This window comes from Curcuma longa, chromosome 6 (assembly GCF_044706935.1).
Source record: "Curcuma longa cultivar G26 ecotype Majalengka, Jawa Barat chromosome 6, ITB_CL_G26_1.1, whole genome shotgun sequence".
In the NCBI taxonomy this organism is placed as follows: Eukaryota; Viridiplantae; Streptophyta; class Magnoliopsida; order Zingiberales; family Zingiberaceae; genus Curcuma; species Curcuma longa.
The window spans coordinates 6,503,983-6,643,165 of NC_133866.1; the positions used below are offsets into that span (position 1 = coordinate 6,503,983).

The 139,183-nt window shown below is 38.8% G+C and overlaps 16 protein-coding genes and 2 pseudogenes across 19 annotated transcripts; 10 read left to right on the forward strand and 8 right to left on the reverse strand.

Annotated features, from left to right (window-relative positions):
- Positions 1-18,885: 18,885 nt before the first annotated feature.
- On the reverse strand, positions 18,886-20,375 carry LOC141830830 (GDSL esterase/lipase At1g28590-like). Its single transcript, XM_074718271.1, has 4 exons — positions 20,104-20,375; positions 19,665-20,032; positions 19,317-19,593; positions 18,886-19,250 (listed from the first exon to the last, which is right to left on the reverse strand). The coding sequence occupies exons 1-4, from the start codon at positions 20,345-20,347 to the stop codon at positions 18,970-18,972; spliced, it is 1,170 nt and encodes a 389-aa protein (XP_074574372.1). The 5' UTR covers positions 20,348-20,375; the 3' UTR covers positions 18,886-18,969.
- Positions 20,376-23,267: 2,892 nt separating this feature from the next.
- LOC141830598 (casein kinase 1-like protein HD16) lies at positions 23,268-29,998 on the forward strand. Its single transcript, XM_074718000.1, has 16 exons — positions 23,268-23,796; positions 25,519-25,653; positions 25,725-25,798; positions 25,870-25,939; positions 26,028-26,083; positions 26,162-26,233; positions 26,392-26,486; positions 26,590-26,656; positions 26,767-26,896; positions 26,971-27,189; positions 27,289-27,431; positions 27,510-27,684; positions 28,828-28,918; positions 29,006-29,163; positions 29,353-29,541; positions 29,624-29,998. Exons 1-16 carry the CDS (start codon positions 23,491-23,493, stop codon positions 29,681-29,683), a joined length of 2,040 nt encoding a protein of 679 aa, XP_074574101.1. The 5' UTR covers positions 23,268-23,490; the 3' UTR covers positions 29,684-29,998.
- A 3,323-nt stretch (positions 29,999-33,321) lies between these two features.
- On the reverse strand, positions 33,322-39,338 carry LOC141830332 (NADP-dependent malic enzyme). The gene is made up of 19 exons (XM_074717776.1): positions 39,084-39,338; positions 37,566-37,686; positions 37,401-37,475; positions 37,156-37,307; positions 36,976-37,081; positions 36,713-36,778; positions 36,468-36,563; positions 36,310-36,381; positions 36,140-36,223; positions 35,926-36,024; positions 35,503-35,550; positions 35,336-35,389; positions 35,124-35,222; positions 34,790-34,879; positions 34,621-34,698; positions 34,477-34,551; positions 34,273-34,363; positions 33,858-33,986; positions 33,322-33,766 (listed from the first exon to the last, which is right to left on the reverse strand). The coding sequence occupies exons 1-19, from the start codon at positions 39,230-39,232 to the stop codon at positions 33,678-33,680; spliced, it is 1,773 nt and encodes a 590-aa protein (XP_074573877.1). The 5' UTR covers positions 39,233-39,338; the 3' UTR covers positions 33,322-33,677.
- Positions 39,339-48,333: 8,995 nt separating this feature from the next.
- LOC141831177 (uncharacterized) lies at positions 48,334-49,343 on the forward strand (annotated as a pseudogene).
- Positions 49,344-52,208: 2,865 nt separating this feature from the next.
- On the forward strand, positions 52,209-55,708 carry LOC141830365 (syntaxin-71-like). Its single transcript, XM_074717805.1, has 9 exons — positions 52,209-52,478; positions 52,556-52,681; positions 53,912-54,077; positions 54,386-54,471; positions 54,753-54,821; positions 54,901-54,945; positions 55,036-55,098; positions 55,182-55,258; positions 55,473-55,708. The coding sequence occupies exons 1-9, from the start codon at positions 52,323-52,325 to the stop codon at positions 55,486-55,488; spliced, it is 804 nt and encodes a 267-aa protein (XP_074573906.1). The 5' UTR covers positions 52,209-52,322; the 3' UTR covers positions 55,489-55,708.
- LOC141830364 (UDP-glucose 4-epimerase GEPI48-like) lies at positions 55,152-62,729 on the reverse strand. 3 transcript variants are annotated; one of them, XR_012601975.1, is made up of 10 exons: positions 62,450-62,710; positions 61,532-61,581; positions 59,769-59,904; positions 58,306-58,407; positions 57,996-58,223; positions 57,510-57,591; positions 56,813-56,895; positions 56,545-56,636; positions 56,250-56,478; positions 55,152-55,250 (listed from the first exon to the last, which is right to left on the reverse strand). XR_012601975.1 is itself a non-coding variant. In XM_074717803.1 (10 exons), the coding sequence occupies exons 1-9, from the start codon at positions 62,630-62,632 to the stop codon at positions 56,385-56,387; spliced, it is 1,050 nt and encodes a 349-aa protein (XP_074573904.1). In that variant the 5' UTR covers positions 62,633-62,710; the 3' UTR covers positions 55,155-55,250; positions 56,342-56,384. The 3 variants fall into 3 exon arrangements, 2 of the variants coding, with proteins under 2 accessions (XP_074573904.1, XP_074573905.1); XM_074717803.1 differs by having other exon boundaries at positions 55,155-55,250; positions 56,342-56,478; XM_074717804.1 differs by lacking the exon at positions 55,152-55,250 and having other exon boundaries at positions 56,131-56,478; positions 62,450-62,729.
- Positions 62,730-64,815: 2,086 nt separating this feature from the next.
- Positions 64,816-67,819, forward strand: LOC141830940 (large ribosomal subunit protein eL43z). The gene is made up of 5 exons (XM_074718390.1): positions 64,816-64,909; positions 66,131-66,170; positions 66,268-66,356; positions 67,408-67,490; positions 67,580-67,819. Exons 1-5 carry the CDS (start codon positions 64,907-64,909, stop codon positions 67,641-67,643), a joined length of 279 nt encoding a protein of 92 aa, XP_074574491.1. The 5' UTR covers positions 64,816-64,906; the 3' UTR covers positions 67,644-67,819.
- Positions 67,820-68,929: 1,110 nt separating this feature from the next.
- On the reverse strand, positions 68,930-74,140 carry LOC141830735 (putative ubiquitin-conjugating enzyme E2 38). Its single transcript, XM_074718158.1, has 8 exons — positions 73,856-74,140; positions 73,685-73,787; positions 72,354-72,488; positions 71,851-72,264; positions 71,240-71,303; positions 70,232-70,371; positions 69,835-70,146; positions 68,930-69,423 (listed from the first exon to the last, which is right to left on the reverse strand). Exons 1-8 carry the CDS (start codon positions 73,900-73,902, stop codon positions 69,130-69,132), a joined length of 1,509 nt encoding a protein of 502 aa, XP_074574259.1. The 5' UTR covers positions 73,903-74,140; the 3' UTR covers positions 68,930-69,129.
- A 1,157-nt stretch (positions 74,141-75,297) lies between these two features.
- LOC141831200 (putative ubiquitin-conjugating enzyme E2 38) lies at positions 75,298-80,356 on the reverse strand. The gene is made up of 8 exons (XM_074718613.1): positions 80,231-80,356; positions 80,047-80,152; positions 78,700-78,834; positions 78,203-78,610; positions 77,592-77,655; positions 76,585-76,724; positions 76,188-76,499; positions 75,298-75,776 (listed from the first exon to the last, which is right to left on the reverse strand). The coding sequence occupies exons 1-8, from the start codon at positions 80,278-80,280 to the stop codon at positions 75,486-75,488; spliced, it is 1,506 nt and encodes a 501-aa protein (XP_074574714.1). The 5' UTR covers positions 80,281-80,356; the 3' UTR covers positions 75,298-75,485.
- Positions 80,357-89,287: 8,931 nt separating this feature from the next.
- On the forward strand, positions 89,288-89,728 carry LOC141830640 (uncharacterized). The gene has a single exon (XM_074718047.1). The coding sequence runs from the start codon at positions 89,288-89,290 to the stop codon at positions 89,726-89,728; it is 441 nt and encodes a 146-aa protein (XP_074574148.1).
- Positions 89,729-92,826: 3,098 nt separating this feature from the next.
- Positions 92,827-94,507, forward strand: LOC141830637 (interactor of constitutive active ROPs 4-like; annotated as a pseudogene).
- A 39-nt stretch (positions 94,508-94,546) lies between these two features.
- On the forward strand, positions 94,547-95,394 carry LOC141830639 (uncharacterized). 2 transcript variants are annotated; one of them, XM_074718044.1, is made up of 2 exons: positions 94,547-94,850; positions 94,930-95,388. In XM_074718044.1, exons 1-2 carry the CDS (start codon positions 94,565-94,567, stop codon positions 95,289-95,291), a joined length of 648 nt encoding a protein of 215 aa, XP_074574145.1. In that variant the 5' UTR covers positions 94,547-94,564; the 3' UTR covers positions 95,292-95,388. The 2 variants fall into 2 exon arrangements, with proteins under 2 accessions (XP_074574145.1, XP_074574146.1); XM_074718045.1 differs by having other exon boundaries at positions 94,598-94,850; positions 94,936-95,394.
- A 965-nt stretch (positions 95,395-96,359) lies between these two features.
- Positions 96,360-99,301, forward strand: LOC141830638 (ras-related protein Rab11B-like). Its single transcript, XM_074718043.1, has 2 exons — positions 96,360-96,751; positions 98,606-99,301. Exons 1-2 carry the CDS (start codon positions 96,534-96,536, stop codon positions 99,033-99,035), a joined length of 648 nt encoding a protein of 215 aa, XP_074574144.1. The 5' UTR covers positions 96,360-96,533; the 3' UTR covers positions 99,036-99,301.
- Positions 99,302-101,382: 2,081 nt separating this feature from the next.
- On the reverse strand, positions 101,383-109,737 carry LOC141830635 (transcription factor VOZ1-like). The gene is made up of 4 exons (XM_074718042.1): positions 109,392-109,737; positions 109,109-109,306; positions 102,385-102,910; positions 101,383-102,277 (listed from the first exon to the last, which is right to left on the reverse strand). Exons 1-4 carry the CDS (start codon positions 109,602-109,604, stop codon positions 101,676-101,678), a joined length of 1,539 nt encoding a protein of 512 aa, XP_074574143.1. The 5' UTR covers positions 109,605-109,737; the 3' UTR covers positions 101,383-101,675.
- Positions 109,738-113,963: 4,226 nt separating this feature from the next.
- LOC141830285 (heavy metal-associated isoprenylated plant protein 16-like) lies at positions 113,964-114,464 on the forward strand. Its single transcript, XM_074717739.1, has one exon. It carries the CDS (start codon positions 114,034-114,036, stop codon positions 114,409-114,411), a length of 378 nt encoding a protein of 125 aa, XP_074573840.1. The 5' UTR covers positions 113,964-114,033; the 3' UTR covers positions 114,412-114,464.
- Positions 114,433-115,384, reverse strand: LOC141830286 (uncharacterized). Its single transcript, XM_074717740.1, has 4 exons — positions 115,105-115,384; positions 114,959-115,018; positions 114,843-114,889; positions 114,433-114,741 (listed from the first exon to the last, which is right to left on the reverse strand). The coding sequence occupies exons 1-4, from the start codon at positions 115,228-115,230 to the stop codon at positions 114,654-114,656; spliced, it is 321 nt and encodes a 106-aa protein (XP_074573841.1). The 5' UTR covers positions 115,231-115,384; the 3' UTR covers positions 114,433-114,653.
- Positions 115,385-115,846: 462 nt separating this feature from the next.
- Positions 115,847-116,423, reverse strand: LOC141831182 (uncharacterized). Its single transcript, XM_074718599.1, has one exon. The coding sequence runs from the start codon at positions 116,325-116,327 to the stop codon at positions 116,103-116,105; it is 225 nt and encodes a 74-aa protein (XP_074574700.1). The 5' UTR covers positions 116,328-116,423; the 3' UTR covers positions 115,847-116,102.
- Positions 116,424-134,936: 18,513 nt separating this feature from the next.
- LOC141830743 (uncharacterized) lies at positions 134,937-136,342 on the forward strand. Its single transcript, XM_074718164.1, has 3 exons — positions 134,937-135,467; positions 135,623-135,766; positions 135,847-136,342. Exons 1-3 carry the CDS (start codon positions 135,022-135,024, stop codon positions 136,244-136,246), a joined length of 990 nt encoding a protein of 329 aa, XP_074574265.1. The 5' UTR covers positions 134,937-135,021; the 3' UTR covers positions 136,247-136,342.
- Positions 136,343-139,183: the final 2,841 nt, after the last annotated feature.

The window sequence follows — 139,183 nt, forward strand, 5'->3', positions numbered from 1 at the left end:
TTATCATGAAATAGTAGTATGAAATCGTAGTATGACATTCACATTGGCAGTGGATCCCCCTGGTATGTAGTAGGACCCATTGCATGTAATTGTGAGTGTTATGCTACAATTTCATGTTACGATTTCATATTGTGTATCACCACTCAAATTATAAATTGGTGTTTTGGCATGAGGTCATATGATTGTTGACCATGTCTTAATCTCGCTTCTCGGCCTGAACAATGCATATGCTGCTGTCGAACTAGCCTAATGTTCAGAGGTATACCAATTGGACAGTGTGGCCGAACCATGCTCTGCCGACCCTGCTTTGGCCTGGATAACATCCATGATTTGCAACAGACACCTGATCAAGCGTGAATCTGATGGCTTGACCCTCCAATCCTACAGGTCGACATTTTTTTGAGGCATTGATGGTGGACCCATTTCACCCAAAGGAAGTCTTTCTTTTGCTAAACATTCCATAGCACTTTACTAAGTAGAGCTGAGTTCCATGCGTGTTGATCACGAAGTCCGTATCCTCTTTCCTCCTTTGCTAGGCACATAGTGGCCCAAGAAATTGATGCTTAGAGGGACCACACAAACGATCAGCATATCACATATAATTTGTCAATCATAGCACAAGAGATTGGCAAGATTGAGAGCTAATAGCATTCCACGCCGAGCAAGACGGTCTTTACCAATTTGAGCTTATCGCGTAGGACAATGTTTGCTTTGGCCATGATACTAATTTACATGATGATCTCTGTTAATGCTCCATAGTTGTTGGTTTGTAGCTTTTCCGTAGCGAGTGGGATGTCAAAGTAGTGAAAAGGGAATGAACCTCGTATGCTAAATGAGTAATACTAGTGTCGGTGCACATTGGATGGAAATGGAAAGTAGGTTGCATGGATGCTGTTTTAAGTGACCTCAAGAAGACCTTTAAGCACATGGCCAACAGGAATTGTGAGAATGAATCACCTTGGTGGAGACCCCTCCCCCTTTGAAGAAATTGTGCATGGCCCCATTGATCCCCACCAAGTAGGAAACCGTGGTGATACACTTTAAAATCCAGCCGATGTGTTGCTGTAGGAATCCAAATCCTCAGAGGGTAGCCATCAAGAAATTCCAATCCACTGTGTCAATACTTTTTGGAGGCCAACTTTGAGGATGCACCTCAGGTAGATCCTCTTCCGCGTGTATTTCCTCAATAGCTCTTGGGCTAGGTGGATGCTCTCAACGATAGAGCGATCTTCGATGAATGTAGCTTGGGTCAGATCAAGTAAATTGCTTGCATTCTGATTGTTAAGATCTTGGAGATGATGTAAACAATGGCATCACATGAGATTGGCCGATTTTGTGACATGTGAGGCATGATCCAACTTACGAATCAACACTAGTAGCGTGTGATTCCATTGCTTGAGGAGGCGACTTGAGGTAAAAAAATTCCTAGACAACAAGATGTAGGTCAAAACTCATTGTAAGCCATATTGATTTGAATAATTTTTTTCCATAGCCATCCGAACCTAAAGCCCTATCATTGCCAATATCGAGAAGCACCTTTTGTATGCCCTCTGATGTTATTGAAGCTGTTAAAGCTTGTTGCTATGATCGGACTACGCCAAGGGAAGCTATCAGCATGACACCTTTCCACCTGGTGTACGGTGGAGAAGCGGTGGTCCTCTGGGAGATAGGGGTCGAGTCAGATTGACGACGATATTACGATGAAGATAATGATACCCAAAGACTCATGTAGCTTGATCTCGTCTCGGAAGCCCGAGACAAAGCGGCTACTCGGCTGACAGTGTATTGGCAGCGGATGTGCCGCACCTACAACAAATGAGTCATCCCTCGAACTTTCCCAATGGGTGACTTAGTGTGGAAAAAAGTCAAGCCGATTGGAGATATCGGCAAGCTCGAGCCACCGTGGGAGGGCCCGTACCGAGTCATCAAGAAAATAAGCTCTGACACCTATTACCTGTCCGACTCCTCTGGCAAAGATTTGACAAGGCCGTGGAACGCCACTCACCTACGCCCTTACCGGATATAGTGGCTATCGGAAAATCTCTCCCTTCCCTTTATCTGCCATTGTCCTTCTCTATGTAAATGCTCCTGACAATAGAAGTACTTTTTCAGGCAATACCGTCTCAGTCTCCTTGGAGTCTCATCTCGCTGAATCCCCAGGCTCAACCTCCCCCGACTCGGACATAGTTGGGGTCGAGCTCGATCCAGGTCTCGGACCTGCTCCATGAGCAAATGCCCTTTTTAGGGCTCAACCTCCCCCGACTCGGACATAGTCGGGGTCGATCTTGATTCAGGTCTCGGACCTGCTCCATCAGCAAATGTCATTTTCAGGGCTCAACCTCCCCTGACTCGGACATAGTCGGGGTTGAGCTCGATTCAGGTCTCGGACCTACTCTATCAGCAAATATCCTTTTTAGGGCTCAACCTCCCCCGACTCGGACATAGTCGGGGTCAAGCTCGATTCAGGTCTCGGACCTGCTCCATCAGCAGATGTCCTTTTCAGGGCTCAACCTCCCCCCGACTTGGACGTAGTCGGGGTCGAGTTCGATTCAGGTTTCAGATCTGCTCCATCAGCAAATATCCTTTTCAGGGCTCAACCTCCCTTGACTCGGACATTGTCGGGGTCAAGCTCAATTCAGGTCTCGGACCTGCTCCATCAACAAATGTCCTTTTCAGGGCTCAACCTTCCCCGACTCGGACATGGTCGGGGTCGAGCACAATTCAGATCTCGGACCTGCTCCATCACCAATGACTCTCCATCAATTCCCGACTCAGACATAGTTGGGATCAGATCCTATCCTCGGACATAGGCTCATTCCGGTTATAACTGCCCTTCTCAGGGCCCAGCCTCTCCTAAGTTAAGGGTAATCAGAGTCGACTCCTCGAGCTCGGACTCTCAGCTCTCGTACCATGACGGTTTAAACCCGATTCTGTATGGCCTTGGTCCGTGCTTTTCCCTGACTTTTGGTTTCTCCGCCAGCCTCCCCGCGTGGTGCTCTACACTACTAAGTCTATCGAACTTAGGCTATCCTCTTGATCGCATGAACGAGAAATTAGATGTAAATTACGGGGAGTATCTTAACAAAGCAAACACGTAATCGACAAATTTGACGAAGGAAACACATTTTCATTGATTTTCAAAATTACTAATTACATAAGTCGCCGAGTTGATTACATCACTTTCCTTTTCTATCTGACTCAGACAATTCGACCAACACCTTTTTTATATCTAAAAAATCCAAGGAGGTGCCAGGGGGAATCACCTCTGCTTGACACACTTGCTTCAACGCTCCTTCAAAGCCGTACTGGAGCATCTTCGCCGTACGTCCTCTTCTGGTACTGGTTGGCGTACTCCTTTGACTACAATCAGGCCTCTTTGGCGGCCTTAATCCGTTCCTCCTCATCAATCTTGTAGGCCGCTAGCTCGTTCTTGGACTCAGCCAGTAGATTCTCGACCACCTTTTGCCCTTCCGTCAGGTCTCTTAGTTGGTCTTTCAGCTGGGCCGAGTCCTCAAGCGCTTTCGCTAGCTCCTCATCTCGCCAGGCGAGTTGGGCCCGTGCTTGCTGCAACTCTTCTTCCTTGGCTTTGATGGTTTGCTCCAACGCCTCCACCTTGTCTTCGGCCGAGAAAATTTGGACTCTGCAGCGGTGGGCTTCTTGTGCGCTCTAGGCCGCCTCAGCGTGAGCGTCAGCCGCCTTCGCACGCGCATTGGCCGCCTCAGCGCGAGCATCGCTAAGCTCCCGCCATTGCACCGAATCCCGTGCCGTCACATTCTCAGTCTACTGTTCCAGGAAATGGAGGTGACGGTAAATCTCAGGCAACCGACTGTGAAGCTCGAGGTGCTCGGACTAGACCTGCACCATGAATTGCCTATTAATCCGTGGCTACTCTAGAATAAAGCATTGTATGTCTTACCCTCATCAGGTTGTAGCTGTTACGGTTGAGAAAATCCATCGTCGACAACGCGGAGAAGCTCTTGGCACCACGCACGACCCTTATGTGATCCATGACCCGAGTGACCTCCTCCCACCGGAAAGGCACGTCCGCTGCAATGCTGGGCCTTGCTCTCGGAAGCTCTGGGGCGGATCCTGGTTGAAGACAGGATGGCGGCGGGATTTCCGCTACCCCCAGTGGACCCGAGGAAGCGGGAGCGGGGAAGTCGCGACGGTAGCCTCACCAACACAGACCGATTCCGCTCCCCTCAGTCCTGCGGTTTCTTCCCGCCGAGCGGGTGTTGTCTCTCCCGGCTCGGCCGCCGCTTCGCACGAAGCCGGTGTCTGCTCCGTGGTCCCCTCACCTGACGCCGCAGTCGGTTGGACCATCTTGGAGCCCAAATCTAGACGGATCATCTCATTTGCCCCCAATCGTGTGGACTCAATAGGGTCTTTGAGGACTTCTCCCCTCAAGTCTCTCGGCGCGGGCTGCTCAGCTACAACCGGAACCAGCTTCGATAATTTCTTCGATGGTTTATCCTTGCTGATGGAGGGCGAAGGACGCTTCGCGACAGAACGGGAAGTCGTTCGTCGAGTCGAGGTCTCGGTGGAAGATGCTTTTCCTTTGGCACTCTCGGGAGCAATGGCTGCCGAGGCCTCCCCAGAAACCGAGGGTGTCAGCATCGCCTCAAACGACACCTTGTTCCACTTCAAGTATTTGTTCGTTGAAGCGGTCATCCAGAGTTCGTCTGCAAACAAAAAGGATAAGTTCGAATTAGTCCTTACAGAAAATCGAATAATAACAAGTCTCACCTATCGGCTCGGATAGCTCTGTCGCTATCGGACTCAGGCCTGCCCGATACAAGAGCCCTTCCTCACCCACGAGTCTCTCGACATCATATTTCAAGCCACTCAGCAGCTCGGACACCCTCTGGAAAACCGGATCCTCCTTGTAAGACACTAAAGACGATTGACTTGGGAGCTCTTTTTGCCATTTAGAGGTCAGATTGAGGGGACTCGGAGGGCGGAGGAAGAAGAATCTCTCCTTCTAGCCCTTGTGGGAAGTCGGGTAATTGTCAAGAAAGATACATACGGCTCGGGTGTTGAAGTATAAAACGCCTTCCTCCTTCATCTTCGTGAAGAAGAAGAAGTGGAAGACAGTAGGATTCAAGGGAACCCCGTACACCCTAAAAACTAAAAAAGCGCCGCAAAGAAGTCGAAAAGAGTTCGGGACCAGTTGATTTAGGGGAATGCCAAAGTACCTTGAGACTTCCAGGAAGAACTCGGGGATCGGGAACCTAAGCCCTCCTTCCAGCTGATCTAGGAAGAAGGTCAAGTAACCAGGAGGAGGAAGACTCGGATGGTGTCGATGCTTGGGGACCTTAACCCTATACTCGCTGGGAATGACATACTTCCGTTTAAGGATGGAAAGGGACTCGACGGTGAAGGCGGAGGTCATCGACTCATGCCAAACTTCCTCCGACTCCGACGACATCCCTAAAACCCTAGATACGAGCTCCTATGGGATAGGAAACAAGGAAAAGAGACGACACAGGTTGGATCTTACTCAAGGAGAAGAGCGGTCTGCCGGGGAAGAAGATGAAGGCTCGGAGGGGTCACGCGTTTGATGGTACAAGCGCTCCGCGCCTCCTTCCTCGGCCTCCCTTTTATTCCAAGCCCCGGCCAGCCCCGATCGTTTGATCAGGCAGTTACAAAACGGCGGGGTTCGATATCAGTCGCACGATAGGCGCAAGTCCCTGAGCAAATCTCCTGCTGTCATGATGACGATTTGCGGGTCCCATCGGATGTCATGTTTCATTAAATGCTCTCCTCGAAAAAGAGCTCGACCATACCTTGCACGTGCGCACCGCATGCCGTATCATCGATAGCCAATGCTCAGTCACCACATGGCCCGAGAACTCCGACGATGACAGCCGAACCGCTTACAATCCGGGTATCCACGATTCTCACTCCACTCGGACTCGGAGGTGCCATAGTCCACCCTAAGTGGACGGTGCCACCTTCAATATGACTCGGTAGTAAAACTTCCTTCAGAATGGATCTCCATTCAAGTTGGTCATGCATCTCAAGCGGGATCCTCACGAAGATCCTTACTCGGAACGGCTGCTCACTTGAGCCGAGTCCGAATCCGAATTCTATTCGGCGTTTCCTTTTGTAAAGCCGAAAGGCTTATATCCTTATCGCTTATGTGAACTTCGTCAGATCCGGCTCAGAGTCTACGATTTTTAGGGGAGAAGGACCAAGCGTTCATAAACGCAGAGTTTTCCCGAACGATCAATTCTCAGCAACCAAAGTGGACGCGGCAAAAGTTTTCATTAAGTTCAGAATTCGAAAATACAAAAGTTCTACATTAATACATTTAATCCTCACCACTACAAGAAATCATAAAAATAGCGACGAATTATTAGCGACGATTTTCATTTTCGTCGCTAATATAAGCATTAGTGACGAAATATCATATTTCGTCACTAACGCTAATTTTTGTGACGAAATATTAAATTCGTCATAAAAATATTAAATTTTTGTAACAAATTTGCGTGGTTTGTTACAAATTAAGAAAGACAAACAGGAAGCAGATATACAATCTAGCTTGACTTGACACTCGATATATTATCAATATGTTTCTTGACTCGGCTTTGTTATATCTTTATTTCACTACTTTTACTCTTGGAAAAACTTTATTTCCATGTGCTTTATTATAGTTCTCTTTTGATGTTGTTTGGTTCCTATGAGCGAAAATTTTAATTGCTAAAACTTCTTCCAACCTCTCTTGTGAGGAGTAGGCAAACAAAGGAGGCTTTGAAAGTACTTAAGAAGCGTCTTGGAAGCAAAAGTCCAAATGTTCAACTTCTGACACTTTCTGTGAGCACATAGTTTTTTCTTTCAGTTATACATTGTCGCATCTTAAAAAGGTTTATCTTCAACTATTTGATGCTCAAGTTTAAGCAGTTCTTTGTTGATATTCTCTACTGAAGCTATTTATAAATTTTCTCCATGTCACTTGCTTTTGTTCTGGACATAATAAATTTTCTCCATGTCACTTGCTTTTGATAGATACCTGGCAAGATGCTTTTGGAGAATCAGGAGGATGACATCCTCAATATCATGCTGCATACCAAGAACTTAGGGTATGCTTGTTTGCCCATATGACACATGGTTATTTTCTTAAATTCCTAACTTGTATGACAAATCATTCCCCGAATGTTTGTAAGTTTCCATCTTTTGTCTTTACATTCCTTGGTATAACATGTATCTTTAGATTCTAATTTTACATGATATTGTTTTCAAATTGCAGGTACTACACTGGATATCCAAAGGAACTTGGACCTTCAAAGGTTATTCACTTCACCTCTGAGTGTCAGTTAAATGTATGATGGACAGTTAAATGTTGAAGTTGCGCATGTATTTGAACTATAATGTAGATTACTGCACTATGTAATTTAACACTATTGTAGATTATTGAAGATTACTGATGGTAATGTATTTGTGATTGTTGTGTTGTTATTGTTTCGTTGTGCTTGTTGTGATTGTTGTGTTGTGATTGTTGTGGAATGTTGTTATGTTTGCTATTGTGATTATGTATTCATGTATGGAGCTGGAAACAGACAAAATAGGGGTGGTATATCGAACATTAGTGACGATTTTAAAGGATTCATCACTAAAGAAATCAAAGGTTAGCGACGATTAAATCATATCCGGCGCTAACATTGGAAAGATTAGCGACGAATTTTAAAATAATCGTCGCTAACCTTCGAGAGGTTAGCGACGAATTTTAAAAATTCATTGCTAATCTTCGCTAATATCTGAGTTTCAGCTTCGGGTTTTAGCGACGATTTGGTGTATTATCGTCGCTAAACATCGGTACGTTAGCGGCGAATTAGTATTAAATCGTCGCTAAAATTAGCGACGAATATATGTGGATTAGCGACGATTTGTTTTACGTCGCTAATGTTAGCGATGAATTTCTTCTAATTCGTCGCTAAAGTTCATTTACGACAAGCCTATAGCGACAAAAATAGCGACGATAAAATATCGTCGCTAATCTCATTTAGCGACGAAATATTTAGGTTAGCGACGAAAATAAATCGTTGCTAAATTACTGAATTCTTGTAGTGCACCCTCTCCTCTTGGATTTGGGTAGTTCCGACCAGACTCTATTTATATTTAAAATATCAAAACAAAAATTTGAGGGGAACAACCCCGTCTCGCCGACTTGCTTCAGCGATCCCTCGAAGCCGTGCTGCAGCATCCAAGCAGTCTTCTGTTCAAATTGGTCAAGGTATTCTTCGGACTGTAGCCAGGCTTGCTGAGCGGCTTGGATTCAGCTGGCTTCCCCCTCCTGGTAGGCCGCTAAGTCAACTCGAGCTTAATTTTGCCAGCTCCACTTCGAGGAGTTTTCGTCCCTCCGCCGCTTCCTCGGCCTGCTTCTTCTAAACGGTAGACTCCTCGAGGATTCAGGACAACTCCTCCTGTTTAGCTAACTGATCCCGAGCCCGTGCCAGTTGTTCTTGGTCTTGGGCCCGAGTTGTTTCCAAGCGCTGCTCCAGGGCCTCCACCTTGTCGTGAGCCTCCAGTAGTTCGGATCGATACTGGTTGGCCTCCTCATTACTCTTGGCTGCCCTCGCCTGCGCCCCATCTCGCTCTCGGGCGATGTCCAGGTTGCGGACTTTCAGTTCGCTCAGCTCTTTATCCATAGCGGTGAACTGGCGATTCATACGGAGCAGCCGGCTGTGCATCTCCATGTGCTCTGCCTAGAACTGCATTAAGAAGAGAAACAGGATGGTGGATATACGTTGAGCGAGACCTGCTGAAGGAGAAGGAAGAAACTTACCCTCATGCAATGAAAATTGGCGCGGTAGCTGAGCTTGGAGGTGGTGATTCCCTGAAACAAGTCGGCGCCGCGTATGGTTCGGATCCAGTTCATCATTCCCATCATCTCTTCGGAGGTGAAGGGCGCGTCAGCCGGCACGGATGTGAACTTCATACCTCTGAAATCGGTTGAAGGGAAGGAGTTCTGTGCTCCTTCCGAGGAGCCGGCAGGACCCGACCCCGCGGGTCCTTCGATTCCAGACGCCGGAGCAGTAGCCGTTAGCTCGGTTCCAGATACTCGATCACCCGGTGTGGGTGCCCTCTCCATCACCTCCATCAACGGAGCAATCGACTCAGCCGCTTTGGTCCCTATTTCGGCCTTGGTTTTCGTTTGTTCCCTTTCAGGAGCAAGGCAAATCGCCTCAACCCCCGCCGGCTAGGATAGCTGCCCCGGTTCGGCAGTCAGCACCATTAACTCTATGCCGGTTGGACACGGAACCGATTTGTCAGCTTTTGAAGCACTCGCTTTCTTCGCGCGCTTGGCCTCTTTCTCCTCATTGTCCGAGGTATGATGGCGATGTTTCTTCTTTGCATGGGACTTAGAAGGCTTGGGAGGGCGCTCCTGCTCGGCTCGTGCAAGTCGGGCCCCTGACTCCTATCGGGCCGACTGCTCCGCCCGAGTGGAGGCTTCGACCTCAGGTACTCCCGCCTCGACCCTTTCTTCTTCTTGTGTCTCTGCGGCAGGAGTCGCGGCTGGGGCCGCGGGAGTCGCAAAAGCCCCGAGGACCGCCTTGTCCCACTTCAGGTATTTGTTCATCGACGCCGCCATCTAGATGTCGGCTGCTAGCAGACAAAAAGCTCAGTTAGTTATTACAAAAGTCAAGTACTTTTATTTCTTATCGAATGGTTGTGACAATTCGGCGGCAATCGGGCTCAGGCCCCCACGGTGTAGCAATCCTTCCTCGGCCACGAGCTTGTTGACGTCGAATTTCAAACCTTTCAATGATTCGGCCATCACCATGACCTCGGGATCGGTCTTGTGGAGTCTCAGAGTGGAAGGAATCGGGAGTTCGCGTTGCCACTTCGTGGGAAAAGGAATCGGACTCGGGAATTGGACGAAGAAAAACTTATTCTTCCATCCCTTGTGCGAAGTCGGGTACTTATCCAGGAAGTTAACCCCAGGCTTGGCATTGAAGTAGAAGACGCCATCTTCCTTCTTCTTTGGGTAGAAGAATAGGTGGAAGACGGAGGGACACAAAGGAAGTTGATACAAGCGAAAGACTAGAGCGACTCCGCAGAGGAGTCAGAAGGAGTTGGGGGCAAGTAGATTAAGTGGAATATGGAAATTAAGTTGAGACGGCTCGTAAAAACTCTGGAATCGGGAAGCGAAGGCCACCTTCAAGCTGACCTTGGAAAAAGATTAAGCAGTCGGCTGGGGGCAAGCAAGGTCTCTGGTCCGGCTCAGGAACCCTAATCCTATAGTTGGCTGGTATCTCGTAGGCTAACCTAGTTAGGGATATGGACATCTGAGGGAAGGTTGACTCTATAGGCTAGTACCAAGGACCGGAACTATCTTCCGAAGCCATTTCTAGGAAGAAGCGACGAAGGAAGAATTAAAAAACTTACGGGATTCAAAGGGGAGGCAATGAAGTCACCGAAGCACCAGAAAGAACGAGACAAATGCAGGAAGGAAGGAGAAGAATCACGAAAGGATGAGCGCATAGCCGTCGCGGGTGCGACACCTCACCCAATATATCTAGCACCCTAATCGGTCGGAGCCGTCTGATCAGGCGGCGAAGAACGAGCGAGAGCGAGTGGCAGTCATCCGATGGGTGCATTTCTCGAGGCAGATCCTCCGCATCATGATGATGATTTACATGTCCCATCGGACATCACGCCAGCACACCCTAATTTATGGTGCCTCAGAAATGATTCCACCACGTCACCAACATACCATACCGTTGGTGGAACGACAAACCACGCTTGTAATCACTCATCCCGCATGTATCGTTGTCCCTTCCCCAAAGACAAAGGTGGCTCGACCACTCGTGGCACGATCCTGACTCCGGCTCGACTCACGCCCGCCCACGCACTGGTCTAGTCAGTCAAGCTCACGTCTCCCTCGACTAGACTAGTTGGGAGGCTTGTGTTATGGTCGTAAGGAGTAGGTCGTGGTTAGTCTGATCTAAGAGCAGCCTATTGGGTCCGGTCCACGGCGCCATAGAGCCCGGGTCGAGCCGGAGCCTCTGGCTCATCATCCCTGGGTCAAGTCTTGCAAGTCGAATCGGGCGAAGCGGGTAGGACCTAACGGAAATGCTCCGTAACGATGCCGAAGCCGGATCAGGTCTCCTCTGCCCAAGCACTCGATACCGAGTTCCCGCGCCGAATCCCTTAGGTCGATGCGGGGACCAAGCCGTATCTGCAAGGAGATAGGCCCTTCCCTATCAGTTCGGCCTTACATCACCTCCGAGCCGAGCCGGATCCTCGAAGCAGCATCCACGCCTGATCCGACTCGACCCATTCAGACGTAAGGCACGCCGGCTTTCCCGTTCTGCCCTGGCCCCATGCAGGCTTCTCTTTCTTTCCCAAAGACTACTCCCCCATCGTACGACTGTGAATGCCCCCCTTGCCACCCCTGCAACTCATCATGCACTACAAAAATACATCCGTTTAGCAACGAAATTTTGCGACGAATAATATTTGTCGCTAATTTGGGACAAATTTTGCGACAAAAATAGAATTTATTGCCAATTTGTAACGAAATTAGTGACAAAACTATTTTTGTTGCTAAAATTACGATGACCTATATTTGTCGCCAAATTCGTCATAAATTTATGATGAATTTCACTATTCGTCGCAAATTAGCGACGAAATCACAGGTTCGTCGCCAAATCACCGTAACTTAAATACCCGGACCCACTTAATTTGGCGACGAATCATGAATTCATCGCCAAATTGGCAATGAATCATGAATTCGTCGCCAAATTAGGCGAATCAGATGATTCATCGCCAAATTGCGATGAATCGGCTGATTCGTCGCCAATTTTGGCAACGAATTTGGCGACAAAAAGTATTCGTCGCCAAATCCCTAACTTACCCGACCCGAGCCCTTTCTTTCTTTCCTTCTCCGCGATCTTTCTCTCCTTCTCCACGATTTTCTCTCTTCCTCCGGTGAATCTCTGCTTCCAGCGACCCGGCGACGTCGATCCGATCCCTCCGGCGACTGCAACGGCGACGGTGAAGCTCTCGGCGACGGTGAACAAAGGTAAAAATGTTTTTTTTTGTTCTGTTTCTTTTCTCTTCCTCGCTCCGGCGCTATGCGTGCTGGCCGGGCGTTGGCCGGCCCCTGACGGGTTGGTGGACGGCCGGCGGCGAACCTCTGAGCGACGGTGGCGCCGTTGGGCGGCTGGTTGCGGGCGACTGGCGCCGCTGGCAGCTGGTTGGGGTCGCCGGCGGATGGAAGCTGGTGGGGGCTGGTGGGCTTTGGGCGGCCGGCGGATGGTGGGCTACTGGCTGGCCGGCGGCGGCCCGCTGGCCGTTGGCCGATGGCGTGGCGCTAGTGCTGGCCCCTATGTGGGTGGGACTGGGGTGGCGGCCTGTTGCCGTTTCATCGCGCACGGGGTGCTAGCCGGCTGGCGGCCAACTGGTGGGCTGCTGGCCGGCCAATTTTGGGTGCTGGCCGGCCGGTGGTGGGGTAGAGTGGTGGCCGGCTGTCCACTGGTGGGCTGCTGGGTTTTTTAGCCACTTAGCTTGGTGGTGGCTTAGGGTTAGGGTTTATTCATATAAAGTTTAATTTATCCATGGTTATTTAGGGTTGTTGGCGTCTTGGGTTAAGGTTTAGGGTTAGGGTTTAGACCGGCCGTGTTAGGGTTTGTTGGCCGATCGTGTTAGGGTTGCCAGTCGGGTTAGGGTTGCAAGATTGTTTGTGTATCTTATATTAATTTCAATATATTTTAATTAATTATGTGTTGTTGGTGCAATCTTTGCCCCAAGTGCATTGAGTTTCAATGTTTGGCTAAACTATGTTTGAAGTTAGGCAATACTTGTGATCTAACATGTGTGATGCAAGTTTGCAGGAAAGTCCAAGCGTAGTCTTGGCAAAGGAAAGTCCAAGTGGGTAGTCTTGGCAAAGCAAAAGTCCAAGTGGGTAGTCTTGGCAAAGCAAAAGTCCAAGTGGGTAGTCTTGGCAAGGAAAAGTCCAAGTGGGAAGTCTTGGCAAGCAAAAGTCCAAGTGGGAAGTCTTGGCAAGGAAAAGTCCAAGTGGGTAGTCTTGGCAAGGACTTGACATGACGAAGCTGATGGAAGCATCTCAAGCTAGTGCAGGGAAGGCATGAGGCTGTGGGAGATGTTTGAAGGCCGAGGTCTAGGTCAAGAGAAGCTGAAATGTGATTTTTCAGCTTCACCAGTCGACTGGCCCTGCCAGCAGTCGACTGCTCATAAATCAGACGCACACAGAAAGATCAGTCGAGCCAGAGGAAGACAGGAGTCGACTGGGCAGTCGACTGGTGTTATGGTGAGTCGACTGTTGCCAGTCGACTGGTCTTGGACAGTCGACTGCTATTTGAACGTTGCAGAAAATTGGCAAGCATTTAATGCGCTTTAATGCGAGATTTTGTTGCCGATTGAAGGCATCAGTCGACTGGCCCTGCCAGCAGTCGACTGATGTTGCAGAAATTATAAAAGAAGCCTGCACGAGAACAACTCAAGAATTTTGCTATTCTTTCATTCTTTTGTGCTTCTTCTGAGAACTTGTTTGTTCTCCATTCTCTGCTTTCTTCCTCTCCTCCTAAACAACATTTTATATCATCTTTGAGGAGATCGAAAGAGTTGTAAAGGTTTCTCCGCCTTCGAGGTTTTCGAGAAGGAGAAGATTCATAGTGCATCGGGTGTGTGTGTGCGTGTGGATCCTTGGATTAGTCACCTCTGCGGAGGTGGAGACCAAGTAAACAAACCGGGTTAGCGTTGATCTCTTTCTTTCTCTTTTATATTTTTGCTTCCGCTAATCTCTGTGCAGAGAAAGAACAAGAAAAGTCGAGAAACGCTATTCACCCCCCTCTAGCGAACCAACCGATCCTAACAAGTGGTATCAGAGCCGGTTACGTTTCGGAGGATCTAACAATCAACCGGAGCAACTCAAAATTTTACATTGAGACATTAAATTTAAGACAATATTTAAACTTTTGTCTCAAATTCAACTAAATAAGACACCTAATAAAGACGGTTAAAGATATAATTATATAAGACATTCAAATAAGACGGTAAAAAAGTATTTGTCTCAAATTGTCTTGATTGTGTCCAAAAAAAAACAAAATCACACACGTACATAAAGTATTTAGACAAATATAAATTAGTATTTATAAATTAATAAAAAATTAAAATTGTTGTTACTTGCGTTTATAAAATTATTTTAATTATATTAATAAATTAATAAATGATTAAAAAAATCTCTTTAGACAAATATAAATTAATATTTATAAATTAATAAAAATTTAAAATCATTATTACTTATGTTTACATAAACGTTTTTATTATATTTATAAATTAATAAATGAATAAAAATTCTCTTTATATAAATATAAATAAAGATTTATAAATTAATAAAAATTTTGTTTATGTTTTTAAAAATTTTATTTTCATTTACGTTTTATAAAATTATCTTAATTAAATCAAATACTAAATAATATTTATTTACGTTTTATATTTTTATAAATCAAATAAATATTTACGTAAATAACATTTATTTACATAAATGAATATAACATTTACGTAAATGTAAATAACATTTATTTATTTTTTATACTAAATAACATTTATTTACGTAAATGAAAATTTTATTTTCATTTACGTTTTATAATTTTATAAATCAAATACTAAATAACATTTACCCTAACTTCCGCACCGCATCGCATCCTTCTTCCGCAACGCATCCTTCCACGCCGTCTGCTCCTTCTTCCGCACCACAGTGCCGCACCACCGCAGCGCCGCACCACCGCATGGCAGGTTATATGTTCTCACCCAATCGTGCTTACTTCTTAATCTTGCTGGCAACTGCATATTCCATTTATTCTGTCTATATGCGGGTTGGACTACTAGGAGTTTTCTTGTCGATGAATAATATAATTTAGGTTGTATGAATTGATTCTAGGTCTTGCTTGTGCACCCTGAAAAAAATTTGGCGACAGGAAGTTTACTAGCATGTGAATCCTTTGACAAACTCAAGTTCTCATATGAGGTAAATTACATATAAAGTGTTTTAGAGGGCAATAATACATACCTGATTTTTCTTTTATACTTGTGGGTAATACTATGTAACTAATGATCAATAAATTTCAGGTTCTGTCAGATTTAACTAAGAAGAAACACTATGATGAGCAATTGAGGAAGGAAGAATCTGGTAGAGTGTTTCAGAGGTCTTCAACTTCATCTCATAAGGTATTATTTATAAGATGAATGCTGTAAGCCTGTATCTATGATTATTATTTTAATTTTTATTAGTCATGCAAGTGTCTCAACATGTTTCTATATTCTTGCATGCCATGTAAGAGGCAATCATATATATACAATAAAGTATGTAATTTTCTCTTTTTATATACTTTTATTAGCATAATATGGTAATATTTCATTATGGAGTTTACACTTCTTTCAAAATTGTTGTCATATAATTAAGAGTGCATTACTATGTGTTTTATGCATTGATTTTCCATTGCCTGATATTTGATGGTTATAATAATAAATATGTTTGTTGTTATAGTGACTGTTTACTTGTGAAGGATTTCTATAATAATAAAAGGTATCTTGACTTTATTTAAATAATTTATTTTTATGATGAATTTTAATAGTTTGTAATATGTACAATTTTTTTTAGGTTGCAGATAATACTATGTCACATGAACAAGGATTGGGTAACCAACAGGTACATTGGTAGTTGCTTTCACAAGTATTTTTTTTGTTAATATATATAGTTGCAAGAAAGAGGATTATATACATGTTAGATGATGAAATTTCTTATTGAAAAGTTCTATTTATTAATTTTTTTTGAACAATATATGTCTTCTATTATTTCTGAACAATAATTCTTATGCACACCTCTTGAATTCAATGAGCTTTGTTAAATTGACTATTTCTATGTGGACCTCAATTTTATATGTTTAGTCATGTAAAATTTTATTGTTAATCTACATATATGTCTCATGTTGAATCAATTATGTTTGAGTAAATGGATTCTTTATATTCTTATATATTATAAAATATCTTTACCTCTAAAAAGAGTTTTTTTTAATGTTCAGGATTCTGATGAAGAAGGATCATAGAAGTTATCTCCAGATCATGAAGAGTTGTTCTTTAAGCTTTCTCTTGTGTAACTTTGAAATAGTAGTTTTTTTCTTATCAAATTAATGATGGATATGTACACATTTTTATTATTGGATAAATGTCAGTATGAAACCTTTTATTTTGAAATGACAATTCAATAATTCTGATCTAGATTAATTTGTATAGTAAGTATTTATTAAATTTCATCACAAATGGTGTATCTAACAAATGAAAACATTAGGGACAGTAATTTACTGTCTTCACTTTTATTTGAGACAGTACATTACTATCTCAATCTAGTGTCTCTAGCTTTTTCACAGGATAAGACATAACATTTGAGACAAAAAAATAACTGTCTTAAATATTTTTGAGACAATTTAACAACCGTCTCAACACCGTCTTAAATCGTATTTGAGACAGTGCAACTGTCTCAATATTTTTTTGAGACGCTTGTATTGGGGACGGCTACATTACCGTCTCATCACTGTCTCAAAAACATTTTGAGACAGTAAATTTATAATTTAAGACAGATTTTGTTATGTCTCAAAAGCCTAATTTTCTAGTAGTGGTTGGTGCAATTGACCTTGGATCAAGGTTGACCAAGCTCGGTTGACTCAAGTTGGATTTTGATATTTAATCAATATGTTAGGTAGATGTCAAGTAGGTTAAGGTTGATCGGATACTTGAAGATGAAGAAGAGTCAAATATGTCAAGGTTGACTGGATACTTAATGGTGAACAAATCTTGGGTCATGAAGGACTGGACACTTGGCACGAGATAAAAAGCTTGGCACGAGATGGAAAGTCCAAGTTGGAGTCTGAACACTTAACACGAGATAGAAAATCCAAATGGATCATGGAGGATCAGACACTTGACATAAGACAGAAATTTTAAGTGGGTTACAGTTAACTGGACACTTAGTGACAAGAGAAATCCTAATGAGTCATCATTGACCGAATGTTAGGCATGAGATGAGAAGTTCAAACAAATTAAGCAAGATTGAATGTTTGACAAATGATGAAGTCTCAATAGGTTAAGATTGATCGGATATTGGACAACAAAAAATTTGAACGGGTCGAGGGTAACTAGATATTTAACAAAAGAAGTTCTAGTAAATTGAGATCAATTAGATACTAGGTGAGGTGAGAGTTTAGCTTTAAAATGCTAAAATAGAGGTAGCAATTGATTGATGGGAAGTAGCAATTGATTGCTAATCCTAAATCCCAAATTTGAGATTTATGGTAAGAAAGAAGGTTGGCTGGTTCAACTGGCTGATTGAATTGGCTAATTGAATTGGCTAGTTGAACTGGCCGGTTGAATTGGCTAGTTGAACTGGCCGATTGAACTAGTTGGTTTAATGTAGGCTACTAATTGACTAGTGAGTTCTAGCAATCAATTGGTGGCACTGTAACAATGAACAGAACACTCCCGAATTGACTAGCTAGTTTGATTGGAAGCAATTGCAATCAATTGGTGTGACTTACCAATCGATTGGTCAAGTATAAAAGAGTCGTTTTGTAGATTTAAATGATTGGATTCGATGGGAATCGATTGGTAATGGTTACCAATCGATTGCTAGACAAAAATTAGCCTTAAAGCAACTCTAGAAAAAGGGATTTCGTGGAGATTTGAAGGCGTCAATTCTTGGAGATTATAAGGCAAAGTGCTGGTGCATTTCCAAATCAACAAGAGGTTATTCTAAACAACAAGAAAACATTCAAAGTAAGATTTCATTTGTAAAATTATTTTTGCTTTCATTTGTATTTGTATTTGTTTTCTTATTATGTTCTTGTAAGAAAAATGTTGTAAAAGGCTTCTCTGCTTTTGGAAGGTATTCGAAAAGGAAAAGTTCATAGTGGTGGGAGGTCATTAGGAGTATGCCTTGGATTAGTCGCCTAAAAGATGGAGACCAAGTAAATGTCGAAGTTTTGTATGTGGCGTCAAGTTTGAGTTAAAATTTTCGTTGCACATTTAAACGACGAGCACACACTCAAGAGACGAAGAGATCGAAGCTATTTATCCCCCTCTAGCTTACATAAGCAAGATGCAGAATGATATAGATGAACAAATAATGCTTCAACTATATGAGCAGTGATAAATACTACGTCAAAGAGTTCAAACCTATTTCAATAGAACACAAAGGAGAAGATATTTGAATCAGGATCGTGAAGTCGAACGTGCTTGTCTTTTCAAGGAATGACAGGAGGCTATGAGAAAGGATATAAAGTAGGCATTTGCGGTGCTCCAATTTCGATGAGCAATGATAAAAGGTCCAGGATGATTTTGATAGAAGGATGACTTAAAGGATATCATGTATATACATGTATTATTTTCAAAACATGATTATTGAAGATAAAGGGATGCAGTAGTCAATTGATCAGATAATGAAGGAGATCCTGCGTCACAAATATTTCAGAGCTTAACAAAGAATTTCAAAAATATTTTCAAAGAGATTACAAGTTACATGATAGTTAACTGTATTATTATCAGCCGACTTAGTTGAGTATATTTAAACATGCTACGATGTGACCAATGAGAAAATAATTTATTAATTATGATATGTTTAATTATTTTATATTATATTCCAGAAATAATTTTAAGAATTTTGTATATACTCATTCTTTTTAAATTTTATAAAATTTAATTATATTTTATCAATTATTATTTATACAAAAAGTATATATAAATCTAAATAATAATATATTGAATACATATTCTAAATATTATTATTATTATTAATTATATATATACAATTTATTATATTAATATTGAACAAATATAAACGAAGTTTTTATTAAATATCAAGCTTCCTCCTAAAAGAAGAGTATAGTTCTTCCATCACTTCCCGGCGTCGATCATCTCCCGTCACTCGATTTCCGACAAGTTCCAATCGGTTTAAGCAGATGCCAAGTGGCCATCACCGTCATGGAATCCGACGACCTCCCAGTTTACGTCAAGACAAGCTTGTGAAATAGGGGGGACGGTGTATGGTCCGAGAAGACCGCCGGCGATGATCCGGTTTGCCGCCTCCGTCGTGTGCAGCACGTCCCACCATATTTTCTTCGACGGGTCTCCGCAAACGCTGCTGCCTTCGTCGCCAAACTGCACCGTAGCATTCAATCTGCCGGAGCCGCCATCGTATCCACAGCACGCCTCAAGAACAGGCTCCTCGAATCCTGCATTCGATTCGTTGCGGCGTCCAGTGATTCCCCGATTGATCAGTAGTAATTTGATGAGCTTACCGTAGTCGTAGGGAGAATCAAAGATGGCCATCGTGGCGTGGTAGACGTCGGCGTACAAGATGGCCACCTCCGGGTGCCGGCGCCGGAGCCGCTGCAACTCCTCCACCAGCAGGCGGTTGTGGCGGATGGCGAAGTCGTTGAGCCAATTTATGCACCCGGTTCGGGGATCGTAGCTCTCTTGCTTTTCTCCCTGGAAGATGTTCAGGTACGCGGGGCAGCAACCCATCGGAAAGCTCCCCGGCACCACCATCGTTCTCGCGCCGATCTCGATCAGTTTCTGGACAACAGAAGGCTGAAAGTTTTTACTCTAATCTTTGTGAAGAAAGAAGCAGATTTGACTGAGCTCACCTCTATGGCGGAGCCGATTGCGCTGACGACGTCGGGAACGAAGGTTGCGATCTCGCCGGCGCTTCGATTTTGGAAGAAGGGGTTGTTGTAGTCGTTGGATCCGATCTGTCCCACCGAGAACAGGGCGTTGCTCAGAAAAGCGGCGCAGTCCGAAGCGGAGGAGCAAAGCGAAGGCAGGAGCTGCTCGAACCAGCGGAGCTGCACGCTCAGGGAGTTGTTGGATGTTATATTCTCTATTCCTCTCGAAAAGAAATAGTCGACATCGAGCGCTGTGGCTCCGACGACCGCAAAGTTGGCTCCGTGCCTGAAGTCCTCTGCTCCACCACCGCCGAGATACGGCTTCACTAACGGCAAACCCATTGCTTGAGCTGGACGTCGAATGAATCATCATCAACTTCGTCAACGCATCAATTACAATAATTCTAACGCTAGAGTTTACCGATGAAGTCGATGATTAGCCTTCCGTCGGAAAAGCGTCCGGTGGGGTGGTGGAAGAAGGTCTCGCCGTAGGGAAGGCGGCCGGCGCGGCAGGAGTTGCCAGTGAGGATGAGAAAGTTGCCGGTGTCGACGGAGGAGGCGCCGAAGCTAAAGATGGAGGTGTAGCAGCCGACGCCGAGGCCGAGCTCGGCGTGGAGGCTGAGGGCGAAGAGGAAGAATGCAGCGGCCGCGGCCGCCGCCGCCATGCTTATTGGAAGGGACTGATGAAGTGGCCCGCCGTACTGTCGGTCGATCTAAAAGAGGATAAAAGAAATATATTTAAATATTATTTTCTAAATTAAATGTGTGGCTCGCGTTCTCAACACGTGGCATATATGATACTTTCAATTTGCCCCCCAACATAATGACCCATACATTTCCCTTGTAATCATTGCGGTTGTTGGATATTAGGGCCTTAATAAATCAATACGGTTTTATAAAAAAATCAGAATGCCATCAATTGATGAAAGTCGTAATTGACTTCAAAATTGAAATATACGTTTCGCGTAGATAGATTTAGACTATTAATTTGCTCAAAACCGATTAAGGGTAAATGAGAAATTAATTGTTTAAGATTGGCCCGAATAACATTAATTATTAATTAATGTATATATATATAAGGAAATACAGGGAGAATAGTCCCACATCGGAAATTTACGATGTGTTTTCTTTCCTTATTAATGATGCTGTGTTAATGGAGTTAACACAAAAAGACCAGGTGCTCGCACCTGTGAGCCACCCGCCACGTGCGCACGTGCGCAATGGACGCTTTGTAGACGCACTTTGCACTTCGCACGTACACGTCGTCGCGAGGAACTTAAATTTATGCTCCAGATGACATTGCAGTGTCTGCGTGGCACTCGGGTGACGTGTCAGGCTTGTATCTGACGTTGCAATGCCTGTGTGGCATCCACGTGGGCAAGAAGAGGTGACTGGACTGTTGATTGGGCGAACGGATGACAATCATTGATCAAAGAAGTGTGATGGATCGCTTGTGATGCGATCTGGAGCGATGGATCGCGAAGAGTCACGATCTGACCGCTGGGATGAGACCTGATCTGAAGCGTCAGATCAAATGGATCAAGAGATTCAGATCAGACGGCTGATGACAAGAGGCGAGAGTTTGTCGATCAATTCATCACATTCTTCTCTTCCTTGTGCATTCATCCATCGATCTAGTGCATTCATCCCGGAGTCCAAAAAGCCTACGAGAGAGTTTGTCGATCTCGAAATTTGGAGTGCTACTATTCCGAGACGTTCGTTGTTGTATCTTAGGAACGAATTGTTGCTATCCGTTAGCACCGTAGCGGAGCAATATTGTTTACGGAGATAATGTTAAACACTAGCCTCGACAATCCGTATCAGTTTGTATACTCCCGGAGCTACCGGAGATAACAGCGGTTAGTTAGGTGAATATTACATTTCCCTTTCAAAAAATATGAATTGGTCATGTGACATATCTCTATTTTTAGTAAAACAATTAAAATAAAACAAAAAGGCACTCTTTATTTTTATTATGAGTCCCTCTTATTCTAAAAATACTCTTTGTTTTAATGGCCAAAGTTGCTTCAACATATTTAAAATTACTTAGCAATTATTGTCAAAACTATTTTAATATTGCCCAAAATTAAACAATCCGTTATAATTACTCTTAGTTAAACTTTATTAATTATTATTAAAATAATTTTGATCGAAACTATTACAATGTGGAGTAGAGTAAATATTGAACAAGAGTATTTTCAAAACATAAGACACTCCTTTAATATATTTTTTAAATGGGGCACTCTTTCCGTTATAATACAAAATAAATGTTGCTTATTTGATTTTCGTCCAATACTAACTCTCTTGCTCCAAGTTCATTATTTTTTTATCAGGATTTTTATTACAATAAAGAGTTTAATTGAGTGTTTTTAAGGGAATAATATATATCTTATATTTTTAGAATGAATTTAATGTTTATGGAAAAAATATACATAAATATAAATACAAAGCTATATATACAATATATCACGTATTAGATACATACATAATAATACCTCTCACATACCAAAATGATTCCTAAGGATTATCAATGTAAATCATTGCCTATGATCTAAGAACTCTTAGTTGATAGATCGTGGGTTATAAATTTTTTTTAATTTATCATGATGATCAGTGAATTTTTTTTTAAACCGGACTAGTCACTAGAAAATTAAGACATAAATTGAATACTTGATGTGGCAAATATAACATGAGGTGGGTCACCTCCATTTTATTCTCCTCCTTTCTATCTTCATGCTCAAATGAAGACGCATATCTAGCATTTGGTACATTTAATAGAAATCATTAAAATAACACTACTCTAGATTTTTTATATTTAATTCATATATTTAACTTTTACGATTTGATTAGTTTTGAAAGTGACCGATTCAATCTCATAGAATTTTCTATAGACTATTAAAATAAATTAAGAAGCACAAATAAATCATGACAGACAATCCAACGTCATAAATTTTTTAAAATTTTCATATATAACGTGCTACTTTAGATATTGGTTATCTATTCTGTAAAAAATGAAATCCGTCACCTTAGCGGTTCCACACGGTCGGTCCCACGACCATCTGTGAGGAGGTAAATCGAAAAACTGTAATTGGTCACAACGCAGGAGGGTGTTGACTGACTTCACCAAAATTCGAACCCTTGTACTCTTCTGCAACTCTGCTGCATCCTAACCAATTTAACTATGCCCCCGGGGATATAAATTGTAGTGGATAAAATTTTTATAGTGACCCGCTCCAAAAAAAAATAAATAAATAAATATTTTATAGTTGTTATCTATATCATTGTTGTGATGGTCGACTTCTATGCCATCACATGTAGAGCAAATAAATAAATAAATAAATAAATAAATATATTTTGTAACTAAATTATGGAGCAAAAATATAAACAAGTGGGCCTAATTAAAATTCCATGGGCTCTTCGTAAATCGGCCCAAAATAAAATGAGATGATGAAGTGGGTCCGATTAAAATTTCCAAATTTGGTGTGAGTTAAATGCAATTTCACCCACACTTACGGAACTATACCCGCGTTGTCCTCTTAAACATGTTGGATACGACTCCTCGACTCTCTCTCTCTCTCTCTAGCGATCGATAAAATCAAAATCTTTCCGATCGAAACCTTTCGAAACCCTAGCTCCGATCGTTCTCAAGGACGGCCTGCTTTCCTTTCCCATCTAACCGATTCCTCTTGATCAATATCGATCGATCTCTCTCCGCCTGTGCTCCAGTCGGCCAAGGTTCGCACTATCGAGGTTCGGTCGAATCGCTCTGCCAAATTGCGGGTTTTGAGGCATGGGGTTGGGTCGATGAATGATGCCGGAGTTGCGTAGCGGAGCGCGTAGGGGCCGAGCGCAGGCGAATCCAGTGGTCCAGGCTGAGCGCCCGAAGACAAGGCGGAGACGGACGGCGAGGAACCAGCAGCCAGTGGGCGAGAATCCGCCTGCGGAGGAGATCGGTCAAGTGGAAGGGCGCGGCGAGGTTGGGGGCTTGGCAGGGGAGGAGATCCAGGAAGGGGTCGGGGAGAGGAAGATGAATGATTACAATAGTGGGGCAAAGAGCGCTGATAAACTCGCTGGCGGAGAGGACGAGGGGAACGCCGCACCGCTCCCAGAAAAGGTGAGACCTTTACCTGTTTTTCCCTGATTGTGATGATGAGTGTCCGCTGGATTGGCTATGTCATGCTTACCGACCCTATTTTATTGTCTCGTATATCGATTAACTTAATCAGAAGCACCAGAAGTTTTGAGAAATAAATTTCATGAAAAAAAAATCTGTGTTGCTATCCTATTTCCTTGAAGTTAGAACAAATTCTTTTTAATTTTTATATGTATATTCAATTTCCAATTGATGTTTTGAATTTTGTAGCCTAAGTCTACATTTGACGGTTTTTATTTGGGTTAACTACCTCAAAGAAGAGACATCTCTTGGAATTTTTTTTGGTTGTCCTTCAATCACCATGCCATCCAATGCAGTTCTCCACCATCAACTCGTTGCCTCACCATCCTACACTGCAAGCACCATGTGATAGTTCTCTAATTACTTCTAGAAAGTTATCTATCTATCTATCTATCTATTTTGAATTATGATAAGATAATATTTCCCCTTTGAATTGCACCTACATCACTTAGTTTGAGATATTGTGATAATTAATCTTAATATGTTTTAGCCTTCATGAGACGGGATTCGAAGCAATCTACTTGACAACATCATCACAACTTAGCTTCATTGGTTCAATAGGAGTATTACCAACTTAGGTGTTAAATGTTTGAGCCAAATAAGCTTGCATGTAGTAAGAGTCAAAACTTGGCACTTTGTTTCTGCAATTGATTTGGACAGATAGTTTGCTTCTTGTGCTTTTAGAATGCCAAATTGCCTTTAAGAAGAACACAATTTCTTGAAATAGAATGGTTATCTACGGGGGTACTTGCTAATCTGCATTTGTACACCCCCACAATCAATAGAGGATCATGGTCATGGTATAGGAGAGTAGGGGACATTTTCTTGGAGTATTTTTGAGACATTGGATAATCTTTAAAGATACTTGGTTGTTGTTGTTGTTGTTGTTGTTGGATAATCTTTAAAGATACTTCTCAATGTATCATGAAATAAAATTTCAAGGAATTTACTAATCACACTTATAAAGAATGATATAGCCAGCTTGGCAATGATAAGATATTTCAACTTTCTAATTACTCTCATGTACTCTCTGGATCAGATAACACCCCTCTGTTTTATCGTCAGTCTCACATTGGCATTCATGGGCTTATTAATGGATTCTTCTCCTCACATACTACCACCAGTATGTGAGGATTGGATTTCTAACATCTCAAACAACTGAAGTATGATGGGGTCATTAGTTTTTAAGCCTAAGGGCATATCACGCTCGCACATGACTTTTTAAAAATTCCATTCCATTTTGATTGCCCAGTCTGTCCTATTAATAGTATCTACATCATTATCTCCTGTTGTTGAGGATAAACAGTTCTTTCCTATCAATATAACTACATTGATGTCTCCTATTGTTGAAGATAAGCAGCTTGAGCAAATTGTGATACTGTTCATTGCTAAGGAAGATATTTTTTTAGGAGTAATGATTCATAGCATGAAAAATGGCAGCATGAATGCAGCATGACACTCACATTGACAGTGGGTCCCACTGTATATTAGTGGGACTCATTGCATGCAGTTGTGAGTGTCATGCTGCATTCATGTTGGCATTCTTCATGCTACGAATCATTACTTTTTTTAGTGCGAGTAGCTTCTTATCTCTGATTCCTTTCCTACTTATCATGATGCTTCCTGTATTCTTGCAAAAATTTCATTTTATATTTTCAACAGGTACAAGTCAGCAATTCACCACTATACAAAGTTGAAAGGAAGCTAGGAAAAGGTGGATTTGGACAAGTTTATGTTGGCCGTCGAATTTCGCCTGCCAGCACAAGTGATAGGACCACTGGTTCTAGTGCTGTAGAGGTGTGGTATTTTCCTATTAATATAATTTTAAAAGGTCATAGTATTTCTGATGTATGTTCAATGCCTCCCAGGTAGCACTAAAGTTCGAGCACAGGACCAGCAAAGGTTGTAATTATGGTCCACCTTATGAATGGCAAGTGTACAAGTAAGTTTTTCTTTATTTTTCAGTGAAAACAATAGTTTTAGAGGAATCTAACCAATATTCTGTTTGTGTAGCACACTCGGTGGTATTCACGGGGTGCCAAAAGTTCATTACAAGGGCAGGCAAGGGGACTACTATGTCATGGTATAAGAGAATTTTCAGCTCCTCGGCCTTTAGGGTTTGTCAAGTAGTTTGAGATGTTTTTCTAATAATAAAAAAATGCAAATTGTAGATTATGGATATGCTGGGACCAAGCCTTTGGGATGTATGGAATAACAATTCTCACACGTATGATTAATGTTGAATCTAGGTTAGTACTTGTTTTGAATTGCTAACTTGCTAATTTTCATCTCTCCTGTTATGCAGAATGTCTGTGGAAATGGTTGCATGTATTGCAATTGAAGCAATCTCCATATTGGAGAATATGCATTCAAAAGGGTAGAAGTTTCTTGTTTGCTTTGCTTCTTAGTTTGTTCTTTTATGTGTCAAGAAGACACTATGATCAATAGGAACTTCTTCAATCCCTGCTGAACTAATAACCAACCTCTTTTATAGTTTATTTTTTTTGATGTAACTACTGTCATTGCTAATGCCAGTTATGTACATGGGGATGTGAAGCCTGAAAATTTTTTACTTGGACCTTCTGGGACTTCTGAAGAAAAAAAATTGTTTCTTGTTGATCTCGGCTTAGGTACTTAATGTGCTTGGTTTAGCACGTATAATTTTTTTAGTTCTTTTCAGTTAAGGTAACTAACTATGATGTCTTATTAAATTCTTATATTCTTAATTGACAGCCACTAAGTGGAAGGACAGTTCAACAAATTTGCACGTTGAATATGATCAACGACCAGATGTTTTCAGGTAATTTGTTCCCGCCACATCTTTAACACTCAAAATGGCTACTTCTCAATTAAATTTTATATTTACTTTAACCATTAGTAAAAGTGCAATCTTGTTGATGTGTTCTATAGGGGGACTGTGCGCTATGCTAGTGTTCATGCTCACCTTGGGAGGACAGCAAGCAAAAGAGATGATTTAGAATCCCTTGCTTATACACTTATCTTTCTTCTCCGTGGCCGTCTACCTTGGCAAGGGTATCAGGTAGGCTAATTTGCATTTTAATTGACTTTGTGGATGATTTATCTTCTTTAATAAATTTCTTTATTTATTATTAGGGTGAAAATAAAGGTTTCCTTGTGTGCAAAAAGAAGATGGCTACATCTCCAGAGTCTCTTTGTTGCTTTTGCCCACAACCTTTCAAACAGTTTGTTGAATACGTGGTCAACTTGAAGTTTGACGAAGAACCTAACTATGCAAAGTACATCTCACTTTTTGATGGCATAGTAGGTCCTAATCCAGATATTAGGCCAATTAACACTGATGGAGCTCAAAAGGTATTTCAATTTCCTATATTGGCATCTTCTATCCATGTAGTTACCTTCCTAAAGTGATTATGCTAACAGAATGTCTGTTTCTTTTCCCATGTTATCAAGCTTATATATCAGGTAGGTCAAAAAAGAGGTCGCCTAATGATGGAAGAAGAAGTTGATGAACAGCCCAAAAAGAAGATTAGGATGGGGTTGCCGGCGAACCAATGGATTAGTGTTTATAATGCACGACGACCGATGAAACAGAGGTGTGTATTTTCTGGGTAGTTGTCTCACCACCAAATTCTTAGATAAGAGGGATTTGATGATAAGCTCTTGTATTCTAGGTACCATTACAATGTTGCTGATACGAGGCTTGCACAGCATATCGAGAAGGGGAATGAAGATGGTTTATTCATTAGTTGTGTGGCATCATGTAACAATCTTTGGGCGTTGATCATGGATGCAGGCACTGGCTTCACTGCTCAAGTTTATGAACTATCTACAAACTTTCTTCACAAGGTGAGTGATGTTCCGATTCGCTATATATGTTCCCAATACCAGAATCAGACAACATGCTGTCAGACATGGATAACTGAATATTTTATAATTTAAGGGTAAATTATTTAAGTGTTCAATCTAAGTCCATGAATTGGCAATCTGAACAACATTTAATAAAAATTGATCCAAGTTTCTAGGTGTCATGCCACATAAACTCTATCATTGGTTACATTTACAATAGTTTATATCCATTAGCAAAACTATCACAAAAATACCCATTAAGAAATAAATCCTAAACCCTAAAACACCTTTGTTTCACCTTCAGACTCTTCCCCTTCGGATCTGCCTCTTCCTTCAACGAGCGAATAACATCAAGCTATGGTGAACAAGGGACATCCTCCAAATGCACTATAACGAGTGATTTGGCAACATCATCTGGTCGAGAGGAATGGTTAGCACTGGGCAAATTTCTTCTTTGATATTTGTGGTGAGTGCAAGATTGAGGCCATGATTTAGCACCCACAACACCTCCTTTAGAACTTCCAATTGACAAGGGAGATTGTCTCCACCATCTCTTGCACCTTAACTAGGACTTGAAATCCTTCCATATTATTCGTGGTGACAAGGCTATCAGCATCTTGTTGTGGTCCAACCTTGTTGGATGTTTTCCTTTCAATGCTCCACAAGAAGATTGGTACTAGAAGGTAGGCTTGTTTTGCCATTGACAAGGAAAGAAATGGTGTGAGCCATTTCAAGGAAGGGAAAGAAACTTTGCTCAATCCTTTGAGAGTTTTAAAATACTTAGCACTGGAAGCAGGTGAATCATGGATTCATGTGATTTGAAATATACCTCTTCAGATAAATTATACAAATCAATATTGAGATTGGGATTGAATAATTAAATAAATCAAGTATTGATAGCATAAAGGTAAAATTAGCAGGAAAAATAAAAAATTGAAATATATAATAAAATTATTTCAGATGTGACATATTCTGAAATTTTGAGAAGAATACTTATTCTATGTAATTTTTAATATAAAATTAATAAATAGTAAAAAAAATATAACCAATAATGCAGTGCACATATAATTTACCCTTTGGTTAATGCATTTCTGTTATATTAATAGACTAATAGGTTTTCCACTTAACTCTTTCTTTTTGAAGGAATGGATAATGGAACAATGGGAGAAAAATTATTATATTAGCACACTAGCAGGGACAAACAATGGCAGCTCCTTGGTGGTTATGTCTAAGGGTAATCAATCTTCTTCAAATATGCATCAGTTTGATTTTTAATTTCAAAATGTTCCATTGGCTTCATCTGTTTGATGATTTATTGCAGGTACTCTATATGCACAACAATCGTACAAAGTGAGTGAGTCATTTCCTTTCAAGTGGATAAACAAAAAGTGGAGGGAAGGTTTTTATGTTACTGCAATGGCAACAGCTGGAAATAGGTGGGCTGTCGTTATGTCTCGTAATGCAGGTTTTTCTGATCAGGTCAGTTTTATTGCTCACATTTTATTGTTAAAAGATGGGAAGTAAGAGGAGCAAAGAAGGGAAGAAAAATGAGGGTTGGTCTAGTGTTGTCTATCTGTATTGCCTTGTGGTCGAGGATTTCTCTAATGATATATTTTTAATGTTTTCCATGCTAAGAAACTAAACTCACCAAATCATTTCAATACTCAGGTTATTGAACTTGACTTCCTTTACCCTAGCGAAGGTATTCATCGAAGATGGGATAATGGCTACCGCATAACGGCAACTGCCGCAACATGTGACCAGGCTGCCTTGGTGCTTAGTATACCTAGAAGGAAACTAGTAGATGAGACACAAGAGACCCTTAGAACATCTGCTTTTCCTAGCCAACATGTGAAGGTGAGAGCAGTTGCTTTCCTGTGTCTTAAGAACATCACCATTAGTTTCTTTCCTAACATATAAATGCTGTATTTGCTTCCAGGAGAAATGGGCGAAAAATCTATATATTGCATCCATATGTTTTGGCCGCACCGTTTCATGAAGTTGCTGACCTTCACCAGAACCATGAAGCACCTTTTTGCAAATTTTAACAACCACAGGCGGCTAGGATTACCTTACTAAGGCACCTTTCGTTTTATTGCTGTGGTAACCAACATAGTGGTGCCATTCTCTGTCAAGTTTTGAAGATGCCCTTTCTTGAGCTATCAAAATATATTTGATTTTTGGCATCTTTAGTAAATTTAAGGTTGTATAGTTACTAATATTTAGGTTGGAACTGCTTGCTTTTGCAGAAATTTAACCATCTAGTGGCTGGGATCATTTTATTATAACTGCTGCTTTATTTTCGGCTGCTTTACTGTCAGTTGCTTTTGCTGCATAATTATATTTTACTTGTGCATTATTTTGGTAATTGCAACAAGATTCATATAATTTCTCAGGACTGAACTAAAGGTTTTATTAGTTCATTTGCTCTAGATGAAAACCTCAAAAACTCGAAGAATCTGTTCACACTAGAACACTAACCAATTGACACATTGTGGTTTTACTCATTTTACATGCTTTGGCATCTCATTTATATTATTTTACATGCTAAATTTTCCTTATTCTTTCTTCAAATTGTTATTGTGATTGATATCTGATGATAATTTACCAATTTTGTAAAGGTTGACTGTGTTGTCATAGATGGCAAGGCTTATTTAAGAAGGTCATGGTTTGATTTGCTGATCTTGTTAGATCATGTTCCATGTCTTTATTACTAATGTGACCTTATTGGCCTCACAGTTCGCATTATTTTTGAAAATGCTGGTGCTTTGGCCACTTACCTCTTTTGTGCAGCTGAATGATTGAATTAATCATGAGGACACAGCATGTTATGTTCGTTTAATTTGACCTTGTTGCTTTTAACAATTAGTTATAATTGGTGGTTGATAGATATTGATTGGAAATGAGTTAAACTTTTTTCGGCATTGCATTGTTTAGGACAGTGACTTTGGAACATATAATTTGGGCTGAATGGTTTGGTTTGAACAAATTGAACCAATTATGCTTCTATGCCTATTTTCTCCATAGTCTCCTCAGATTCCAATACAGTTCCATGTATCTACGTGTTTGTTTGTTTTGCTTTCCCATTATGCTTCCTAAAATCTTCTGCAATGGTGATCTTCTCTTGTTTGTTGAAGCAGCAAGTGATCTCATGACTCCGGCAGTGTGCTTTATGTGAACATATTTGCCTAGTTTAGAATCGTAGCTAAGCTTTTAAGGTGGAGATACTTATCAGCTCTACCTTGTAAGTTCAAGTGTGTGATCATATACACATTACTTTGATCGCTGTGGCTGTTACTTCAGGACATGGGCTGGATATATGGTATGGAATTGGTCCTCATAATGATCATTATACAGTGCCACAGCTTCTTGAACACAACTCTGCATTTTATGAAATGTCAGAGAGATGTCTAAAATCTTCTAGTTCATTTCAACTGATGCAGTGTCAACATCCACGGTGACCAGGTATCTTCTCTGTCGACAAATGTGGTATCCTTTTTACCAATTAAATTGAATAGTGATATTTATTTGCTTTTGATGACACAATTCATGTTGCTCCTTTGCCTCCATGGTCTTTTTCATGTTTTTGTTGGTACTTATCCTTCTTTGAAGTTATTTGCTTTCTGCACATTTACAAGGCTACATCTGTGATGGCAAACTCTTTAGATTGTAAATTTTATCAGAAACACAATGGTAGATTTGTTTAGTTTTTCTCGCTAGACTTTGAAAATGTCAATGAATCCCTTCTCAAATCATCCTCTAGTGATATTAATTTATGGTCATTAGTGTATCCTGTATGCTTTCACTTGTTTCCTTGCTCTGTGAGTTATTCTCATGGTGTTGAAATCCAAGAGGTCAAAAGTGTTGCTACCTAGTTTTCAATTTCTTCAAAGAACAAGGAGGTCAGGATACCCTTGAGCGACCTTGGATGTGTTACCATCGTTGTCGATGATAACCGAGATGGTCTTCCTCTCGTCTCTCGACTGTAGTTTGGTAGCTAAAGCTGCTTGTAGTTTCTAACAGTGTACAAGTTGATATGGTCTGTAATTCCATTATTGGTTACTAGAGCAAACAAGCTAACAAGCTTGAATGCTAGTGAGTCGCCTCCAGGGATCGTAGCACAAACGGTGGGATGCATGGTATTGTTGATGTTAATGGTCAGGTGTCATGGTATTGCTGCTGTAATGGTATTGCTAGTGAGTCTGATTCATAAACAAAACTCCTGAGTAGTTAACGAATAAATTTATTCATTAATTTATCTAAATTTTAGGTAAGTTTTGAATTAATTCCTCTAAATTCAACGTGTCTCTTTTACACCTTTAATATTCGCCAACGGTGTCGTATCATGCTAGGACATTCTTTAATTTTTGGTACCTCCCTGAAGGATACTAAATGCACTAGAATTTCATACTCTTAGCTATTGGCAACTTTGAGTATTCAAAAACAAAAGAGAAGAAGAAATTATACGATTTATTATTTTTGATTGCCACTTGTTTCAAACTGTTTTTTTCATAATGTGTTTAGTTGATAAATCTTTTGGACAAATAATCTCTTCTTATTGAATAAACTCGCTGAAATTTTTACATAAAATATAACTTTATCATTTTATTTAACTCATCTTTGCTATTAGCCTTATTGAGAACGTGAGCACACAGCTTGTCTGTCGATTAATCGGTGTGGTGTAAGTTGGATATTTGATATAAAATTATCTTAGGATTAATAAGATGGATATTTGATATAAAATATTGTTGCTTCTTAATTTTATCTACTTGATTTGTTTTCTTTTTTATTCTTGGTCTTATTTACTTTATTGTATACTATTTAATTTTTAGAATTGAATTTTTTTTAATGAATCTAAGGAATATTAGACTAATAATTAGGGGTGTAATCGAACCGAGCCGAACCGAACAGTAAGAGGCTGCTTGGTTTGTTTTTTTTTTAACTCGAGTTCGATTCGAGCTTTAATTCTTATAGCTCGAGCTCGGCTCGTAATGAAATTAAATAGTTCGCGAACGACTCGACCTTGGCTTGAAAAAGGTTCGTTTTAAAGTTAAACGAATTTAGTTCGAGTTTGGTTCGAAAATAGCTCGTTTAAAAGTTAAACGAGCTTAGTTCGAGTTTGTCTCATTAATATATAATATTTATAATTCATGTAACATATAATATATATATATATATATTTGCGAATCTCTTAACAAATATGTTCGTGAGCCTTTAAACGAACATGCTCACGAGCTCACGAATCAAATACTGTTAAGTTCAAGTTCGATTCGATAATTTTTCGAGCTCGAAATCAGGCTCGAGCTTAGCTCGTTAACTTAATCGAATGAATTCAAATGATTTTTTTTTTAGCCGAGACTCGAATAGTTCGTGAGCAGCTTGACTCGTTTACACTCCTACTAATAATTTAATATATCAAATTACAAGGGCATTAATGTGTTTTCTATATGGTGTTTTATTAAATGCATAAAATTATGCATTAATGGTAGTGGTGATGCACTATATTTATGAACACTCTAAGGCGTTTCTAAAATGATCAGGCAACTTGAAGGCTGACTAGTATTCATAAATTATACTCCGAATTTATTCAATAGGCGAATTAGGAGAAAAATCATCTACTCGAGACAATGTTGAAGATATTTTCCAACACACAAATTTATTCATTCCAGCACCCAAGGGATCGACAAAGGTTTCCCAAGAAAGAAAAAAGATAGGAGAATTGAACAACATATGCAGCTCTGGTAGTTATTTTTGGCGGCTGGAGTGATACATTCTCCAGTTTCAAACTGCAAGGTTTTACCAAGACAAAGTAGCACTCTAGTGATTATTATCGGCGGCTGGAGCGATACATTCTCCAGTTACAAACTGCAAGGTTTTACCAAGACAAGTAGCACTCTAGTAGTTATTTTCGGCGGCTGGAACGATACATTCTCCAGTTTCAAACTGCAAGGTTTTATCATAGACAAGTAGCATCTGCTTCACCAAGTTGAGTTTTATCTATAGCTGCGGTAAATGGGGGAGTACATGCAGCTCTCTGCATGCTTGACCAAGTCTTGGGGGCGAGGGAGCCGCGTTGCCAAACCTGTCGTATGATCATACAGAAAGAATCTGAGTCGGCTGTCGGGCGATATTGGAACCGAGTAATGCAGCAGATGATGATGAAGGAAACTCACCGAGCTCGTATGCTTTGGCAGCAACGTTCGCAGCGATATGAGCAGATATTTTCCTGATGTTGGAGAAGGGAGGATAGATCAAGCCCTTCTCAAAATTCTCTTTTGTCACCTGGTCTGCCAAAGCATAAGCTGTTCCAGATAATTAAGGATTAGGAAACGAGTGTGCTTTTCATACTGAACTAAAAATAGTTTCGACAAATGCATAATAGACGTTTGAATAGTGGTATAGCTGGGGCACTTCATGATGAAACATATTGAAATATTAACCAAACTGGTGCCGTTTTAGATGAAATGCAACAACTAGCACACTTTTTTTCATGTACTAACTCAGTTCTTAACCTCTCGATCGATGTTAAGCCATTTAGGTTTGCTATTACTGCAAAGGAAAATTATTGCTTCTATTTCTTAAACTTACAGGCTGCAAGAAGCATGTCATCATGCACCCGAATAGATCCTGACATCACCAAGCCAAGGCCAAATCCAGGAAATATGTATGCATTGTTTGCCTGGGAGCAGGAAAATGAAGTAAGGGTGAGACCAGCTAGCTTCTTTCTCGAAATCGAGCATCGAAAACACACATTATCCAGGGAAATTGAAGATATGTTGGTAAAAGAGAAACCTGGCCAGGCACAAATGTCTTGCCATTGTATTCAACAGGATCAAACGGGCTCCCAGTAGCAAATATCACTCGACCCTGACGATTATAGATAAGTTGAAAGGTGTATTCATCTAGTTTCAAATATTAATGATAGGATTAGATTACCTCAGTCCAAGTATATGCTTCCTCTGCTGTACATTCAGTTTGTGAAGTTGGGTTCGAAAGAGCAAGAATAATGGGCTTCTGCAGTTTGTGAATGGAAACAAAAACAAAGATAGAAGTGGCTAATTGTATGGCTTGGAGGAGACTAAGGAAAATTGAGAAACATCGCTACCTCATTGATAGAGGCCATGGCTTTGACAACCTCCTCAGTGAAGGTTCTTCCCACTCCAGATGAGCCAATCAAAAAAGTAGGCTTGATAGCCTGCAAAACGAATCCACTCACTATTCAAGGTTTCTGCTGGGTTCATGCCATTAAAAAGTTTCAATACAGAAGATCATCATTTGACTACATATTGTAAGAAATTTGTTTGATACAAATTAGTGATAGAAAAACGAACAGACAGCATCAATACCGCATGCAAAAGGGTAGCAAAATAACATTCAGAACATTTTCTGTATAATGTGACGGATTGAATGAAATATGAAACATGGGGAAGATTGCACACCTTGACAGCTTCTAAGAGGGTACTGACTGGTTCATGCTCGTGTGCCCATGGCTTTTTGAAGTGCTGGAGAGATGCCTTGCGTGAGCTAACAATCAAGCCCTATAAAGAGATTATTTTATCAGTTAAGTACAATGACGATGAGTGCACATATATATTCCTTTGCCCTCAAAAAGCAATGAGAACAACCAAAAACTTGCTGGATGCTCTCTAACCTTCGAGTCCACAAGCCAAATTTTCTTTCGAGTTTCTTCCAATGGTGCTTTAGTCTACATTTATAAACTATATGTTAGTTTCCTGGACAAGGACATCATCTCAACTCATAAATAGATCACTTGTGATATTATCTGGAGACACATGAAAACAATAATCCCTGCAGTACCTCTTTTGACATATGAAGAGCTATGAGTTCTGCAATACCAGTACCAGCCTGCAAATATCATACACAAACTTAAATATCGGATAGCAATCCTCAATAGTATATGAAAGATACTTCATACTGCAGGCTTTCAAAATGTTGGATACCAAGTACAAGAAAACTGTGTGTTGGATCACATGATATTTCAGAAATTGTAGAATCATTTTACCTAGTGAATATAAATGAATAATTTAGGCGTTTAAGCATAAACTACAAGAACTACATTAAAACATCTCAAGGATCATCATTGGCAGCATGCGAGATACTTGGTCATCCAATATGGTTCTCATACCAGTAATTTTGTTGGCAGTGTTGTTTTAGAATTGTTGAGACTTACAATTCCAAATGACTACTATTTTATGATAAAGAGGAAGTATTTCGAATGACCTCCCCTGCACCAAGGAATAAGAAAGTTTGATCTGCCAATGTTCCACCGACCATCTTTAGAGCTGCCACAACTCCTGCAAGCACAACTGAAGCTGTGCCCTGTGTCGACAAGCAAAAAAGAGAATTTGCTTAACATACTCATAGTAGTGACTGACAAAAATATATATACGAAATATAGTAGAGTGAAGGCATCATAGGTTAAATTAGCAAATACCTGAATGTCATCATTGAAAACAAGATGGGTTGTTCCATACTTTGCAAGCAATTCAAAAGCATTATGGTTGGCGAAGTCCTCAAACTATAATTAAGTTCCAAATGAGAGTTAAAATCAAAATCAAGAAAGCAAGAATACTCAAATGAGAATATTATTGTGTGGCTTGTTACCTGGACAAGGACCTTTTCCCCATAGTTCTGCTTGACAGAAGTCATGAACTCATGCAGTAATTCAGAATACTCCTAAAATCAAACATTTGAAACAAACACTTCACAGAAGTACAATTAAGTGTTGATAACAAAGTAGAAAGTTGCTCAATGGGCATTACCTGTCCAGTGGCTCTTTTTTGACGTAAGCCGATATAGAATTCATCCTTAAGCAGACTCTCATTGTTCGTACCAACATCAATTGTAATTGGTAAGCACTGAAAGGTAACAAATTATAATGAGAACAGGCACGGGATGGGAAAGAAAGATAATTAGCCTGACAATAAAATATGCCAACTTCCAAGAAAAAAAGTTACATTAAATGAAAATAAAGTGAACTGGGTAGATGGTGCTGAACAGAACTTACAGCAGAAGGGCGAATTCCTCCGAGAGCAGTATAGAGAGCAAGCTTGCCAACAGGAATACCCATTCCCTGATGAAATTTAAAAAGTCAGAGATAGATCTGCCAAGAAGTCAAAGATACCTATGGTGCACACAAAGATCTGCCAAAAAATGTCAATGAAAAAAAATTTTAGGCTCATAAAATTCTGAAAATAAGCCAACCCTAAATTTTTAGGACACACAGTTTAATGATGATGAACATTCTGAAAATACAAGAAGATAGTTGACCTGGCAGCCAAGATCTCCAAGACCCAAAATGCGCTCACCATCAGTCACTACAATAACCTGAATGCTCTTCTCAGGCCAGTTTTTCAGGACTTCAAGGACCTTTCCTCTGCCAGATGAAGAAAACATTGGTTTGCATCAAAAGATTAATAAGAATATGGCATAACCATACAAATATCTTACTTCTCTTTCAAACTGATATAAAGGCCCTGAGGACGCTTAAAAATAGAGCCATACTTCTGACAGGCCTCACCAACAGTAGGTGTATACACAATAGGAAGTAACTCTTCCACATTATCAACCAAAAGCTTGTAAAACAGCCTCTCATTTCTCTCCTGGTGATCACAATACATCCATAGACCAATGTCATGCGCTGCAGATCAAATTTCCCAACTACGAAAGCTTACAAGAATGCTTTTTTCTAGTACCTCAAGTTCCATCATTGCGATGTAACGTTGAAGTGGAAGTTGGTACTGACGAATATTGTTCATCAACTTTTTCTCCTGAAATCCATCCCATAATTGATATGTGAATTACTAAATTCATTTCATAAGTTTTTGCAAGAATATCAATGGAAAATGACTCCTCTAAACCTGAAGCTCTTGAGTGGAACATGTCGGAGGTAGGAGCCCGCGCAAGTAGTGAGCATCTCTCTCCCTCTCAGTGAAGGCAAGCCCTTTGTTGAAGCGTGGATCCCTCAGCAAAGAATATCCACTGCAGGAAGATTACACCTTATGAGTCATCAATATCTTAACAGAGCAGAAATATATTAACAATTGTCAATCATGGACTTGTATAATCTAGCCTAATAGAAATTTAGTTCTGTGTTTAGTATCAATTATGCACAGTGATTTCAAGTCAAATGGTGATCAAAAAATTGCTAAAAGGGATGGTGATTATAAACAAACACTTAATGTTTTATATTTAATCTAGTTGATCATTCACACATTACACATTGAAAGTAAAATCATAATTTAATAAAAAAACAAATATAAATATGAAGACTAAATTGAGTTAAAAGTGTTTTTTTTTTCAATCTTTCACTTCTCTATAAAATAATACATGAATTTTAAAATTAGCATCTTAAAGTTATTCAAGTAGTTGTATTACCTTGACTCTTACTCTGTTGTTTTGAATTGAGAAATTATTTATATAAGAAAATATGTTGGAGCAGTTTTCTTAAGCATATTGACTTTGTTCTACAAATGAGAAAAAATCGAAGACAAATTAATTATTTAGAAAGTGTGCTAAAAGTAAATAATATTAACAGCAATTCATTCATAGAAGATCCAATAGAAAATATTATATATATTTATTGAAAAATCTAAAATATAGCATTATCACATTAAAATTATTCCTAATGAATTATTAAGAAAATTTTCATGAAGATTCAATAAAAAAAATACAAAATTATTTTCTGTTGAATTGTCATTATTCTATCAATTATCATCGTGATTCTATCGGCTATCACATGCACCAAAAATTACTACGCAAAAGGAAAACAATATCGGACTCGTAGGCTCATGAAAAGATCTGGTAGTCGTCTCATCGTCTGGAGTTTTGTTTATTTTAATTTTTAAATCACGTTAATCAAAAGAATCAAGTTTGAACAAGCAAAAGATTATGTTGCTGAGATAGGAAAAAAAAGAGGGGATGTCACTCGGAGGTCAAAAGCTCAAATTTTAGGTACCGCTAATCAAATCAGAGATAAAGTTCATCATATAAAAAAAAACCGAGTGAAAACATATCAAAAGCTATCGGAATCTCTACTGGAAGGACATCCATCAGTTGAATTAAATACTAAAATGGAGGGAGAAAACAAAACGTTCAAACGAGATTGTAAAAGACCAGTACCGACAAGCTCTCTTTTTCACTTCTACTCTTGAATTCGAATAAACTTTACCAAAATAAGGTCGGTTTAAAGAGTGATCGTCCAAATCAGAAAGCCCATAAGAAACAAAAAAACATCAAAGGCTTTTATAGATGATATATACTCTTCGAAAGAGTGGATCAGGGAAAAATCGGAAAACCGCTAGGGATTAAAGAGGGCTGAGTCGATTTGGGAAGCAAAAGCCCTTCACTTGTAATTCGATCTACCAATTCAAGCATACCTGGCGACGGTGACCGTCCAGGGCGTGATGAGCTGCTCCTCGGTGGCCTGGTCTTCTCCATAGGGGTCCTCCACGCCTCCGCCGACCAAGCACTTGGGATCCATCACTGACTCTCCCTCCGGCCTCAGCTCCTTCAACGTGCTCTCCATGGCCCTTGATGATCTACCCGCCTCGGCCGCCGAAGCCAACAAGAAGGAAAGAGGAGGGCAGTAGTAGAAGAAATCCGCAGCAGTTGGAGACGACCGCTTAGTCTCCTCGTCGGCGGAGGAGAAGGCGATTTTATAGTTTTAGCTCCGACTGGAATCTCGAAATTGAAGTGGAAATACGCATTTACCCCCAATAAATTTCCGATATTCTGCTTAGTAATGTGCGAAATTGAACAGCATGATCATGACGATTTAAGATAATACCCTCTTGTGTCATGATCAACTATAATTTTTTAATTTATTTTTTTATAAATAGTCATGAGACTTATCGTGTGGAATTGCTAAAGTGGTAGATTCTACTTTTGCAGAAGAGAAATCGAACAACATATCACAACGCGAAGAAATAAATTAAAATATCCGGAGCATAACTGAGTTGGTTATAATACAGAAGAGGATAATGATTCGAATCTTGATAAAATCACGTAATATCCTTCTTTTCAACTGTAGACTTGCAAGCAATACCCTCCATCGTGTGACCAACTATAGATTTACAGAAGAGAACAAGAGTTTGAATCTCGGTAAACAATACTCTTTTTTATTATGACCAACTGCAGTTTCTTGATTTACCTCCTTTTATATAAAAAAATAAATTAAAATAAATATTTTTCTTAAGGTCATTTTTATAAAACGTCCCAAGTAAAGTGTTTTTAGCAAACTGTTAAAAGTGTGTTATTAATATATTTGTGGACAATAGACAAACTACCAAATCCTAAGAGCTCTTGATTAAGGCAATTTGTTAATATTTATATATATATGGGTAAAAATAAAAAAGGTGCCATCATTCACAAAATAGTCGGATGAACGTCGTTTTTCAATTAAAATCAAATAAACATACCTATTTAATGCTGGAATATCCTTTATGTTTGGTTCAAAATTATTATATTTCTAAACCAAATTTAAATTTCAAATCGGATTTAAGAGTTAAACCACAATCGAATATTATAGATTATAATAATTATCTACTAGCTCGAATAATATTTATTTAAAATATAATCGATGTCATAAAGTTTTCATCATTTATTTTACTTATTAAAATATTATTTAAATAAGATTATCACTTTCCGATAAACAAAACTAAAATAAAACAATAATATTATTGTAAAACTTAGCGATTTCTTGAGTTTCTAGTTCTTGAATTGTGAGTTTTATTTCTGATTTTTTTTATTTTGATTTCTAGTTTTTTTAGATCTAATTTTCTTATGGTATTTTTACATATTAAGCAAGAAAAAAGAAATATATTTAAGGACTAAAAGGTGGCAAATTTGATGGTGTGATTCTGATTGGGCTAATTCAGACTAGTCAAAATTTAGGGGTCATTTTAAAATTTTCTTTCAATTATTTTATTTGGACATTTTTGAAAATAGCATTTAAAATGTGAGCGCGTGATTGTCGGCTCGAATATAAAAAAACACAAAACAACACTCTAAGATCAGGGCCATCCTTATCCTTCCAAAGATAAAATACTTAATAGAATAATAAAATAAAATAAATATTTTAAAAATTGATATATATATATATATATACTTAATTTAAGATTAATTAGATAAAATTTAAATAATTAAATTATCAAAAATAATAATAAAAGATAGAATTTAAATTTTTAAAATTTAATTTTGGAGTAGGCATAAATTGCAATTTAAACTTACTGGACACATGTTTTTTATTATCAAAATATAAAATATATTAATTATAAAGGTTTATTTATATATTCCTAATTTAAAATTTTTAGAAGAGTGCAAATTAAGGCAATAGCAGCCTCAAGGAAAGTGACTGATTACCATGCTGCACTACTCCTCCACTAATTGTGGCATAAGCCATGATAGTAACATGCTTGACTCATGTTCAATTAAGTAACATGCTTGACTCATGCGGCAAGAGTTCGATTCTCACATTGAGTATTTTCGAATATTCGTAGTCCTCGAACTATACCGATGGCATTGGACCATTGGGCCGTGGATATCTATGTTTTTCAAATTTATCTTGATGGTCGATGATAAACTTCAATAAAACTACATCTTCTACCTTCAAGATTTATCAAATTGTAGCACGTTTGACATAAGCATACTACAATCCATTATTTGCGCATGTGAGGGCTCCCTGTTCTTTAATTGTTGGTTGTTGTAATCTTGTGAACTTGTGGGGTATCTAATTAAGTTGTATTTGTCGAGCAAATCATGTCGCCGACTATCCAAATAATTTTAGTTGACTAGGATGATTATTTGTTAGACTATCCAAATAGCTAACGAATAACATTGGCTAATTAGGGTTGTAAACGAGTTCAATCGAGTTAAATTGTATAATGGTCAAGCTTATTTGATAAGATAACCGAGTCAAATCGAACTAAGTCTAAAATGAATAAAGCCATTGAAATAATTATTCAAACTTAGTTTTATTTTTTACTTGATTCGTTTAGATGTTATCGAGTTCTTAATTCAAGCTTTTTTGATTGTTTAAAACTTTTACACTTTAAACTTATTTAGTTGGTTATTGAGCTTGATAATATAATCTTATTTATTCATTTTAAAAATTTATTTATTTAGCATGTTGATAAGAGAATATATGTGTTAAGTTTGTGCATTTAGTTTAATGAATTATTCAAGTTTTTCATTTAATTGATCTTGTATGTATTAAATGGACATAAAAGGCTCTAACCAAACTTGTTCACAACGTTCGATTTATTTATAGCCCTAATTAAGCTAACTAAAATATATAAATTCTAAATTTTATAGGCCTAAGCTAACTAAACACTAATATAAATTCTAAATTTGTGATATATATATGGCTCTATATATACTTTATAGCCCCCAAGCTATGGTGCAATGATAAGTATATCTTGGAGTTTCTCATCACCTGGAGTTCAAAACTCAGGAAGCGCAAGAAATTCATCCGCGTTTAAACTATTGGGGCCATTGAACTATTGTGTAGACTGTTATTTACACTTCCAAATTTATTCTAGTGGTTGGTGGGAATCTTTCATGAGGCCGGACCGATCGCCTTCAGGATTAGTACCTAGACACCTGGATTAAAAAAAGAATATACTTTTATACTAGAAATTCTTATGGTAATATATATTGGGTATTTAAGAATGTATTCTATATAAATTAATATTAATTTTGATTCATGTGAAAAAAATTAAAATATTTTATAATAATGTATTTTGAGTTTTATAGTGATGAATATATAATTCCTAGATTAAATTAAGAAGTTTTTTTTTATTGATATGGTTCAATTATGGTTCAATTTAGGAAGGTAAAGCTCCTACAGTGTTTGTGAATGTTTACTCTAAGAGCTTCTCATTCAAAGAGTATCATTTTCCTCTAAATCCATTAGCTAAGTGGGTAAATAAGTCAAGTCAAATTAAATTTTATGATATTTAATTAAGCTTATTTATAAGATAATCGAATTAAATCAAGTCAAATTTAAAATGAACCAAATCAAATGATTGTTCAAACTTGCTTTGGTTTCTTTTTATAAGTTTGAATTTGATTCAAGTTTGACTTGAGTTTGATTTATTTAGATATTATTAAGTTTTCAACTCAAAATTTATTTGATCGTTTAAAACTTTTACATTTTAAATTTGTTTGATTGATTATTGAGCTTGATAATATAAATTTATTTATTTATTTTAAATTTTTTATATTTATTTAATATATTGATAGGAATTTTATTGATGAACATGATTCATCAATATTATTCACGAACGTTATTCACAAACATTAACAAATTAAATACATATGTGTTCAAGTATATTCATTTAATTAATCTTGTGTGCAGTGAATGAATATTAACAAACTCTTAGCAAGTCGAATATTAAACTTATTCATGAAAATTCAGTTCATTTATGGCCCTGACACTTAGTGGTTCATCCCAATCCATTTGCTTGAGCAAAGATTATATGAATCTATATCAATTAAATTTATGAGCAAATATATATAACTAATCGGGATGAGTAATTAATTTTCTAGTGTAGAATATCTGAAAGCATGATTAGGTTAGGCGAGGACCCGACCATTAATTAGAAGGTCTTTTAAAAAAATATTATAGATTAATTATAGATTTAAATAATTAACTTATTTATTAATCCTAAATAATCTAATTATCCAAACATATAAAGGCTCAAAAAAAATTTTAAACCCCTTTTAAATCACAAACATTACAATAAAATAAAATAGTTAGAAAATTAATAATGTAGACATATCGTGATGTAGTGATGGTTATGCGATGATATTGATAGGTGGTGAATCAATAATATAATTTATTTTCTTTGATAATTTATGTCTATTTTATTTGATCGAAAAGTTGATGTTAAAATTGATGGAATCAAAATATCTCCACAATGGTATAATATTGTCTACTTTGGACCTAAACCCTCATGACTTTGTTCTTGGGCTCTCCCCAAAAAGCCTTATTCCAATGGATATACTTTCCATCGATTCTTTTTAATACCATGATTTTTTTCATGTACTTTAAATGTGAGACTATGTTTGTACCCTTGCAATCCAACAGTTGAGACTCCAGAAGTTATTTTTGTTATTTGTTACATTTCATTTGACTTGAGATCTATTTTCTTTTAATTTTGTTAGATATGCTTTCTTTTATGTAATATATTCAATCATGATGTGTATTGTGCTATAGGACATAAAGACTTTGTAATCCTTCAATTGGCTATAATAGTGTGCATTATATTTTTGATATTTTTCTATTAATTAATTATTCTTAAATTGTGTGAAATTGAGATCTATGTTATTGCTTAATTAACTTGAGAATATGAAAGACTAAAGGGAAATTCAATAAAATTAGGCACTCAAGCTTTAAAAAATTAATCATAAATTTTAATTATATTTTATTAGTATGATGTATTTCAATTTCTTAATTTGCTCTTTCTTGTATAAGTATATGCATCATTTATTCATATATTTATGTGTTCACATTTTTCAAATTAGATTTAAAATATTTAAATTAATTATTTACAAACATTTTAATATTTTATATATTCTAATACATTTTTAATATTTTATTAAGTAAAAAATAGCTCCAAAATATTTATTTAATTAGCTTTCAAAAAAATAAATCAAAAGAGTTTATTTTTTAAAATTTACTTGATATCTAAAACATATGAGATGCAACTCTAATAACAGCTTCCACTCGTACCCTAGCTTGTTTGAGACGTTCAACACTATTTGGAATCCCTTTCATTTGTTTTTACTCGTAAAATAATTTTGAATCTCGTAAAATAATTAACTCTATGTAAAACATATAAATTCATTTAAATTCTTTTAACAATACATTTGAGCTTCAATATTTCACTGTCACTGGTAATACATAAATAACTTACATACTAATTCTAAAAATAAAATAGAGATTTTAATTTTGTCGAAGACTAAACTACTGTACATTATTATATTTTTTAGATTTTTAAAAATATAATAAAATTATTAAATATTTTTTATACATTAAAATAATAAAAATATTATTACAATTAAGGCGACAGGAAATTTTAATTTTATTCCTGCTGTTATTGATCTCTTCCTCTCTATTATTGCTGATCAAGAGTGCGTAGTTAAGAGGAAAGGGAAGGACCAGAGTGTAGCAGCCCTACAGAAAATGACTGGTTACCCATGGAAGGTGACTGATTGCCATGTTACATCACTCCTCCAGGACAGCCTTCCTTCCTTGTTTATCCTTCCAGATCTATCGAATCATGGGTCCAATGATCGAAGACCTAGTACTTAGTTTACCTAATCTACTAAGTTTATTTGTTAAGAGTTTACTTCTTTAAGACTTCTTTCTTTGTCAAGTGTTTAACTTTCAGCCAACTGGCCGAGACTTCCACTGTCAAGTGTTTAACTCCCAATTGACCCTCTTGGACTTAATCTAGTTCTCAACTAGATCTTCTCCTATTTAGGCCCACTAGGACTTTCACCATCTGGTTTCCAATCAGAACTTCCACTAGCTAGTTCTGTTAGGACTTCTACTGTCTAATTTTCAATCAAGATTTTCATTGTTTAGTCCCGTTAAAACTTCCACTATCTGATTAGTTCCACTATGACTTATATTATCTAGTCTACTAGGACTTGCACTACATAATTCCACTAGGTATTTCCACCAACTTGTCAAATATCTAATCCTACTTAAAACTTTTCACTCACTTCCAAACTTCAAGTCAACTTTAATTTGCTTAAACTCTATGCTCCACTTAATCAATCATGATCAAGTCAGTTGATCACCTTTGATCAAATTCCATTAAATATGTTAATTAAATTAAATTATCAAAATCTTAAACATCGATCACACTAATACTAAATTAATCCAATTATAGATACATAAATAATCTACTGTGCTTCCGCATCACTCCTCCCCTTGTGACACAAGCCATGATAGCAACATGCTCGATCGGCTCATGTTAATAAATCCATTATTCAATGTACTCTAAAGTGTGTAATTTATTTTTCTTCTTCTTCTTATCTTTTCCTTTTGCACATTTAACAAATGCACACTAAAATCCATTATTTGCTTTTAGTCCACTTAAAATAATGTGAGGGCTCCTTGTCCTTTAATTAATTATTTAGGGGGTGTGGTTGATCTTGTGAACTTGTGGGGCATCTAATTGAGTTGTATTTGTCGAGCAAATTAAGTTTGGGATCCTAGGTTAGGTAAGATTAAGTTAGGTTAGGTTAGCTAACCGACTATCCAAATAGCTTTACTCAATATGTACTTTTAAATAATATATGAAATTTAAAAGGCCGGATCCAGGGAAGGCCTTTTCAGGCCCAACCATTATAGATTAATTATAACTCTAAAAAAAATAATTTTAATTTTTTTAACTCTAAACAATCTAATTATTCAAGCATACAGAGGATTCAAAAAAAAATTATTTTTAAATCACAAATTGTAAAATAAAATATATAAAAAATTTTACAATATGATGATTATGTAATAATGTTGATAGAGTTGAGACTCAAGAGATTTTTTTTCTTAATTATTATATTTCATCTTTTAATTTGAGAAATATTTTCTTTTCATTTTGATACTTACGTAATATGTTTAATCTTGATAAATATTATGGAGTTTAAGGATTTTTTAATCTGCTAGATGGCTAATGATGTATCATATATATTATTTTCGATATCTTTTTATTATTGAATTAATTAATTTAATTATGTATATTAGTTGTTTTTCTTTTCAGTAAAAAATAGAATCCACCATTTCAGCGGTCTCATACGGTTGATCTCACAACCATATATGAAGAGGTAAATCGAGAAGTTGCAGTTGATCACGACGGAAGATGACACTGCTTCGGCTTCGTCGAGATTTGACTCTTGTCTACTTCAGCAATTCTACTCCGTTGTAACTAACTCAATTAAACCTGAAGGCACGACAATAAAATAATTAAAAGAAACTACCATTGTAATTAATTTTTTCCTCAATTAGAGTAGTTGAGTCCGTCCAATTAATTATTCTGTCAAATAATTTAAATAAATTAAATTAAAATTTTATTAATTTGAGAGAAAATATTTACTCTCTATTTGGATGGGGTGAGAGAATGCTTATTAACAGAATGGGAAGGGAGAGGAAGGGAAGGAAAGAAGAAGGGGAAGGGAAATATTTATCTTCTCCTTATTTGGAAGGAAAGGAGAGGAAAAGGGAAGGAAAGTATTTATGTTCTCCTTATTTGGGAGGAAGGGAATGTTTATTAATGTAACATGTATTACTTTGGGAGGAAAGGAGAGGAATGAAAATTAAACATATAAAATTATAAAATACTCTTACTTCTTGAAATAAATCTAGATGAAAAAAATATGTATATCCATTAAATTGATGTAAAATTTTTCTTATTAAAACCATCTTGTAAAATCAACTAAAATTAATATTTATGATTTAAATAAATAAAAAAAATTTAAAGAAATAATGAGTAGATATACAATAAATATGCGAAATATAAAATTTGTATACTTTAATATGATAAAGGATAAATCAGTATTTTTTATATATATTTTTATAAAAATTTACTTATGTAAGAAAAGAATGAAAAAAATCATGTGCAACTACAAAAATTTAAAAAATTTACGTTAAATAAATTATTTAAAAATTAATATTTTAAAATAAAATAAAATTGAAATACATAATATTTAAAGTTGTTTTATCTTTTTTTACATCTCAAATTGAAGGATAAAAAAATTTATTTTTTCATAGGTAAGAAAAATTAAAATTTATCCTTTCTTTTTTTTTTTTCATCTTTCCTCATTCCTTTCCAAATAAATTTTAAAGTCCCTTCCTTTCTTTCTCTACCTTCGCCTCCTCTCATTCTGCAAAAGGTTGGAATCCGCCAACCTAGCGGCCCCACACGATCGGCCCCCCGACCATCTGTGGAGAGGTAAATCACGGTGAATGCGGGACTGGCCAGAGCACGGGGCCCGAAGGGTTTGCACAGGACACCAGATTGATATTATCGCAAATGGAGCCCTGGACCTTCGAACCACTCACCTCATTCTGCAAGCAACCGTGCCCTGACCAGCTGACTCCGCCCGTGGGGGCTACCTTCGCCTCCTCTCAAAGACAGCGTTAGAGGTTTAGATTAAAAAAAAAAAAAAGGTAAATTCATCAATTATTATTACAACCGTCTCGAGAGATTTGATTAGATTTGACATGTTCAAATCATATCCTCGATCCTCTGGATGGATCTCCAATCTTCTGGATAAGCTCGGCAAGAATTCAACGGCACATTCATTCATGGATCTCGTCGTTCAACGACTCATGCTCCTTCATTCCCCGGCAATTAAGGCGGCGGGCAATAAAATTTCACGTTTGATTCCAAATCCTCCTCCTGATTAAAATCCAATTATCTGACCAATGCGATCTCTGTGGGATCCACCGAATCTACCGCAAGCAAAATCTCGTTTTGCTTCTCAAAACCTAATCCAATCCACCGAATCTACCACTTGCAAGAACTTGGAGTTGAATTTTCAGACAGTGGCTCGGTCTCACCAATTGAGATGGGACAGATGGCTCGATTCCTGACGGGCAGGCAATGGATATGGATGAGCTTGTGATGAACAAAGGGGACGATAATAATGGCGAAAGGGAGCTCCACCTCAGTAGTCCTCCTCCACGCCATGGATTCCATTTCCACTTCCACATAGTAATTATCCCCTCTCTATATATTCGCCAAACCGAATTTAGGATCGAGTGACATAGATAATAAGCTTAGAGATCGATCGAAGAGGAATTAAGTATGGGCACTGAAGGTCTCGAGCAAAGACAGCGTGGTGATGAAGAAGAAGAAGATGACGAAGAGCTCTTTGATTCTGACTCTCTTAAGCAACTCCGACGACGACAGAGATCTTGCGGAGGCGAATCAAAATGGGCCATTGTTTGAGTTACCTACTCTCGTGGAGCAACTGCCCATCAAGTATGATCGATATAAATATGCATTCATGCAGTCTGAGAAAAGAATTAACGAAGCTGAATTAAGTAGATGGATTGATTTGTGATGCAGGATCAGAGGGCTGTCGAAATACTACCAGGGGAAATCACAATCCTTCACGTCCCTCTCTGCGGTCAGGACTTTGGAGGACCTGCCGAAGAAGCAGAGCCCTTACAAGAGAAAGACGATGATGAAGACGTGCGACAGCTATGGCAGGGTGATGTCTAGGAAGGCTCCTCGGGCTGCTTCTTGTGCTGCTTTGGCGGCGCAAGGTGGCGCCGGCGGCGGCGGCGGCAGGAAGCCGCCTCTTGTTCCTGATCTGCAGAAGAATTAATTCATGGAATTCTCATTGATTGATTAAGTAGTTTCTAATCGAGTTCGCTTCGTATGAGACAATTTTGAGTTGTAGAGATGTAGAGAGACGTTGTTGATCAGGGCTTTTCCGAGTTCTCTTAAAGTTCTTACAGTGAATCGTCTTCGCCATTAGAATGCACTGTCGTCTGGAGGAAGCTGCAGCTCGTGCCGATCGCAATTTACCAAAATGAGTGTACTTTTTTGTAAATATGTAAAATGAGGGTCTGCGTTGTATCAATGACAGTTTACCAAAAACTTTTAGTTATATTATTGTTTATTGAGTAAAAATTTAAAAGGGCTTTTCAAATTATGTAAATTTTATTTTAAAAAAAAAATAAAAGAGAGTAAAATTTAAAAGAACGTCTCGTATGTTTTGTATTTAAAATGTTCTTTATTTTAATGTTGTTACAGTAGTATCATATTAAAATATTTTTTTATTAATTTAGTTAAATTATTTACATTTATCAAAATCATTTAGATAATTATTATATGTAATTAAATTTTAAATTTTAAAATCTTAAATTCAAATTTCAAAGATGAATAATATTATATTAAAATTATTTTAAAATAATGATATTAGCTACTAAATAGCTATTATGATACTACAAAAATATTATGTTAATTGTTACAAGTCATACTAGCTAATAATAATGGTTAAAATAATATTAAAAATAAAAAATAATATTATAATAGTTAATTAGAATTATTATAACAGTATTGAAAGGATAGTATAGAGAGAAAGTATTTGGTGTTGGATCGGGTTGGACCGGCTAGAGGGGGGTGAATAGACGGTTTAAGTAAAGTCACAGAATAGACACTCCTTTAAAAAAAAACTTGGTTGCAACTCGGTCGTTGCTTCCAAGGCAATTAACGCTCAAACAAAACTCCTTTAGGCGGAGAAGTCTTTACACTTGTAGCACAGAGACTTAGAGAGAATGACAAAAATAATTGATGATTTAACTCTAAAACTCTAAGTCTATTTATAGCCCAAGAGAGTAGATCTAGATCGTTGATCGTAGATAAACTTTCTCTTGATCGTTAATCCATTGATGCGATCCTAACCGTTGAACAGAGATAGGTTTGATCGTAGCCGTTGAGTAAATAAAGATAAACTTTATCTTTAATAAAAGATAAAGAGAATTATCTTTAATAAAAAATAAGTATTTATCTTTTATATGATAAAAGATAAATCTTATTATTTTTTCTTCTTCTTTTTTTCTACAACCGTCACGTCCAAACGGTCCAAGTCCAAGTATTCTTCTCTGGGCAAAGTCAACGGTCAAAGTCAACGGTCAAAGTCAAAGTCAAAGTCAATAGTTTTGACTTTTGTTGACATTTTGTGGAATCTTCGATTGGGTGATTTCTGGCCAATCGGAATTAGGCTCACCCGAACCCGACTCCGACCTTTTGTCCCTCGAGCGTGCTTCCTCCCGGATTCTCGTCCCTCGGACTTCGCGCACGTCCTTCTCGTTCCACCGGCGTACTTTTCCGTAGCTTCCGCGTCCCTCGGATTGCACCGAGCCTGTCGGCACACTTCCCTGCGCAATCCTTCTCGTCCGCTACGTCTTACGCTCGACTTCCTCCGTACCTAAGTTCCTGCACACTTAGCAGAGGGATTAGAACAACACAGGACCTAACTTAATCTAGTTGATCACATCAAAACTAACCGGGGCACCAACAATCTCCCCCTTTTTGATGTGCATCAACCCAGGTTTAGTTAGGTTAAACCAAAAAAATAAGAAAAATGAATAAAACAAAATAAACAGGTTAAAATAAATGTTTCAGGTTAAAACTATAACCTCCCCCTGAACCTTAGCTTACTCTCCCCCTTTGATCACAGCAAAACTAATCGGGGCACCAACATTTGGTGGTGGATTAAAAAAAAAGAAATCTTTTTTATTTTTTATGAACTTTTATGACTTAATTATGAACTTTTATGACTTAATTATAATATTGTTTGTTTGTTTTCCACTCAATTTAATTTTAGTTAAAATTTGATTAAGTAAAAGGAGTTTAGATATAAAAGTATGCTGAAAAATAAGCCATGGGTATAATAATGAAAAAAGAAGACAGGACAAAGGTTTAAAAAAAAAAACAGTAAAATAAAATCTTATCTTATTTTTATTCTAAAATTATCTTCATTCTTATATTATTATAATAGTTTTAAGTTGATAACAATTTCTAACTTAATCAATTAACTTATATTATTAGAACAATTTTATTTAAAATTAATATAATATGTAACACTTTTTTTTAATTTCTAATTGGTAAAGGAATTTATAAGCAATTTTAATGAAGTTATTTTATACTTTAATTTTTTAAATAAAAATATTATATATTATAGTAGTTTAGATTAAAATTAATATAATAATATTTGAATTAATGTGAGTCAAAATTTTAAGATGTTTAAGTTTATTTAATAAAATAATTAAGATAAATCAAATCGAGTCTAAAATAAATCAAACTATTTTTATGAACTTGAGCTTGCTCAAATTTAACTTGAATTTAATTTATTTAAATGTTATCAAATTCATAATTTAAATTTATTTGATTATTTAAAAATTTTATATTAAATTTATTTAATTAATTATTAACTTTGTTTTATTAATTATTAAGTTTAATAACAAAAGTTATTTATTTATTTTAATTTTGTATTTTTTATTTGATTAATAAAAATTTTATTCGATGAATATAATTCATAAATATTATTTATAAATATTATTCGTAAATATTATTTATGAATAATTTATCATGTATATTTATATAAATTAATTAACTAGTTGAATATGACTTGGGTTGTTATTGGATTGTCCGTTGTGTATTTTTTAATTTATTTTTGTGGTCGATGAAAATTTTTTATGAAATTTGATCGATCATTCAAAATTAATCGATTTGAAGGTGAGATATATGATGCCAATTAAAAAAATAGAAAAATAAAAATTTTATTATTCATAAATGTTTAATTTATTTACCATCCTAATTTAAAAGAAAAAATGAAATGATATATTATTTTAATATTTTTTGATGAAAAATATAATAAGTCTTCTTTTTGACTTTTTCCCCCTAAAAATAAAATGTAATTAATTTTACCCCCTCAATAATTATGGCTTTTGGTTGTCGGTGCCACTGGGCAACAGCCTGTGTCTGCTAGCAGCTCTCGATCTCCGAGAGTTGTAATCGTCGTCTTTGAGATCTGGGCGATCTGGAGGAGAAGGGAGATTCGGGAGGAATAGCACTCGCATAACCGGATCGAAGATGAGCGTCATCGACATCCTCACGCGCGTCGACGCGATCTGCAAGAAGTACGAGAAGTACGACGTCGAGAGGCTCAACGGCGACAACGTCGCCGGGGATGACGCCTTTGCCCGCCTCTACGCCTCAGTCGACTCAGACATAGAGTCCGCCCTCCAGGTCTGCTTTCCCTTCCTTTCTCTCTCTGCTTGGGGTTCGATTGGTCGATTGATTCTTTGTCGTCGATCGGAGCGTAGAAGGCGGAGACGGCGTCCCAGGAGAAAAATCGGGCAGCGGTAGTGGCTCTGAATGCGGAGATTCGGCGGACCAAGGCTCGTTTGTTGGAGGAGGTCCCGAAGCTGCAGAGGTTGGCCCTAAAGAAGGTTTGGTCCCTTCGTTGTTAATATTAGTATGCCATCTTACGAATTGTTATAATCAAATTGAAGAATAGAAGCAAAATGTGTTTTTTTTTTTACATTCGCTCGAGAAGAGAACAAACAGTTTTGCTATTTTTTTCCCGATTGATTGTATTTTGCTTCTTTTTGAAATGATAATGTTGCTGTCGCATTTCAATTCGTGACATTGCGATAATCAAATAGAAGTAAAACACCTTTCTTTCCCATTGGTATTGATTAAATTTTTCTTCTTTTGAAGACAATGTTATTAGTATAGCATCGCATTTTGCGAAATCTTGATACTGACATTGCAAAACAAGAAGGAAATTTGCAGAAAGATTTTGCTGTTGCAGTGAGAGCCCACAAATTTCATTGGAAAGTTGTGGTTACATCTCCTAATGTTTCCTCTTAGACAGATACAAGAGAATTTAGGGACATTATTTGGAGGTCATCACTAGGGCCTACTTGATAATAGATAGGGTTGGCAACATTGAACATGATCCAATCACATGATTTGTACATAATGTTATGCAAGATGTTAATGTTAGAGATATTGATGCTAGTCAAATGACACAAATATGATCAAACTTGTTGAACTCGCTTTGTCATATATTTGGTTACTTTAATGTGCTAACGGGTTAGACTTACTTTTAATTAATTGTATTTAACTTATTAAGTTTTTTTCTTATTCTTAGAAACACATAAAATAAGATTTATATTGTGTTGAATCGAATTGTCATTGTCTTTTAAATTCAATTTCATATAAAAAAAGCATACACATCTTGAATCATAGGATTCAAACAACTATGGTTTAACTTGTGTAAAAAAAGACAAATATATACTTCCATATTCTTGATAATCTGCTTAAATACCGGCAATGAATTAGATTGGTCCATGACTAATTGTTTATATTTATATCTATCTATGTATATATACACGCGCATTATTATTATTATTATTATTGGCACTAATAATAATCAGACATAGGTAAAGTTGATCGCTATTATTCCAAAATCTTAAGCAGGTAGGTAAGGCCCCCAATTTAGCTTTTATAATTTTAATACATCTATTGCATATGAGTACTTCATGAATAATTGTCAAAAGGTGTCGTGTTGCGATCATATCCCAACACCATTAAAATAATAGCGTGCTAACAGAATATTGGGAGAAGTGACACTATTTTAGGATGCATTAATTCATAATATGTTTTTGGACCAGGTAAAAGGCCTCTCCAAAGAAGAACTTTCCACACGTAATGATTTGGTACTTGCACTGCCAGACAGAATTCAGTGTATTCCAGATGGCAGCACAAATGGAGCAAAAGCGACCGGTGGCTGGACAGCATCAGCTTCTCGCACAGAAATTAGATTTGATTCTACCTCAGGTTATTGACTCAACTCATTTTGGATGCACCGCTATTAGTTGTTTATTGGTAGTGCTTATAGTCATCTTTTAGGGCCTTATTCCTAGTTTGGTAAAGATCTTGGTTATATCTAGTTTTCTTAGATGCGTGCAACATAGAAATCCCAACAACAGAAGGTAGTCTAGTTTAGGGGTTTTGGTTCAAACCAGTATGCCATGGTCTATATACCACATTATATTCGGTCATGTTTTTATTATTGAAAGTTATTTTCTTGTATGATTCCCATTCACATAACAAGATTTCCACTAAATGAATTTGATTTGTTCCAGATGGAAGATTTGAGAGTGAGTATTTTCAGCAGACTGAAGAATCAAACCAATTTAGGCATGAATATGAGATGCGCAAAATGAAACAGGTAGTTTCTAGTTCTTGTTTTTTCTCATAAGTTTCACCAATATCAGATATTGCCCTTTCTGTTTAAGTTGCGCAAGAGTATGAGATGCACAAAATGCAGGTGAAGTTCATGGATAGGACTATTGTTTCTTTCTGTTTAAGTTGCCATTATCCCATCCCATTCTGTTTGGCTCGCAATTATCTTGTTCGTGGCCTGAGTGTTTGTACCTCGGAGCAATTCTTATATGGAAAAAGAATATTAACATTAACATCATTATGGTTGCATTTGGAATATTTTTGCAGGATCAAGGCTTAGACATTATATCTGAAGGGCTGGATACACTGCAAAATATGGCTCATGATATGAATGAGGTTGGATTATTGTTTTGCACTGAGAACTGTGGAAATGTAAATATGATAGAATAAATGCTAATTTTCTTGCATCACGCAGGAACTTGACAGGCAAGTCCCTTTAATGGATGAAATTGACAGTAAGGTTGGATACACTATTTCCTGTATATTTTGTTCTATTATTAGAAGTGAAGCATAGAATTATATGAACTTACAACTAAAATGTACACAACAGGTGGACAAGGCTACTTCAGACCTGAAAAACACTAATGTCAGACTCAAGGAGACTGTTAATCAGGTATATTTATAACTTTATATAAGATCTATTGGAGGCACATGCCACCATTCAGCTCTAATAAGTTATCTGGGTATCTTTCTCAGCTACGATCCAGTCGCAACTTTTGCATCGACATCATTTTGTTATGCATTATTCTTGGAATTGCAGCTTACCTGTACAAGTAAGTATCACTCCCTGAATTAACTTTCACAATAACAAAATCAATTGAGAGTATCATGCGCGGTTGTTTCAAACCTCTTGATTGAAGAAAGCATTTTAGAAGGTAGTGCACCACAAAGTGTTGCAAATCATCTGCACTTGAAACTACTAAACAATCCTATAAGTTAGTTGCACAATTATCAGTTGCTTATTGATTTTCTTTTAAACTTTGCCAGTGTGTTGAAGAAGTGAAAATGGCACCTTCCGTTTTCCAGTTTGTATTCATGCAATGTCTTAAGTGTGCACACTGTCTCTGCTTTATTCGGTTTTTCTCGGCCGGCCTCATTGTACATGTGATATGGATAGAAACCTTGGCTTATGTTCATACAAGATATCCTAGTCTGTACAGTCACTACTTTATTCTGCTTCTTGTGGCCTTATGTTTGTGCTATAGTAACTTCATTTCATGTCATTTTGCAATGTTGATGTCATGAAACAATCACATATTTCGCGTTGTTCATGTCGTCGATGAAAGATCCAGATGAACAGCAAATATTGGGAGTTTTACCTATATAATCAAACTACAGCAGCTTATTATGAATGTGTTAGAGGACTCAAGGACTTAGCTTTCTTGCCGAAAGTTAAGCCTTGAGTCCAAACTGTGAATGCTCCACATTATAGTCCTCCGAACCCGCAAGATGATTGTCTTACTCTATCCACATTACCAGTTGAAAACCCAAAATCTACAAAACCTGGATTCATGACATTCCATGGCCTGAAATGTGACTACATGGTGTCTTTTGTTCTACTGCATTTGTCGAAACCAAATTACCGAGTGAAAGGGTGTTTGCTAGCATCATTATCAGAAGAACAAAACACATGCAAAGAACAATCTTAAGAAAAGGTTTCACTATAATTCTTATTGATCATGTATAAGATAGTCATTTGTCTATAGAACAATGGGTGAAGAAGAGGGAGAGATGGGCGAAAAAGAGGAAGAAAAAAATATATACCTATAAAATAAAAGTAAAGATGCCATCACTTATTCAAGGATCATCTATATAAGGTTTTTAGTTAGTAAGCTGCTGAGGTTTCAGAGAAGAACCGAGGGTATCGTATCAGGAAGCTTTGTCTTTTGTTTTTCTTTTTCAGTTTGGAGGATCGGGCGACCCGTATCCCCAGGGGTTCTTGCTCGCCCAGTTCCATTGATCGCGGCACATCTCTTCAATGCCATACTTGGCCCTGCGAAAACCATGGTCTTATTAGAAGTAAAGAAAAGAGGAATTCAGACTCTAATCTTGTGCATACTTCCAATTGAGTTCCTTCTCTGCTTTAGCAGTGCCGGCATAAAGGGTTTCGGCATCGCCAGGCCGTCTCCCAGCCAGTATCAGAGGAATTTTCTGAAACAATATTGTGTCAGAGACCAACAAGAAAGACCAAATGAACAACTAATACAATGTGCATTGTACTAGCAAGAAGTTAGCAAATTTCTATCTCATCAAAATTCTCAGTATTGAATTTCGCTTTGTCAGCGATCGCAATGCAAACGAAGTTGTCAAATAACCGATCGACAGACCTTGCCAGACGCCTTCTCGAACGCTGCCACCATTTCTAACACTGATGTCCCCTTACCAGTTCCTAAATTGTAAGCTTCACAACCTGCAATTAGAACAACTTTGTCAGATCTTTGCAAGCTTTTGGGTACATGGAAGCATGAAATTGAAGGAAGCCTATTAAACAACCTTGAATGAAATTATTCTACCCATTGTATCAGATCTTCACGACAAGAAATGTTCCAATCTAAAATCAAATTCTGAACTTACAAAATCACATGCCTCATTACCGGCATGTATACATCGATGTGCGATGAGTAGTTCAGCACACTATTGCTAACCAATTCTATCATTAGTCACTGTTCCAGCCACAAGGTCATTATAAATGCTAAGAACAATGTAAGAAAAATCCTTCACTCAGACATTATAATGACTTTGTAACAGATGGCATTTATCATAAGAATTCCTTTTTCAGTAGTTATTGATTCTCGAACTAGAATAACCTTGCTTTACCAATTGACAATGTTATCTGATCGCTCGAATCTGAATGGTGAAAGTAAGTGCCAAGTCTAATATTGCAAACTAGTTCATGGATTGCATGTTGCATACATAAAGATTAACAACAGCCTAGCCATCAATGAAGGTAAATAGATAATCAGTGGTTGCGGCCAACAAATACGCGAAAATAAGCTATGGATTCCAATTGCGGATCATGCTCACCTGTTGCGGGATCCTCGAAGAACTTTTTTAAGGCAGCAATATGGCCATCTGCTAGATCAACCACATGAATGTAATCCCTCACCTACAATAGTGAAGGTAAACTTTTAGCCCTTTGTACGCCACGACAAGCAAGCCGTGTATTAAGGTGCTTAGCCTCTGATATGAAAGGCAAAGGAACAAGTTGTAACAAATAATAGAAAGTAAAAGGTTAAACAATTGCGAAAAAAATGAAATAGCATGCGGAATAAACACATAGAAGCACAAGATCAAACATTAAAGAACTAAAAGATCTAAACGTTGCTATCAGTTGAAGATCATTACTTGTTTTCATATTTTGAAAGCGCTTTCCCAATAAAGTGTCTAACCTAGTCGTTTTACTTCTATCAAACTGATGACAAGAGGATCAAATGATATATGTAGTTGCAAATACTTGAACAATATTAACCATATAGCAAGACTAATATATTATTTGAAATATAATAATACCCCTGTTCCATCTTTGGTCGAATAGTCAGTTCCAAATACTGTTAGTGAAGGTCTCCTCCCAACAGCAACTTGCTGGATCAATGGCATGAGATTATTGGGAATTCCTCGAGGATCTTCACCAATATGTCCACTCGGGTGAGCTCCAACAGGATTGAAGTACCTTAGAAGCATTATTTTCCAATCATTGTCTGCGTGATGGACATCACGACATATTTCTTCAATCATAAGCTGCAAGCATATAAAGACCATCAAATTAAACTGAATGAATGTGGTGGAACTGAGAAATCAGGACCAAGAAGAAAGAAGAAACCTTAGTTCGACCATAGGGGTTCATTGCATGCAATGGGGATTCCTCAGTACATGGCAAATGCTTTGGCCATCCATATACAGTAGCTGATGAAGAAAATACCAGCTGAAAAGTTTCAAAAAGCAATCACCCAAATGTGCTAAATGATGAAACAAATATACAAGATCACAAAACCATGAGGCAAGAAAAGATTTCATCAAGTGAGAAGATGAATACATCTTTTTCAAAAAGAAAAGAGCCTAGTCTGTTGTATCTCTATGTGATAATGTAGCACATAACTAAGTACACCAAGTCTTCAAGATCAACTTGTGAAACTGAACGATTCTGCAGTAATAAATAATCAGTTCTTTAAAATGCACATTTCACATTCCACATTCCACAAGCAATTACTGAAAACCACATTTACTGTGGATCATATGCAAATATTAATTTAGAATATAATAAATCAATTGCGACTTTGTATATTTGTCCTTAGTTTGTGTTGCTTCTACCACAGTTTACAAAAGTTGTACAACTAAAAGACACTTGAAGTTCTAAAAGGTATATGCAGATGGTATGAACTTTAGTTACTCACTGGATAAAGCATATAATTATGTGAATGCACATATGAGTGCATATTTAGTTTACATATAATAAATACTCTGTATTAATCATAATCACAATAATGCATTGGTTGTGTATACATATATATCAAATTTACATTAACTCAATATCAAATGCAACAGAAGTTGCATTTCTCACTTACTGTATTAAACTAATCGACCTAATCAATTTAGAATTCATATAAAAAAAATAAGGGAATCACACAACATGAATAGTCACAAATAGCAAGTATGTTTTTAAATATCAACCTATGCATGCAATCTTATAAAATGGTTTGATTAATTTAGTAATGATTTGGGCTTGACTTGGACCTCAACCAGCCAAGGATTTGGTTTATGTTGTGTAATCCTAAGCAGCCCTCATAATAGGTATGAGGCCTTTTGTGTCACCTAATTGCCTGATGAGCCAAAATGTGTACTCAATGCAATCCCTTGCATAAATTAATGTGGTTGCATGATGCATGAGTAGCCGATGCAGCTATCTCTAAAATGGTCTTTTCTTCAGCTACATGGACCAAAATAAGAAAAGAGAAGAAAGACAATGTAACAACTGGAATATCCATATCAAGAACCAGGCTATCATCTCAAATGTTGACAAGAAATAAAAGAAGAGAAATTTGGTTGCTTTGTGAAGATCTCTAGAAGATACAAATTTGCCTCAGATATATAACAAGCATATCATCCTTTAAATCTGCGGTCTCCTATTAAAATAGCATAGGAATGTTTAGTTACTTTGAGATACCACCATCTCCAAGGAGACAAGAATAATTATTACAAAACACTGAAACTTTTTCATGTCTCAATTATATGAATTTCTTAGTCTTCTAAGCAAAATCTAGCGAAGAAATCTCATTGAAAAGGTACCTTCTTGCAGCCATGTGCAGCCATTACTTCCAAAAGAGTAATTGTGCCAATGATATTATTTTTGTAATAAAGCAAAGGTTTCTGAACACTTTCTCCCACAGCCTTTAGACCAGCAAAATGTATGACAGCGTCAAACCTGCAGGTAGAAACGAGAGCATCATTTTATGAAGTTGGTGTCCCTAATAGGAAATTCAAAAATCAGTAAGATATCTACTGGCAAGTTAGATTCCATGATTATGACTCACTGTTAGATCAGATTATAACTATTCACAAGACATGCAAAAACATTTAATGGCCATATTGGTAACTGGCTTACATGTGGTAGGGGTCTCCACTTGAGCAACTCATTATCACCCTTTATATTCGTCCTGCTTACAAATTCACTCCACTGCATCTTGGCTCATGGGCATTTGGCAAGGTGGACAAGTGGAATTGTCCAAGACTTTTATAAGTCTACTTTCCAGATTCTTACACCTATTACTTTTCAAAATCAAATCTGACTTCTGTTCAGAATCTCCATATCCTTATTCTAGCATGTTCTGTATCCAGTCGATTAAGGATCAACATGTAGACATCTTCCACCTCGTGCATTGGTCCTTCCACTAATATTAGGGAGCCACTTGCTAGAATTTCTTACTGCCCCTACAAGCCATTGTCTATAAGTTATTTGGGCTTTCAGTCTGGACTGCATTGCTCAACCAAGAAATATTTGGATTAATTGCACTCTGGGGTCTCCAGACGATTTGGTCCCTACTATCAAGCATTCTTATCAATGATGAAACTCACCCTAATATTAACAGTGTTCTTACCATGTTTTGCTACCCACTCCAGGTATACCTCATTCCAAGCTGGGCAATCTACCAAATTGTTAGAATTCAAAGGACTTCCCTTTGGTTTGACTGTGATCAGAACTCTAGTCAGCTGGAGTCTGGTGTCTTATGGTGAAGAATGCTTCTGTTCTTTGTGTCTTTGCTGATCTTAGTTCACACATGTTATGCATCTGATTTCTGAATCTGTTTACAGCTATGTAAACTATTTACAAGGTTACTAATACAATCTGTGAGTTTCATTCTGATCATTCAAAATCATTTTTCAACAAAAGAAAGACTTTCAACAATTTATTTCCTTGACAACAAGTCCAATTGATGACAATCCACAAAAGGCACATTCCCATTTCTACCTATAAATTTAAATATTTAAAGAGTAAGATTAATAGCTACTCTTAGTCTTTAAGATCACAATTCAAGGTGCTTAGATGTATAGTCTTATTAAATTCAAATTCAATAACTAGAGTGTGCAACATAAATCAGAGGAAGAAAATAAAATTAAGAGCAAGAATTCACAGAAATCACAAAATTTAAAGAAAAACAGAAAACCAAAAACAATAAGGAAAAAAAAAAACAAAAAAAAGTTAATAAGGAGAGAATAAAAAAAGAAACAAAGAAAACTGAGGAACTAGTAAACCAAAAAAAAATCAGAAAACACAGATAAAAAACTGAAGTACCAGAGAAGAGGGGCAATGAAGTGAAAAAGACACTCTATTGAACTAATCTGAAATTTGCAGAGAGGGATCTTTGAAGTTATTAAAGTGAAGAGATGCTCATGTTTGTAAGAGCCAGTGTACCTTTTAGCAACATTGCTCTTTAAAGATTGGCATATTATTAACACTATGTCACTCTGAGAACAAGTAAACAAACAGCTTTATGAAGGAAAAACAGATGACAAATGAACAAGCATATTCATCAGAAGGGAAAAGAACTTACTTTGTTGTGTGAAAAACTTTTTCCAATGCTTCTTTATCTTGAATATCAATCTGCATATCATCATAGTTTATCAATCAAAAACATGAAAACGGATCAAAACAATTTGCATTCACTCTGAAACTTGATCAAGCAACCGCAAAAATAGGAACTTAAATAAACATTAGTTGACTACAGCAAACATACAGGAACAAGTAGAATGAATCAACAATTAAATCGGAGATAGTACCAGTTTTTCCATGGATAATTCCATCAATGATTATAAGCTTAATTGACGTTTGGAGGATAGAAAACATAATCCTCTCCCACCTACAACTTAACTAGCACCAAAACATACATAAGCAACTACGGAGTAACGAAAGAATCGCCATTCAAACCAGTACGGCTATAACTCGAGGATAGTAAGCCAAAAATTCATTGCCATGAAATTATGATTCACTATTTGTTTCCCCCAAATAGTCTAGTTCTACTTAAGTTAGTCAGGAAATTCAACGTCACATTTACCAATTTGATTAGCTTATCGAAAAAGAGGCATGAGCGACTTAAAAAAGATGCCGCACTGCCTAATTTGTGAAATAATGCAACAGCAAGGAGGGCCCAAGAACCTTAGTTATACAATTTCTTAGTTGTAAATCTGCAATGAAAAAATCCAAAATTTTAGATGAGAAATCCTTTCATATCAGAAAAGGGTAACAGCAAACGCAAATCCCCTCACCAAGGTTCAATTTTCCGAAGACTTTTAGTATCAAAAAAAGCGAAAACCCAATCCCCACTTCCAAAGTCACCTAAAAATCGAGTCTTTTCAACACATAATTGTCACTTCCTTTCTCATAGCTCTAATCACATAAAAAAAATAACAAAAAGGGAAAAAAATCGAATATCCAATCCGCGAACAATAAAGCAAGAGGCAATCATGCTTACGCGGTGAAACGCAAGGTTCTTGCCGAAGCCTCCAGCGAGTTCCACGACTCGCTGGACGGCGACCTCGGACGAGTTGTCAAGGTTATCCACGACGACGACGTAGAACCCTTCGCGGAGGAGCTGCAGCACGGTGTGGCTCCCGATGTAGCCGGCGCCGCCGGTGACCAACACGCGCCTCGCCATGGCTGCCGAGCAAGGACTCGAAGGGGAGGAAGAAACGCTGTGGAAGAGAGACAGGTGGAGAGAATTTAAGGCCGCAGGACATCGAACAAGGGAGAGCGGAGTAGACACGCTGGGTTTTATCGAAGAATTTGGCCGCCAAGAAGATGACTAATTTATTATTCATGGAAAAAAAAACAAAATTACACTGGTGGCCACAACGGGGCCCTTTCCTTCTGTTCCATCAAAAACAGGGTAAACGAGCGAGTAGATTTGGATGGGCACGCAAAATTATAATTCTCGGAAAATGTGCCCGTTAATTAGGTTGACTCTTAATTCTTCTGTTAATAGATTTAATGTTCCCAGTGAAGGTAAAGTCTGACCCACATTCATACCACCTCTCTTCTATTGGACAGAGGAGTCGGGTAAATTCTGGTGTGTGATAGATAGGGAAGCTTTAATGTGTGTCGCTACTGATAAATACACCTATTTCGGAGACGAACTAACTTTGTACCTGGACTATGATTGGTTGTAGGAGGCGTGAAGGCTGGTAGGTTGAGTTCATGGGCAGGTGGGTGCCACGTGTGTCGCACTTAAGGAGAAAGAAGGAATGAAATGGGTCAAATTTGGGTTTTTTTAAATATATATATAAATTAAATATGGTATTATTTTTATTTTTAAAAAAAAATAATAATTTTCATAATGAGAGGTGAGACGGGAGAGGAAGCAAAGGATCTGCGGAAGTAAGCGTGTTGCATTTGAGGACATGACTCAATATCCTTATCCTATTTTTTAAAATCTTTTATTCATTTATTTTTCCTTTTTTTTTTAAAACACTTTTAATACAGAATAATGTTGTGCAATTAAATGATCGAGATAAAATATATGATATCTCTAGCAAAAAAAAAAAAAATTAACATTTAGTTTCAGTCCATCTATTCCTCCCTCAGAAACATCTCGTTTCACATCACTGTCTCAGTGCTTGAGTTGAACCAATGCTACTTATTAATAATAATAATAATAATAATAATAATAATATCAAACATCAAATAGTTTGCATCTTGGGGAAGGTTTTTTTTTTTATTGATATCGATGTATTATTGTGCATTTATTGATGGAAACTGTTCGGGTTTGAACATGACGGATGGGTCAACTTCCACAGATTTTTTTTTTTTGGATTTTGAGTGCATCAGTCACTATTAAATCTGTTTTTCTCAAGTGAGTCAGCTTATAATAGGTCGGCACGTTCTCACCAAGTAGAGAATTTTATCGGGACATAGTTGATTTTATGAGGGATAGCACACGTCAAGATTCACTAGGAGTTATCTTGGTGAAGTATCTCTGATGCTTAAGTAATTATGAATAAAATAATAAAAAGATGGAGTAAAGAATAAAATAAAGGTGATGATCATAAATTAGATTAGATGATACCTCTTTCTTTATATAGAGAAGTTCAAAGACACCCGAAGAGAAATCCAAGAGACTCGCCTCCCTAAGAGTTTCATTGTAACTATCATATCCCTTCATATTGATAACTTGTATCATATTGGTAATCCTTGTCTCTTCATGTTAATAATTACCATGTCCCTTTGCCTATAAAGAGATCGGACTATTTGGGAACTTAAGAGGTCAAGAACTCGAAAAATCGACAAGTCAAGAACTTAGGAGATCAACAAATCGAGAATTTAGGAGACCGAGAAGTTAGGAACTGACTTGGCTGGTCAAGAGACGAAAGTTGACTCACCACACAAAGTATATGTTGACTAAATCTTGAATCATGCCACACAACCCTACGTGGACGAATCAATGGACTATTTGTTAACCGAATCAAAAGCTCATCATGTGGACCCTTACCTCCACGTCACAAACTATATCCGCAATTTTGGCCTCATGTTGGAATATAAAATTTGAAAATCGAGTGTGGATTGTAGAATAAGTTTTAGAAAATCAAGTTTGAAATTAATTGTCCAAGAGTTTCGATAAACATGGAGTATGAAAAGCTAAGTACTGAAGAAATTATTTAATATTTTAATATATTTTATAAATCTTGATTTAAAGATGCAAATTGAAAAAAAATGAATTTATTATTATTATTATTATTATTATTATTATTATTAATTTTCCTTCCAGTCTCTTCTCTCTATCGATGTAATTAAGCCCATTAACGGCCCATTGGCATGGCAATTATGAATAGGGTTTGCGTTTTTTTCATGTATAAAGCGCAGCGGCGGTAGGAGTCGTCTTGTTCGTTAGGGTTTTTGAGCGTACTGAAGATCAACCCTCTCGCCTCTGCATAAAATGGTACCTTCTTATATTTCTTGGTGCCTCGATCCTTTCGTATTCTTCATGTATCTAGATGCCTATCGTTTGTTGGTTATTTTGCCTGTCTGTGATGTGCTTGTGACATTAGTTTGTGTGTGTAAGATTGGTAAACTCGTTAGAAGTTTGTTTTTTTTTCTTTGGGGGGGGGGGGGGGGGGGGGGGGGATTAAGACTTTTGATTTATTACCGTGAGAGAACTGCGTTGGGTAAAATTTGATTTTTGGAGTAGGATGGAGGTGATTGATTGAAAATGTAATTTTGGTGGTATTGTTTGATAGTATTTTAAAAGTTTTCTTTGCCGCGGATCTTTTGATCTGCCTCGGCAGTGGTGGTGTGTTAAAATGCTCGTGACAGTAGCAGTTCAAATTATATTGGTTGTTTCAATATGGAGTAGAGAAAGCTGGTGTGTAGAAATGTACACAGTGAGAGGAAAACTTTTTATTGTGTATGAAAACTTGACCCAAATTTCACAAAGCTCTGGTGAATGAAGATTCAGTAAAACACTGAAATTGTTGGTAAGGTGGAAGACAGATATCTCCAATTGCTAGATGATCTCTAACATAAATTAAATCTGAATAATGTGATATTAGATCAAATGCAATAAAATGAGTAGTGTTTTACCACATTTTTAGTTAACTATCATCAACCCTTATGTCCAGGATTACGTCCTGAATCATCAGATAAGAATCCTAAGATGAAGAGAGAAACAAAGAATATCACTACTGTGTAAACAAAGAGTTTAAGACTAAGCATTACACAACCTTCAAAATAATCTTATTTTCAAAAAAAGGAATAGATTACCTATTTTTTATTTTCAACACATCTACTATTTTGTTTAATTTTACATGCCCCCCTGCAAAAAAAAAAAATCAATTTTGGAAAAGAAAGTCATTTTTATGAATTTCTTTGTAATAAGATTTTTCTTTCTTACTTACAAATTCCAATAAACTTCTTGTCATATCAACAATTAGGTATTGTACGGGACCTAGACCCAGTAAACTCTTTGCTCACTGAAAGGTCAGAACGAGTAAATAAGCTGATCCAAATTCATCTGTGCGGTTATTTAATATTTCTAATTGTGAATGCTTCAACATTTCTAGTTTGAATTTCTCCATTGTTTGAAAGTGCTATATGTTGAGAGTTGGTTTAGTTCTTTCTCCTTGTAGTCATTTGGTAACTTCTGTTTTCAAATTGAATGTAGACTAAGCGAACAAAGAAGGCTGGAATTGTTGGCAAATATGGTACATTACACTTTGAATATCATCTTGGTTTTTTTTCCTCTGCTAAAGCGATTGGTCATCCATGCACATCATCCTAATTCTCATTACTCTTTTTCAGGTACCAGATATGGTGCTAGTTTGCGTAAACAAATCAAGAAAATGGAAGTTTCACAGCATGCAAAGTATTTCTGTGAGTTCTGTGGAAAGGTACAATATCTTGGTAAACATGTAGTCGACACACACAAATAAAATTGGAAATGATTGCATAGGTTATGATCTACTATTGTTTACACCTAATTATTTGTATGCTGACTCTTATTTATATGCTTATTAAGAGCTTCTTAAATGCATTATTCTTCAATTTATCAATGCACAGTTTGATGTCTCGATGTATTGTCCATCCTCTTATCATGTAGTTCGATTTCTGTTTCCCTGTAGAGAAAAGACCAGGGAAGAAAGAGGTGATAGAGAAAGACGGGTAGTGAAAGAGTGTTTCATTTATTTCATTAGAAACAGAGGCAGAGAAAATTTTGGCGACTTTCCATTATTAGTCTTCCGTCCAAATCATGTGGAAAGTCCCCATAACAAACTACTGCTAATCATTTTATTTAAAATAAATATTTAATTTATTATTTATTTTCTTCTAAAAAATTACTAAAATAACTTTTCCCATTCTTTCTTTCCAAAAAAAAAAAACAATGGGAAAGAAAGTCTTACATATTTCTTTCCCTGCAACATTACATGTGAATTGCTCGATCATTTCTATTTTCGATAATAATTCTTTCCTTTCTAGATTCTTTCAATCTTAGGAAACACAAGGTAAGTTATTGGACATTAGGTGGATCTCTTCTGTTATTGTGAGATAGTTTGACACACTTCCAAGATAGCTTATTATTGCCCATTTGATTTGTGTAATATATATATTGGGTACCTCATGTTTTTGTGCTGGATAATTAATGGAAAACTTCATTTCTCCCTTTGGAGTTTACCCTACTTCTCAAAATGCCATCCACAATTTTAAAATAGTCAAATACCCTTCAATGGTTACCCTACTTTTCTGATGTGGATGTGGCAGATACATGCCCCAACCACAACTAACAGTATCGATGATTCGAGGGTGAAGTACAGAGTTTGAAAAACAATCACTTAACTTTTTGCATAATATGGCTGGAGGCTCTATATTTGCTCATTTCATTGTATTGCATAATATCTGGCATTTCATTATTTTCTCTCTTACTATGCTTGACCCTACTCACAGTTTGCTGTGAAAAGAAAAGCGGTTGGAATTTGGGGTTGCAAAGACTGTGGGAAGGTCAAGGCTGGTGGTGCTTATACTTTGAAGTAAGTATTAGTGAGAGTTTCCATGTTAAGCTTGTCGATTCATCCTCTTTTGCCCTCTTATAACTTTGAAATCCTCGTTATGTTTACAGCACGGCCAGCGCTGTGACTGTGAGGAGCACCATCCGTCGACTGAGGGAGCAAACTGAATCGTAATGTAATGCACATGTAGTTTCGACTTGTAGAAAGCTGTTGGGGGCAGGTTTGCCTTTTGCTTAGCTATGAAATTTGAGAGTTGGATTGGAGAATGGATGCTTGAAATTTGAGGGTTTGTTTTTGTTTGCTTATTGTAGACTTGTCTTTTAGGGGGAATTATACAATCTATTACTGTTTGTTGTGGCCTTTATTTGATCACTCACGATAACTTGTTATCTGTTGAATCATTATATTTGCATGTTGATCTAGAACAGGCAAATGAGTCATCAGGTTGAGTTTGAGTTTGTTGCTTGAGCTTCGAATTGAAGGAAAATTATGGAATTGTCTGTGTGTGGCTGCCATGAATCAAACATTAAATTGATTCATAAAAAAAAACTTTAGAAGAAGATGAGCTTTTGTTCTTTGATTCAAAAACTAAGTAAATATTTATCATCGAATGTGTTTCTCTCTTTAAAAAAATAAAACTTTTGGAATTTAATTGATCTTTTAAAGGGGAAACTTTTTAAAATATAAATATCTCACAAATTGATCAGACGGCAAATGAATTTTATTTTGTCCATGAATTTTACCTTGTAAGCGTTTAATGTTATTTTTTTTAAATTTTTTTTAGGATTTAAGATTTAGAATTTAATGTTTAAGTTAAAAAAATAAAAATTGGAAAAAATTAATACTACATGTTTAGAATGTGTAAAGTAAAAAAAATATATTATATCTAATTGCACTAAAAATTTTAGTTAAAATTATTTGATTACATAATTGGGATTTTTATTACTTTCTATTAAAAATGGTTTTGCTTTTAGTGGAGGGTAATTTGAGAAAGTCTTCCTAAAACTTAAAAATGTTTTTAAAAATCTTATTAATGTCAAATACCTTATAACATTTCCAATTTTAATATTAAAATCTCTTCTCTATCAACAAATAATTTAAAATTAGACAAATATTTCAATCTTAAAAAGAGATATTTTTACAGCAAAATAAAAATATTAGAGGAGATTTTTTTTAATAATACCGTAGTTTTAATCAACAATTCACTATGTTTCCTTGGTGTGGAAGAAAAGCAGATATTATCAGCATTAATCAATAAATAAACAACTAAGTTTTCGTTCTTGGTCCTAAAGAATGAAAATAAACATGGAGGAAAGAAAAATTAAACATTGATGAACCAAAGAAATGCAATGCAAATAAACTTCTCAAGATTTCATTAGAATGATTGATTGCTTTGCAAACTAAAACCATAAACCTGAGATGATGCAGTTGCTGTGTTCTTTCACAAAATGAGAGCCAAGCCCAAAATATTTACCAACCTGTTTGAACGATGATAAAACTAGCAACCAGCAGTATTTACATAAATTATTTACATGTCGGACAAGTTAGAACATCCATGCATAGAGTTGATACTGTCTAATTTATCTACAGGCCAAGATTTAAACTAGATGATGCATTATGGCAAAATTATTTAGCAGCTCAATGTAACCTGAAGCTGAGTTCATAACCTTAGTGTAGTGTCTGCTCTTTTGCCCATTCCATCTTCGACCTTCTGGGCCAGGAATTCATCACAATCAGCGCCTTTGACAGTGAATTCCATAAGAAGGTCCTCAAATATTCTCTTTAAAGACGCCTTGAATGTGGCTGAGCAACTCTTATAGCCCACATCATCCACATCCTGCACGCCTTCACCAACAACACATCCAACTTGAGCACCATCCATGTAAGCTTTACATGCGGCTAGAATGGTACGCCCCCGGATACGGAAATGCCCAACCACAAAGTCACCAAAATGCTGTAAACAAAATGTTGTTGGTCAAGTGTGAAAGAACAACATGAGCATCCCCACCAATATACAAATAAATGTTGATCTTTCAAAATCACCATGAATAAACAATCACAATGATTATTCTAGTCACATTCAGGATCAAACAGCAAGAAAAGAATGATGCATGATCCACAAAATCTTCCAAACGTCACCCAAGGTTACCAGATAGCTTGATGGTCAATATGATCATCATCATTAAGCCACGTTTGCTTCAACTATATTTGGGATGGGCTGATAAGTTTAGGTAAATTTTGGCATTGGCACCTAGAAATAGCAACAACCTACCGCCTTTTTCATCCAGATTTGGCACCAATATTGATAATTTTAATGAAAATAAAAGTAATCAAGTAACAGCTATGAAAACAGCATGAAACATACCATTGGCAGCTTCCGTAGTGAGTATAGCATTGTCGTGCAGGATAAGAGAAAGGTATCTTCATTATAAGTGAGGGACTTCTGCTCCCCATACTCTGTATTAGCTGTTGGTGCATATCCTGGCTCATTAAAGTATGGCTTTGCATTTAGAACTAGAGCCTGAATAGAAACCAAGACCTGCAGCATTGTTGAATTTGAAGGATTCCACCTTTCGCATCCTGTGCCAGACCAGGTATTCAGAAGGCTAAGACAAACCTTCCCACAATCATACAAGTTTGGGTTGAGTCTGAGTCCACCAGAGTGATAATGAAGAATCTAAATAAGGAGAATTCTAGTTAATTTGGGTAACCTTGTGAGAGAAACATTGTTTCATAGAAATAGAGTGAGAAATGTTTCATACAGGAGGTACTTGCGGATATTGTGGAGGAAAGTATACATCAAAGAAGAATAGGCCATCGTGATATGGAGTTCCTGCTGCCCCTATAATAACAGCCCTCATAATGTCCATCCTATCTTCATATACTCGAACATATATTGTATCTGCTCAGGATATCAAAAAGAAAGAAATAAGAAAGACAATGTCATATCCAAGAAGCATGGCAAAACGAAACGACATGATTAACCTGATTACCAAATATTCTAGTTTAATTCTCTGGAAATCAAATAAGACCAGCTTACAAGTCAACATCTAAAGCCATGAATTATCTCACAGAGGCATTTGGTAATATTGATAGAACCAGGATACGATATTGAAATTGAAAAATCAGAGTAAGATGGATATCTGTGCAATCTGCCTGAGAAACAGTACCTAACTGCCCCTAGTGGACTCGTCCAAAAGATTTTGATGTATATCATCATAAATAATGCAAGTATTTAACAACCACAATTTTGTACTTTGTTTTCACAAGATAGCACATCACGATCTATCACCTAATAGAAAAATAATATTTTGGATATCTGAAAATCCTCTAGATATGCAGAATTCCGCCAAGTGCAGATGTTGATCTACTAACTGTATTTACATATGAAATTTAACATTCATTTGGGTTCATAGAAGCCAATACAATTGCATGGACCAATAGATACTTCAACTTATTTGGGTATCTTTGTTTCGCTAGACCAGAAAATTAAGGAAACTTTATTTTCATCTAAAATTCTAGTGTTTCCAACCTATTTGGTTATAAACTGTTAATGAAGCCTAAATACCTAAATACAAGCATTTTGAAAAGAAAAAAAAAGACTTCATACACAGTAGACTTATAAAAGCATCTGATACAATCAGAGAATTTATAGTGTAAAACAAATTGTAATAAACAAAAGAGTATAAAGTTGGAATTCAACATATCTAAATTAAATACATAAAATAGAATTAGCAACTCAGTATGATCAGAACATGGGATGATCTTACCAGGTAAATCTTTCTCTAGAACCTTCCACTCATGCAGAATCCTTTTTGCCCAATCTTTTGAAGGCTGTTAATAAAAAGAGGTTAGGAAATGTATTCACAATTTATACAACGAGGAATTGAATCTCATCACAAGTGAGAAAGTGAGAATATATAGGGATCAGGATAGAAATGGGGTAGGGCAGGCATTGAATCTCATTCCCAGTCCATGTCACATGTGGGGCACAACAGAATAGGGTGCTATGGTTATGGAGTAAAATCTTGCTCTCCATCCTTAACTGCATTTTTGTGCAAGTTAGGACTGAGGCAAATATGGGGAAACACACGCATGCAGAAACATAAATCCACATTATATCACACCTACATTATGAGGTGGGCCTACAACCCTGACCATGATGGATTGAATGTGGTCTGTCAAATGATAAAATATGTAAATTCCCTTGATTCAACTAACTAGAGCAAAACAATGCATAGTGGGACATCATTCGTTGCCATATCCGCACCCTATTTCCAGGTTATACTTCCGTATTGGGTCATATAACCCTGATCATTGTGGGTAGATGCAGGCAACCATATCAATGGAAATTATCATCCCTAAGAGTGATGGTACTTACATTAATTTTCTTAACAGTCGGAACAGTTTTGAGAAGCTCTGGTCTGCTGAAATAGTGATCTGAGTGTTCTCTAACAGTATCAAATTGCTTAAATGATTTATAGTTCACATCAATCTCATCTTCAACAATGATCTTCTTGTTCTTTTTTGGCTCTTCAGCTGCAGGTTTCTTAAACCAAGGTTCAGGTGCTTCAACACCAGTTGGGAGGTCTATATCATGAAACTTAGCAGCCGAAACCAAATTGGAATCCTTCCCGCTCGTGTCAGCACCATAATCATAATAATAATCATAATCATCACAATCAACTTCTCCATAATCATATTCATCATCATCAAGATAAATAAGATGCCCCTTTAAGCTTTGGCTGGAACCAATATTTGCACTTGGAATGACAGGGTTAGCAGATAGTGGATCCTAGATTCAGATTTAAAAAATAAGAAATGCTTACATATTCCCACTAGGACATGATACAAAAAGAAAATACATTTATTGAGCATTAGTACCTTTACTTGCTTTTGCCAGCTTTTATCATATCCAACAGGTTGTTTGTTCTTGTAGTCAGAAGTGCTTTCACCAATTATCATAACACCATCAGTGTCATCCTCTCCATCAAGTTCAATTACCTCATGAAGAATAACCTTAAATGCAGAAAGGATAGCACATCAAATTTGGAATGTAGTTTGTATAGCACATCAAATGAGTGAATATGAGTTTGATAATATTCCACTGACAAAGAAAAGTAAGAATGATATATAATAAGAATATCAAAAAGAGAGAGAGAGAGAGATATCAGTGACAAGAACTTAAATAGAAATCAACTTTATGGCGCTATTAATTGTCTGAATAATACATTACATTCCCTATCCTGAAAAACTGGTACAACAAAATCTTGCCATGCAATATGCATGCCTCGAATGTTTCTTGTGTGACTGTTGGTCAAACTGAAAGGCCCCTCCTAAGCAATAAAGGCAGAAGAAAAGGGAGCTAGATGGCAAAAAAATCAGACATTCATACAAGGAACCACAACCAAAAAGTCATATTGATCAAGGATGTCAAGGTATTATACAATGCACACCAACAGAATTTTCTCCCTGGAAATAGAAAGCGATAAATACATCTATCGCACAACTATAATATCAGGCCTCCTCTAGTCAAGCAAGTGATTGTATCAGACTCCAAAAACTACACAGTTTCATAGCGACAGAATGAAGCTCATTATCAGAGCTAAATAAGGCATAATCACATGCGAAGGTATAGTTCCCTACCGTCTAAATAATGTAAAAAAGTCAATGATAAAACTATCTCAGAAATTAAGTTCCATTCCCGAGATGAATAAAATAATTTGACAACTTTAAGAACAGTCGGGAATGGACCTAAAAGCTGAGCAATATGAATGTTTTCACTCGTGAAATACCACATATCTTTCAATACCACTGGCATACCTCCAAAGGGCACAATACCAGCAGAAGCCTGCTTCATCGAAACATGAATCTAAGTCATACTCATAGTTACAAGATCAATTCAACCACGAAAATAACTAGGAATCGCACACATGAAAAAGGGCAGGATCGGCAAAGTAAGAAATTTTCATCCGAAACCACGACCACTAGGGTTTTAATTTAGCGAAGCAGAACCAAACACTACACCGTGATAAGAAGATATAAATATCTACAAAGAAAGGCATTAAACCCGTCTATCAGAACATCAAGATCGGATTTTTCCACAACCCGTGAAGACTCGCTGAAGCAACAGTTCAAACCTAAGCGAAATTAAACAAGATCAACACATTAAACTTCCGCTCCAAAAGAAGAAGAGCGAGTAGAAAATCCCGCACCGGATTCCGCTCCCGCTTCGATTGTCCAGCGATCCAGGCTGACTGCGAGATCTCAACGATATCCAGCTCCCGGCTCGATGAGCTGCCTGCGAGGAGGCCAAGCCTACAACGAAATCGACAAATCGTGAGCAAACAGGAAAAAGAGGCGATCAACGAGGAAGGAGGGCTCACTCGGGGTCGATGAAGGCAGGAGGGTGCGACGGCAGCGGCTGTGCCATGGAGTCCAATGCCGACGGCGACGATCAGGAGCGATCCTCCCGCGATATTTGAAGCGGAGGAGGAGATCGAAGCGACGCCGATTCACAGGGTTTAACGGGCCGAGAGAAACAAGGCTGCGGAATCGAGGAGCCGCGGGGAGGCAAATCGGCGGAGTTGAAGAGGATCCTATCCAAGCACCGTCATCGATGCAATTTTGTCGGATAGGCTTTGCTTGGATTGTAGAGCGGCATGTGCCAGCTGATGGAGCGTGCGATGGTGAATTGGAACGATAGCCATAAAATTATCAGTGTAGAGGATCCGTCACGAGGAAAGCCTTTTCGCTGGTTTTCCGGGTTTCGGTGATCTCTTCGCCGTGTTAATAATCTCAGTGGAATGCTTCTGCTATTTCCATCGTCTAGTTTAGTTCTTAAACATTATATGGCCTTGTTTACTTCGAAGGGGAAAAAAATTTGTTCTAGTCGACTAAACATATGTTGATAACCCAAGTGAGCTGATGCCCAAGTGGGGCTTGGTCGAGTGAGCTAACGCCCGAGTGATGAGGCAGAGTGTCGAGTCGAGAAGCCGAGTCCGAGTGGGAGATAAGCTGAGTTCGAGTGGAAGAAGCGAGTGGCGAGTGATTTGCCTCTGCCTTAGCGCTGAGTAGTCGACTGCTTAGCAAGCCGACTGACTGAGGTGTTGCCTAGTCGTCCGAGCGACCTAAGCTTCCGAGTGGGATGTCACTAGCTGAATGCCGAGTGGTCGAGTGCTGAGGGGTCTGAGTGGCTAAAGTTTGATCAAGAAAGTTGTAGGAGTCGCTCGACTATCAATTGGAAAGAGAGATGCCAAAGTTTGTGTCCAATATAATTTTCTTTAAAATATATTCATCTTCTTCAGTAATACTTCAAGGTAACATTAAACGTTTGTTTCCCATGACACAATAATAAAATAATGATTGCAACCATGAATTAATTTTCATAGTGAACTAAACTTGTACCCAAATGTTATCACAGAAGAACTGTCGAGCGAATGAAAGATCTTTTGACTAGTTATATCGTATTTCAATCATGGATCGTTGAGATTGATTGTTCACACTCTCCTCACCTCTTCTTCCCATTTGAGGTGAAACCATTGATGCTTCCATTTCCTTAATAAGTTGTCTCTTAACTCTAGTTCTCAATCATTGTTCTCCTTTCAAACATCTCCATTGCACTCTTGAATTATAGATTACGAAGAAACTTTTGCACAAGTCACTTGCATAAATTAAGTCTGAATAATGCGAAAGAAAAATTAAACATTGATGAACCAAAGAAATGCGATGCAAATAAACTTCTCAAGATTTCATTAGAATGATTGATTGCTTTGCAAACTAAAACCATAAACCTGAGATGATGCAGTTGCTGTGTTTTTTCACAAAATGAGAGCCAAGCAGATGATAAAACTAGCATCCAGCAGTATTTACATAAATTATTTACATGTCAGACAAGTTAGACCATAAATGCATAGAGTTGATGATACTGTCTAATTTATCTACAGGCCGAGATTTAAACTAGATGACGCCTTATGGCAAAATTATTTAGGAGCTCAATGTTACCCGAAGCTGAGTTCATAACCTTAGTGTAGTGTCTGCTCTTTTGCCCATTCCATCTTTGACCTTCTGGGCCAGGAATTCATCACAATCAGCTCCTTTAACAGTGAATTCCATAAGAAGGTCCTCAAATAGTTTCTTTAAAGACGCCTTGAATGTGGCAGAGCAACTCTTATCGCCCTCATCGACATCCTGCACGCCTTCACCGACAACACATCCAACTTGAGCACCATCCACGTAAGCTTTGCATGAGACTAGGATGGCACGCCCCCGGTTACGGAAATGTCCAGCCACAAAGTCACCAAAATGCTGTAAACAAAATGTTGTTGGTCAAGTGTGAAAGAACAACATGAGCCATCCCCACCAATATACAAAATATATGTTAAGCTTTCAAAATCACCATGAAAAACCAATCGCAATGATTATTCTAGTCATATTCAGGATCAAAAAGAAAGAAACAAACGACGCATGATCCACAAAATCTTCCAAACGTCACCCAAGGTTACCAAATAGCTTGACAGTCAATATGAACATCATCATTAAACCATGTTTGCTGCAACTATTTGGGATGGGCTTATAAGTTTGGATAAATTTCGGCACTGGCATCTAGAAATATCAACAACCTTCTGCATTTTTCATCCAGGTTTGGCACCAATATTGATAATTTTAAGGAAAATAAAAGTAATCAAGTAACAGCTACGAAAACAGCATGAAACATACCATTGGCGGCCTCCGTAGTGAGTATAGCATTGTCGTGCAGGATAAGAGAAAGGTATCTTCATTATAACTGAGGGACTTCTGCTCCCCATACTCTGTATTAGCAGTTGGTGCATATCCTGGCTCATTAAAGTATGGCTTTGCATTTAGAACTAGAGCCTGAATAGAAACCAAGACCTGCAGCATTGTTGAATTTGATGGATTCCACCTTTCGCATCCTGTGCCAGACCAGGTATTCAGAAGGCTAAGACAAACCTTCCCACACTTATATAAGTTTGGGTTGAGTCTGAGTCCACCAGAATGATAATGAAGAATCTAAATAAGGAGAATTCTAGTTAATTTGGGTAACCTTGTGAGAGAAACATTGTTTTGTAGAAATAGAGTGAGAAATGTTTCATACAGGAGGTACTTGTGGATATTGTGGAGGAAAGTATACATCAAAGAAGAATAGACCATCATGATATGGAGTTCCTGCTGGTCCTATAATAACAGCTCTCAGAATGTCCATCCTATCTTCATATACTCGAACATATATTGTTTCTGCTCAGGAAATGAAAAGGAAAGAAATAAGAAAGACAATGTACGATCCAATAAACATGACAAAAAGAAACGACATGATGAACCTGATTACCAAATATTCTAGGTTAATCTCTGGAAATCAAATAAGATCAGCTTACAAGTAAACATCTAAAGGCAAGAATTCTCTCAGAGACATTTGATAATATTGATACAGAGAACCAGGATACAATATTGAACTTGAAACATCAGAGTAACTTGGATTTCCCAGCAGTCTGTCTGAGAAACAATACCTAACTGCCTCTAGTGGACTTGTCCAAAAGATTTTAATGTGTATCATCATAAATCAAGTATTTAACAACCACAATTTAGTACTTTGTTTTCACAAGATAAAGCACATCACAATCTGTCAAGTGTCACCTAATAGAAAAGATATTTTGGATATCTGAATCCTATAGATATGCAGAATTCTGCCAAGTGCAGAAGTTGATCTACTAACTGTATTTACATATGAAATTTAACAGACATTTGGGTTCATAGAAGCCCAAACAATTGCATGGACAATTAGATACTCCAACTTATTTGGGTATCTTTTTTCCCTAGACCAGTAAATTAAAGAAACTTTATTTTCATCTAAAATTCTAGTGTTTCCACCCTATTTGATTATAAACTGTTGATGAAGCCTAAATAACTAGATAAAAGCATTTTGAAAAGAAAAAAAAAACTTCGTACACAGTAGACTTATAAAAGCATTTGATACTATCAGAGAATTTATAGTGTAAAACAAATGTAATAACCAAAAGAGTATAAAGTGGGAATTCAACATATCTAAATTAAATAACTAAACTAGAATTAGCAACTCAGTATGATTAGTACATGGGATGATCTTACCAGGTAAATCTTTCTCTAGAACCTTCCACTCATGTTGAATCCTTTTTGCCCAATCTTTTGAAGGCTGTTAATAAAAAGAGATTAGGAATATGCAACCATAAATTGAATCTCATCACAAGTGAGAAAGTGAGAATATATAGGGATCAGGATAGAAATGGGGTAGACCAGGCATTGAATCTCATTCCCAGTCCATGCCACATGTGGGGCACAACAGAGCAGAGTGAAATGGTTACAGAGGAAAATCTTGCTCCCCATCCTTACCTGCTTTTCTGTGCAAGTTAGGACTGAGGCAAAGACAGGGAAACACAAGCATGCAGATACATAAATCCACATTGTATCACACCTACATTATGGGGTGGGCCTACAACCCTGACCATGCTCGGTTAGATGTGGTCCCTCAAATAATTAAATATATAAATCCACCTGATTCAACTAGATCAAAACAATGCATAGTGGGACATCATTTATTGCCACATCCTTGCCCTACTTCCAGGTTATACTTCCGTATCTCATCTAAATTATGCATTGGGTCATATAACCCTGTCCATGGTGGACAGATGCAGGTAACCATATCAATGGAAATTATCATCCCTAAGAGTGATGCTACTTACATTAATTTTCTTAACAGTCGGAACAGTTTTGAGAAGCTCTGGTCTGCTGAAATAGTGATCTGAGTGTTCTCTAACAGTATCAAATTGCTTAAATGATTTATAGTTCACATCAATCTCATCTTCAACAATGATCTTCTTGTTCTTTTTTGGATCTTCAGCTGCAGGATTCTTCAACCAAGGTACAGGTGCTTCAACACCGGTTGGCAGGTCTATATCATCAAACTTAGCAGCCAAAACCAAATTGAAATCCTTCTCGCTCGTGTCAGCACCATAATCATAATCATAATCATCACAATCATCTTCTTCATAATCATATTCATCATCATCAAGATAATTAAGATCCGCCTCAAAGCTTTGGCTGGAACCATTATTTGCACTTGAAATGAGAGGGTAAGCAGATAGTGGATCCTAGATTCAGATTAAAAAAATAAGAAATGCTTTCATATTCCCATTAGGAGATGGTACAAAAAGAAAATCCATTTATTGAGCATAAGTACCTTTACTTGCTTTTGCCAGCTGTTATCATATCCAATAGGTTGTTTGTTCTTGTAGTCCGAAGTGCTTTCACCAATTATCATAACACCATCAGTGTCATCCTCTCCATCAAGCTCAATTACCTCATGAGGAATAACCTTAAATGCAGAAAGGATAGCACATCAAATTTGGAATGTAGTTTGTATAGCACATCAAATGAATGAATATGAGTTTGACAATATTCCGCTGACAAAGAGAAGTAAGAATGATAAATAATAAGAATATAAAAAAAAAACGAGAGAGAGAGAGAGATCAGTGACAAGAACTTAAATAGAAATCAACTTTATGCTGCTATTAATTGTCTGAATAATACATTACATTCCCTATCCTGGAAAACAGGTACAACAAAATCTTGCCATGAAATATGCATGCCTCAAATGTTTCTTGTGTGACTGTTGGTCAAACTTAGAGGCCCCTCCTAAGCAATAAAGCCAGAAGAAAAGGGACCTAAATGGCAAGAAAATCAGACATTCATACAACGAAACACAACCAAAAAGTCATAATGATCAAGGATGTCAAGGTATTATACAATGCGCACCAACAGAATTTTCTCCCTGGAAATAGAAAGCAACAAATACATCTATGGCACAAATATAAAATCAGGCCTCTTATAGCCAAGCAAGTGAGTGTATCAGACTCTAAAAACTACACAGTTTCATAGCAACAGCGTGAAGCTCATTATCAGAGCTAAATAAGGCATAATCTCATGCAAAGGTATAGTTCCCTAGCGTCTAAATAATATAAAAAAGTCATGATAAAACTATCTCAGAAACTAAGCTCCATTCCCGAGATGAATAAAATAATTTGAGAACTTTAAGAACAGTCGGGAATGGACCTAAAAGCTGAGCAATATGGTTGTTTTCACTCGTGAAATACTACATATCTTTGAATACCACTGGCATACCTCCAAAGCGCACAATAACATCAGAAGCCTGCTTCATCGAAACATGAATCTAAGCCATGATTATAGTTACAAGATCAATTCAACCAGGAAAAACACTAGGAATTACATACATGAAAAAGGGCACGATCGGCAAAGTAAGAAATTTTCATCCGAAACCACGATTACCGAACTTCATCCTAAGACCACTAGGGTTTTAGTTTAGCGAAGCAGAACCAAACGCTACACCGTAATAAGCAGGTATAAATATCTACAAAGAAAGGCATCAAATCGACTAGCAGTACATCAAGATCGGATTTTTCCACAACCCGTGAAAACTCGCTCTAGCGACAGTTCAAACCTAAGCGAAATTTAACAAGATTTAAATTTCGGCCCCAAAATAAGAAGATCGAGTAGGAAAACCCCGCACCGGATTCCGCTTCCGCTTCGATTGGCCGGCGGTCCAGGCCGCAGACTGCGAGAGCTCAACGACATCCGCGTCCCGGTTCGATGAGCTGCCTGCGAGGCGGCCAAGCCTGTAACGAAATCGACAAATCGTGAGCAAACAGGAAAAAGTGGCGATCAAAAGGGGGCGGCAAGGAAGGAGGGTTCACTCAGGGTCGATGAAGACAGAAGGGTACGACGACGACGACGACTGTTCCATGGAACCCAATGCCGCTGGCGACGATCGGCGGCGATCGAACAAGGGCTCCCGCGATCGGCGAAGCCGAGGAGGAGACGACAACTCACAGGATTTAACGGGTACTACGGAATTGGGCAGCCGCGGGGAGGGAAATTAGCGGAGTTGAAGATCCTATGCAACCCTAATCGATGCAATTTACTCGGACAGGCTTTGCTTTAATAGTACAGCGGCATGGACCAGCTGATGGGCCGTGAGATGGGCAATTGGAACAATAATAATAAAACTATCAGTGTAGAGGATCCGTCACGGAGCCAGGTTTCAGCGAACTTTTTCCGCTGTTAACAATTTCTCAGTGGACGGCTTTCTGATATTACCACCCTCTGTTTTTGTCCTTAAACATTGTAAGGCCTCGCTTACTTCGAAGGAAACAAAAACATTGTTCTAGTCAACTAAACATATTCAATTTTTTTTTTATTTTCCACAATTATTTATGAATTTAGTGTGTCATGGTTAACTTATTAAATAAGTTCTAGTATGTGCTCTTTAATCACGATTATTCTGAAAATTAGATCATAATTTATGGAAACTCTTTACTTAGCTAAAGTGAAACAAGGCATTGTCCCTTCACTAATAGAAAGCAACCTGTGGAAACCTTTTTCATTTTGATATTTGGAGACCTTCATCACTTTCCTCTATGAGAGGAACTTGGTAGTAAACTATCTTTATCGATGATAGATATGTTTCTAGTATTCTTGCCTTGATCTTTCGACTAGTTATATCGAATTTCGATCATAGATTATGAAGAAACTTTTGCGCAAGTTCGCTTGCATGACATCTATTTATGCTCTTCTAGCAATTGCTACATGTCAAAAGTGGCATCTTTAGTGGCTAGATATGAAGTACTTTCTTCGTGGAGATATGACCGAATCGAATGTTGGATGGTTATAGTCCACTTTGTTACTTTTTAGGTATAGAAATTACATACAGTTTAATGGACATCTCTCTCAATCCAAAAATGCTTTTGATCTCTCATGTTTAGCCAAGATTTTTGAAGAAAAAAATTGCAAAAACAAACTTGAAACTTGTAGTAGGTCTCAATCATCTCCCAATTAATCATCGTTTACACATTTATTAGGTCATACATATTGTATGTCATTTCATGACTTCACAATGCTTCACTCCCTATGAAACTGTATTGTGTCTTCTTTGATACAAATAGACCATACACTAAGGGTTGCAATATACATACCTTGATCTAGCACAAAAGCTAAATATTGCGCCTTAGCCGATACCTCAGGTGAAGTTGTTTGGATTTGGCGACAATTAGTGGACATGAGGGTTACCCTTTCTAAACCAACTCTCATACATCGTGGTGATAAATGGATATGTTTCACTTGAGGATCAACCCTATCAAAGTTGAGTATTATATTTCTTGACATTACTATCAGACAAAAGACTATATATGGAATAATTTGCTATCCTACTTCATACAAAAGCAGTGGTTTCTAAATAGGAATTCAAATTTTATCTCATTTAAAAATCTATACCTTGGATCCTTTCCCTTGGTTGCAGACGGCAGAGTTCTTCCCTCCATGATCCACCTTTTAGTGTTCGATGCCAAACATCTTTCCCCTCTGGTAGGCAGTGATCCCATACCGCATGCCTGGGGACACAGCCTGAGAGGAACAGCAACCAGCACCATTCCAGAAGCGTCGGACAAGCTAAAACCACAGGAAGCAGTCAATGAGAATGGAACCTGGAAATGGAAGTTGTTCCAAAACTTACTACCAAACTCTATCTTACTCAGCTATGGCTTCTGTGCAGGGAGCAGTTTTGGAGAAAGGAGAAGATGCACCAGTCAGCTCACAAGCCAGGGAATGGAGTGTACAATCACTAGCTCATCATGTACATTTCTAAAGGATGAAGATGGAGAACCATAGAACACTGATGAGCAAAAGGCATGGAATGACATGGAGATGCCCAACTATAACTACGGGATTATGGTTGCTTGACTATAATTATGACATGATAGCTTCTCCACTATTGACTTTGGAGCCCAAATTAGTTGTTGACATGGTAGAGGCACCCATAACCGTTAATGTTGGAAATAATGACCCACTTATCCACTTATATAGAGGTCAAGGAGATCAGTCATTCTCAAGAGCATTTACATCAACAAATGGAATTAAAGCAGTCAAAATTATAATTTATATGCGTATGAATTATATTATATAATTTTCAAGGTAACAGTTCTACATTAAGAAGTTTGTAATTCTCAAATTATAAATAATACATCAATTGAAATAACAGAACTATGTTGTAGTACCTCAAATACTTCTGCATTTCTTTCTCTTCTGTTTTATTTTCTACAAAAAGCATCCTTCTCCTACAATTTAATACTTATTTTTCTGATGCCGGGCGGGATAGTGATTATCTTGTGGATAGCATTAATTCCATTGATCGACTATGAACGTCGAAAAAATCTTCTAAAATCTATTGATTTGAAAGAATACCAAGAGATAGAGAAATAAACGGTATTATCGAAAAATATTATTCATCAACAACTTCTTCCAATATCAACTAAACAATTGCTTAAATAGATCTAAAACTCTAAGATGCAAAAGAAAAAAAATCCTAACAGAAAGAAAAAAAATTAATAGATTCTAAAGGACTCAAAATCTTACAATACAAAAATAAAAATTATCAAAAATACCCTAATTATCAAAAATCATAAAAATTACTAAAAAATAATAATTTACTAAAAATAATAAAAAAGATCTAACGAATCCTCCTACATCAATCGCCTTGGGTTGCATTAACTTGGCAAAAAACTCATCTTCAAATTTAGAGTTTCAGAATGTCAGCTGATGCTCTGAAGGCTGTGCAAACCATTTGCTCAAGCAGCTGATACGGTTTTAAAGTTTCAAGGTAATGGAGTCTCTTTTCTCCTTCTCTGATTGGATCAAGAAGAGGCTTCTGCTCAAAAAGCAAAGGTGGAGAAGCATTCCAAATCTGCTTAATTGGTTCATAGCAGAACTGGACGAAGCCATGCTTACAGGTAGCATATCCTGTATTCTTACTGGTCCACTTCTGGGTAGCTGGATAGAAAAAATTCTCACGCCACAGCCTCTCCATTATCTTAGACTCGACTCCAAATTTAGAAGCATACATCTTGGTAAACTTGGTAGGAGTAAAAGCCCAACCATGCAGTCCTGCAGAGAATGCCACAATACCCTTCTCTGGATACACATGGAAGTCATCAAGAAAAGCATCTTCATAGGTTGCCATGATAACATTAGCATTCTCTATGACACGTTGGAATGGCTTCCTCAATTTGAATATATGTAGGATCTTCAAATGCTTGGTTTTTGTCTACAACTTCTAAATCATCTGCAGCAAGAATATTATTCAGGTTGCATGCGGCCTTGAGAGCTTTAGATTGTTTCTGTTCCTCCTTTGAGAAATTGCTGTAGTGATCTATGAACTTCGATGCCTTTTCATATCTCTTTGAAGCTCGAGCATATTTCCCAGATTTGAGTAGTGCATTTCTTTCCTCTTTCTTCTTCGCGGCGCATCAATTTTCTCTTGATTGTTGGTGAGGCCCCATGATTCCATATTCTTGACAAAAGACATCATTTCCACTTCAAAATAGATAGTGCTGTTAGGATGAACTACAGCAAGTTCTTGGTTTGATTCAGTGGGGGCATATGCATATTCAGGCGGGATAGTAACCAGGGCAACTTCTCCCTCTTCATGGTTACTGCAGCTCAGTCGAAACCCTTGATCACTTGTTCTTCATCAATTTGAAGATCTATACCAACTTCATCCACCTCATCATCGTCATCAACTGAATCATTAGTTGCCTCAATCTCACCTTCCACGTCTTCCACGTCTTCGTCAATCAACTGGTAAAACTCTTCCGTATAATCATCGACCAAATTTGCATCTTGCCTCAACACATGACGTCGTTGAAATACAGTTTGAGTGTACCCCAAAGGACAAAAGTGACCATCTTCTCCCAATCAATGATCTTGATTTTGCCTTGTTTGTCTTGTGAGTGTCGTAATTTCTCCCACCACACTGATGCTCGACCTTTGAATTTAATTACAACCGATTTGACTTTCACATGATCAGGTACTTCCTCATAATAAAAAATTTTCTCCACTTGATTTTGCCTTGTTTGTCTTGTGAGTGTCGTAATTTCTCCCACCACACTGATGCTCGACCTTTGAATTTAATTACAACCGATTTGACTTTCACATGATCAGGTACTTCCTCGTAATAAAAAATTTTCTCCACTTCGTTATGCCAATCAATAAATCCTTCATCTTGAAACATACTAGAAAATCGAGAAAATCAACTGAAAACCTGATATCTCCGTACCGCTTCTCTCGACCAAGGCTTCTGCGATTATGATAAGGGTTTTGAAAAGTGAAATCAGAATTAGAATAAAGGAACTTACAATCTTCAAGATCTCGCACCGCTAGACGCTTAGTTAATTTTATGATTTTTCTCTGTAGATCAAGAATCTCATCTTGGGTGTTACGATCATAGTACGAGGCTTTCTCAACCGGGACCTACCTGCCATAATCACAACCACGATAACTATCCATGAGATCTAGAGGGTTCTAATACCAACTAATGTCGAACGAGATATTTATCCTGCGGACAATATTGATTCCGTTAATCGACTGTGAACGCCGAAAATAATCTTCTAAAATCTATTGATTCGACCAGGAAATAGGGAAATAAACGACACTGCCGAAAAATATTATTCATCAACAACTTCTTCCAATTATCAACTAAACAATTGCTTAAATAGACCCAAAACTCTAAGATGCAAAAGAAAAAAAATCCTAACAGAAAGAAAAAAAAATCTTAACAGATTCAAAATCCTAAAAATCTTAAACGGATTCAAAATCCTAAAATACAAAAAATAAAAATTACCAAAAATACTCTAATTATCAAAAATTCTGAAAATTACTAAAAAATTAAAAAAAAATCTAAACAATCCTCCTGCATCACTTCCTTAATGAGTTTGGGTAACTAATTGCACACTAGATGGTTTGTAGAGGTTTTTGCATGTACTACTTTCCTTCCCTTTCTCATTGTCCCTCGGATTCGTCCCTCGGATCTTTCCATTCAAGTAAATCCACCCTAATACTTACTCTGCATGTTTTTTAGGTTCCAAGTTATAAACATGGCATTCATATCTACCGTTATCAAATACTCTACAGCTTCACTTTCAGGGCTCCTATTCTTTATTTCCATGGATATGGTTCTGGCATGCCATTTACAGCTCGTATGGTCATTGAACTTGTTGCATCTGTTTTCCACTAACCGAGAAATGAACTCTTCCTAGATGGCTGCCCTTTGAAGTTAAGACCTGCCTGCATATTCTCTCAACCTACCTAGGTAGGGGTGTCAAAAATGGACCCAACCCGCCAACCTGATCTGACCTAATCCGAAAAAAATCAAGTTAGGATTCAGGATTTTCAAGTTCCGATTGAAGGTTTTGGATTGAAATAAATTTATGTCGGGTCATATTCGGGTGGACCCAAATTTAAGGGTTAGGGAATTTTTTAGGAGTTAAATCAAATTTTATTTTGAAAATTAAGATATTTTATGTAATATTAATATGATAACGACAAAATATTGAAAATACAGAATTATCAGAAAAAATAACAAAAAAATTCTGGGTCATTCGGATTTTTTGGATTGGTCGGGTTATACGGGTTCGGATTTAAAATTTCAAGTTGAATTTAGGTTCAAGATTTTTTTAATAATATTTTATTTCAACCCGACCTGAACCCACCTCGACCCATCTAAATTGAGACCCCTATACCTAGGGAATCAAAATAGGCATTCATCACCGAGGAGTTAATGCACACATAACTTATGTTTCATTATATTACACGTAGCCAATGTTCTTGAGACATCAGGACCGTCCTTTTTGTGTTGGACTGGAGGACTCTGCCAAATCTCCCCATTAAAGATGGTACTGTGTCTTCTCTAAATGCAAGATATCTCTGAGACAAAACCAGTAGAGTTTCGTAAAAATTACAGTATTTGAAAGGATGATCAGCAGGCTCATAACTGTAGGAGCTAACAACACAATTTACACCATAAATCTGAATCCTAAATTTCTGCACGATCTTGCTCTGTGGCTGATTCCATCTTTCAAGAGCAACTGACTACTTGAATTTTTTTACATTTTAGGAGCAAGAGAAGAGCAAAGGACTGGAACCTCAGAGGAGGTAGTGGCTGCTCCAGAATAAGACCTATAAACTGATTTAACTGAAAATCATCTATTTGAATCCCACCTCCAAACTGATGTTTTAGTTTAGCAACAATCAAGGTCTTCAGCAACCTCTCTTTCGCTTGAACTATTTTGTCAGTGATAATGAATGCTTGTAAAATTCTAAAATCCTGCACCTTTTCAGTTGTACTCTAGCCATTAATTCACACTTACATTTTTCTTAAAAAGTTTCAGTTATTAATCCCATCAAAGATGAACTTACGACACGATATGACTTTAGTCATTCTAGCAATACTGGTGACGTTTTATCAAGGTTAGTAGTGATGTTTAATCAAAATTTTGGTAGAAAGATTAGAATGAACCTAAAAGATAGAATATCTAAAATGGAGGAGGGAATAATTAATATGCCTACTGCAATAAAAAAGGCATATATTCTGTATATATATGTTTATTTTTTCATTACATAATTAAATAAATCCTCACTTGATAATAATATTTGATTGAGCTAATAATATCATTTTAAAAGTTTTATGAGGGATTTTTTTTATGCTTAGCAAACAAGATCATGACTTATCACTTATTTTCATTGTAAACTTCGTTAGTATGAGGACAAACTAATATACTATTTTTTTTAGGGGATCAGCATTAGAGGGTTAATATTTATTTTATAAAAATTATAAATTTAAATTATATAACATTAAATGAATAATAATTTAAGGAGGCAGTTAGGCAAGACCATCCCTTAGAAAAAAACCTTAAACTCGAATATTATATAAATATTCCCTTTAAAATTACCATATCAGTTTAATATCCATTATATACTTAGAACTAATATATTGTTAGTTAACAAAACTTATGAAATATAATACTTCAAGTCTTATTGTTAGCCTAATTAATAAAGTTTTGTAATAAATTGATGGAGAGTTGAGAGTACAAGTGGATAAGTGCATCCTAGAATTTGAGTGGCATAAAGTTCATAAGTCATTTAAAATTGAAGGTAATTGACTAGATGAGGCCAAGGATTTTTCTTTAAAGCATAGTGGCTAACTTGTTTTCTTCTGTTCTTATGGTAAATGATGAGTGACGGATGCAACAGGAACAGATATAGCAATTAAACATTTAAATTTTATTTTATTTTTTCTTTCAAGCTTCACTTTCTATAAAGTGCTGATGCAGATGCCAAAATCTTATCATATCCACTGTCAGTCCTAGTTAAAGTTTCAAACTGCATGCCATATGCATTTTTGGGTGAAATTCTTTATAGGTTTCTTTATATATATATATAAATACAAAACCAATCATAGAACGAAATCAAGCCCATCTAATAAATTAGTTATTCCAAATAATTCAGAGTAAAGAAATGAAAAAGAATTACAAAAATCAAAATTAGTTGACCATTTTGGTTGCATTATTGATGTAGTTAATTTGATTGATTTAGAAACTTAACTACTTTTCTCCTAGCAATATTTTCTTATATAAAATTATACAATATAATAAAAGGCAATGAATATAGACAATCCACTCAATCTCCTTGTCAATATTATGACTTTTTTCCTAACAATATTTGTCGTATAAAATTGTATATATATATAATATATAGGAGAGAAAATGAACATAGTCAATCCACATCAGTTTCATCTTCTACATGATTATTAGAAGAAATCAATCCAGACATCTCTTCATCAGTCTCATCCCTTGTATCTCTATGCCTAAACCCTAAATCTATCTTTATTCAGTTATATGTATAAATCATGAATTACGATGATATATATAAGAAAAATGATAGTATGTTAATATATATATATATATATATGAAAATGAGTTAAAAGATGAAATGCTCTACATTCACTAGTCTCACACACAGTGATTCATTAGGTAAATTAGTTTAGGACAAGTGATTTATTAATCAATTTTGACAACAATGGCATGAGAAGAACCATGATGAGTGCATATATGACCAAATATCCCTTTGCATATATTCTTCATAGGATAGGACATTTTATAAAGAAAACTGTACTGTGCATCATCATCACATTCATTCATCCTCCTCTGGTACACTATCACCCACACAAAAAAGCTATCTCAAACATTTTGATATCTAATCCATAAGGATTGGATTACCATGCAAATGACTGAATGAGCAATTAGGTGACCTTGTTAACAAAACTAAGAAGGTCAATTCACATGGTTAAGGCTAATTAGTTATCTCTCTCAATCATTGGTGCCATATTGAGGCCCCACTCTGCACAATAAAATGCGTGGGGAAGTGAGTCAGCCTTACTATCGAATCATGTGTGCACTGAGAGCCAATCAAACAAACATAGACTTCCACCCACATCAACCAACTTTATCTCCCTTTCCCTCACCTCCTTTGTCTCTCTCATGCCAAAAGATGAGAAAAGGACATGATAATAGCATCAACTCTTACACTAAAAGCTGACCCCCATTCCATTCCACACCAAACCAAAAAAAAAAGTTTTTTATCTTTTTAGAAAATTAATTTTATCATGTAAATAAGCATACACTCCTACTATGTTTTCAAAATAATCTCTTTTCATATAACATTTTGAAACATTGCCACTCTATAGCTCTTACCACCCACCCCTTTAAATTGGCCTCTTCCTCTCTTATTTGCCACCATATCAAGTCAATAAGTAAACAAAGGCTTCTTCTCCCTTCTCTTCCACTCCGGTTCATTCCACTCCACAGCATTTTAAAAAAAAAAGGCGTGAAGATAAATTAAATAGAATTTTAGAAAAAAGGGGGGAAATGAAGAAAGGAATCAGGTGTTTCTTATCTTGTTTCCTGCCATGCGGCACCCTCGACGTCGTCCGCGTCGTCCACCCCAGCGGCCGCGTCGACGAGATCGCCGCCCCGGTCACCGCCGCCGACGTCATGCTCGCGCACCCGAACCACGCCGTCCGCCACCACCCGCCCGCCGCGCTGCTCCCGCCCCACGCCTGCCTGCACCGCGGCCGGATCTACTTCCTCGTCCCCGTCGCCTCCCACAAGTCCGCGCCGCCGCCTCGCGCCGACGCGCCGGCGAAGAGCAAGAGAGCGAACGGCTGGGGCGGGGAGAAGGACGGAGGAGAGAGGAGCGCCCCGGAGCAGTTGAGCAGGGATCGCCGGCGGCGGCGGGGCGGGAGGGTCGGGGCGTGGCGGCCGCATTTGGAGAGCATCGTCGAGATCTCAGCGAGCGAATTAAATTAGGGCTTTTTCAAGAGGGGTTTTCCGTTTCCTTGAACAGAGATGTCGCCTCTACTAAATCATTCTCCGGCTGCTTAAGATTTTGTACAAATTAAGCATTTCTATTTCTCACATCTAGTTGATAAATTTATTAAGGATTTTTCTCCTTGTTTAATCTTCTTTCCTTTGATCCAAGAAATTTTCACTTCAACCTCTCTCTAGGAGTTTATTTGCAAACAAAAAAATTTCTCTTGAATTTTGAAATAATTTCAATTTCACTTCAACAAGACCAAAGTAATTAAGTAAATCACGATACCGAAGAACTCTGTTGTCTAATAACCAACAAGTTTTCTTTGCCTACGAAGAAAATTTCTTTCACGCGTGTTCTTCTTTGCTCCAAATTATACTCTTTTAAATTCACCACATTAGTAAACTAACAATGGACATAGTTTGTTTTAATAGGAGTTAGATTTGGCATTAAAGTGTACGTGTGAGATATAGTGAATGAGTTTGTTATGACATATTATGACGGGAATATGGATAACGGGACGAAACTGAAATGTCCTCGATTTCCGTCATGGCCAATGACAACTTCTCGATTTACCTCTTCACATATGATCGTGAGACCGCCCTTCACCACCATGTCGTGGCTGGCCCCGCATTGTTTAGCCGTGGGGCCTGGGATGGGGGGGGGTAATGGCGGTTCCAACCTTTGCAGCTTGAGACCGACCGTATGAAGCCGTTGGGGTGGTGTATTCCACCTTTTTACTGAAGCAGAGATAGACTTTTAAAAATATATAAAGCTGTGATAAGTATATCTATCAATATATAAGTAATACAGCTGAGGTGAGATCGAACTAACTACAAATTAATGACAAACGAAGAACTTTGACAGATCAATGACACTTGTAGAATGACGAATCAACAATGAGGAAGAGGTGAACTACCGAGATTGAGATTAGGATGATCTTTAGACAATTGATGTCCAGTGCTCACAAGAATAATAAAATTTAGAAGAGAGCCGAGGTGAATCTCAACGAAATCCCTTTGAAATACTTAAGTCAAAAGTCAAATAGAGTGGGATAGCATAGAATAATCTGGCCTTCAATGTTGACATCATTATCTTATATAAAGGGAAAAGAATAGTGAAAAATTATACCATTTTTTCTCAAAAGGCATTCCTCTTTCATAGGACGTACCCCCTTGCAATTGACATCGATATAACTGTTACATCAAATTGACCATCGCATAGAGAGTACAATCCATTCGAACTCAAGGTGTTCGAGTGCTCAACGCTCGACCACTTGGTGGCTTGGTCTTGCTTTGTAGTTCAACCTATTTGGACTTGGGTTGCTCCCACTCGAGCTCATCTATTTGACACTTAACAGTCGACATTCAACAAGTGACGCTTGATAGGCAAACACTTAGCCACTCAACACTTGACACATGACCATTCGAGAATTTGGTGTTTGGGAATATGAGTACCACAAATAGAAATATTTAGGGTTAATTTTTAATAAAGATATTTATTCAATGTGATTAATTTTTAAAAAGTCCGACTATAAGTAACAAGTCACTTATCACTTTTCGAATTTATTTGATCAATAACTTTTTTATATAAAATTAGATCGATTATTTTTAAAATTAATTAATTTAAAATATTAAATATCTAAATATATTTTTTTAAAAACTCTTTCTATTACTTCGTATCAATTTTCTCTTTTCACGAATTGGAGATGAGTTACTGGTTGAGTTAGTTAGGAGGTTCCAATACTTAGAGAAGGATGGGATATCTATCGCTCACATGCAGTGTCTCTCACCTTCACATGCTTTGTCTGCCATGTCCATTGCACCTTTCATATCGAATCATGTTCCTCTTCTACTTCTTCTTCGAATGAACTATGATGAATTTTTAAGACAAATCAAGAAGAATGCCGTGTTTAGAGATGTTGTTCTATGAGAAAAGGATAGTTTTGTACGCGTTGAGAATCTGTAGGCGTCACCTCTGGTGGTTGATGCCATGAAGGAGAAGAGAAGAAAAATCAAATTTTGATGGTCTGTTCCAGCTACTTCCTCATCAACATGAAGGACATCCGCCACCTGCTCTCGTTCATTGGCTCTCGCGTATCTCTCTCGTCACCGTCGCTCCCTCTCGCCCAGGGCAACGTAGCGTCGTCGTCGTCGTCGCTGTGACAGTGACCACTGCGTGACGAGGTCGCCCTCAACCTGTTCGACTGAATGCCTGTGAGATTAGACATTTGATCAGTTAATTTGCTTCCACGAATGAACTCCTTATCACTTTTCTCAAGCAGCAGCACCAAGGTATGCATTGGTTTTGTTCGTATGTAAATTCTGCATAATACTTGGTGAAATCAGTTTGTTGGGACCAAGGATAAATCTGTGGTAGCTGGTCTCATCCATGGACTGTTCATTTGATTATATGATTTTTTTTAAAAAATTCTATTCTCTTGATGAAGATAATTGACAGAAAGTTTCACTGTGAGCGTGCACTGGTCTTATGATAGAGCTGAAAAGAAAGCAGAGCTGCCTGCCTGCCTGCAATGGCCCATCCTTCATGGCCAAATGCTGTCGACTGGCTCAGCTTTGGAAGATAAAGCAAAGAGGCAGAGCTAATTAATCTGCAAAAAGGAGGCAACAATCCACCGACGTGAAAACGAGGACCAAAAAGAAACATAGGGAAGGGTGCCCACTTTGAGCTGCTCCTCATCTTCTCCAATGCTTTAAACAGCACCACTTTTATCCAAGTTTTCATCAAGCGCCACTTGGTTTACTGTAATAAACAAAGCTTCCCTGTTCCTTAATCCATAGCTCTATAGAGGTGATAATCAAATCTTCTTCTTCTTTTTTTTTTCTTTTTATCATGATTCATGGTCGAAGTGTTTGATTTTGTGTATGAATGCATCGTTCTTCGCTTGAAAGAGTTCGGTGAGAGGTGTTGTTCCCATAGTTGTCTCCAGCTTCAGGTCCAGCGTATGCATCACTTATTAACTAGGACCATTCCATCATCTTCATCTCTGTCATCCACATGCAATGGCAACCACTTCAATCCTCATTCCGGATACAAATTTCCAGTGTTTGACGTTGCATTGCCATGGATCCAACACTGCGATAGAGCTAAAGAACTAGCCTGAAAGAATCATGTGCAGTGCTCACTCCTACTAATTTAATGCCTGCTGTTACAGTGCTGTGCAGTGTTCGTTTTCAACGCCAAATCTTCTTCCGTGTGGTTTGTAATTTGAAGTAGAGCTTTGGAACGTGTGCCTGTGAGGGGAAGGCGAAGCCTTGCGGAAGGAGCAGTGCAATGTCAAGGTCGAGGTAAGGACTTTCGTCGAACATTTTGTTTGCTTGCGCTCTGTTTCTGCTGTAATGGATACCGAGTGAGTAGCGCGGCGTTTTGTTGGGAAGCAGAGGGTCGGACGAGCGGCCTCACCGGCCATCGCCGCGAGCGCCGCTGCACCTGCGGAGCATCGGCTTCTCCGAGGCAAACACCGTGCATCACCACCTGGACGATGCCGCAGCGCCGCCGCCGACCGCAGTTCCAAGGTGTCCTCTCGCATCGTCTCGCATGAGGTAATTGAGAAGGGCGACCGATGTTCTTCGTTTTCAGTTCCGTGGTTGATGTGTTCTATTCGACAGAGGAAGCGGGGCACGAGGGTGGTGGAGCTTGAGACGAAGCTGAGCAAGGCCCAGGCGGAGCTCAAGAAGCTAAAAGATCGTCTGGCCTCGGCGGAGGCCGCCGAGGTCGAAACGGAGAAAGCTCTCGCGAAGGCCAAGAAGCGGCTCCCAGCAGCTGCCGTAGACGCGAAAAGGGCAGAGGAGACGCCTCCTCTGGCTCGGGATTCTCGCTCGGGAGATGTTCGACAAAATGACAAAGAACACAGCGTCACTTCTCCGGCGACGATGGATGTCTTCGAAATCGTAGTGCTGGCAGAGCCCCTCCCCGTGGAGGATGAAGTCGACGGCGAGCAGAGGAAAGAAGAAAAGGTAGCGATGGAGAGGGAAGAGGAGGAGACAAAGGCAATGATTGAGAAAACAGAGAGGCATGTGGGCAAAGAGGCTTCTGCTTTTGTTGCAGAAAAAGAGGAAGAAGAGGAGAAGGAAGTACATACTCTAAAAGCCAAGCTTTTGGAGAAGGGGAAGGAGAAGGAAGTAGCAGTTCGACTGGAAGAAAACATGATCTTTAAGATTAAAGCAGAGGAACAAACTAAGAAGCTTGCAGAATCTGCTCAAGCAACGCAAGAACAACTCATGGCTCAACTGAGTTCAATGGAGGAAGAACTGAAACATAGTAAAACCAAAGAGCAGCAGCTGACCTCGCAACTGGAGGCGGCAGAAGGCGAAAAGACATCGCTGGAGATGGAGCTGAAGCGGACGAAGGTGCAAATGGATCAGTGGCGGAAGGCCGCAGAGGCAGCGGCTGAGGTATTAGCCACCGGAAACGAGGCAAGTGCGGAGACGGCTGACAGAAGGTTAGTTGACCGTTGCAGGTCGATGGACAAACACCTCGGGGTCTTGATCGCCGGAGCCATGGAAGAGAATGGCAACGGCGGAGGGGGAACGAGGAAGAGCGCCGGTGCGCGGCTGCTCGGAAACCTTCTTCGGAAGAAGAACCAGCAAAATTGACGTCATAGACGTTCACCATCTCCCTGCCATGTTTCTCTGTCGTGTTGTTTTGTGCACTGTTACGTCGTTTGTATCGAGAGAGATGGGATCTTGATATTGTGTTCTACTATAGCAAAATCATGAACTAAATTCATGAGATCTTGATATTGTTTGTCGAATTTATGAGAACCATAATTCGTTAGCAGTCGATCTCGTGGCCCTCAAGGTTCTCCTTCCATGCAAACGCTGCGCAACGTGTGTGGTGCTCAGTTTCTTCCTCCTTTTTGTGGCTGGAGTAGCTTAACTAATGCTCCAGAAGAATGTAGGAAGCTCTCAGTGAGCACATCCATGGCCTGCAAGCTCCCCCCTCGATCTTCTCTCTCCTCTCCTCCTCCATGGATTCAAGCTCTAGACCAGAGACTCCCCACCAAGAACCCTAGCGTCGTCGTCAAGCCCACAGGCTCGGAGAAACACATCTCTCCTCGCAGAGCTTCACGTTCAGAAAGCGTCACGGAGGAAACCAGTAATCTTCTTATTTCTTGTTTGTGCTGTTTCTTCTCTGTGATGGAGCTGAAACTTGATTCTGTGCTTGATTTCATGAGAGCTAGGCTCATCGGCAAGAAATCAACTGGATCTCCTGCAGCAGCTGGCATCTCCCACAGCAGCAGGCTACGAAGGGGTCGATGGAGGTCCGAGGCGTACCGTCCGTGAGCAGCTGAGTGAAGCAGTAGGAGGCAGAGGCGGCGACTTCACGCTTCCGCTGGGGAAGAAGCTGAAAGCGATCAGCCTCAGTTCTTTGACGGTATCGCAGAAGAGAAACATCAAGCGGCAGGCGTATCTAAATGAAGTGGAGCAGAGGAACGACTCGGCGTTCTTCGCGACGGTGGGCGCGTTTGTTCTTCTTCCGCCGTTGGCCATCCTCGCCGCCGCGGTAGCAACTGGAGTCGTGCAGCTCTTCCCTTGACGTTACTGATCAGAAGTAGAAGAACAAGTTCAGATGTAATAAGAGAAAATTAAAGGAGATACTTGTTAATTTGCACCTTAAATATAAATAATAAAGATAAAAGATATTATTTTAATACTTTTTTTTAGGTTGCTTTTTTTAATTTTTTATTCAGGCTTTGGTTTGAACCATTAAAAATATAGAAATTAAATTTATATTATTAAATTCTATTATAAGGGTCTTATTAATTATATTGCAAAAGTTATTTTTAAGGTAAAGGTTTTTTTAGAGAAATGCTACGCTGCACGACGAGAAATGCGTGATGTGCGCGATACTTGTGATCCACCACCGCTACCGTCGCCCTCGCCGCACTGTCCTGCTACCGCCGGCTGCCACCTCGGCCGCGATCGACGCGCCACTCACCGATGCTCCGTCCCGCAGCGGATTCCGACCGGATAGTGGTCAGAATCCGACGAATTTGCTCGAAAATGACCCATGCCCGCTCACCGCCACTGCTGACCAAATTGCGATTGAATTTCGATTAAACAACACCAAATCACGGTCGGATTCCACAATCACGGTCGGAGATCGCCCGAAGAAGGAATGGTCACCTGCCTGTCCTTCCTGCCCGATCTTCGATCGTAATTTGGCCGAAATGACGCCCGACATTGCCGGCTCTGTTTTCAATTAAATTCGTCGGATTTCAACCACTATCCGATCGGAATTTGACGTTGGTCGAAGCGCCGACGAGTGGCGCTTCGATTGCGGGCGAGGATGGCGATGGAAGCGCGGCGGCAGCGACAGCGGCGATGGCGGTGGGTGTCATAGACGAGTTACACGAGATAAGGAGTCGCATAGCAGCATAGCTAAAGTTATTTTTAAGGTAAAGGTTTTATTAATATTAAATACGTTTAAATATTTTTATTGAACTTTTAACTAATTTATTCTTATTAATAATTGACTAATTTTTTAAGGGAATATTTAAGTAGTAAAATCAAATAGCAGAAGAATTTTAGGGGGCATTTTGAAAAGTATCCATCGTATTAATTTGCGGACCAGGCGCTGGCCGGAGTCCAAGCCACGCCCTTTCCCAGTTGCATCTCCGATTCCAAAGGTCGGAGAACCCTAGCGGCGGAGGCGACGACCGATACGCTACCATTTCTTCCCCTGGTACAGCTTTGCGTCTGATCTCCGTCGGCATCCGCATGAGGAACACTCTGTGCTTGTAGTGCTGCTGCGGTCGGCGGCGGACGCGGTGGAGCAATGGCATACAGAGCGGACGACGAATACGACTACCTCTTCAAGGTTGTTCTGATCGGGGACTCTGGCGTTGGGAAATCTAACCTCCTCTCTCGGTTCACCAGGAACGAGTTCAGCCTCGAGTCCAAGTCCACTATTGGGGTCGAGTTCGCGACCCGAAGCATTCGGGTCGATGATAAGGTCATCAAAGCTCAGATTTGGGACACCGCTGGTCAGGAGAGGTTCGTATGGCCTTTTCTCTTCGCTCGATTTATGAGGATTTGGATTTGAACCCAATCTGCCCTTATGGTGCATCGATTTATTTGACTGCTTGAATCTTTTGTTCGGCCTCGGTTACTTTGGTTTCAGATCTGTAGTTTCATTGGTCAGATCTGAAACCCTGGTTCTTGTTCTCGATGAAATCTCAGTTTTGTGAGTGAGATTTTGTTCAAAATTGTCCATTTCGCTCTAGATGAATAATGGCCCATTAATAGCTTTTCTAGTTTTTGAATGATAAATTTTGAGTTATTTCTCAACAACCCAGATCAACATTCAACAGATCTAGTGAGCCCTGTGTGGCACCTGTTAATATTTGAAGGCTCCTAAATTTAGTTATTTTATCCGTACTCTTCTCTCAATGCATCTAACGCTTACATAGATGTAGAAGCAGATGAATCCGTATCTTTTCCGATATTTAGGTGTACATTAAGATAGTTCAACTTATACTATCCCGTTATTAACCTGAAAATTCAACTGTCTGCTCCTACCTCTGAAATTTACCTTTTTTATACTTTTTACTAAGTATTCAGCAAGGCATTTTACATGTAATTTATATGAAAACGTCTACTTCTTTGATTGCTTATATTGTTATATAGTAGCCTAGCAAATCTTTGATTGGGAAATCAATGTCTAGAAAGTGGCTGAAGCAATGCCAGTAGTTAAGTTCCTTATAGTGCACTGTGCACGAATCGTATATCAAAATATGAGCATCGACAATTTTAGTCGATGTTCAACTTTAATGGGTCCATTGGCCTAGTAAATTGGTTAAATACACGCCTATAAAGTGCATGATAAATGTAGTCTTGGTTAGTTTCAAATAGTCAATTATGTGTTATGATAGTATATAAATCTACAGGGGTTTATCTTAAGCATCACATAGCTCATGTGATTTTGAGGGTTTTAAACCTTGTTTTGCTGAGTTACTTCTGATGGGCCTATCACTTTGAGTTCATACGCTTTGATTATAACAATAACATGATGACATATCTCAATAAGCTTAGCAGCTTGTTCATGTGTAAGAGCAAGAGTTACACCTTTGAGTTAAATTGATCTGTCTCAAATATGTCACTACAATTCTTACTTGACAAATCAATTTCTATTTCTTGGTGCTGTGATTATCTCTCCAAGGATGATTATTTATCTCATTTTACTCATGTGTCTAATGTCCAGTAAAATTACCTCTTTATGGTATATATCTCTATATTTTGGGCAAATGCTCTTATTTTTTTTCCTTATTTTTTTTTTCTGAAAAGAGACCAATGCAGTTAAGAATTTAATTTTATTAAAAGTTGTCTAAGTCGTTAATTGTTATAATTAGTTAGAACTTTTAAAAAATATATTTAGTTTTTCTAGAGAAGTCTCTTATTTTATAAAGAATACGTCGTGTCTTCAAACTATAAATAGGAGTTAGGATTCCATGTAATAGATACAGTTTTCAAGTTAATACAATTTGCAATTTCCTTTTCTCTGAATGAGGATTGTATTGTTATCCTTCCGCTATGCTACGTCAAATGGCATCAAAGCTTTCCTCTAAGTGAGGATCATATCTTTGTTCGCTCCGCTATACTGCATTAGAGACATTTCAGTTTAATTATGATCTATAAGTAAAAAATGATGGTGTTTATATCTAAAATGTTGTTTTCTTCCAATTATATTGTGCGAGTCTTTGCAATATTTAGTTTTGGAAAATATTGCAATTTGCATGTAGGATACATCAAGAACAAAATGATTCACTTTTGTAGACATTATCTTGCTATCGATCGTATACTTGTTTGTATAAATAATGTTTATTGACTATAGCATTTCTGTTTACCTAGATACCGAGCAATCACGAGTGCATATTACCGGGGAGCAGTGGGTGCATTGATTGTATATGACATCACTCGTCATGTAACTTTTGAAAGCCTTGAAAGATGGTTGAAGGAGCTTAGGGATCATACTGATTCCAACATTGTGATCATGCTTGTGGGAAACAAGGCAGATTTACGTCACCTTAGAGCCGTCAGCACTGAGGACGCAAAGGATTTTGCAGAAAGGGAGCGCGCATTCTTCATGGAGACATCTGCACTGGAATCAGTGAATGTGGAAGATGCCTTCACTGAGGTGCTCACTCAGATCTACAACGTCGCGAGCAGGAAGGCGCTGGAAGCTGCTGATGGCTCAGAAACTTTGCCAAAGGGACAAACAATCAACGTCGGCAAAGATGATGTTTCAGCCGTTAAGAAAGTCGGTTGTTGCTCGACTTAAGCCGAATGGTCAATATTTGAGAACGCGGGAACAACAACAATTCGAAAAATTATCAAGCATTTACTGACATATTGCTACGTCTGTTGTTGTAAGTTTAATGAGATGATTTAAAAGTAGGATCTTAAAACTGCATTCTTGTTTCAAAACTTCAGTGAGGCATATTTAAACTAAGATTTGCCTTCATGTGTCTGTCAATTGTTTCCCTGCAAAACATTGTACCTTTCTTAATTCTGCTATACTTTTCCAATGAGAATTTCCCCTTTTAATGCATGCTTCTACACAGTGATTTCGCTCAAAATTTATCGACAATTGCGATGAGACGATGAGCTTGTTCTCCTTGTGCTTGATTTGGGAGAACATTAGAGCAACTATGAACTACAGGTCTCAACTATAAACTTAAGAGACTACCAAGGGGTCTCTTACCAAGCACCTCGGAGTGGAGAAGCTCCTTCAGGCTGCTATCGGATTCGCTTAAGTGTGTATAAGTTGTGTTCTAAATTTATTCGATAAGTAAATCAATAGAAGAAGGTTGACTATCTTTATGATTAATCAGGCAAAATTTAGACACATTTGATTATTAAAAACAAAAAACGAAGGGCAAAAGGAACGCCTTTACGCTCCCGACGAGCTCTTTGTTGCTACGAAGAGTAAAATGTCTAGCTCCATTTTTCTACTGATGGGATCGGACGGTTGAGGATGAAGAAAGGAATCTAGCTTCCAAATGTCTTAAAATAAATAGTGATTTTTTTTCCCTTTCAAATATCCGTAATTCAAGCAGGTTCGGCTGCCTTTTATCGATAGAATACAAACCACAGATACAAAATACATTTGAAATTGCGTAGTCATTTACGAATACTCATATATCTTTGACTTAAAATCAGTGAATATTAAGATTTTATTATATATTCTACCATTTTTAAAACTTGACTGCTTTCAAAGGATCCTGTTCTATGTTGTGGACTTTAATTTTTTTCCTGAATGAGGGATCCTTGTTGGTTTTACGCGGCAGTAAAGGTTGAAAGGTGGGCTGATGTGGCAAGTCAAGAGGTCAACAATCAAACCCCGATGGGCCGGCCCGACACTCCTGACCTCAATTACCTTGGTCACTCGATCTCGCTCTCGACTAGTCCGACCTCCTTGGTCACTCAACCTCGCTCTCGGTCAGTCCGACCTCCTCGATCACTCGATCTTGCTCTCGATCAATCCGACCTCCTCGGTCACTCGCTCTCGACCAATCCGACCTCATCAGTCACTCGACCTCGCTCTCCATCAATCCAACCTCCTCGGTCACTCGCTCTCGACCAGTCCGACCTCCTCAGTCACTCGACCTCGCTCTCCATCAATCCGACCTCCTCGGTCACTCACTCTTGACCAATCCAACCTCAACCGCCTCAATCTCTCGGCCTCAGTAGGCTCGGCCACTCAACCTGACTCCGACTTGTTTCTCTCGGCCATTCCCAATATTAGAAGAACGACAAAAGTAACCAAGCGTGCAAGTTCTGCCAACTGATCACCTAGATCCCTTCGTGTCTCTACCTACGGCTAAAAAACAAGAATAATCAACACAGTCAAGCTATAAGGCGATTACAAGGTTTACAGACCCGTCCCCTAGATGCTACATTACAAGCTCATTTGTCAATAATTTACAAAACCTATCTCCTCAAGACACCACAACAGCCTACCTATGTCAGCAAGAAAGTTCCTTCTAGTGAGTACATCCCCCCCCCCCCCCCCCCCCCCCCCCCCCCCCCCCCCCCCCCCCCCCCCCCTCGCAAGAAGGTTCCTTCTAGTGAGTACATAATCCCCCACCCCCCCTTCCTTCGCAGGTATGGGCTCTCTCGATTTTCAACTATTTCATACACTTCATCTTCCACAACTCTTCTGCTCTTTGCTGACTTGAACATCAGACTGACCTATCGAAAATTTCCGACACCCTACTAATCCGTCCATTTAACTTCCTTCTCCAAGTTCTTTCACCGGTAGAATTCAGGATGAATGAGGTAGCAGATTTTTGATTGGTGGTTTGACTGTCCACAGCATCAAACCGGAACACTGAAGAAAACATAAAGAAAGAAATATGACAAATGCAACTCCATTGACAATAAAAATAAGGAAAGATTACCAAATTCAGAACTGGTTTTAACAAAATAAGTATAATGTAAAAAAGCACATGACATCACTTCATACAAAGTATCATACCCACCAATAAAATTAAGCGCACGAACATTAAGCAGGAACCAAACGACCGTGAACACAAACCAGACACCATGAGGAAAACACATTTGAAATCACTTACCAAGATCCATGTAAGTAGTGACTCGGCACCTATCATTCCAGTGCACTGGCCTTCGAGTAATCAGATACATTCAGAAATCAGGAATAAACAGAAGATATTGTCAAGAAAATTTACATAGAATAGAGTACGTGACATGTCAATACTCCAGTTTCCAAAGACAAGAAGGCTGCTCAGCTTTAACATGTTTAACAGCCTCATTACGGCCTTTACCAAAAACTGAGTCAGGAAAATGCATCATTTGGGTTGCATAAGCAGCAAGAGGCTGTATGTAGTCGCTCGAGGCAAAACAAATCCATACTAGTAACAAGATTGATTTAGTAGCTCAGAGGGTTGGTAGTATTCCCTTAAGTTCCATAGCCGTCATTTAAGCTTTCAGTAGTATAAGCATATTGGAGATGAGGCCCATAAGAAGTGTTCTCGTCCAGAGAAACCATCTGGTTGGGAGCATGCATGGTGCCTGGAGCATTTTCCTTTTGATCGATAACTACTGAAGGTTTATATAAGTTTTCAGGCATATCTTTCTGATTTGCTTTCGTCCTGCTCTTAGAATTCTTCTTAGGATCCACAATGTTATCTGCTTTGAGTCTTCCCATCTGTTGCTGCAGATCCACAAGTGAGTTACCAGTCAACTTTGCTTTGGAGCCTTTCTTTGGATCAACAAGTTTGAATTCTAGTCTGTACAATGCAAAGGCCTCACAATCATTGATCTCATACTCATACATGTGCCACTCATAGTGAGTGAGTGGTTGTGGATCCATATAGTAGGACCTTTTTAGACCCCCAAACTCTTTCATGATTTGCTTTCTAGATTCATGCCAGCCACGGCCATTGTAATCTGGTAAAGACCTTTGCTTTCTATTTCCGCTCTCAAATGCCCTTCTTGGCTTGTCAAAGAAAAGCCATTCTCTAAGTGATTCACCTTCAAGGACACAAAGATCAAATAGCTCTGCAATGTAAAATAAAATAAAACAAACGGGTTATGGAATGGGTTAACAGGATAGCTAAAAGTTTTGATTGAATGAGCAGAAAATAGTGCCTCTGACGATGCCATACCTGGAGCATTCCATGGAGACTTTGTAGTTGCAGCACCTTCACAAACTGGAATACCAACATTTTTGCCAAGTATCTTAGCACTTAGAGCTGACAAAAGTGGGCCATCTTTTAAATCAATGCCACCAGGGCGTAGCACTGGTGTCATACCAGGTGGACCTTCATTAATTGCTAGAGTTGCATGGAAGCTACTACAGTAATCTTGGCACCATTCAGAACCCTGAGTGGGTCTCGGACAATCCCAAAGGGCGCACTTCGGCCTCAAAAATGCAGATGGTGGGGGGCATATAGTTGGCAGCACATCTGACATGTGGGGAAATACATCTGGAGCAGTTTGCTCAGTAGAATTTATGTTAACATAGAGCTCATGGGGCATTTCCTGTTGTAAATTGTATTGCTGATAATCAAAGTGATTAGCCTCTTGCAGGCAAGTGACAGCAGCATCCTGTGGACCAGTAGGGAGGTTGCTTTCATAATGACCAGCATAAAGATAGTCCTGCCCAGCTACTTCCTGATGCACGTAGTACTCCTGTAAGAAGACAAGAAAACTGTAAATCGTCAAAATCACCACAAATTGGAATAAAGAAGACCAATGAAACCAAATGGATAGAACAGGATTCCTGGGAAAATGTTAACAGTAGAAATGTAATGACTAGAACATGATAAATAAACATCATATGTACACATGAAAAACGAAAAGGCAGAAGGACACATGTTAAAAATAGCAGCAAATTTGCTTGCAGTTTAGAATAACCAAGGGACATAGAATGCACAACATGATCAGAAATTCTGCACCAACTCTAAAATTGCTTCCTGATGTAAATAGGATAATGTGAGATAGCAAAGTGAGATTTAAGAATATAAAAAAGATTATTATCTTGGTAGAAATTTATGTCAAAAGCATGACACATGTTTGAATAAGAATATTGAAAAAACAATTAAGAAGAAAAAAGAGATGAATGAGAATACACTCAAAAGGAAAACCAAGATACATGAGGTAAATTCTTCCCTCAAAATTCAAACCAGCCCATAATCTAGAGTCGTAAACCTTACCTGATTTTTTCTAACCATTAAAGGGTTAGGAAACAAAGAAACTTGAAAACATTTCCAAAGAACTTGAATACACAAAATGACAAATGAAAAGGTCATAAGGATGCATGTTTTAGCATGATTGTCTCATCATGTCAATGGATGATGTGTCAAAAAACAAAGTAGTATATCAAAGTTTTGGTGAATTGCTCTTTCATTCATGTTTGTGGAGTGCATCGATACATGTATGCCTCTTTTGTGAAATTCGGTGAGAAGATATATATGTTTCTCGACAATTTTGTTGAAAAAAAATTAGAGAAAAGTCTCGTATGTGATGACTGACAATGGGAGCAATTGTGTCTGTGGGCATGCATTCAATTATTGTTAGTAACTTTATTCTTGTGATACTTATACACTATATCATTTGCTACATGTTTTATTTATTATGTAGTTTGTAAAATGGGAGACCTCATTTGCATTGGACTTCATGCACAACATATTGTATAGGTCTACGTTGGACATTAGCAAGATTTTCTGAATTAACAGGCATTAGAAGAATGTCATTAGCTGGTTAATTTCAATGTTTAATTGACGACAAAAATGGAGTTTTGAATATGATGAGAGGAATCAGATGTTACATCCAATTTTTATTAGGGGATTAATTAGCAGCAGTAATTTATAAATTGTGGCTAATTAGGATCTAGTAGATGGGTTTGAGATTAAATCATTGGATTTAGAGCTAAACTGTTATACTTATGGGCTATTTTGTTGTGTAGCTGACTAGGGTTCTATTTATGGTTGTTCGACTTTGCATTACTATTCCTCTTCTCTTCTCATCCGTGAATAGCCCCAACTTCTTTCCTTCATGATTTAGAAAACGTAAGCAATTTTCTATCATAAGATTTCCCTTGTTTCCTTTCGTCTACTCACCAAGCTGCCAAATCTTTTTCTTCACAGCTGGTGGATGAGTCTCTCCATGTCAGTATCACTCATTCTTTGGGTCACAAGATCCAAGATATCTGATTAAAGATCAGTAGTCTTTCTCTTCATGTGAGTACATGATTCTCTTTTGGTGAGTGTTTAAGGTTGTGCTTTGTGTTTCCTACCTTTGATGAGGCCATTCTTTGACTCATCCTAATAAGGGAAAAAAACAATCACAAGATAAATTTATAATTAATGCAGAGAGCTAAAGCTACTATCAAAAGGCAACACAGGGAGATCTTGAGCCTAAGATGCAGTATCACAATGTAAATGCAATTGGAGTGCATTTGAAGTGAACATGCAAGTAATGGGTTACCATACTAAAGTTTCAGAAGCTACAAGAAAAACCAAAAAAATGTTGACTATTTCAAACTGCTCTCTTCTTACAAGTCTTGGAAACTAGGGACCAAAAAGAAGATGCTACGAGAAGAGACGAGGAAAATTTGGGACAATGACAGCTACACCAATGCTCAAGGAAGGTGTTAACAAACTTTGTGTCCATTTGTCTCTCACTCGCCTCGAACACACAGTTGACCAAGTAGATTGGACGAGTTGGTCGCAAGTTCTAGTACAATACTGACAAGTTTACTAGTCATTATTGATTAAAAGGACAACACGGTGCACGAAGCTCCCACCAATGCGAGGTCCCGGAGAAGGATCTATTGTACGCAGTCTTACCTTGCTTTGCAAGAAGTTGTTTCCGAGACTCAAACCTATGACCTCTAAGTCATACGATAGCAATTTTATCATTATATCAAGGCTTCCCTTCTACTAGTCATTATTGACTGTTGTAAGAAAATATATTTCAAAATAATTTCAATGATATTTGTTCAACAACCTAGTTAAAAAATAGTTATTGATTGAGGAAAACATAATGGTTGAAATGGAAAAGTGTGTTAGCTGTTTTTTATTTCAAGGTACTTCTAAAGTTTAAAGGGAAGTTTTACAAACAAGAGTTAAACTTGCTATGTTATATGGAGTTGAATATTAGGTTAGAATTGAGCACACAAGTGGAACATGAGAATCGTAGAGATAAGGACGGTAAGATATATGTGTGGGCATATAAGGATAAACAAAATAAGAAATGAAAATATTAGAGAGAAAGTTGAGGTTGCACTTATTTAGAAAAAAAATTCCAAGAGACACGTTTAAGATGATACAGATATGTGCTTAAATGACCAATAAATGACCCAATTAGGTGATATGAAATTCTGAAAAATACACATATTAATCGACAAAGAAGGAAACTGATGCGGGAACAAAAGAGCAATTTTAATTTTTTTAATTATTTTTGTCGAGTTAGGATTTTGAGGGTATTTTCGTCTTTGTAATGTTAGGGTCTTAAGTCTATTTAAATCATTATTTAGTTGATTTTAGATTTTTAGTTTTTGATCAATAAGAATTTACGGCCGCGTTATTTCTTCCTAAACGTCAAGTTTGGTTACCTATCTCCTAGTATTCTATAAAAGCAATTGGGTTTAGAAGATTGTTTCAGGTATTTGTGTTCAAATCAACATAATCAATAGTTAACCGCTATATTAGTTGGTATCGGAGTTGAACTAATCTTGTGTCAGCATGCCACCGAGAAGGCAGCAACACGTCGACAACGCTTTTAATCGTGATATGGTGCAACGATTTCAAGAGATGGTTGACGGACAATTTAACCTAACTATGGATTAGCTAACAGAAAAGATGACAACGATGTTGGGAAGCCAAAATAGAGGAAATCTAATCCAACACAATAACAATCACCGGGCAAACTTAGATGTGGAGGCGAGTGATGGTGAGGAGGCGACTGTTTATGACGAGGAGGTTACATGTAGACGTCGCAGAGCAATCATGGAGGAGGATCGTAGGCATTGAGAGACAGGTATGAGAACTGAAATTCCTAAGTTTCATGGCAGCTTACAACCTGAGGAGTTTCTGGACTAGCTAGCCTCTACAGAGGAAATTTTAGATTTTAAAGATGTGCCAGAAGGCAAGCGTGTGCCTCTGGTTGCAACCAGATTACATGAGAGAGTGACTACAGGTGGCAACAACTGAAATTGACCCGAAACAGATTGGGTAAGACAAAAATTACAACTTGGGAGAATATGAAAAAGCACATGCTGGCAATTTTTATACCGTATAATTTCTAGTGTACTCTAACATCCACTATCAATAGAAGGGTGAATCTTTTCCCTAATAGAAGCAACCATGCAACAAATAGCAATTCTTTGCCATCATTCAAGGAATTTAAGAGAGTATCTCTCAATGAGATCACGGTGGTAGATGGTCAGTTGGAGAACTATTCCTTCAAACAAATTGATTCCCAAGAATTAATTCAAAGACAAATTTCAAAGATCTCATCAGAAGTAGTTGGGAATCATGATTTTTTTAAGAACAATGCAAGTTTCATCTTCTTTACCATCTGTGGAAAATTTCAATGCTCCTACTAAATCATTAACCAAGCATGTTGAAGGTCATTGTTCAAGGGATGCTAATTACTCCTTTGATAGAACTTTCAATGTCGATCAGTTGACACAACCACTAGCAGATAAATCCACTTCCACAACCTTTACTTCAGAGCAGAAGAAAACACTTAAGATGTCAGTGGTAGCACCAAACAAAATTGCATTGTCAATGCGCACTATTAGTACTTTAGAATCCACTGTATCATCCTAATTTGCCTATTTGTTTGGATTTAAATAAGGAGGTCAGCAATCCTTTATTAACTGTGCAAGAAGACATTGTTGAGAATGATGATTGTGAAGAAGGCGTAGTAGAGTTCACAGAAACCCAATATATGATGAGGAGGTCATAAACAAAGTGTTGTTGGAAGGAGATGTCGAAATGGCATTGGTAGTTCGGCGTTCCTGTTTGATGCTGAAATTAATAGTGAACGATGATTGGCTACGAAGTAATCTGTTTCAGTCGACGTGACCATCCTTGGTAAGGTATGTCATTTTGTGATTGATCCTGGAGTCAGGGAGAAGGAGATCCAGTGAAGCCAAATTTCGATGAGGATGAATTACTTGGCCTTCCGAAGGGATGGGATGGCAGTGGAAAAGAGGGATTCGAGGCACTCAAGATTGGTTGTGATAATTCACTAGATACCAAAGACTGGACTAGGCTAGATTTGTTAAAAGACAAGTTGTTGAACTGGTTGTCAATGAAACATCAAAACAACAAGCAAGTAGACTGTTTGTTATCCAAGCAAGAACATGACATTATACATCTTGTTTCTAGTCTTGGATATGAGTGCGCTTTGAATCCCATTCTTGAGCATGGTGTCGGCGAGTATAACAAGCTTAACCTTAAAGATTGAAAGATTGGACCTTGTAAGATATTGCAGAAGATCAACTATAATGTTTACCGATTGCGCTTCCTAATCACTCGAAGACTTCCGATTTTTTTAATGTGAAGCATTTGATTCCTTTCCATGATGATTCTTCTAATGATGATATGACTAACAATTCGAGAGTGAATTTTCTTCACCTTGAAGAGAATGATGCGGCAACAGAAGAGCAATTTTAGTTTTTTTTATTGTTTTTATTGAGTTAGGGTTTTGAGGGTATTTCGTGTTTGCAATGTTAGAGTCTTGAGTTTATTTAAATCATTATTTAGTTAATTTTAGATTTTTAGTTTTTGATTAATAAGAATTTGTGGCCGTGCCGTTTCTTCCCAAACGTCGAGTTTGATTGTCTATCTCCTGGTATTCTATCGAATCAACAGGGTTTAACTGATTGTTTCCGGTATTTGTGTTCGAATCACTGAATCAATAGTTATTCGCTGCATCAAAGACCAAAGAAGACTTGATTAGCAACAAGACAACGGATATAATTTATTTAAATATAAATGATGATATATTAAGATATCAAGTTTAATGACGTAGAAAGATCCATATAATCAACTCCACTTAATGGGATAAAGGCTTGGTTGTTATTATTGGTTGCGGAAAACATGCCAAAAAAGACTCAAGTCTTAGAAACATAGAATTCCGTAGACTCATCATAAATTTTGCATCATTATATGTATCTCACAAAGAACAATTAGTATTAGAGAAAATATAAGATACTTGAGAAAGATCCTTCAAGAATAGCCACCATAAAATGTGATGAACAAGCAACAAAAGCTACTTTTAAAAAATGACATGCCTCAATGGATCTTGCAACCATTGGATATTTGAATCTTGTTCTATCTCAAACAGATGTTTCTTTCTAGGGCATGCCAATGGCCAATGTATCATGTAGAAAATTATACCAAATTGTTCCTTTGGTTTACGAACATGAGCTAAATGCTTCTTCACCTCTTTATTTCTATGTTGTGACAGTGTGCTACATTAGTTGCATGTTTCTGACCATACAACATACCTGTGCCACTGGAACCAACTGAAGATTTCTCTTAAACTGATGGCACTGCGACTCTAGAGTTTGTACAAACTTTATTTCCACTCTCCTGAATAAATTTCATCTCCTCTATTAATAGCTATAAAAAGGTATAAACTTGAGACTAAAATAATGATACTTCTAGTCTGATTAGTTTTCTTTCTGGAAATAACAGCAGCTGCATGCCCAGACTATTTATGGTTGGCATGCGGGAAAGATAACACAAATATCACAAACACAAAGTCCACTCTAAAAGCAACGGACAGAGACAATCATGGGTGCTCTAAGAAAGAAAACAACACGCACAGAAACACTGCAAACAACGAAAAATCCTCAAAGATAATATTTACCTCTTGAAAGAAAGTAGCAGGTTGTCCATCACCTTGCACGACTCCACCATCAGTTTGCTGCAGCTCCACCTGTTCCGGCTTGGGCGCGTTCACGAACGCCAACTCGGCCAGCTTGCTCGTCGCATCGTCCTCTTCCTCCCTCAGCTGCAACAGGCGCAGGGTCTCGGAGAACAGATCCGAAGTGTCCGGAGTATGCCCCTGGCCAAGCGGAATCAACCAAAATTTCAACTAGCGAATAGTCGAACATGAAAAATAAGCGTCTGCTAGGTTGGATTAAAATTACTTGGAGGGAAGTGGCGGGCGAAGCCTGATTGAGCTCAGCCTTCCACTCGCGGAGCATCTGGTGGACCTGTTCCTCGAGAACGGCGACATCGGCGGCGCGGCTCTCCTTGCGGGCCGATTGGAGGTCGGTGAACTTCTCCTGGAGGTCGTCCACCCGGTTGCGGGCCTTGTCCTTGAACAGCTGGTGCGACGCCGACTTGCAACCCTTCCCCATGGCGGAGATTCGATCGATCGGGCCGGGATCGGAACCCTAGACCTTGGAATTGAGGGGGGATCGAGGACGACGAGTGGAAGAAGGGGAACAACAAAAAAGAGGATTTAGCGAATTAATTAACTGACCGCAGTTAACACCGTCGGCGATGGAGAAAAGTGAAAAAGGGGAAGGGTTTTTAAAGGCAGCCGCATAAAGCTTTTAGATTTCTGATCAGGTGAAACTTTAAATTATGCATTTTTTTTTTTTGAACTGCAAATATAAATTCCCTTTAAATATTTATTTTTTTAAAAAAAAACATTATATAGATATGAAATAACAATATTTAGATATTAATATCAGGAAATAAATTAAGAGATATTTGGATGATATTGAGAAATTAACAATATCCCATGAAACAAATTAATTAGAATATATACAAATCATTGGTCTAAAAATTATGCAGCAAATGATCAAGAGTGCTAATAATGGATAGAAGCCCAACTCCGGCGACGAAGCTCAAGACCACTCTGACGACGCCTCCGAAAGGTTCGGAGCCGACGATGCGGGAGTAGTCATCGGGGGATGAGGACCCTATCGATGGAGTAGGTTGTGAGGGAGAAATTTATTAAGATAGAATCAAAGTTTCATGTTAAAAATATTTATATATATCCTGAATTAATGAAATTTATCTTTCTTGATAGGAGGTTTTTTTTAGTATAATTAAAAAATAAAATTATAAAGACTTAGACTAAAATGAATAAAATTATATTATTATAAAAATATATATTGATTTTATAGTATCTTTAATTTACAAAGTTATCGTAGAGCAGAGTGGTAGTAAGGTGCGAGGAACAGAGGAAGTGTTGCACGTTATATTATATATACTAGCAGAGGAGCAAAATAAAATGGAAATTGATCCTTTGTCTCATCTGCTATAGTTCAATTACACTAACACATCTGTTATAGTCATTCGCAGGACTACCGTTCCTTGTACGTAACTGTCACAGTTAGACATTTTTTTCTGGTGCATACAATTTTTTTTTTAAAATTATTTAAATTTTAGATTTAAATGTTTAAATTTAGAGTATAATATTTAGATTTAAAAAATAAAAATTTAAAATATATATATATTATATTAGGTGTTCATAGACTGTGCAACATATCAACTTATCTATGGACAATCTATTAGCACCTAGTATCAATTTTTTTAATTAAGATTTAAGGTTTAAAGTTTAGAGTTTAAGATTTAGAATATAGTATTTAGGTTAAAGTAAGTAAAAATTAAGAAAAAAAAATTAACACTAGAGGTTCACGGGTTGCTCATTGACAGGGTCGGCTCTAGGGCCCCCTTTTAATTGGGGCCCAACTTTCAATATATCAATATATATATTAAAAAATAAAAATTATTAAAATAAATTTATTAATTAGTTTAATCGATTAGAGTCCCGAAAACCCCTTAAAATTCTCAAAAAATTCTAAAAACCGTTCACCTTCCTTCCGCTCTGAAATATGAATCCCCGATTTGAACTGAAATTTCCAAGTCGTCGTTCGCCTTCGCCTTCGCCTTCGCCCCACCTTGTGGCCTGCGCGGCTGCGCCTTCGCCCAGCCCTGCCCTACGAGCCCTTCGCCCGGCCCTGCGCCGTGGCCTTTGCCTTCACCCGGCCCTGCGCACCTTTCGCCCCGCAGGCCGACCCTGCGCCTTCGCGACTTCGCAGCTTCGCCCGGCCCTGTGCACCCTTCGCCCGACGGCCCCGACCCTGTGCCAGTGCGCCTTCGCCTTCGGCCGGGCCTGCGCGCGCTTCGCCTTCGCGCCTACGGCCTACGCCTTCGCTTTCGCGCCCTAACCCTTCGGCCTTCTCGCCTTTGTCGGTGAGCAATGATTTTTTTTATTAAATAATCTTTATTATTTTATAAAATGACTTTTATTATTATGATTTATTTCATCATTAAATTGCTGACATGTTTTGATGATTCAACAATCAGACTAATTACTTCATTTAATTTGATGACGAGATAATTCTGATTGAAAAATGGAATGAAAATATAATTTTCATGTTCATGAATGAATTGAATTAAGAAATAAATATATATTGATATAATATGTAAATAAAATATTATAAATTGATCTTTCTTCTGCATATTAAATAATTTTTTAGGGTAAAAATTAATGTATCTGATTAATGATTAATGTATGTGTTTTTTCAGGGTAAAAAGTTTTTAGAAAATTGAAAGTTTTAAGGCTTATTTTTCAAAATTAAAATTAATAAAGTCTTATTTACGTTCAACTATGTCTCAAGAAAGATTAAATAATTTAGGAATGTTATCAATTGAAAAAAATTTATTATTAAAACTTGAATATGAAAATTTAATTAATAATTTTACTTCTAAAAAAGCAAGAAAATTTAATTTTATATAAAAAATTTATTTTTAAAAGTAATATTTTAATTTATTTTAAAAAAATTTTAAACCCACCATTGTCGATCTCAAGTTCGAATAAAAAAGGGTGAGAGAAATTTTTTTAAATAATAACAATTATTAAAAAAAAAAATTACCTAAGACCCCCTTGTAAGCTTGAGCCGCGCCTGGTTGTCGGTCCCAAATCTAAATGAAAAAAGATGAGGAAAAATTTTATATTTAAAAAATATATTAAAGGTCTAAAAATAATTTTAGCCTAGGGCCCCATAAAACTATTGAGTTCTATCCTGTATGATCGTCTTTGTCAATTTCTCCGTTGTAAAAAAGATCTTAAAAACTTAAAACTCTCAGTTATAGATAATTTATCATTTCTTATCTTAACAATTATCTCATTACGTCTAATATTATTAAATTTAAATTTTATATATTCCGTCTTTACTAAGCCTAAAACTTTTCACTTATAGTATTTTCCTCCATGATTCTAAGTTTAACATTTATTCATGAGTCTTATTTACTAAAACAATATTATCCATAAATAATAAGAACTATGGTACCATATCTTAGAATGTTCAGTAAATTCGTCCATAATTAATGTGAAAAATAAGGACTTAAAATTGATCCTTGATGTAATCATATTCTTATGAGGAATATTTTGATTAATCCATCTAAAGTTGTCATTCTTGTTATTACATCCTCATATATATTTTAATTAGTTGAATGTATGTTATACTAATATTTATCTTTTTTAGAATTCTTCATATAATTTTACTTGAGACTTTGTTATGAATTTTTTCTAAGTCAACAAATACCATATGTAAGTCTTGCTTCTATTCCTAATACTTTTAAATTAGTTGTCTAAGAAGCTGTATAACTTCGATTGTCATCTTTCAAACATAAATCTAAATTGATTTTCGATTATCATGATCTCCTTTTTTAAATTTTTTTCTATTACTTTTTCTTGAAATTTTATGATATGACTTATTAATTTAACACTCTTATAGTTTATATAATTGTGTATGTCCCTTTTGTTCTTATATAAAAGAACTAAAATACTTACTTTTTATTTATTAGATATTTTTTTCATTTTCAATATCAAATTAAATAGTTTTATAAGTCATTCAATATTTTACTTTCTTAAACACTTTTCTACCTTTATCGAAATATCATCAAGTTGCCCTCGGGACACATATATATATAGCTGAGTTAATTATGGCGGAGCAGATTTACAGAAAAAAGTAAAGGTTCGAATCTCGACGAAGTTAAGCAACACCACCCTGGGGCCGACCGTATAGGGCCGCTAAGGGGGCGGATTCATTGTAGACGAAATATCATCAAGTCTAACTATTTTTTTATTTTACATCCCATTTAAAATTTATTCTATTTTTAAATTTTAAATTATATGATAAAAATCTAAATTTCTATACTTATTTAATTTATTTAAATTATCTAAGTTAAATTGACCTTCAATAATATTCATGAATAAAAATTTAAATTATATTTATCAATAAAAATTTTTAAACAAATAAATAAACTCTTAAAATCAAGTTCACCGACCAACTAAAAATATAAAAAATATAAAAAAAATTAAATAATTAGATAAGTTTGAATCTATCAAACTTAAATCCAACTCAAATTTATATTAAAAAAATCAAATCAAATTTCAATAATAATTTAAATTCATTTTAAATTTGATTTAATTTGATTCAATTACCTATAAAATCCGTTTGACTTTTCCAAGTCATGTGAATTCCGCGTCGCCGTATCCAATTGACTTTAGAAAGTTGACTAGTTATCATTTATGCCGCGTGGAACGAACTGTCAACTGTCAACCTTCCCACAGTTTCATTTCCGTTCAAATCAAAATCAATGGTGAACTTGGAGACGAAGGAAGGAACCGTGTCGATCTGAGTTCTGCTCTTATTCCTCTCACTATCTCTCTCTATATATAAACACCATCAGGCGATCTACAATTGGCATTCCAAAATCAAAGCTTTAATCGTTTCTTCTCGATTATATATATCGATCGATCGCGAGATGGCCAAGCAAAAGGTGGTGCTGAAGGTGTCCATGGGAGACGCCAAGAAGCGCTCCAGAGCTCTCAAGACCGCCGTCGGGTTGCCCGGGGTGGTATCCGCGACGCTGGACAACGACCGCCTCACCGTGGTCGGCGACGGGGTCGACTCCGTGGAGCTGGCCACCGCCCTCAGGAGGAAGATGGGCGGCGCCGAGCTCGTCAGCGTCGGCTCGGCCGAAGAAAATAAGAAAGAGGAGAAGAAATCGCCGGCGGTGGAGAAGCCAGCGCCGGCGATCTACTGGACTCCATATCCTGCAGTCCCGCCGCCGTATGACAATTACCGGTACCCTTACGAGATCGGCGAGGCGGATCGGGAGGACAATTGTAGCATCATGTAGAGATTTCAAGTTGTAGCATGATCGATAATCTGTGAAGAATTGATTTTGTTCAAGGCTGCTGAAACTGCAGCTTGTGCTGGGCTGCCATGCACCTTTCTTGCTTTCTCCTTCCATTTTTCTGAAAAATATTGCCTTCTTCTTTCCGAATAAACACACTTTCCATTATCATAGCAAGCTTTTTAATTTACACCATGGCTATTATAACACAGTGAACAGAGGTAAGGTTTTTCTTTCTTGCTTGTCTATCTCTCTCCTCTTTGCTCTGGTGTGAGTCCACCTTTGCCACAGCTCGGACAGCTTGTTAGACCAAATCCTTGGCAGTCATAGCACCTAAAACCATACAAATTTGCTGAGCACATTTGCTTCAATCCATTGAAGTTTCTTTTTGCTCATGTGATTTTAAGAAGAAAAGAGAAAGAGTCTAAACTCACTTCCATCTCTCAAAGATGTTCCCATTTTTCTTATTCTTCCCTGTTCCCTGCAGTTATATATTCTTAATATCGAAGAAAACGAGATTAAAGTTCTTCGAGGAAAATAATGGTGATACCTTACAGCCAGGGCATTCAATTGCTCCTTTTCCACTGCATGTTCTGCAGTTTTTGGAACCCTGGGAATTTGAGACAAGAAATCATTTGAGTGGAATATATAGGTGAGGATGTAGATGATGAGAAATTGTTGCAGGCAGGCACATACAAGTTTGAAGGACACAGTGTGGGACTTGAAAGGAGAGATCTCACCCTTTTGTTTTGCTCTTATTTGATGAAGTCTCTGTGGACAACTTGTTGAGGAAGAGAATGAGGAAGCTATCTCCATGATCATCCTAGATGAAAGCTTCTATATCCACATCGTTTATGCCCCTATATATGTGGATACAAAGAGAGAAGATCTTATCCATAAGAATGGAGCAGGAGCCACAGGTTTGGGTCTGCTTTAACACTATCCATGAGGAGCAGGCATGTGGTGCAAATTCTAGTTTGCTCTGGACGAACCCAAAGCTCAAGTCGAACTAGTAGAAGGAAGCACAATGCTGTTCGATCTTCAACCTAAATTCATGTTGAAGGAAGCTCAAGTCGAACTAGTAGATTGAAAGGGATTGTGGCCGAACTCAAACACGGAGTATCGGATTGAAGCTTAGATCTAATTAGCAATTGTGCATTAGAACTATAAGTTCAGTTAGTGTTTCACTCAGACATCTGCAAAAGAAATAGGATTTCTTTTGCTTCTTTTTTCTTCTTCGAGTTCTACGCGATGAATGATGGGGACAGGGCGAGCTCGTCCGAATTGATATCTGGATTCTTTTGGGGAAGGAATAAAAATCTAGCAACAGATTCAAGCTTTGAGATACATAAATATCTCGCCTTCCTGCTAACATTCGAACAGAAATTGGAGATCGAGAACGACCTCGAAGGAAATCACCATCTCAGAACAAACATCACAATCCAAACAACGAAACTTCAACAAAATATCTCCTTCCACAGCGTGACTGACAAGCACAGGGAAGTGAACTCCCAGCAATTATCGAAACAGAAGATAGTTAATCATTACACATTTCGAGCGACGGGAAGATCATTGGAGGAGAGGAGGAGAAACGACGGGAACAGCAGCGACCCGACCCAAAACCATCTGAGGGCGAGTCGGAGGTGGGCAATGGGCGGGGATTTGGGATCCGAGCTAAAAATCGAAACTTGCGATCAGATGTGGCAGCCGCAGAAGAGGTAGAAGAAGCACAGGCCGGCGACGAGGACGACAGCCTCGAGGCAGTAGAGGAAGCGGAAGGCGAGGTCGTCGAGGAGGGAGAAGCGGAGCTTGGGGCGCTTCCACCGCCAGAGCCAGGAGGCGGAGAAGCTAAGCTTCCACGGCCAGTGGCGGCGGCGCTCCTTGTCCAGCTGCCTGAACCACCCGCGCTTGCGTATCATGGCCGCCGGAGACCTCACCGGACGCGTGGGTTGGCGGAAGAGAGGGGCTGGGATTTTAAAGGGAAAGGGCGGCGTGCTGTGTTTGGTCTCCGGAAGGTTCGCCAGCTGAGCTGGGGACGCGCTTTGATTGGCTTTTGAATGCGCATTTTGCATTTTAGTCCAGAAAAATCCATGCCTTATTTCACAAGCAAGTCCAAAGTCCACACAATGTAAACAGACCTTTTTGCTAAAAACAAAAATATCGCTTCATTTTTATTAAAAACAATCAAATAAATACTCTATAATATATTTTATTTTAAAACTAAAATATAAAATTTGATGAAAATTGTTATACATAGTGTTCCGGCTAAAAAAACCGACGATGGTCAAGCCACCAGTCAACGAACGATCCGACGGGTACCGCTTTCTAGTGGAGTTGGAGGGACAGAGTGATGAGGACCTGAAATGCACTTAAACAGGAGATGAGAGGGGTGCCGGGAAGTCCCGGCGGGCCACTCCGACGCTCAAGTCAGTATTCCGTAGAAGGATAAATGAAAATGTAAAAGAAGAAGAAGAAGAGTTTAGAAGGTCGAACCAGCCCTCCGAGAGGGAGAAGAAGAAGAGCTTCCTTTCCGAAGAAGAGGTGAGAACCTGAAATGCATAGTCCGCCCAGAAAAAGAAGTGTCCCTTCTTGGAGGAAGAGGAAGAAGAAGTCCTCCTACGAGAAGAAGGAGATGATGCCCAAGAAGAAGATGATGATCATGATCCCCCCTTCCCTTTGCTAGAGCTCTCCCTTATGTAGGCACACAAGGGGACCAAATCTGACATATCTCCTCCTCTCTTTCTTCCTTTTGGCATTATGTGCAGGAAAAAGAGCATCTTCTATGACAACTTTATAAAGGCTGTCTAGGAACATGTGTAGTTTGTTGAATCCACAAAAGACAAATGTTGACCAGTCCATTTGACTAGCCTTGCCAAATCAGCCTCATTCTTGACTCCCCCTTGACCCTTGACTTTTACCTTGGAGAAAGAGCCACGTCATTTATGCGCCGGCATCACAAGTCTCCCCATCAAATCTAGTCGAAGGAGGCGTAGTCCGACTGACTGGACTATGTATAACGACTGAACCATCTCTTTCATCATACTGGTGCTGAGATGCTGAGCTGCTGAGATAGTTGAGATGCCGAGACGAGGTGGTCGAGATGGTCAAGAGAGCTTGAATGAGTTGCTGAGAGCTTGGAACCGAGAAAGCCCGAGGAGGCTGAACTTGGGGAAGCCGGGGAAGGTTGAACACCAGGGAGGCAGTGTTGACTGAGCTAATAGAGCTGCTGAGATGACTGAGCTACTGAGCTAATAGAGCTGCTAAGCTGACTGAGTTAATAGAGTGGCAGGGTGGCTGAGTAGCCGAGCTGCTGGGCTGACTGAGCTGATAGGGCTGCTGAGCTGACTAATAGAGCTCCTGAGCTAACTGAGTTAATAGAGTGGCAGGGTGGCTAAGTAGCCGAGCTGCTGGGCTGACTGAGCTGATAGAGCTACTGAGCTGACTAATAGAGCTGCTGAGCTAACTGAGTTAATAGAGTGGCAGGGTGGCTGAGTAGTCGAGCTGCTGGGCTGACTGAGCTGATAGAGCTGCTGAACTGACTAATAGAGCTGCTGAGCTAACTGAGTTAATAGAGTGGCAGGGTGGCTGAGTAGCCGAGCTGCTGAGCTGACTGAGCTGATAGAGCTGCTGAGCTGACTAATAGAGCTGCTGAGCTAACTGAGTTAATAGAGTGGCAGGGTGGCTGAGTAAACTGAGTGCAAGGAAGTCTGAACAGACTGACTGCAGGGAAGCCTGAGAAGGCTGAGTGCAGGGAAGCTTGAGAAGACCGAGTGCAAGAAAGCTGAGTGCAGGGAAATCTGAGCAGACTGAGTGTAGGGAAGCCTGAGAAGGCTGAGTGCAGGGAAATTTGAGCAGACTGAGTGCAGGGAAGCCTGAGAAGGCTGAGTGCAGGGAAATCTGAGCAGACTGAGTGCAGGGAAGCCTGAGAAGGCTGAGTGCAGGGAAGCCTGAGAAGGCTGAGTGCAGGAAAGCTGAGTAGACTGAGTGCAAGGAAGTCTGAGCAGGCTGACTGCAGGGAAGCCTGAGAAGACTGAGTGCAGGAAAGTTGAGTGCAGGGAAGTCTGAGCAGACTGAGTGCAGGAAAGCTGAGTGCAGGGAAGTCTGAGCAGACTGAGTGCAAGGAAGCCTGAGAAGGCTGAGTGCAAGGAAGTCTGAGAAGACTGACTGCAGGGAAGCCTGAGAAGGCTGAGTGCAGGAAAGTTGAGTGCAGGGAAGTCTGAGCAGATTGAGTGCAGGAAAGCTGAGTGCAGGGAAGTCTGAGCAGACTGAGTGCAGGGAAGCCTGAGAAGACTGAGTGCAGGAAAGCTGAGTGCAGGGAAGTCTGAGCAGACTGAGTGCAGGGAAGACTGAGAAGGCTGAGTACAGGGAAGCCTAAGAAGGTTGAGTGCAGGGAAGTCTGAGAAGACTGACTGCAGGGAAGCCTGAGAAGGCTGAGTGCAGGAAAGCTGAGTGCAGGGAAGCCTGAGAAGACTGACTGCAGGGAAGCCTGAGAAGGCTTAGTGCAGGGAAGCCTGAGAAGGCTGAGTGCAAGAAAGTCTGAGAAGACTGACTGCAGGGAAGTCTGAGAAGGCTGAGTGCAGGGAAGCCTGAGAAGGCTGAGTGCAAGGAAGTCTGAGAAGACTGACTGCAGGGAAGCCTGAGAAGGCTGAGTGCAGGGAAGCCTAAGAAGGCTGAGTGCAGGGAAGTTTGAGAAGACTGACTGCAGGGAAGCCTGAGAAGGCTGAGTGCAGGAAAGCTGAGTGCAGGGAAGCCTGAGAAGACTGACTGCAGGGAAGCCTGAGAAGGCTGAGTGCAAGGAAGTTTGAGAAGACTGACTGCAGGGAAGCCTGAGAAGGCTGAGTGCAGGGAAGCCTGAGAAGGCTGAGTGCAAGGAAGTCTGAGAAGACTGACTGCAGGGAAGCCTGAGAAGGCTGAGTGCAGGGAAGCCTGAGAAGGCTGAGTGCAAGGAAGTTTGAGAAGACTGACTGCAGGGAAGCCTGAGAAGGCTGAGTGCAAGGAAGTCTGAGAAGACTGACTGCAGGGAAGCCTGAGAAGGCTGAGTGCAAGGAAGTCTGAGCAGACTGACTGCAAGGATCCCTACCTCCATTGAGTACGGAATCTCAGGATGGAGTTGAGTATGCTGAGAGAGCGGGTCCCTACCTCCATTGAGTGCGGAATCTCAGGATGGAGCTGAGCATTGAGCTCGGGGTGCCTGTGGAAAGACTGAGGGAGCGGATCCCTACCTCCATTGAGTGCGGAATCTCAGGATGGAGTTGAGCATGCTGAGGGGCGGATCTCTACCTCCATTGAGTGTGGAATCTCAGGATGGAGCTGAGCATTGAGCTCGGGGTGCCTGCAGAAAGACTGAGCAGTAGGGAAGCCTGGGAAGGCTGGGAAGGATGAGCAGCCTGGGAAGGCTGGGAAGGATGAGCAGCCTGGGAAGGCTGAGCAAGATAAGCAGCTTGGGAAGGCTGAGCAGGATAAGCAGCCTGAGAAGGCTGAGTAGGACAAGCAGCCTGAGAAGGCTGAGCAGTAGTGAAACCTAGGAAGGAAAGGAAGTCAGGCAAGGCAGAGAAACTAGGTCAGGCCGGGGAAGGTCAGGCCGAGCATGGCCGGATAAGGCCAGAAAAAGAGATCAGACCTGGCAGAGAAACCAGACCAGGCCAGGGAAGGCCGGGAAAAGCGAGGCCGAGCATGACCGAGCAAGGTCGGGAAAGAAAATCAGGCCTGACAAAGAAACCGGGCCAGGCCAGGGAAGGTCAGGCCGAGCATGACGAGTAAGGCCGAGAAAGGAGATCAGGCCAGGCAGAGAGACCAGGCCAGGCCGGGGAAGGTCAGGCCGAGCATGGCCGGGTAAGGAGAAACCAGACCAGGCCAGGGAAGGCCGGGAAAAAGCGAGGCCGAGCATGGCCGAGTAAGGCCAGAAAAGAAAATCAGGCCTGGCAGAGAAACCAGACCAGGCCAGGGAAGGCCGAGAAAAGCCAGGCCGAGCATGACCGAGAAAGAAAATCAGACCTGACAGAGAAATCAGACCAGGCCAGGAAAGGCCGGAAAAAGCGAGGCCGAGCATGGCCGGGTAAGGCCGGAAAAGAAAATCAGGCCTGGCAGAGAAACCAGACCAGGCCAGGGAAGGCCGGGAAAAGCGAGGCCGAGCATGACCGAGCAAGGTCGGGAAAGAAAATCAGGCCTGGCAGAGAAACCAGACCAGGCCAGGGAAGGCCGGGAAAAGCTAGGCCGAGCATGGCCGAGAAAGAAAATCAGGCCGGGAAAAGCGAAGCCGAGCATGACCGGGTAAGACCGGAAAAGAAAATCAGGCCTGGCAGAGAAACCAGACCAGGCCAGGGAAGGCCGGGAAAAGCGAGGCCGAGCATGACCAAGCAAGGTCGGGAAAGAAAATCAGACCTGGCAGAGAAACCAGACCAGGCCAGGAAAGGCCGGAAAAAGCGAGGCCGAGCATGGCCGGGTAAGGCCGGAAAAGAAAATCAGGCCTGGCAAAGAAACCAGACCAGGCCAGGGAAGGCCGGGAAAAGCGAGGCCGAGCATGACCGAGCAAGGTCGGGAAAGAAAATCAGACCTGGCAGAGAAACCAGACCAGGCCAGGGAAGGCCGGGAAAAGCTAGGCCGAGCATGGCCGAGAAAGAAAATCAGGCCGGGAAAAGCGAAGCCGAGCATGACCGGGTAAGACCGGAAAGAAAATCAGGCCTGGCAGAGAAACCAGACCAGGCCAGGGAAGGCTGGGAAAAGCGAGGCCGAGCATGACCAAGCAAGGTCGGGAAAGAAAATCAGACCTGGCAGAGAAACCAGACCAGGCCAGGGAAGGCCGGGAAAAGCCAGGCCGAGCATGGCCGAGAAAGAAAATCAGACCGGGAAAAACGAGGCCGAGCATGGCCGGGTAAGGCCGGAAAAGAAAATCAGGCCTGGCAGAGAAACCAGACCAGGCCAGGGAAGGCCGAGAAAAGCCAGACCGAGCATGGCCGAGAAAGAAAATCAGACCTGGCAGAGAAACCAGACCAGGCCAGGGAAGGCCGGGAAAAGCTAGGCCGAGCATGGCCGGGTAAGGCCGGAAAAGAAAATCAAGCCTGGCAGAGAAACCAGGCCAGGTCAGGGAAGGTCAGGCCGAGCATGACCGGGTAAGGTCGAAAAAGGAGATCAGGCCAGGCAGAAAAGCCAGATCAGGGAAGACAAGGAATTTGGTCGGCTGTGACCAGGACGGAGGGGCACTGGCTGACGGGTATGTGATCCAGGAATTACCTTCAACCCGACGTTGCAGATGCGATAGCAGTAGGTCTTGCCGGCTTCCATAAAGAAGAGTGGCGGCTCGTTGTTGCCTAAGGCGTCCTTGCCCGAGTGGCCGTTGATGAGGGTTGCTTGCTGGGTGTTGGACGCCTGCTGTGCAGGTAGGTCAGAGCTGGCGTGAGCTGAACGGCATGGTCTGCAGGCGGTCAGAGGTGCTGCAGGGGGGCCAGGCGCGTGTTGCATTTGGTTTGCTTGACCAACTGGCGTACGGTGGATGCCTGCTGCAGACGAGTAGAGACATTCTGCTGTCCACGGTGGAAGCTTCCTGCATGTGAGGGGAAGCGTGCCGCATGTGGGCAGCTTGCGTTGGAGTGGCATTGGAGAGAGGCCTGCTGTTAGCAGGCGGCATGGCGTTGGTGGGGAGCCTGCTGTGAACAAGTGGCGTGCGGTGGAAAGTCTGCTGATCTGCGGTGGACGGTTGCATGCAGGCACTTGGAATGCGGTGGGGAACGTGCTGCGGGCAAGTCAAAGCTGCTTTCGGCGTGCTACAGACGGGAGAGACGTGTTGCAGTGGGTTGGGATGGCTTTCGGCGTGTTGAGTGTTGCAGGCGGAACGGAGTGCAGCAGCGTGACGTGGCATTGGTAGTGGACTGAGTTTGCGGCAGTCGGACACATGCTGCAGGCGGGCTGGACGCACGCTGCAGGCGGCAACTGGTGAGCTGTTGGTTGTGGTGAGGCGCTGGACGCAGCTAGTTGTGGTGCTGCACTTGATGCGAGTTGCAGGTTGGCTGGACGTATACGGCAGGCGGCCGGCAGCACTGACGTGGATGAGATGCTTTTGCAGCCGGAGTAGCGCTGACGGCGCCGGAGAATTAGAGGAGGTGGCAGTGAGGAGCTCTTGTACAACTCCTTGTTGAGGAGGGCGCCGATGGAGAAGAAGTTGCCACCGTCAAAAGTTTCGGCGGAAAGCTTGCGGAAGAACTGCCGATGCAGCGTCGGAGGAACGCCGGAGGCTGCGAGCAGTATCCCATGGACCTTGACGAAGTCGTCGAAGTCTCGTATCACGGCCGGAGAGGACATGGCGGCGGCTGTGGATGAAGTTGGGGCAGAGGAGGGGAGGTAGAGAAGATCGCTACCGCCCGCCACTTGCCGCCCCGACGCTCCCAACTGTCGCTCCATATATTCGATTCCGGTCTATCCAATAGAACACGAAGGAAACAGACAGAGGAGAGGAAAGGTGGAGCTGAAAGAAAATCTTATTGCACCGCCTCTTTTTTTTTTCAATGGAATGGACAAAGGGAAGGGAAGGAAGAGATAGAGAGAGAAGAAAGGGAAAGCACATTCTGGTGGCTTCCTTTTCCCGATGCCAAATCAAGTAGATGGGAGAGAGAGAAGAAAGGGAAAGCTATGGTGACTTTCTTATCCGATGTCAAATCAAGTAGATGGGAGAGAGAGAAGAAAGGGAAAGCAAAGTGTGGTGACTTTCAAGTAGACGGGAGATGGCTGTGCTTTCGGCGTGCTGCAGATGGGACAGAGCTGCAGGCGACATTTCTCCTTTCGCGGGAAGTCGGATTCGCCAGGTTCCAGTTGGATGGCGTTATAGGGGTCCGAGAGGTAGCTCTTAGCTAAGAGAAGAGAGCAAACTTTTTGATTGAGAGAGAGCGAGAGGTCTGGAATAAAGAAGACGAAGCTGAGCGAAGAAAACAGGCAGGCGTGCCTATTGCAGCCTTGCAGAAGCTGCACCAACACTTTTGGCATTGGCTGCGTGCGCTTCGACCATGGTGTCGAAAAGGAGAAGAGGGGGATTTACCGAAACTGTAGGTTGCTGGAGGAATTTAAGTCCATTCCTTTTTCCAGATGCTTGCATGCAACTTTGATTTAACAAGATGAAATGGGCATGGGAGAAGGAAAAGTTGGTGTTTCCCGAGACGACAACTTGTGGCGAGTTTTTAGATTTGCTGAGTACGGATCCAAGGGATTGATCATGTTATAGCCAGGCATATGCCTTTGGTGAAGGTTTGCCTAAAAGTTTCATACTATGCATTTCTTGGGTGATTCCGTTCTCCTAACAATTTGCTCACATCATGGCGATGAAGTGATTTTATCAAAGCATGATTTGCATGTTGGATAGAGGCTTGAATGAGTAGGCCGAGCAAAAGGCCGAGTAGTAAAGCCGAGGAAAGTCGGGTAGGCTGAATAAGAGACGAGTAGGAAGGCTGAGGAAGGTCGAGTAGGTTGGTCGACTTGGCCGAGTAAGTAGACCGAGTTGGCCGAGCAAGATGTAATGAGAGCATGAAAGTGCTTGGAACAGTTCTATTGGTCCCTTTCTCCGACAGAATCGCGGTTGTCGGAAGTTCTTCTAGTGTTAACCATCACGACGTTCAGCTCAGTTTTCCCACAGACGGCGCCAAAATGTTCCGGCTAAAAAACCGACGATGGTCAAGCCACCAGTCAACGAACGATCCGACGGGTACCGCTTTCTAGTGGAGTTGGAGGGACAGAGTGATGAGGACCTGAAATGCACTTAAACAGGAGATGAGAGGGGTGCCGGGAAGTCCCGGCGGGCCACTCCGACGCTCAAGTCAGTATTCCGTAGAAGGATAAATGAAAATGTAAAAGAAGAAGAAGAAGAGTTTAAAAGGTCGAACCAGCCCTCCGAGAGGGAGAAGAAGAAGAGCTTCCTTTCCGAAGAAGAGGTGAGAACCTGAAATGCATAGTCCGCCCAGAAAAAGAAGTGTCCCTTCTTGGAGGAAGAGGAAGAAGAAGTCCTCCTACGAGAAGAAGGAGATGATGCCCAAGAAGAAGATGATGATCATGATCCCCCCTTCCCTTTGCTAGAGCTCTCCCTTATGTAGGCACACAAGGGGACCAAATCTGACATATCTCCTCTTCTCTTTCTTCCTTTTGGCATTATGTGCAGGAAAAAGAGCATCTTCTATGACAACTTTATAAAGGTTGTCTAGGAACATGTGTAGTTTGTTGAATCCACAAAAGACAAATGTTGACCAGTCCATTTGACTAGCCTTGCCAAATCAGCCTCATTCTTGACTCCCCCTTGACCCTTGACTTTTACCTTGGAGAAAGAGCCACGTCATTTATGCGCCGGCATCACATAGCATATTATTATATCATAATATTTTTATTAATTTAATCAAAGTTATTTAAATTCTATCAAAATTATTTTAAATTTTTTATAATAAATATTTAATAGTTGCTACAGCAGTTGTAGTTAATACTATAATAATACTGTATTAGTTGTTAAAGTGTTAAAGTGATTTTAATTTAGTTAAAATAATTTTAATAAAGTTTAATTAATTTTGATTAAATTTATTAAAAATTATTATAATAATATTCTATTATAACAGTTATAATATACTTACGTAAAGAGATTCTTAAGATAAAAAAAATATACGGTAGGTACCCATTTAAACTATTTTTATAAAAGAGATATTTATTTAAGTAAAAAATAGAATCCGTTCTCCCAGTAGTCTCACATGGTCGATTTCACGATCATTTATGAGGAGGTAAATCAAGAAGTTGCAGTTAGTCACAACGAAGAAGGGCATATTCGACTTTTATCAATTTCAACAAGTCTGTTCCGTCATAATCAACTTAATTATGTCCCGATATCATGATTCTTTAAACAACGTGAACAGGTTGTGACCCAGAGACCCGCAGTTCGATCCCCAGCTACGACGTATTTGCAATAATTTTCTTCTAAATGGGGAACGCAATCAAAGGATGCTGGGCATCTGGATTGACCGTTGTATGTGCTTCCCGATTTATCCTGATGGTCGGTGGAAAACTTCCATGGGACCGGACCGACCACTACTCCAGGGATTGAGTCCATGAAAGTAACTGGGATTTATCATTTTTTTTAACAACGTGAACAGCCTTTTTGATTTTTATCCAATTATTATAAAGTACTTATGTGATTAATTATACAATTAATTTAAAGGAAAAAAAATAAAAAGGTACTCGTTACATTTATTATCATATATTTTATTTTAAAATATAAAAAATAAGGTTATTATAATAGTTTTAGTTAAAGTTATCTAATATATTTAAAATTATTAAATAAATTATTTAAACGTCGATAAAAAATTATTATAATAATATTAGCTTAATTTGATAGTCAAATATGATTAGAACAGTTTTAATAAAATTGGTGGAGTTATTTTGGAGCAATTTTATATATTTAAACACTAAAATTGTTTAGAGAACTTTTGATAATTCTCATTATAAAATTTAATATATTTTAATAATATTTAATTATAAAAGATATATTTTTGGTAAGTTGGCCAAGAACAATCTACAATGATAGACCTGTCCTGTTCAGAGATTGACTTTGACTTTTTCTCCGGTCAAATAGAAGATCCGCTGATCTCTTTGACAAGTCAACAAGAGATTTATTTTCGTCTAATTAATTCAAAAAAATGATAAATCTCAGTCAGTCTCATGGACTCAATCCCTTGAGTGGCCGATTCGATACCATAGAAGTTTTCCACCGACCACCAGGATAAATCGGGAAGTGCATGGCGGCCAATCCAGATGTCCAGCATCCTTTGATTGCGTTCTCCATTTGGAAAAAAATTCTTGCAAATACGCTGTAACTGAGGATCGAACTGTGGATTCCTGGATTACAATCCGGATGTCCTACCATTGAATCATTGCCTCGGGACGTCGTCTAATTAATTCAACAACTTAGTGAAATCGACTTTGACCAAACAAATTTAAAGGATTGCATTGGATTTGCGTTGACTCGTAAAGACAATGGCTCCAAGATCAAATCCAATTGTCAGTGACGATAAAAGACAAAGTTGAACACTAAACTATCTTAATTAGAATTAATAATATTAGACACAGCCATATAATACAATTTAATCTGAAACATAATCGACAAACATAAAACTAATGGCGACACGATCTAGCCCAAATATATATACAAATTAGAGTTGACTTTAATTATAAATGTCAATATGATCCACCAGCCCTTTTGACCCGGGCCCAAGAGGGCCCAGTAGGCTGGAAAAGGATTGAAAAATAAATAAATATAAAACATTTTATTATTTTTAAGAGTTTATATATATATATATATATATATATATATATATATATATATAAAAGTTAAACAATAATGAAAAAATATATATAAATAAGAAAGAAAATTTTGATAATTTCTCTTATTTACTTGGGAGAAAGAGGAACAAAGACTCGCTCGATCGTTCGATTTAATATAGTCCGTCGGGCTTGATTAACTCGATTAATCTATTATTTTTGAAATTGAATTTTTTTAATCTACAATATGAGGGGAAACTAGAGAACTTGATTTTATGGGTGCACAATTAGAGAAAAGGACATAAGTAAAAAAGTAATGGACAAAAATTAAAAAAAGCACTTTGCTTTTTCAAATCATTAAAAAAACACCCCCAAATAAAATGACATAATTATCTTTCAGTATTATTCCTATTAATTATTATCTTGTCTATATTTTTCACTTGAATCCTAAATCGGTTGGACGCATTGTAGTAGTTACAAAATCACAACTACTACATATGTTGTTGCAGCTACGATATACAAATTACAATTATATTGTAGCTTATAGTTGTAGCAGTTATAATTTAGTAGTTACTACAATTACAACGTTGTAGTAGTATGAAATCGTAACTGTTACAATATGAAAAATAATCTTAAATAAAGAGGACTAAAATATTTTGAGTCTCTAAAAAATATTTAAACGATATTTTTGGGCACGATTGGGTTGTTATGGGTTATACTCAATAATAAATATAGATTTCTGAATGAACTTTAATTTAATATATTGTGTGTGATGTGGTTTAACTTGAGACAAAAGTTATAATCTTTCAAAGCTTATCTAATATTTATAGTTGCATTATAGCAGCTATAAAATCGTAATTTTTAATTAAAAAATTAGATGAAAAATATAGAGGAGAGATAATAATGAGAATAATATAATAGAGAATAGTTAGATAAATATACATGAGAATGTAGTGGAATTTTGATAAAAAATCAAAATGGAGCATCATCTTGATAATTCTAAAAATAAATGAATCCTTTTGATTTTTGCCCAAAAGTAATTATCCTCATTCATTCTCCCTTGATCTCTGTTTACTTGGGTAGACTAATAAGGGACAAATCGAATCTCTACCCTTCGATCGATAATTACTAACTACTATCCATTATTCTAAGAATATATATAATATAATAGATCCACCTATCTACTTACGCATTAATTTATCCCTGGAACTTATTCATCCAAATGAACCAACTAGACATCAAGCAAATGGAACAATATTAATTATACCCTAAGGTCCAAGTTATAATCCCCACTTTAATTATGATCTTTTAAGTAAACATTCCAATTAAAAGTTCATTATATATATATTTCATCTCCCTTTTCTTTTCTAAATTGCATGATCATCATCTTTATTTAATCTTCTAACTCATAAACCTCTTTTGACTTAAGAACACCTAATCCATCATCATCAGAATTAAGCTCTCTCTCTCTCTGTCTGTCTGTCTTCAATTCTAAGTCAGATTCTGTTTCCCACATCGATCTTCATCATCAGTACTCCACTTATTTCTTTTTGTTCTTAGTTTTACACTACTTTATGCTTGCAAGTGGATCCTCTAGCTCCTTTTGTTCTTTATCCTTAACAACTCTGAGGTGGCGTGGCAGCAAGCAGAAACTGAAGTCTGCATTCAACTTTACGAGCTATAGCTCGAAGAAGACAAGTTCTCACTGGATGCAAAACTTTGGCACTAGAATTTAAGAGACTCGCTCTTCTCGCTGACACCACGCTTATCGAAGCAGGACATCAGTGAATGGTGATCTCACCACTCGAAGTGGCCATGCTGAAAGACATATCTTCGCCTTCGATCAGCCTCCATTACAGTCCACGCCCAGAGTGAGAGAGATCGAAAGGTTGCTCATGACACTGCCACCGTGCCACAGAAGAGACAGAAATTTAATCTTATGGCATCGAGAACTGTAGCAACAGGAAGTTGCCTGGTGCATATCTGTTGGTGTTGGTTCAAGGCTAATGAAAATGGAGAATTAAATGATCTAGAGTTAATGGTGTCCTTTCATTTGTCTTTTCATTGGTGTCTTTTCATTGTTGTCTTTTCATTGGTGTCTTTTCATTTCTATTTAAGGATTGTGATGTAATGGTTTCAGTATGATTAAGAAAAATCTATCTATCAAAGAAAAGAGCATTTGCTCAAAGATTGTTTGAGTGTTCTTAAGGCTCTGTTCGTGTTGTCTTGTAGAAGTGTAAGAGTCGTACAAGACCTGTTCGTGTTGTCTTATAGAAGCGTAAGAATCGTACAAGTGGTATCAGAGCATTTTAGTGATCTTTCGGGAGCTGTGGAAGTCTTGTGAAATTTTTGGAAGGTTGTTTCTGTCCTACAGAAGGAGATGGAAGCAAGTGGTTTTTCCTTTACGATACCTCCTGTGTTTGATGGGGAGAACTATCAAGCGTGGGCGGTGAAGATGAGCGCTTTCATGGAGGGTAGTGACTTGTGGGAAGCAGTGAAGGATGATTATGAAGTAACCCCACTCCCCGAAAATCCTACAATTAATCAAATACGGGTTCACAAGGAAAGCGTCACAAGGAAGGCGAAGGCGAAGTCGTGCCTTTATGCTGCAGTGTCACCTTTTATATTCAACAGGATCATGAAGTTTCCAACCGCAAAGGATATTTGGAATTTTCTGAAGATTGAGTACGAAGGTGATGAGAAGATAAGAGGTATGAAGGCTTTGAATTTGATAAGGGAGTTCGAGAGACAACAAATGAAGGAGAATGAGGCTGTGAAGGATTTTTCAGATAGATTGATCAATCTGGCTAACAGAATCAGAGTTCTGGGCACAGATATGGAGGACGGCCGGATCGTGCAGAAAATTTTAGTGTCATTGCCAGAAAGGTTTGAAGCTACGATTGCCTCTCTGGAGAACACCAAGGATCTGTCCGATATAAGGTTGGCAGAGTTGTTGAGTGCATTAGAAGCTCAAGAACAAAGAAAGTTGATGAGAAGGGAAGTTCCCGTAGAAGCCATGGAAGAAGCCTTACCAGCAAGGTCTCAGATGAGAGCTTCTGGAAGAGAAAAAATGTCTTGGAACCAACAAAAGGGGAATGCAGAAGGTTCGAGCAGTAACAGAGGTCATGCTGAACAGAGGCATCCTTTTGAGAGTGGTTCTGCTTATCAGAGAGAAAGGTTTGATTCTTGCAAACATTGTGGAGGCACAAATCATCCACATTACAGGTGTTGGAGGAGGCCAGACGTGAAGTGCAATAATTGTCATAAGTTTGGGCATATTGCAAGGTTTTGTCAAGAGAAAGATTCTCGGCAAAATGCTAAAGAAGGTGCTGCAAATAACGAGGTAGAGTTGATGTTTACAGCATCTTGTTTTGCTACAGGTGTGATTCGTAGAAGTTGGTTGGTGGATAGCGGATGTACCCACCACATGTCGTATGATGAGAAGTCATTTGCAAATTTAGATCGAAGTTTCCGTGCTAAAGTAAAGATCGGAAATGGTGATTATATCAATGTTGAAGGAAGAGGAGATATAGCCGTTGATGGCCTAAAAGGTAGAAAGTTGATAAGTGATGTATTGTACGTACCTAAGATTGATCAGAATCTTTTGAGTGTTGGTCAACTCGTACAGAAGGGGTACAAGGTGATGTTCGAAGAAGGATTCTGTTTGATAGCAGATTCTTCTGGGAAGGAGATACTCAAGATTCAGATGAAAAACAAGAGCTTCTCCTTTGATCCCGTGTCACAATGTCAGCAAGCTATGGCGGCCCGAGATAACGAAGCAGAACTTTGGCACAGAAGGCTGGGGCATTTCCACAGCAAGGGCATAGAGTTTCTGCAGAAGAATGATATGGCAGTTGGATTTCCAATTCTACAGCAGAAGGATACATCTAACTGTAGAACGTGTGTGCTTGGAAAGCAGACGAGACTTCCTTTTGTGAGTTCGAGCTGGAGAGCCAGTGAGAAACTACAGCTTATTCATACAGATGTTTGTGGACCTATGTCGGAGGTTTCTTTAAATGGTTGTAAGTATTTTATCATTTTTATAGATGATTTCTCTAGGATGTGTTGGATTTATTTCTTGAAAGCTAAGTCTGAGGTTGCAGAGACATTTGAGAAGTTTAAGAAGCAAGTTGAAAATGAGTGTGGTAGATCCATACATATTGTGAGATCTGACAATGGGACAGAGTATACTTCTGCTAGTTTCAGGTCCATCTGTGAAGAATCTGGAGTGCAGCATCAGTTTTCTGTACCTTATTCCCCACAACAAAATGGTGTGAGTGAGAGAAAGAACAGAAGCATCATGGAGATGGCAAGATGCATGATGCAAGAGAAGGATATGCAAAAAAAGTTTTGGGCAGAAGCTGCGAATACTGCAGTGTTTCTGCAGAACAGACTTCCTACAAAGTCAGTGAGCATGAAGACACCTCATGAGGCTTGGTATGGGGTCAAACCGATCATGAAGAATCTAAAGGTGTTTGGATGTGTGTGTTATACACATGTTCCTTCTGTGAAAAGAGATAAGTTGGACCAGAAGGCAGAAGTTGGGATCTTCGTTGGTTATAGTATGCAATCAAAGGCTTATAGAATTTATCAGCCCCAGAATGGGAAAGTAATTATAAGCAGAGATGTTAAGTTCTTTGAAGAAGAGAAGTGGATCTGGTCGGACAGAGAATCAGTCTCTGAGCATACGTCAGAGATGCCAGTTTTGGTGGAATGGAATTCTGAGGAGCAGAATGATGAAGAACAGAATATCGAGCAGCAACTCAATTCTGAACAAAATGTTGATGTTACACCAATAAGAGGTACGAGATCATTAACTGATATTTATGAAAGATGTAATGTTGCAGTAATGGAACCTGCTAGTTTTGAGGATGCAAAGGAAGACAGAAGGTGGCTAGCTGCAATGCAGGAGGAGCTAGCTATGATTGAAAAGAATGAAACTTGGGAACTTGTGGATAGACCACATGACAGAAAGGTCATTGGGGTAAAATGGGTTTACAGAACGAAGCTAAACCCAGATGGTTCTGTGAACAAGCATAAAGCTAGGCTTGTTGTGAAGGGCTACTCTCAAGTATGGGGAGTAGATTATTCAGAGACCTTTGCTCCTGTGGCGAGACTAGATACAATCAGGATGATACTAGCAGTTGCAGCTGAAAAGGAATGGAAGGTATTCCAACTTGATGTAAAATCTGCATTTCTTAATGGTATTCTGCAGGAGGAGATTTATGTTGAGCAGCCAGAAGGATTTTGCGTTGCAGAGTCTGAACAAAAGGTGTACAGGTTGAAGAAGGCTCTGTATGGCTTAAAGCAAGCTCCTAGAGCTTGGTATAGTAAGATTGATGATTTTTTTATTGAGTTGGGGTTTGAAAGAAGTCGAAGTGAGCATACTCTGTATGTTAGGAAGGTTGATCTGAGTGTAATCATTATTTCCTTGTATGTAGATGATCTTTTGGTTACAGGAAATGATCAGAAGTTCATACAGAAGATGAAGCAGAATCTAATGCAGATGTTTGAGATGACAGATTTGGGAGAGATGACATTTTTCCTTGGCATGGAGGTGAATCAAATTCCAGGAAAGATCTTTATTTGTCAGAAGAAGTATGTAAGAGAGATTCTAAAGAGATTCCGGATGGAGGAGTGCAAGAGTGTAGCAACTCCTATGGCACAGAAGGATAAATTGAGCAAAAGGGATAGTTCTGCACCTGCAGACAATGCATTCTACAGAAGCTTGGTCGGATGTCTGATGTACTTGACAGCAACTCGGCCGGATATCCTTTTTCCAGTAAGTATACTTTCAAGATTTATGCATTGTGCTAGTGAAGCGCACATGATAGCAGCGAAGAGGGTACTTAGATATCTTAAGGGGACGAGTTCCTATGGAATGAGGTACAGAAGGTCCAACAAGTTTGAGCTCTATGGATTTTCTGATAGTGATTGGGCAGGTTCTGTAGATGATATGAAGAGTACCTCGGGGTATTGTTTTTCACTAGGATCAGCTTGTTTCTCATGGTGTTCGAAGAAACAAGAAATTGTAGCTCAATCGACTGCAGAAGCTGAGTTTGTTGCTGCAACGAGTGCTGTTAATCAAGCTATTTGGTTGAGGAAGCTTTTGAATGATATAGGTTACATAATGGAGAAGGGAACAAAAGTTTCTGTTGATAATCAAGCTGCACTGGCGATCTCAAAGAATCCAGTTTTTCATGGTAAAACCAAACACTTTAATGTGAAGTATTATTATCTTAGAGAAGTGCAGCAGATGGGAGAAGTAGAATTGATCTACTGTACTACAGAAGATCAGTTAGCCGATATCTTCACCAAGTCTTTTCACCTTAGCAGATTTGTGTGGCTTCGAGAGAAGATTGGAGTGTCTATCAGCGCTTGATCCAAGGAGGAGTTTGTTGGTGTTGGTTCAAGGCTAATGAAAATGGAGAATTAAATGATCTAGAGTTAATGGTGTCCTTTCATTTGTCTTTTCATTGGTGTCTTTTCATTGTTGTCTTTTCATTGGTGTCTTTTCATTTCTATTTAAGGATTGTGATGTAATGGTTTCAGTATGATTAAGAAAAATCTATCTATCAAAGAAAAGAGCATTTGCTCAAAGATTGTTTGAGTGTTCTTAAGGCTCTGTTCGTGTTGTCTTGTAGAAGTGTAAGAGTCGTACAAGACCTGTTCGTGTTGTCTTATAGAAGCGTAAGAATCGTACAATATCAAGACATGCAAACACTCTTTTTATCTATAAATTATCCGACAAAATGAAGAAGGAAAAAACAGGGAGTGATGACATAGGGCAGTGCATGCTGAATCTGACATTACAGTGGAAATTCACTCGTTCTAGCTAGCTCTACGACGAGTACTGATCATTATATTGCCTGAGCAAGTTTTCTTTCGAGGAACCCTCTGAATTATGTCTCCCATGTGAAGTGGGGGCTTCCTTCCTCCTCTTGATCACAAGCTAATCATTGAACAAGCAAAGCACACAGTGTGAAAGGATTGCTCAAGAAGAAAAGTGAAAGGATTGCTCAAGAGGAAGAGGAGGAGGAGGAGAGAAGTCAAAAGCAAATTTTCTCAACTCGATCCGTCGATCGATCACCCTTTGACCTTCTTTCTTTGATTTAATTCCTGCAACTTTTCTCAACTTGCTGCCTTTTTTTAAATTTACTCATGAAAGACTACGCACTGCATGCGAGAATCGTATTGGCTGGTCCAAGGCTCTAGAAATCTTAGACCGAGTCCAGTCTTGACTCCAGCAACTTGCATGGGATCTTTACAAGAGGTGCAACTTTCTGTCATTGAAAAAGATGACTGAAATTAACCTAACGATTATTCTCTGCTTCAGGAAGACCCATCAGACATCGATCGCCTTGATCGATACGTTAATTTCAGGATTGCAGAAATATATATATGGAGTAGTAGTAGAAGAAGAAGAAGAAGAGGTAAAACAGTGGTTAGTAGGAAATTAAATACACATTAATTATTGATATCTTAACAAGAAATGAGAAGTCCAAACATAACGATCGAAAGCAGTTTTGACTTCTTCTTTTATCTGGTCAACAATCTCAAGCTCTCGACTCCCCATGATCTCTTTTACTTCTGGAAACTTTTGAGGCGTCAACTTCTAGCTCCACATCTCCTTTGATTTTTTCCAAAAGTAAATTTTAAAGTATCGAATTATGATCAGTGTCGTCCAGTCAACCTTACTGTTTTGACATTTTTGAGAAATAAACTTTGAAATATCTCATAATTATATTTCTTATTCAACAATTACTTAAAAACAAAGAAATCGGATTTCCGTTTTCCATGCTTTGGATTGCCGTTTTCCACCGCCGAATCGTGCATGGCTTCAAATGGTCGAGTGGGTGGGTGGCTTTTTAGATTTTCCAAAAATAGCAAAAATCTTAATGTATATATAGATTATGAGCGCCGCCGGATCGTAATCCAACGTTAGATATCGCTGCTGCAATCTCTCCGTGGTCCCCACCGCGTGACGCGCGCGGGGCGTCATGGTGGGTCAGCTGTACGGGTGACCTGTTGTAGACCGGCACGTGGCGGCAGGATCCAAGGAGAGATCTACGGTACTTTTGACCCGATCCTCCCGGGCACGTGACCGACCGCCGGTTGCCGGTTACCGCTGACTCAGCGACAGCATCTCTTGTTGACCGTTGACTATTCCACCTCTTTTTCTTTGATACCGTCGATATAAATATAATAACTGATGATCTATCTAAAGGAAATCGGAACAAAAGGGGAACGATAGTGATTCATATGGTCGGCGAGGAAGTCTAAACCCACATACTTTTCCCTTCTCTGGTCTTCTTTCTCTCTCCTTTCGCTTTTCCACCGATGTCCGGCGGCGGCGATGATCGCGGCGACCTCTTCGACTACCACCTCGACAGGGACGACCTGTCGCCGATCTTTCCGGCCGCCGGGAAAAGGGCGGCCTCGGATAGCCTGCAGGGCTTCGCCACCTTGGACGACTACTACTGGAACGACGGCATGCTGCTGGCCTCCGGCGGCGCCCCTTTCGACGCGTCGTGCTGGGAGCAGCCGGACGCCGGGTTCGCTGGCGGCGAGATGGCGGCGGACAGCGGCGCCAAGTGGGGGAACCACATAGCGACCCCGTCAACCGGAGGTGGGTCCCCGGTGTCGGCCAATTGTTCGGCGTCGTCGTCGTCGTCGATGGAGGCGCTAGAAGGGGTGAAGCTGGAGGAGGAGGCGGTGGAGGCCATCAACCGGGAGATAAAAGACCGAGAACCGGCGACTGACGCAGACAAATCTAAGCTCAAACTGTAAGTCGATCACTAGATTTTTTTCTGTTTTTCCAAATCTATGATTCACCATGTCGATCGTGGAAGGAAGTCACGGAGTAACTTTCACACTTCGATCGCCTAACAAAAGCAAACTTTGAGGCCTCCGGTCAAACTTTAGGGTTTTGATGGTGCAGGAACAAGCCGAAGAAAAAGGGAGAAAAGAGGCAGAGGGAGCCTCGCTTCGCCTTCATGACCAAGAGCGACGTCGATCATCTGGAAGACGGCTATAGGTGGAGAAAATACGGCCAAAAAGCAGTAAAAAATAGCCCTTTTCCAAGGTTCTACATTCATTCACACATGAAATATATATCCTCCTAATTAATTAATTAAGCTCCAATCTACTAATTAATTATTACAGAAGTTACTATCGTTGCACTGCCCAAAAGTGCCCGGTGAAGAAGAGAGTGGAGAGATCGTTTCAAGATCCGACCACTGTGATCACGACCTACGAAGGGAAGCACGACCACCCGAGCCCGGCGACTCCTCGAGGACACTATTTACCAGCTGCGCCACCGCCGCCGCCGCCGCAGCTGCTGCAGTTCACGGTGCGGCCGTTGAACTTAATCCACCACCACCAACAGCAACAGCACCACCAGCAGCAGCTCCTGCAGCAAGTTCGAGCACTCAGCAGCGTGCAGCGAGCAAACGCCGCCGGCAACAGCATGATGATCGGCATGCGGCCTTCGGTTCAGCTCCCGGATTACGGTCTCCTGCAAGACGTCGTTCCCAGCAGCTCGTTTATTCAGAGAAAACAGTAGTTTAATTCCATGAATCTGTTGACGTTTAGTTAGGTAATAACTTCATTATGATCGATATGCCAATCGATCGGTCGACTAATCCTAGTTCTTGTACATATGCGTGTGCTTTTATTTTCGAAATAATATAACTGATTAATCAACCTTGTGGAAATGCATATTACTTGAGCACATCCTTATATATATACATCTTCTCTTTGCATGGGCTTCTTTTGGCATGAGGTTTCTTTATATGATGACTAGATTTGTCTGTTGGATCGATACTAGCTCCCTAAAGATCGATTTGTCATCTTCCAGCTCTTTATCTGTTGGATATTTAAGAACAATTCCATAGTATATATGTTGAATATCTAATTGACTAGACAAATGTGAATCCCATGTTTTGGCCTAATTAACTCCCTTACATAAAATCTCATTCACACAATATGAAGTCTCTATCATGCACAGGCCAATAATCTAAAAGTTTACTAATTAAGATGATGGATCATGTCTTTACCCATATTAGTTATTATAGTCGTATCAAATCTCTTATGAATTGCACCACCTTCGTCCCCACTTGAGGTTCCACATTTCCTTTAAACCATCAACCTCTTGGCTCAATATATACATCTATGGACTAAAAACTTGGTCAAGTTTTAACCAAATAGGATTGAATTGCTCATGCTTTAGGCCTCGAAACTTCTTTGCCCGAACTAGATTCCTCCCCTTGTCCAAGTTCCGTTGATAAAAAAATTAGGCCTTTTGCGACGAATTTAACAATGAATTTTAAAAAAATAATTTATCGTAAAATTTTTTTGTGATAAATTTTATAATGAAATATTTTTCATGGGTAATAAATCATCGTCAAATTCTGTGATAAAATAATATAATTTCGTTTTCTTTTGCTCAATATCTAGTCATCCATGACCTATTGAGACTTCCTGTTGTCCAACATCCGATCAACCTTGATTTGTCAGAACTTTCCGTTGCCTATCATCCGATTAACTTTGACCTGTTGGGATTTCATGTTGCTCAGTATCCGGTCAACCTTGATTTGTCAGGACTTTAGTTATCACCTTGGGTGTCATCTTAACCTTCTTCTTGACTAATTTTGGACACTTGCTCTTGCAGTGTCATTTCTTCCTACACTCAAAGCATATTATATGATTTTTATTTTTTACAAATTGAGCTTGTCTTATCTTTATAATTTGAGCTTTTTTCGCTCATAGAGATGGTACAAGCTTCCTTATCGGCTCTGGAAGTTGAGGTTTCTTCTTGTTCAAATGCCAATGGCCTATGCTGCCCCTCAATCCTTGATGTAGATGCCTCTTCAATATTCTCCTTGAATGTTGAACACCTCTCAACCTCTGAATCATCATGCTCTAGTGTCAACGAATCTTCCTCCTTGGGTTCGTCTTTACTTTGTGCCAATGATAGATCTTCATGGAGCTTGTCCAACTTATTCCATAGCTTTTTAACATCTTGACAAATACCTATCTTGCACAAAATATTATTAGATTAAATATTAACTAGCAATTTAGTTACTTTTTCATTTACCTCAAATTTATAAACTTGTTCCTCATTCCATTTGTTCTTTCAAAGAGGTTTTCCCTTTGTATTTCTTAGAGCTTCAAAACCTTCCATCAGAGCAAACTATTGCACTATGTTTATCATCAAGAAATTTTCATTCTTGATTTCTAAAGATCGAAGCCTCCTAATCCAAATAGTGGTGGAACTTGAATATCATATCCAAGACCGTCTTTAAACTCCATTTGACCCCTTCAAAATCTGATACTTTATCTTCTACCTCTAGCTCGTGCTCTAACGGAGGTTAATCCAATGAAGAACTCTCTGATACCACTTTTTAGGACTCATGCGAGCTAAGGGGGTGAATAGCTTCGATCGCTTCTCGTCTTGATATCGTGGTCGTCGTTTGATTACGTATTAGAATTATTGAATCAACCTTGACGTCATATGCACAATATCTTAGTTTTACTTACTATCCACCTTCTTAATGCGACTAATCTAAGGATCTACTCCTACGATCTCTCTCCACTAAGAAATCCACCCTTTTTGGATAACTTCTGGAGGCAAAGAAGCATCTTACAATCTTGTTCTTACAAGAACATAATAAGAAAAGTAAACACAAACACAAATAAAATTGAAAATGACTTCACAATAAAACCTTGCTTTGGATGATTTCTTATTGCTTGGAATAGCCTCTTATTGATCCGGAAATGCACCAACACTTTGCTCTGGAATCTCTAAGAACTGACATCTTCAAATGACCATGAAACCCCCTTTTCTAGGGTTGCAATCAGACTTATTTCCGTCTACCAATCGATTGGTCTTACTTACCAATCGATATTATTATGTCAAATTCTACCGTTTAAAACTATAGAACGACTATTTTACTTGACCAATCGATTGATAAATCCTAGTCAAATTGGCAATCAATTGTTAATTTCTAATTTTAACCTTGTTAAGGTCGAATTTACATCTTGTCTGGTATTCGATTGATCCTAACCTACCATGACTTTCTTTATTCAACATCTAGTCATCCGTGATTTGCTAGGACTTCTCATTACCTAACATCCGGTCAACCTTACTTGCTATAACTTTTCATTGCCCAACATCCAATCAACTTTGACTTGTTAGGAATTTTTATTGCCCAGCATCTGGTTAACCTTAACCTGCCACGACTTCTGTCACCACCAAGTGTCCAGTCCTCTATGACTAGAACTGTCAATTTAGATTAGGCCCATCGGATTGGCCTACCTCGCCAAACAATTTAGGTGAGGTGTGTTGAAATTTTATCAACCTATTTTCAGGTGGGTTAAGGTGGGTCAACCCGCCTAGGCCCGCGGTTCATGTGGATTGGCCCGTGGCGGGCTTGGGTTGGCTCGAGGGTTGAGAACATTTATTTTTTCTTCAAATTTTAAAATTAAAGTAGAAAACTCA

What these genes read in the sequence shown, in the direction of transcription:
- LOC141830640 (XM_074718047.1), top strand. Translation starts at nt 89,288, where the DNA reads ATGAAGAAAGGAATCAGGTGTTTCTTATCTTGTTTCCTGCCATGCGGC.
- LOC141830830 (XM_074718271.1), bottom strand. Translation starts at nt 20,347, where the DNA reads ATGGCGGCGGCGGCCGCGGCCGCTGCATTCTTCCTCTTCGCCCTCAGC. An exon ending in GCTAATCATCGACTTCATCG is followed by an intron (nt 20,033 to 20,103) that starts GTAAACTCTAGC and finishes TTCGACGTCCAG; the next exon opens with CTCAAGCAATGGGTTTGCCG. An exon ending in CAATCGGCTCCGCCATAGAG is followed by an intron (nt 19,594 to 19,664) that starts GTGAGCTCAGTC and finishes TCTGTTGTCCAG; the next exon opens with AAACTGATCGAGATCGGCGC.
- LOC141830735 (XM_074718158.1), bottom strand. Translation starts at nt 73,902, where the DNA reads ATGGCACAGCCGCTGCCGTCGCACCCTCCTGCCTTCATCGACCCCGA. An exon ending in CCTGCCTTCATCGACCCCGA is followed by an intron (nt 73,788 to 73,855) that starts GTGAGCCCTCCT and finishes ATTTCGTTGTAG; the next exon opens with GCTTGGCCTCCTCGCAGGCA. An exon ending in GCTGGCAAAAGCAAGTAAAG is followed by an intron (nt 72,265 to 72,353) that starts GTACTAATGCTC and finishes ATCTGAATCTAG; the next exon opens with GATCCACTATCTGCTAACCC.
- LOC141830940 (XM_074718390.1), top strand. An exon ending in TGGAATTGTTGGCAAATATG is followed by an intron (nt 66,171 to 66,267) that starts GTACATTACACT and finishes ACTCTTTTTCAG; the next exon opens with GTACCAGATATGGTGCTAGT. An exon ending in TCTGTGAGTTCTGTGGAAAG is followed by an intron (nt 66,357 to 67,407) that starts GTACAATATCTT and finishes CCCTACTCACAG; the next exon opens with TTTGCTGTGAAAAGAAAAGC.
- LOC141830639 (XM_074718044.1), top strand. Translation starts at nt 94,565, where the DNA reads ATGCAAACGCTGCGCAACGTGTGTGGTGCTCAGTTTCTTCCTCCTTTT. An exon ending in AAGCGTCACGGAGGAAACCA is followed by an intron (nt 94,851 to 94,929) that starts GTAATCTTCTTA and finishes TGATTTCATGAG; the next exon opens with AGCTAGGCTCATCGGCAAGA.
- LOC141830365 (XM_074717805.1), top strand. Translation starts at nt 52,323, where the DNA reads ATGAGCGTCATCGACATCCTCACGCGCGTCGACGCGATCTGCAAGAAG. An exon ending in AGATGCGCAAAATGAAACAG is followed by an intron (nt 54,472 to 54,752) that starts GTAGTTTCTAGT and finishes ATATTTTTGCAG; the next exon opens with GATCAAGGCTTAGACATTAT. An exon ending in TCAAGGAGACTGTTAATCAG is followed by an intron (nt 55,099 to 55,181) that starts GTATATTTATAA and finishes TATCTTTCTCAG; the next exon opens with CTACGATCCAGTCGCAACTT.
- LOC141830598 (XM_074718000.1), top strand. Translation starts at nt 23,491, where the DNA reads ATGATGCCGGAGTTGCGTAGCGGAGCGCGTAGGGGCCGAGCGCAGGCG. An exon ending in TATGAATGGCAAGTGTACAA is followed by an intron (nt 25,799 to 25,869) that starts GTAAGTTTTTCT and finishes CTGTTTGTGTAG; the next exon opens with CACACTCGGTGGTATTCACG. An exon ending in CGACGACCGATGAAACAGAG is followed by an intron (nt 27,432 to 27,509) that starts GTGTGTATTTTC and finishes CTTGTATTCTAG; the next exon opens with GTACCATTACAATGTTGCTG.
- LOC141830743 (XM_074718164.1), top strand. Translation starts at nt 135,022, where the DNA reads ATGTCCGGCGGCGGCGATGATCGCGGCGACCTCTTCGACTACCACCTC. An exon ending in GACAAATCTAAGCTCAAACT is followed by an intron (nt 135,468 to 135,622) that starts GTAAGTCGATCA and finishes TTGATGGTGCAG; the next exon opens with GAACAAGCCGAAGAAAAAGG. An exon ending in AAAAATAGCCCTTTTCCAAG is followed by an intron (nt 135,767 to 135,846) that starts GTTCTACATTCA and finishes TAATTATTACAG; the next exon opens with AAGTTACTATCGTTGCACTG.
- LOC141831200 (XM_074718613.1), bottom strand. Translation starts at nt 80,280, where the DNA reads ATGGAACAGTCGTCGTCGTCGTCGTACCCTTCTGTCTTCATCGACCCT. An exon ending in TCTAGAGAAAGATTTACCTG is followed by an intron (nt 76,725 to 77,591) that starts GTAAGATCATCC and finishes TTTCCTGAGCAG; the next exon opens with AAACAATATATGTTCGAGTA. An exon ending in CACTACGGAGGCCGCCAATG is followed by an intron (nt 75,777 to 76,187) that starts GTATGTTTCATG and finishes TTTTGTTTACAG; the next exon opens with CATTTTGGTGACTTTGTGGC.
- LOC141830638 (XM_074718043.1), top strand. Translation starts at nt 96,534, where the DNA reads ATGGCATACAGAGCGGACGACGAATACGACTACCTCTTCAAGGTTGTT. An exon ending in GACACCGCTGGTCAGGAGAG is followed by an intron (nt 96,752 to 98,605) that starts GTTCGTATGGCC and finishes CTGTTTACCTAG; the next exon opens with ATACCGAGCAATCACGAGTG.
- LOC141830635 (XM_074718042.1), bottom strand. Translation starts at nt 109,604, where the DNA reads ATGGGGAAGGGTTGCAAGTCGGCGTCGCACCAGCTGTTCAAGGACAAG. An exon ending in CGCCCGCCACTTCCCTCCAA is followed by an intron (nt 109,307 to 109,391) that starts GTAATTTTAATC and finishes CCGCTTGGCCAG; the next exon opens with GGGCATACTCCGGACACTTC. An exon ending in GTCTCCATGGAATGCTCCAG is followed by an intron (nt 102,278 to 102,384) that starts GTATGGCATCGT and finishes TTTACATTGCAG; the next exon opens with AGCTATTTGATCTTTGTGTC.
- LOC141830332 (XM_074717776.1), bottom strand. Translation starts at nt 39,232, where the DNA reads ATGGAGAGCACGTTGAAGGAGCTGAGGCCGGAGGGAGAGTCAGTGATG. An exon ending in TTTTCAATGATGACATTCAG is followed by an intron (nt 36,025 to 36,139) that starts GTATTTGCTAAT and finishes TTGTCGACACAG; the next exon opens with GGCACAGCTTCAGTTGTGCT. An exon ending in TTTGGCTTGTGGACTCGAAG is followed by an intron (nt 35,223 to 35,335) that starts GTTAGAGAGCAT and finishes ATCTCTTTATAG; the next exon opens with GGCTTGATTGTTAGCTCACG.
- LOC141830364 (XM_074717803.1), bottom strand. Translation starts at nt 62,632, where the DNA reads ATGGCGAGGCGCGTGTTGGTCACCGGCGGCGCCGGCTACATCGGGAGC. An exon ending in AAAGTTTTTCACACAACAAA is followed by an intron (nt 59,905 to 61,531) that starts GTAAGTTCTTTT and finishes TTCTACCTGCAG; the next exon opens with GTTTGACGCTGTCATACATT. An exon ending in CTGCACATGGCTGCAAGAAG is followed by an intron (nt 58,408 to 59,768) that starts GTACCTTTTCAA and finishes GAAACTTTTCAG; the next exon opens with CTGGTATTTTCTTCATCAGC.
- LOC141830286 (XM_074717740.1), bottom strand. Translation starts at nt 115,230, where the DNA reads ATGATCATGGAGATAGCTTCCTCATTCTCTTCCTCAACAAGTTGTCCA. An exon ending in ACACTGTGTCCTTCAAACTT is followed by an intron (nt 115,019 to 115,104) that starts GTATGTGCCTGC and finishes TCAAATTCCCAG; the next exon opens with GGTTCCAAAAACTGCAGAAC. An exon ending in TTGAATGCCCTGGCTGTAAG is followed by an intron (nt 114,890 to 114,958) that starts GTATCACCATTA and finishes ATATAACTGCAG; the next exon opens with GGAACAGGGAAGAATAAGAA.
- LOC141831182 (XM_074718599.1), bottom strand. Translation starts at nt 116,327, where the DNA reads ATGATACGCAAGCGCGGGTGGTTCAGGCAGCTGGACAAGGAGCGCCGC.
- LOC141830285 (XM_074717739.1), top strand. Translation starts at nt 114,034, where the DNA reads ATGGCCAAGCAAAAGGTGGTGCTGAAGGTGTCCATGGGAGACGCCAAG.